The sequence below is a fragment of the Artibeus jamaicensis genome, unplaced genomic scaffold (assembly GCF_021234435.1).
Source record: "Artibeus jamaicensis isolate MK-2021 breed Jamaican fruit bat unplaced genomic scaffold, CSHL_Jam_final contig_513, whole genome shotgun sequence".
In the NCBI taxonomy this organism is placed as follows: Eukaryota; Metazoa; Chordata; class Mammalia; order Chiroptera; family Phyllostomidae; genus Artibeus; species Artibeus jamaicensis.
The window spans coordinates 146,908-291,086 of NW_026521867.1; the positions used below are offsets into that span (position 1 = coordinate 146,908).

A 144,179-nucleotide genomic window follows, 5' to 3' on the forward strand; every position below is an offset into this window, starting at 1 on the left:
TACTCCAGAGAACCACAGTTTTACCACTTATTTTATACATTTCAATCAAAGCATAAGGTGGTTACATGAAATTCATTGGTGTTAAATTAGGGAAGTAGGAGAAAGAAAATCGGGGAAATTTCTAAGATTGGATAAAAAGTAAAACAAATAGACACATACTTCTTTTGTGGGTACAGGATAGTGAACAGTCAACAATTAGCATGATAATAATAACAATGAAGGGATTGATGGTCTTTGCTCTGGTGCAGTGGTTGTGCCTTGAGGGGTCTGGAAGAAAGAAAATTACTTTGATATCCAGAGGTATTATTATCATAGATGCAAAAAAAAAAAAAGACAAAGGTCTTTTAAGTCTCAGTTAAAGTGAAGATTGACCTTTGTTAGGGAAAAATACTGCCTTAGGACATGATTACCTGCCAAGAGCTGCTTTTAGTTAGAAAGTTTAATTTCAGACCATCCTACATGGTTACTTTCGGTCTCTGAATTTGTAAGTCCACCATGTAAGCCTCCCCTGAGCTTGTCAGGTTTCCTACGTGGCTCTGTTTTTTTTACCACAACACCATTTTGTTTTTTACCTAATACTTGATTTGTTTTAAGATTATTATTTTTTTTCCTTTTTTTTTTTTTTTTACTCTTTGTGAACATACTTTGTTTTTTTTTCTTTTCTTTTTTTTGTTTCTTTTTTTTAATTAAATTTATTTACTTTTTTGAATTGATTATGCTGTTACAGTTGTTCTATTCCCCCCTCCATTCCCCTCCACCCTGCCCCCCCCAACCCCACCATTACCCCCCTTTAGTTTATGTCCATGTGTCTCAAGTCCTTTAGGTTCTATATTTCCCAAACTATTCTCGCCCCCCCCATCTATTTTCTATCTACTGTCTATGCTACTTGTTTTCTGTACCTTCTCCCCCCATCTCCTCCTCCCACTCCCCTGTTGCTAACCCTCCTTGAGATCTTCATTTCTATGTTTCCACTCCTGCTCTAGCTGTCCTTTTAGTTTGCTTTCGTTTTAGGTGTGGTTGTTAATAACTGTGAGTTTGTTGTCCTTTCACTGTTCATGTTTCTTTAACTTCTTTTTCTTCGATAAGTCCCTTTAACATTTCATATAATAAGGGCTTGGTGATGATGAACTCCTTGAATTTGGTCTTATCTGAGAAGCACCTTATCTGTCCTTCCGTTCTAAATGAAAGTTTTGCTGGGTAGAGCAATCTTGGTTGTAGGTCTTTAGATTTCATGACTTGGAATATTTCTTTCCAGCCCCTTCTTGCCTGTAAGGTCTCTTTTGAGAAATCTGCTGACAGCCTGATGGGGACTCCTTTGTAGGTGACTGTCCCCTTAGCTCTTGCTGCTTCCAGGATTCTTTCCTTCATTTTAATCTTGGCTAATGTAATTATGATATGCCTTGGTGTGTTTCTTCTTGAGTCCAACTTTTTTGGTACTCTCTGGGCTTCTTGGATTTCTTGGAAGTCTATTTCCTTTGCCAGATTGGGGAAATTTTCTTTTATTATTTGTTCAAATAGTTTTTCCACTGGTGGTTGTGTCTTTCCCCCTTCTGGTACCCCTATAATTCGGATATTGGAGCGTTTAAAGATGTCCTGGAGGTTCCTAAGACTCTCCTCATTTCTTTGAATTCTTGCTCCTTGACTCTTTTCTGTTTGTCCATTATTTGCTTTCTTCTGGTCCACTGCATTGATTTGAGTCCCAGTTTCCTTTTCATCTCTATGGGATTCCTGTGGAATTCCATTCATTTCCTTAATTTAGCCTCCATATGTTTCTCTAATTTGTGGCTGTAATCCACCAGATCTATGAGGAAGGTGATGACCAGTGTTTTAAACTGTGCGTCTGAGAGTTTTGCTATTTCTTCGTCATTTAGATTTATCTCTGGGGCTTTGAGTTCTGCCTGCGACATTTTTGGTCTGTTCTGGCCCTTTAAGTGGGACAAGCGGCGCCTTGGAGTCCCAGGTCGCTGGGTTGTGACGCTGTATGTGGGGGCGTGGTCAGAGCGGGAAATGGCGCGCCGCCGCCCCGCCACCGCCGCCGCCGGGTGGTCCAACCGCTCACTCCCTCACTCGCGCGCAACCAGGCAACCACAGTCAACTCGCTGCCACCACCTCCCCACTGTGTCCTCTGTAGTCGCTCCCCCGGTGGGCTGCTCGGTGGCTCACTAGGTCCAATCCTGGGTTTGGAACCCGCGCGACTGGATTCGCGCGTCTGGATTCCGCGCCCGGTCTGACCGAGCCCTCCTTTGTAAGTCCTCACCCGACGCCGGTTTCGCCCCTTACCGGTCGGGCTGAAGAATTTGTTGTTAGCGGGCTTCCGAAAAGTTCAGTTTTCCGTGTTCTGGTTGTGTTTTCTGGTGCTAATATTTAGTTGTCCCTAAACTTGGTTGTGTGAGGAGGCAGGCACATCCAGCTAAACCTCCATCTTGGCGGAAGTCCTGTTTTAAGATTAAAAAAAAGATTTTATTTATTTATTTTTACAGAAGGGAAGGGAGGGAGAAAGAGAGAGAGAGAGAAACGTCAATGTGTGGTTGTCTCTCCCATGCCCACTACTGGGGACCTGGCCTGCAACCCAGGCATGTGCCCTGACTAGAAATCTAACTGGCAACCCTTTGGTTCACAGCCTGTGCTCAATCCACTGAGCCACACCAACCAGGGCTGTTTTAAGATTTTTATGGCAAGCAATTCTGGTTTTCCATTTACATTAGAGGTGTTTGTTTAGCAAACACATGTAACACTTACTCTGTGGAAGGCCTGTTTGAAATACTTTACAAAGAGAAATTTTTATTATTCTCATAACCAAATTATAAACCTCTACAACAAAAACTTTGATTACTTGCTTTCATAGATGAGAAAACTGAGGCATGAATGTTACAGGAAAATGAAGTGACCAGACACTGAGGGATTCTGGAGTATGAGGTTTATTAACGTGCACAAGCCCAAAGGAGTCAGTATCCAAATTCTGAGCCCTGAACAAAGGATTCTTGAGGTTTATATAGCCTACGGGGTCTTCCTGTCTATGTTGCAAAGCGGGATACAGAAGTGGAATGAGGTAATTAGTTCTATCTACGGGGCAGAAGCAGAGTACAAAGGCTAAATGTGAGAATTAGTTCTATCAGCTGGGGTGCTAGCCCCAGTCCTTGTGACTATCCTGCTGTTTGCTTTTCCCAGACAGCCTTATCATTCTCCCAGGGCTCCTGGGGTTTTGGGTGAACACAGGTTTTCCAAAGCTTCCCACATCACGAGGGGTTAAATTAAGTTAGAAAGAAGTGGAATTAGTGTTGAAACCCTGGCAATTTGGCTCTAGACTGTTCTTAACCTCTGTGCTATGCTGCCTCTCCAGAAGGAACACTTTCAAAATTAATATGATCAAGGAAAAAAGTGAATTAATTTGAAAAAAACATTGATATAAAAAAGTAAGTTCATGCACTGTTCGGAAATGGCAGAAATTGTAAAGGTGAACCAAAATGAGTGTGGTTGGCTGCTACCATGGCCTCCAGAAAGAATAAGTGACTTGATGATTAAACATTTGACTTTGAACACAGTATACTTTACTCAGAGATTCCCTGGAGCTTCAGGTAAAACTTTTTACAGGTTGATTCTATAGTAGAAGGATCTTGCAGGAGTGAAACAGATAGAATAAAATGTTCCCAAATATTGCTCCATTTAGTCAAGCCCTACCAGAACTATGGAAGTTATCAGTAAGTGGATATAAAACCATGGTCCAGAAACCAGCCTGATTTCTTTTTAGTTTGTTTTCAGATATAAATCCAAGCCACAAATCACAGAGACAAATTCAATACCTGGTTAGAAAAGTCCCTTTCTGCATCCCGTAAATAAATGCTACACAATTCCAGAATGCTTTGCTTTGCTGACATAAACCCAGACATCAGTGTTCCCCCAAAAGTAAAGGCCTGCTAACCTACTCCTTGATTAGTTAACCCCAGCAATTCCATGTTCCCAAACCATAAAAGCCCCTAAGCCCCTTGTTTGGGGTACAGAAGTTGAGGCCCTATCTCAGTGTTCTCATCCTCTGTAGAGCCTTGATAAATCTGCCTTTGCTTTCTATCAGTGTCCCTGATGTAAATTCTTTTATATTAGAAGACAAGGAACCAAACATATTGGTAGCATTTGGCAACCCTGATGGAACAGTAATTTTGCTGCTACTATGAATGGACTTGAGGAAGCAGAATCAGAAGTGCTATCGCTTCTCAGCACCAGGTCGAGTGGCCAAGGAGGGAAGTTTGCTCCAGCCTCTCCTGGGGTAAATAGACAATTTTTTTCTGGAGACTAGGCAAGATTTATTGAATTTTCTTAACTTGTTTTGGGGACTTCCTCTGACTTTGTCTATTTTGGCAGTTTGTTTTTATATTTGTTTCTTGGTTTTTAGGGGTCACCAGAGCACTCTGTCATCTAAAGTCCTGGAGACCAATGCCCAAAATTCAGTGCATTGGGTTGCCCCAATGCACAACACTTGGTTTGCATTTTCCCTCATTACTTCCTTCTCTTCTCTTTTTCTCTTCTCCATCTTTCTCCACCTCCTCATCCTTGAGGGAATGCTATATCTTTTCCTTAGATTTAAATACAATCAGTGTCATTGTGACTTATTTCTATGGCCACCAATACTACTTAGACCTTGATGTAAATTTGTGTTCTTTCTTTTTAAGTCTTTGATGTTTTATCAGACATTTATAACACACTCAAAATGACCTAGAGGGTGCAGAACATTTGTTCAATTTTCAGAAAAGAATTGACTGCAAAAACTTAAAACTTGTCTAGCAATTACCACTAGAAAAGGAAACTGAGACCTATTCTATATAAGACCAGGCTTCTATTGCTTTTATAAGCAATATTTGCCCGGCTCTAGAAAATTCCAAGTAATCCATTAAAAATTACAGCTAATAGATGACTTCAGTTAGGTTACAGGATGTAAGATTAATAATTTCAACCGTATCATTTATAGCATTTCAATTGTCTAACAAAGCAAAAGCCCAATGGAAAATTGTTATCTTTATACATATCACTGAATAGCAAATGATGGAGACTATTTTTTTTAATAGTAATATGATTAAAAAATTATTTACTTATCTTTAGAAGGGAAGGGAAAGAGAGAGGAAGAGAAATATCAATGTATGGTTGCCTCTCATGTGTCCCCTGCTGAGAACTAGCCCCTGCCAGGAACTGGCCTGCAACACAGGCATGTGCCCTGACTGGGAATCGAACCGCGATCTTTTGGTTTGCAGGCCTGTGCTCAATCCACTGAGCTATACCAGCTAGGGCTGATAGAGACTGTTTTTGTTAAGACAAACAGAATTTACTAACCACAATTTTATGATAGATAGTCTAGAGAATGCAGTAACCTCATCATCATGTTAATTAATTGTTCTTTTCCTTTGATAATCTATCATGTTGACTAATTGAGCAATAATTCAAATAGAGTGTCCCAGAATAGAACACTTGGGCTCCCTCTTTGGAGTCTGGCTGACGGCTCTGAGCATTGCCAGTAATGGCCCAGCTCACCCCAACTTTGTGTCCTCTTTCAGGTACCTCACATTCTACACACAGTTTCACTAACAGTGGTCAGAAAACAACCCAGAGCTGAGTGTTACATTTTGCTAGGGCCTTTTGAATATAGTGTCCCAATGAAGTGCTAGATACTATATATGTAAGAATGGGCTTTTCTCTTTTTTAAAAAAATAATATTCTTTTACAAATTTCTAACTACTTTGTAACTGCACAATTTAATCTGGCAGTAAAATCAGTTGTTGAAAGTCTGCATTTTTTATGTATATTAAAATTAAAGTTTATTTACTATCTTACAGCCACTTTGCAGAAGTAGTAATGAAACAATAAATTCACTTAATATGGCACACAAAATTTTTATTGCATGGTCTAACATCCTAGTGACTAGAGTTTTCTACTTCAGTCAAACAATAGACTCACTGTGACTTTCTGTTTTACTTTGTGAGGTAAAACTATACTGCCTCTGAACATCTGGGCCTATCCTTGGCCTTTTTGGTTTTATTGCCCTGTATATTGCAATGCTGGTGTTGTAATTTGGTTAAGGTACCTTGGGAAAATTCCTAAAAAATTTTAGCATGGGGATTCTATAAAAATAAAGCAAAAAATTCTTTGGTGCCCCTTGAGTAAAATACCCATTCTTCTTAAGTAATCATTTAACTATGTTCATTAAAATGAAACAGTATTTTATAAAATTATTATTTGAAATCTGTGATCTTTTCAAATTACATTAATATTAACCAGAAGATTTTTTAAATTAACGTTTTTTCATAAGATTTCTCTGTGGTATAAGGCAATCATTAAAAAAAAAACACAAACCTGGTAAATGCTTGGATTTTCAACCCTAAAATTTTTTCCATTTATTACAGTATTATTTGATACTCATGTTGACTGTATATACAAAGCTGGGCAAAGAAAGGGTCTGCTATACTATTGTTTTTTTTTAACCTGTAGGTTTTTTTATTATTGTTCAGTTACAGTTGTGCTGCATTTTCCCCATTGTTCACCCCTACCTCAACCTCCCCCACCCCTACAGTCAATCCTCCCTCATTGTTTGTTCCCATGAGTCCTCTATTCATGTGCCTTTGCTCCCCCCTTCCCCTTTTTCTCCTGTTATCCTTCACCCCCTCCCCTCTGGTCAATATCAGTTTGTTCCTTATTTCCATGTCTCTGGTTCTATTTTGCTCATTTGTTTGTTTTGTTGATTAGATTCTGCTTATAGGTGAGATCATATGGTATTTGTCTTTGACTGCATGGCTTATTAAAGTTTACATTTAAAATAAAACAAAAGAATTTCATTAAAAATGCTAGCAAAAAGACTAAACTACTTAAGAATAAATTTAACAAAAAGGTTTATATAGACTTCTCTTTTTAAAAGCATTTTATACCCATTGTCCTCATTGCTTTCACAACAAAGTTATAAGTATGCTTAAGCTAATGTTTTTATTATTTCCAAATTATGTATGAAGAAACAGGGATGCCAAGATGGTAAGTGACTTGTTCATGTCTTTCATCTATTAGGAACATACTCCAAATCTCAAATCCAGCTTCTCTGGTTACAATTACCAAGCTGTCTTTTTAGCTGTGAAAACTGATATCTGGAGAAATATTAGGCATTCCACCCATGGCCCATATGCTCAGAAAAATCATACACCAATCTTAGATAGAAGGACAAGATCATATTAAGAAATAAGACACCCAAATAGAAGCCTGCAGAACAAATAAATTTCTAAGTAATTTTGGTAAGCAATTATTATTAAAAGGGCTGCTTTGAGGAATGAAGGAAAAAGCTGGTGCTATTTGCTATCATGGTGCCATTTGCTGAGCAGGTTATGACTTTGTTAAACATGACTGGCGTTTTATTCCTCTGAGCTTATATCCCCAGGACTGAAAATTACTGGAAAAGCAAGATCAGAACATGACTAACCACTCCCCACAGCTGCAGATGAAAGATACCATTGGAGCAAACTGCAGCTTATGCAAAACCAACTGAAACCTCCTGTGTTGCAACATCCCTAAATGGCCAGCGGCCACACAATAGCACCCCACCCCACCCCATAATCGAATAGGAGCCCACAGTCCCAACCTTTTAATGCTCGTGTATCTCTTTACACTTGAGTCCCTTTCCTCCCTCGGAAAGTGAATAAAACTTTGCTTTCTGCATTTTCATCTCATTGTGAATTATTTCACAGCTTGCATCACCAGTCACCTTAACATTTTTGGTGGCTTGTATGGGTACATTCTCTCATTCTCCCTCTCTTCCACCTCCGGAGACTTGTGACTAGGAGAGCAGTACGCAGCAGAAGTTCATTCCAGGCTTACCTGCTAACCATGTCTCTGTGAGGTTTGGAGAGAGGATTCTAATCCTTTTCTGTCTCTCTGCACTCTGCAGACAGCCTCCTCCTCACCCCTTTACCTGGCTGGCAATGAGTAAATCTCTCTGAATCCCAGGACAAAAACATTCGCTTTGTCAAAGGTGATAGCTTAGCTGTCCCTCTCCCTCATGTCATTGTCATAAACCCTGGCACCAGGTCTATTGCCCAGGGTTTCAGCCATAAGGGATGCCTCCTAAACATTTCTTTGCTGTGTTCAGTCTGTTCTCATACTCAGGGATGTCTGACTACGGGACAGATCTTTGTGGTCTCAAGGACACTCAACCCTGAAGGCAGTTCTCTAGGTCATTTGAGCTGGGGATGCCCTCCTCAAACCTTCCCCCTGCCACTTATTCTCATCCCTGAGGTATCCTTCCTTTTTCTTTTTTGTAGTTCTTACCATGGTCAACAATCAATCGACCCCACCAGAAGACTCCCCATTCAGATATTTACTTAAGAGCTTGAAGGCTCTGAGATTTACTGACCTCAAACCCAAGCACTTGATTTTCTGTCGAAATATGGCCTGGCCCCAATACAAAATGGATGGCCAGGAAGTCTGGCCCATGAATGGATATCTTACTCCAGTACTAACCTCCAACTTGACCTGTACTGTCACCATCTTGAGAAATGGTCTGAGGTTTGTTATGTTCAGGCCTTTTCAAACTCTTGTCATCCTCATCTCTATGTTACCTGTTGCATGCTCTTGCTTACATCTACTTCCCTTCCTCCTCCATATTCCCAAGATTTGGATGATCTCCCACACTCTGTACCTTCTCCTCTTCCTCCATGTATCCCTTGTACACCTTCACCTGACTCTTTAACACCCCCTCCATCTCTTCTTCCTACTTCTCCTCCTCAAACCTCTCACCCTGCCTCCCCTTCAGATTGGATTTCTCCTGGTCATACCTATTCCAGCTGTCCCTCTCAGGAACCCCCTAAGACTGCGATCCAGCTCTCTGTCCATGAGGTTGTTGGACTGGAGGGCATTATTTGGGTCCAGGTTCCCTATTCATGTTAGATCTCTCCCAAATGGAGGTCAGACTCAGCAGTTTTTTTCAAATTTGGCTGAATTTACAAAGAAGTTTGAATATCTCACCCTCTCATATGACCTCTCCTGAACAGATATTCACATTAGTTTTCTACATGTACCAATTTAGGGGCAAGAGGCCATATTTGGGCCAAGGCACAGGAATATGGGGATAACCTAAATTGGAGGCAGCTTAATTCTTTTCCCCTGACTTTATGGCCATCCCTCACCAGGACCCCAAATGGGACTAGCAAGCTAATTCCTCCAACTACTGTAAACAGGATCACATGTTCTCTTGCCTCACAGAGGGAATGAAGCAGGCCACTACTCATACTGTTAACTATGACAAGGTTAAAGAAATCACTCAAGGGCTAGGATCACTCAGTCTATCCTAGCAATGTACTTCATCTTCCAGTCAGCCTCTGAGATTGAGCACAAACTCCAAAAGCTAGAAAAGAGGACTCAGATCCACAATCAGAGTTAGTTGATCTGGTGTTCAAAGTCTTTAACTATCGTGATGAGGATAAACGAGAGAAGAAAATGGAGTGTAGCCAATAGTCATCCTGAGAGCAAAAAACGGTTTTTCAAATGGCAGCCTGAGCAAATGAGGGGATTCTTCAGGGAGGGACTTATCCAAGGCCTCAACACAGCAGCAAAGACAGCTATCAGTGGGATCATTTCCATGATGTAAAAAGATAGGGAACTGAAAGAGGAAATGCCCTCTCCTCAAGGGAGGAGATCAAACTCCTCTTCTGGAACCAGCACGCACTCCTAGAGGAGCTCCCTGAACACCCACGAATCTCCTAGCCCTTTCCAGATATCAGATTGATGCCTCTGATATCAGATCAGATTTCAATTCACATCATTGAATTGGCTGAACCTTGGTTAACTCTCTCTTTGAAGGAAATCTAATCAATTTTTTAATCAACATCAGAGTCACTTACTCTGCTCTTGTTGAGTTTTCAGGACTTTTGTCTCCCTCTCCTATTTCCATCACAGGGGTCAAAGGAAGGCCTGAGGACACTCTTGCAGTCATCCTATAAAAACAGGCAGGCCCTAGACTTTCTAATGGCTAACCAGGGAAGGACCTGTGCTATGCTTAGTGAGGATTGCTGTATTTTTTTATTAACTAATCTAGAAAATACAAAACAATTTTCAAAATATCATTGACAAGACCAGAAAGTTCTATAAAGAGAGGGCCTTAGGAGGATTTGACTAGTGAGATGTTAAAACCAATATCTGGTTCTGGTTTTCCTGGCTAACTCCTTTCCTAGCACCTATAGCAGCCTTTTTCTTTATTCTTGCCTTTGGGCAATGCCTCCTCAAATATCTCATATCCTTCATTCACCAGAGCATCCAAGTTCTGGGACATTCCCTCCACAAATGACCTCTATCCAGAGCTCTCACTTTTGGGGCTGTCCAATTCCACCCTCTTCCTCTTAATGATCCATACAGGGACCCTTAGGTAGAGACATCTTTACATCAACAGGAAATAGCCATAAGAAGATGAGACTTTTGCCCATGCTCCCCAGAATGGGTCCAATCATTAACAATAAAGTAATTTTTAAACCAGACAGGGGAGTGAAAGGACAAAGCTGGTGCTATTTGCTATTGTGACACCATTTGCTGAGTGGGTCTACGACCTTGTAAAATATGATTGTCATTTTACTCTTCTGAGCTTATGTTCCCAGGACTGAAAATTACTGGAAAGCAAGATCAGACATGACTAACTGCTCCCCACAGCCACAGGTGAAAGATACCATTGGAGCAAACTGCAGCTTATATAAAACCAACCAAAACCTCCTGGGTTGCAATGCTCCGAGAAGCCCAGTGTCTACACGACAGCAACCCTCCCCCAAACTTTATTATCTAATGCAAGCTCACAGTCCAAATCTTTTGGTGCCAGTGTATCTCTCCATATGTAAGCCCCTTTCCTCCCTTGGAAAGTGAATACGCTTTGCTTTCTGCATTTTCTTCTTATTGTGAATTGTTTCACAACCCACATCATTAGCCATGCTAACAAGGAACACTGAGTGTTCAACAGCCACCAACTGACTTTCAGAAAATTATATGTAGAGGGGGAAATTCTCTGAAATTTTAAAATAAAAACAATTGAACTTAAAATTTTTTTAACAAAAAAGGTATAAGTACACTGAAACACACTGAAAACTATAAAACATCACTGAAAGAAAATAATGGTATAGGTAAGCAGAAAGACACTGTCTTCAGAATTGGAAGACTTAATATTCTTAAGGCAACAATATTCCTCAAATTTATTTACAGAGTCAATGCAATCTCAATAAAAAACCATCTGTCTTCTTTTGCTTTTGAAGAAATTGACAAGCAGATCCTAAAATTCATATGGAAAGGTGAATGGCACAAAATAGCCAAAATGATTTTGAAAAAGAACAAAGTTGGAGGATGCACACTTCCCAATTTTAAAATTTGCTACAAAGCTACAGTAAGTAGGACTGGCATAGCGATAGACATATAGATCATTTAGAGTCTAGAAGTAAACCCGTATACCAGGGCTATCAAACTCATTTTCACCAGGGGCCACATCAGCCTTGAGGTTGCCTTCAAAGGGAAGAACATAATTTTAGGACTGTGTAAATGTAACTACTCCTTAACAGTTAAGGGAGAGCCTGGCGTTGCCTCTGGGTAGAAACAAGGTGCATGGCTGGATAAAACAAGGTGGAGGGCTGGATTCAGCTCCTGGGCCTTGTGTTTGCTACCTGTGCTACATACCTGTGTATGGTCAATTAAATTTTTTCTACAAGAGTGCTTACTGAATGGTGAAAGAATAGTCATATGTCATTTTAAAAATATTTTATTTATTTATTTTTAGAGAGGGGAAGGGAGAGAGAAAGAGAGGGAGAGAAACATCAATGTGTGGTTGCCTCTTGTGCACCCCCTACTTGGGACCTTGCCTACAACCTAGGCATGTGCCCTGACTGGGAATTGAACTGGTGACCCTTTGGTTCACAGACCAACACTCAATCCACTGCGCTACACCAGCCAGGGTTCATTTCTCTTATTTCTTTGACCCATTAGTATGTTCTTTAATTTCCACATATTTATGAATTCTCAAAGTAAGTTTACAGTTGTTTGGATGAAAAATAATACAATAATAAATAATAATGCAAGAATAAACTGTGTTCATGTACTCACAACTGTAAACCTACTTTTGCTCCACCCTGTATTTTCTAGTGCACCATTTCAATTTCCTTGTCATTTCTTTTACTATATATTTTAAATTATTTTCTTAGTGGTTGCCCTGGAAATTATAATTAACATATTAACTTACAATGATTTAGTTTGGGTTAATGCTAACTTAATTTCAGTTATATCAAATACTTCACTTGTTTATACTCCATTACACATTCTTTCTCATTCGTCCTATTATTGTTGTAGAAATGACATCTTTATATACTATGTGCCCATCAAACCGATATATAATTATTGTTATATGTGTTATCTTTTAATCAGATAGAAGCTATAAATAAGAAATACATTTATATGTTTACATATTTTCCTTTGTAGTTACCTTTATTGTCATTATTTCTTTTTCAATATATTATTATTTTTTTAAATATATTTTATTGATTATGGCATTACAGATGTCCCATTCCCCCTTCATTCCCCTCCATCCTGCACACCCCCTCTCCTGCCCACATTCCCCCTCTTTAGTTCATGTCCATGTGTCATAAGTTCTTTAGCTTCTACATTTCCCATACTATTCTTGCCCTCCCCCTGTCTGTTTTCTCCCCACCACCTATGCTACTTATTCTCTGTACCTTTTCGCCCTTCTCCTCCTCCCACTCCCCTGTTGCTAACCCTCCATGTGATCTCCATTTCTGTGGCTCTGTTCCTGATCTAGCTGTCCTCTTAGTTTGCTTTTGTTTTAGGTGTGGTTGTTCATAACTGTGAGTTTGCTTTCCTTTCACTGTTCATATTTTTTATCTTCTTTTTCTTAGATAAGTCCTTTTAACATTTCATATAGTAAAGGCTTTGTGATGATGAACTCCTTGAACTTGACCTTATCTGAGAAGCACTTTATCTGTCCTTCCATTCTAAATGAAAGCTTTGCTGGATAGATCAATCTTGGATGTAGGTCTTTGGATCTCATGACTTGGAATACTTCTTTCCAGCCCCTTCTTGTTTGTAAGGTCTCTTTTGAGAAATCAGCTGACAGTCTGATGGGAACTCCTCTGTAGGTGACTATCCCCTTATGTCTTGCTGCTTCTAGGATTCTCTCCTTCATCTTAATCTTGGCTAATGCAATTATGATGTGCCTTGGTGTCTTCCTCCTTGGGTCCACCTTCTTTGGCACTCTCTGAACTTCCTAGACTTCCTGGAAGTCTATTTCCTTTGCCAGATTGGGGAAGTTCTTTAATATTTGTTAAAATAAGTTTTCCACTTGTTGCTGTTCCTCTTCCCCTTCTGGTACCCCTATAATTCGGATGTTGGAGTGTTTAAAGATGTCCTGGAGGTTCCTAAGCCTCTCCTCATTTTTTTTGAGAGCTTGCTTCTTCCTTCTTTTCTGTTTGGTTGTTTCTTTCTTCCTTCTGGTCCACTCCATTGATTTGAATCCCAGTTTTGCTTCCATCACTCTTGGTTCCCTGTGCATTTTCCTTCATTTCACTTAGTGTAGCCTTCATTTGTTTATCTAATTTGCAACCAAAATCAACCAGTTCTGTAATCATCCTGATCATCAGTGTTTTGAACTGTGCATCTGATAGGTTGGTTCTCTCTTGGTCACTTAATGTATTGGCTCCGGGGCTTTGATTTGTTCTTCCATTTGAGCCATGATTTTTGGACTGGTTATGCTTGTTACATATAAGTGGTGGAGGCTTAGGTGTTCACCAGGGCAGGGCAACCCACGTTGCTGGGTTGTGATGCTGTATGTGGGGGCAGGGTGAGAGATGGAACAATGGCACTTTCTCTGCTCTTATTTCAGTCCCTTCCGTCGCTTTCCACAAGCAAATTGTTCCCTTCTGGTGCTGGTTCTTGGGTGGGTGGGCTTGTGTACATTCTAGGACCATGTGGGTCTCCAACAAACTCTCCTGTGAGGCTGGGAGTCTTTCCTGGCACCTCCATCACCACAATTGGTGCTTAGCTTTATTTCTCATCACTGGTGCCCTGAGTTGTGCGGTCTGTCTCGACGCTGCCCATTATTGCCTAGTTTATCTGCACTCGAATGTGTGACTGTGGTCAGCCAGTGGCCTTGTGTGCCTCACTTGGTCTGCTCATTTCCTCCCCACACCCTGGGTCTGCTAGCTACCACTTTTTCCTGCTGTGAGCCCTCTCTGCTGGCTGCCGACTTCACCCCTCTTAATGGTCTGGATGAATGGTTGTCAAACTTACGTACAGTTCAATTTTCTGTCAGTTCTGGTTGTGTTTTTGTTTCTAAATCTTTGTCATCCTTAATTTTGGTTGTGTGAGGAGGTACAGTATTTCTACTTATGCCTCCCTCTTGGCCGGAAGTATTGCTATTATTTCTTCATGAGGATTTGGGTTTCTGTCTGGTATCCTTTTAGTTCAGCCATAACTCCCTTTATGTATCCTATATGGAAGGTCTGAGAGTGATTATCTCAGTTTTTGTTTCCCTGTGAATTTCTTCATTTTCATCATTTTTAGACATATGTATAATGGGTTTTGAAGTCTTTGTGAAATCTTGTATCTGGTCATTTCCACAGGCAGTTTCTAATGCCCTGTTGTGTTTTGATTTCATGGTGTATGGATTATATTTTCCAGTTTCTTAAACGCCTCATAATTTTTGTTGGAAATTTTTCTGGCATACCTCATAATTTTTTGTTGTAAAGTGGACATTTTAGATAATATATTGCAACAACTCTACGTTCTGGTCTCTCCCACCCCAATATATACACACTTCCATTTGTTATTTTTGCTTCTTAATGACTGGTTGTGTCATTTTAGTGTCTATTTCCTCCCTCCCATAGGTGTTATGCTTCCATTGTCACCACTCAGGGAGGCTCAGTTTGGGTATACCCAGCTACCTTGGCATGACAGTGGTATCCTAGGGCTATATTTCTTTCTCTCCTCCACCATGCCTAGCTATTAAACTCTACTAACTGCTACTGATTGCTCCATTGTTTCCAACAATGCCCAGATCATAAATTGTTCTACAAATGAATCCAATCAAAGTGTGTCTCCTTTGAAGGAATAGTTCCTGAGATCTGTGTTTGACATTTGTTCAACCCCAGGAGAGCCTGGGACCCTGTTCTTTCTATCTTATCCTTAATGTTTACTCTTTAGAAGCTCTTTAGAAGCGAACTATTGGGAAACTCTCAAAAGTTTTGTATACCTTGTCTTTTTTCTTGAAAATCAGTTTTGCTGGGATTACAATTTTATGCTCACAATTTTCTGTACTTTCAAGATATGAGATCACTACTTTTGATTTCCATTGACATGGTTAAGAAATCCATTGTAATTTCACAATTGTAAATAATCTGTCCTTTTTCTGTAGCTACTTTTAAGACCTTCTTATTTTGTCTAAGTGTGGTTTTACTTTATTTTTAAATATTTTATTTACTCATTTTTAGAGAGAAGGAAAGGGAAGGAGAAAGAGTGGGAGAGAAACACCAATGTGTGGTTGCCTCTTGAGCACCCCCTACTGGGGATCTGGCCTGAAACCCAGGCATGTGCTCTGACTGGGAATCGAACAAGTGACCTTTTGCTTCATAGACCTATGCTCAATTCACTGAGTTATGCCAGCCAGGGCTGCTTTTATTTTTTAAATTTGTTTTCCTGCTTGATGATATGCATTGTATTTTCTGCTGTTTTGGATCCTACTGTTTCTTTACATTTGGAAAATCTTTGGCCTTTCTCTTTAAAATTTACCTCTCTACCATTTTTTACTTCTGGAACACCAGTTATTTGTACATTAGACATTTTCATTTTAACTTGTATATTGTTTAAACTCTCATATATTTTTTACCAATTACTCTCTCTCTCTCTCTCTCTTTTTTTTTCTGCTTTGGGGTAATTTTTTTGGCTGCATTTTAGAATTCACTAATTTTCTCCAATCTGCTGTTAAATCCATCAAATTATCATTGTTTTCAAGAAATTTTCATTTTTTAATTTTTAATTTCTTACCATACTTTCCCTATTTCTTTTATAGTATCTTAAGCTTACCTATATTTATGACTTTTTTCTTTATTTTCAATTTTTATTTTTTAATTGTTCCAGTACAGTTTTCTGCCTTTTACTTTCATCCCAGCCCACCCACCCATCCCATTCCACCTCCCTCCTGTTTCCATCCCCCACCTTGTTTTTGTCCTTTATACTTGTTCCTGTAAACCCTTCCCTTTTTCCCCTGAAATTCCCTCCCCTCTCCCCTCTGGTCACTGTCAGCCTGTTCTCTATTTCAGTGTCTTTAGTTATATTCTGCTTGCTTGTTTGTTTGTTATTTAGCTTCCTGTTAAAGGTGAGATCATATGGTATTTGTCTTTCAATGCCTGGCTTATTTCACTCAGCATAATGCTTTACAGTTCCATCCATGTTGTTGCAAAGGGTAGTAGTTCCTTCTTTCTCTCTGCTGCATAGAATTCCATTATGTATATGTACCATAATTTTTTGATCTATTCATTTAATGATGAGAACCTAGGTTGCTTCCAACTCTTGGCTATTGTAAATTGTGCTTCTATGTACATTGGGGTGCATAGGTTCTTTTGTGTGTTTTTTTGTTTTTGTTTTCAAATATTTCCTTTTTTATTCTTTTTTTGTTTTTATTTATTTTTTAAATTTTATTTAATTATTGTTCAAGTACAGTTTTCTGTTTTTTACTCTAATCCCAGCCCACCCCCCCAGTGCTCCCCACCTCCCTCCCATTTTCACCCCCCTTAGTTGTTGTCCATGTGTCCTTTATACTACTTCCTGTAAATCCTTCCCCCTTTTCCCCTGAAATTCTCTCCCCTTTCCCCTCTGGTCATTTTCCCCCTGTTCTCTATTTCAGTGTCTTTGTTTTTATTTTGCTTGCTTGTTTGTTTTGTTGTTTAGCTTCCTGATAAAGGTAAGATCATATGGTATTTGTCTTTCAACACCTGGCTTATTTCACTCAGCATAATACTTTCCAGTTCCATCCATGCTGTTGCAAAGGGTAGGAGATCCTTCTTTCTTTCTGCTCCATAGAATTCCATTGTGTATATGTACCACAATTTTTTGATCCATTCATTTACTGATGGGCATCTAGGTTGCTTCCAGCTCTTGGCTATTGTAAATTGTGCTGCTATGAACATTGGGGTGCATAGGTTCTTTTGGATTGGTGTTTTAGGGTTCTTAGGATATAATCCGAGCAGTGGAATTGCTGGATCAAAAGGCAGGTCCAGTTTTAGTTTTTTAAGAAAATTCCATACTGTTTTCCACAGTGGTTGTACCAGTCTGCAATCCCACCAACAATGGATTTTAGGGTCCCCTCTTCTCCACAACCTCTCCAACACTTGTTGTTTGTTGCTTTGTTTATGATGGCCATTCTGACTGGTATAAAGTGGTATCTCATTGTGGTTTTAATTTGCATCTCTCTGATAGCTAGTGATATTGAGCATCTTTTCATGTGTCTCTGGATCCTCTGTATATCCTCCTTAGAGAAATGTCTGTTCAAGTTCTCTGCCCACTTTTTATTGGGTGGGTTGCTTGTCTTCTTAGAGTGGAGTCATGTAAGTTCTTTGTATATTTTGGAGATTAAACCCTTGTCTGCGGTATCATTGGCAAATATGTTTTCCCATATAGTTGGTTCTCTTTTTATTTTAATACTGTTTTCTTTAGGTGTACAGAAGCTTTTTATTTTGTTGCGATCCCATTTGTTTATTCTTTCCTTTTTTTTAAAGATTTTATTTATTTATTTATTTATCTTTAGAGGGGAAGGAGAGAGGGAGAGAAATATCAATGTATGGTTGCCTCTAGTGCATCCCCTGCAGGGAACTGGCCTGCAGGGAACCTGCCAGCAACCCAGGCATGTGCCCTGACTGGGAATCGAACCGCGATCCTCTGGTTCACAGGCCCGTGCTCAATCCACTGAGCTACACCAGCCAGGGATTGTTTATTCTTTCCTTTATGTCCCTTGCTCTAGGGGACATATCAGACTGATATGTCTGACATATCAGGGGACATATCAGTGTTGCTGCGTGGAATATCTGAGATTTTCCTGCCTATGTTTTTCTCGAGGACTTTAATGGTGTCACAGCTTATATTTAAATCTTTCATCCACTTTAAATTTATTTATGTGTATGGTGTAAGTTGGCAATTGAGTTTCATTTTTTTGCACATAGCTGTTCAGTTCTCCCAACACCATTTGTTGAAGAAGCTATTTTTACTTCATTTTATGTTGCTGCCTCCTTTGTCAAATATTAATTGACCACAGAGGCTTGGGTTTATTTCTGGACTCTCTGTTCCATTCCATTGGTCCATGTGCCTGTTTTTATGCCACTACCAGGCTGTTTTGATTATAGTGGCCTTATAGTACAGTTTGGTATCAGGTATTGTGATCCCTCCTACTTTGTTCTTCTTTCTCAAAATTGCAGCAGCTATTTAGGGTTGTTTATGTTTCCATATAAATTTTCAAAGAGTTTGTTCTATGTCTGTGAAATATGCCATTGGTATTTTAATAGGTATTGCATTGAATCTGTAAATTGCTTTGGGTAGTATGGACATTTTGATGATGTTAGTTCTTCCAATCCATGAGCATGGCACATGCTTCCATTTGTGTCTTCCTTAATTTCTTTCTTCAGTGTTGTGTAGTTTTCTGCATACAGGTCTTTTATCTACTTAGTTAGATTTATTCCTAGGTATTTTATTTTTCTTGTTGCTATATCAAATGGTATTTTTTCTTGATTTCAGCTTCTGTTGTTTCATTGTTGGTATAAAAACTGCCTTTGATTTCTGGATATTGACTTTGTATCCTGCTGTTTTGCCAAATTTACTAATTAGGTTGAACAGTTTTTTGGCAGAGTCTATAGGATTTTCTATGTACCTTATCATGTGATCTGCAAACAATAACAATTTTGTTTCCTCCTTTTGATATCGAAGCCTTTTATTTCCTTTTCTTGTCTGATTGCTGTGGCTAAAACTTCCAATACTATGTCCAATTGAAGTGGTGAAAGTGGACAACCTTGTCTTGTTCCTGATCTCAGTGGGAAAGATTTTAGTTTTTGCCTATTGAGTATGATGTTGGCTATAGGTCTCTCATTGTTGGCCTTTATTATGTTGAGGAATGCTCCCTCAATTCCCACTTTGCTGTGTGTTTTTATCATAAATGGGTGCTGTACCTTATCAAGAGCTTTTTCCACATCTAAATATGATCATGTGATTTTTGTCTTTTATTTTGTTTATGTGATGTATTACATTTATTTATTTGCAATATTGTACAATCCTTGCAACCCTGGAATGAATCCTACTTGGTCATGGTGTATGATCTTTTTAATGTATTGTTGGCTGCAGTGTGCCATATTTTGTTGAGGATTTTAGTGTCTATGTTCATCACCAATATTGGCCTGAAGTTTTCTTTCTTTGTTGTATCTTTATCTGGTTTTGGGATTAGGATGATGCTGGCTTCATAAAAAGTTTGGGAGTCTTCCATCGTTTTGGATTTTTTGGAATAGTCTGTGAAGGATAGGGGTTAGCTCTTGCTTTGTAGCATTCTTCTGTGAAACCATCCAGTCCAGGGCTTTCGTGTGTTGGGAGTTTTTTGATTACTGCTTCAATTTCATCAGCTGTTATTGGTCTGTCCAGGCTTTCTGCATCTTCTTGAGTTTTGGAAGATTATATTTTTCTAGAAACGTGTTCATTTCACCTAGGTTTTCAACTTTCTTGGCATACAGTTCTTCATAGTAATTTCTTATGATCCTTTGTATTTCTGTGGTATCAGTTGTAATCTCTCCTCTTTCATTTCTGATTGTGTTTATTGGGGTCCTCTCTCTTCTTTTCTTGATGAGTCTGCTTAAAGGCTGTTGATTTTGTTTATCTTTTCAAAGGACCAGCTCCTGGATTCATTGATCCTTAGAATTGTGCTTTTAGTCTCTATGTTATTTAATCCTGCTCCAATCTCGTTTATTTCCTTCCTTTTACTTGCTCTGGACTGTATTTGTTGTTGTTTTTCAAGTTCTTGTGGGTGTAGGGTTAGGTTGTTCGTTTGAAATGTTTCTATCCCTTTTTGGTAGGCCTGTATTGCTATGAACTTCCCTCTCAGGACTGCCTTCACTGTGTCCCATAAATATTGGGTTGTTGTGAGTTCATTTTTGTTCATTTCCAAATTTTTTTTATTTCTTTTCTAATTTCATTCTTGACCCACTCATTGTTTAACAGCATGCTATTCAATCTCCATGATTTTGAGTGTTTTGGGATTTTTTCCTTGGGCTTGGTTTCTAGTGTCAGTCCCTTGTGGTCAGAGAAAATGCTTGATATGATTTCAATTTTCTTTAATTTGTTGAGGCTTGTTTTGCGTCCTATCATGTGGTCTATCTTTGAATGTGCATTTGAAAATAATGTGTATTTAGTTTCTTTGGTATGAAAGGCTCTCTATATATCAATCAGTTAAGTCCATTTCATCTAGGGCATTGTTCAATGCCACAATCTTTGTTGGTATTTTGTTTGGTAGATCTGTCCATTTTTGACAATGGGGTGTTAAAATCCCTTGCTTACAACTGTGTTGCTGTCAATATCTTTCTTGAAATTTTCTAATGTGGGAGGGTTCTGTCCACAGGGCCCCCCATTCCAGCCACCACGGATGAGAAGAAATCTACCAAGACATGATGTGCTTGGGGAGAAAGGGTGGCTGATCTCTCAAAGGAAAAAGGCCAAGAGTCTTTTCCTCAATTGGCTTTTATTGGAGTCATTTTGCACAGGAATACAGGTAAAGTTCATTAATCATTGTCAGGCAGTAAGGATCAAACAATAGATAACTTACAAAGAACTACTAGGGCTTATTCTGAGTCAGGGTCTGCTAGCTAAAGGGCTATAAAACTTTGGGAAACAAACACATATCATGCTTGGACCTTTATCAGAAAATTGAGAGCATTCTTTTTTTTTTTTTAAAGATTTTATTTATCTTTAGAGGGGAGGGAAGGAGAGAGGTAGAGAAATATCAATGTATGGTTGCCTCTTGTGTGTTCCCTGCTGGGAACTGGCCTGTAACCCAGGCATGTACTCTGACTGGGAATGGAACCGCAATCCTTTGGGTTGCAGGCCCACGCTCAATCCACTGAGCTACACCAGCAAAGGCTAGAAAATTCAGAGTATTCTTAGTAAAGCAGGTTTCACAGGATTTTATGTATTCTTTCTTAGGCCTGATTGCCCTAGGGAACCTGCCCTTTCCAGCACAGAGCTGCATTGCCCTTTGTCATTGTTTTAGGCTTAAGTCAGTCAGAGAAAGTATGGCAGTCAACAGATTAGGAGACTTCTCTCAGACAGAATGAGGACTCAGGCTATGTCAACACTGAGGGGTGAAGGTCCATCATCTCCTTTTGCTATAGTCCCTTAAGTCCTTCCCTGCCCCCCGTGATTGTGCCTGTCTTAGGTCATTCCTCCCTTGAGGAGTCTTACCCCTCATTGGCTCACTGATCAAGCATTGAGGGCCAGGTAGGGTGAAATAAAAGGAGGAGAGGTAATGTCCCTGCAGGGGAGATAAGCTTTGTCTCCTTAGTGGCTTATGGTCCAAAGGTCGCTCGCTCAGCCTTAGCCATGGGGGAGTTATAGTTTCTGAAACCAGGCAGGGCAGTTCCCAACACTCTAAGATTTTCTTTATGTATTTGGGTGCTCCTACATTGGGTGCATATATATTTACAATGTTTAGGTCTTCTTGGTGGATTCTTCCCTTGAGTATTATGAAGTGACCTTCTGAGTCTCTCTTTATGGCCCTTTTTTTGAAGTCTATTTTGTCTGATATAAATATTGCTACCCCAGCTTTTTTTCCCTGTTTGTTTGCTTGGAAAATTTGTTTCTAGCCCTTCACTTTCAGGCTGTGTAGGTCTTTTGTCCTGAGGTGGGTCTCTTGTAGGCAGCATATGTGTGGGTCATACTTTCTTATCTATTCAGCTACTCTATGTCTTTTGATTGGAGCATTTAATCCATTTATGTTTAAGGTTATTATTGATAGGTACTTATTCATTGCCATTTTTGTACCTGTGTTCTTCTCTGTCTCTCTCTTTTCCTTCCTTTCCTTAAAGCAGTCCTTTTAGTATTTCTTGCAGAGCTGGTTTGGTGGAGGCATATTAGATTTCTTTTGTCTTGGGAGCTCTTTATTTGGCTTTCTATCTTGACTGAGAGCCTTGCTGGGAAAAGTAGCCTTGGTTGCAGGCCTCTGGTTCTCATTACTTTGAATATTTCTTGCCATTCTCTTCTGGCTTGGAGTGTTTCCATTGAGAAGTCAGTTGCTAACCTTATTGGGGCTCCCTTGTATGTGACTTCTTTTTTCTCCCTTGCTACCTTTAAGATTCTTTCTTTGTCTTGGAATTTTGCCATTTTAGTTATGATGTGTCTTGAAGTGGGCCTGTTTGTGTTCTTTTTGATTTGGACTCTCTGTTTCCTGGATTTGTGTGACATTTTCCTCTCATCAAATTAGGAAAGTTTTCCATCATTACTTTTTCAAACAGGTTTTTTATCCTTTGGTTTTCTTCTTCTCCTTCTGGTATCCCTATTATACATATGAATATTATTATGTTTCATGTTGTCCTGCATTTCTCTTAATCCTTCTTCATTCTTTCTGAGTCTCTTTTCTTTTTTTGCTCTTTCTGGGTGTTTTTTTCTACCTTGTTCTCCAGTTCACTGATCTGATCTTCTGCTTCATTGATCCTGCTTTTGATTCCTTCTACTGTATTCTTTAGTTCAGAAATTGTGTTCTTCATTTCCTCTTGGCCCTTGTTGATAGTTTCTACTTTCTTTTTCTTGCTGATGTAATTTGCAGTGAGTTCATTGTAGTTTCCCTGTAGTTTCTGGTAATTCACTGTGAGCTCCAGTGAACTTGCTTTGAACTTCATATCTGATAGCTGAGTTGCCTCTATTTCATCTAGCATTCCTTTCTAAGCTTCCTCCTTTGCTTTTATTTGGGAATTGCTTATTTTTAAAAAATATTTTATTTATTTATTTTCAGAGAGAGGGGAAGGGAAGGAGAGAGGAAGAGAAACATCAATGTGCAGTTGCCTCCCATGTGTCTTCCACTGGGAACCAGCCTGCAACCCAGGCATGTCTCCTGACTGGGAATCGAACCGTGATCCCTTTGCTTCACAGATCCCTTTGCTTCTCAGTGCTCAATCCACTGAGCTACACCAGCTAGGGCTGGGGATTGCTTCTTTGTCTTCCCATTCTTTGTGAGACTCTTCTTGTTAGCCTCAGCTTCTTAAATTGATCTGTTCTGGCTTCCTGGGTTTATGGTGTGAACTTCCGTGGGTAGAAGACCTGTGAGATTTAGTGGTGTAGTCTCCTTGATCTCCCGAGTTCACTGGTCTTGGGCTGTCATTTAAGTTGGCTCTGTGTTTGTCTTTTGGTTTTGATTGTTTTGGGGTCTTTCTTTGGTGGGTCCTTCCCACCAGCTGGTTAACTGAGGGGTCACTCTGTTCACCACCTCATGTGTTTTGTTTTGCTGATGTAGGCAGGCTGTGTTGAAGCTGGTTCTTCCATGTGTACCAGGTTTTGAGGATTCTCTCTTGCTCTTGTTTAGTTGTTTGTTCTGGATAATTTCTCCACTATTTAGTTGCATTTCTAGATAGGTCCTAGATTGAGGTTACTGTGGCTTCTACTCCCTCCTTCACCTTTTTCTGTTGTTATCTGTTGGTGGTTCCTTTGTTGTTGGGTTTCCTCTTTGAGCAGGTATCCTATTGTTCACAGCTTCCACCTACTCAGGGTGTAACGAGGTGCCTCAATTCTCTTCGAATTTTCCCACTGGAGTAATGTCAGAGAATGCTGAATGCAGTGCCAGGCCATTAATCTCGGCAACTGCAGTATCTGAAGTCTCGAATGGTCATACACTTAGTTCTAGATGCCAGAGTCCAAAATCAAGGCGTCAGCAGGGCCATGATCCCACAGAGGCTCTAGGAGAGATTCCTTTCTTTGCAGCTTCCCAGCCTCTGGGGGGTGCCAGGAATTCCTTGGTGTTCCTTGGTTTGCAGCTACATCGCTCTACCTCCTTCTTCCTATTTATGACTTTTTATAATTATATTTTAATTATGCTATTACAATTTTCCCGATTTTTCCACCTTTGATTCACCCTCACCCAACAACCCCTACTCCCTCCATCAATCCCTCCACCATTGTTCATGTCCATGGGTCATGCATATAAGTTCTTTGGCTACTCTATTTCTTATACTGTACTCGACATCCCCATGGTTTTTCTCTAACTACCTATTTGTACTTCTTAATCCCCTCACCTTTTTACTCATTCCCCCACAACCTCCTGCCATGTGGAATCATCAGAATACTTTCCATATGCATGATTCTTCCTCTGTTCTTCTTGTTTGCTTAGTTTGTTTTCTAGATTCAATTGTTAAAAGATATGTTTTTTTTTCTATTTTATTGTTCATAGTTTTGGTTTCCTTTTCTTAAATAAGTCTCTTTAACAATTCATATAAAAATGGTTTGGTGATGATGAACTCCTGTAGCTTTTTCATCTCTGAGAAGCTCTTTATCTGTATTTTTGACTCTAAATGATAACTAAGCTGGGTAGAGCAATCTTGGCTGTAGGTCCCTGCTTTTCATGACTTTGGATACTTCTTGCCAATCCCTTCTAGCCTGAAAAGTTTCTCTGTTGTTCCTCACTGAGTTCCTTGAGCATCCTTATAAACAGTGTTTTGAACTCTGCATCCAATAAATTGCTTATCTCCATTTTATTTAGCCCTTTTTCTGGAGTTTTGATCTGTTTTTTCATTTGGGTCATGTTTCTTTGTATCTTTGTTTCTTTGTTTTGGCAGCCTTCCTTCGTTTGTGTCTATCTATTAGGTAGAGCTCCTTTGACTCTGTGTCTTGGTAGTGTGGCCTAATGTAGTAGGTGTCCTGTAGGGTTCAGTGGCACAGCCTCCCCTATCAACCAAGTTGAGTACTAGACGTGTGCCCTGTGTGTGGGCTGTGTATACCCTCCTATTGCAATTGAGTCTTAATTGCTGTTGGCAGATCAGTGAGAGATTTACCAGTCCAGTCAGCTGCAAGGACTGGCTGTGACTGCTTACCACCAACCTCTACTCTGTGGAGGATCAGCCGTGTAGGGGCGGGGTGGTGATGCTCTCACATGTCTGTAGCTGTCCACTGGGTATGCTGGCTCTGGGGTTTTTCAGGTGTTGCAGGCCAATGTCAGCCCCTACCTGTTTTTCTCAGGGCCACCCTGCCTGAGATACAAAACTATTTGAGATGGCTGCTACTTGTGCTGGGCTTGGAGATTCCTAGGCAAATCCAAGCTGTGAACATAGGCTGGCTGTCCTAGTGCCAGACCTGGGGCTCACTGAGGCTCCTGTTCCTCATTTGATAGGATTTGAGAAGTTGTGCATCATGAGCCATGGCCAGTCATTTATATGGAAAAGCAGCTTGGTTGGGCCCATAAATTGGGTGTAGTGGAGTCTCTGGGGATCTCCAAGGCCAGTCAAACTGTGTTGGCCAGGTTGATGGAGCCTCAGATATGGCACCAACTTGCTGGCTCGATGATGGGGAGGGTTTAGGAAAAGTACAATGGCCTCTGCTTGCCTTGATGCCAGACACTTCAGTTGTTCCCTATATCACACTGGTGCCTTTCAGCTGCTGCCCTGGTGCTGTAGGTTGGAGGGAGGGAGTCTGAGTAGTGAGTTCGTGTATGGCTTCGTTAAGAGAAACTGCTTGGGGCTCTAAAGGTTTCTTCCACTGACTCAATCCCTACTGGTTTTTGCAGCCAGAAATTGTGGGGACTTATATTCCTGGCACTGAACCCTGGGCTGGGGGCCTGGTGTGGGGCTGGTATTCCTTGCTCCCAAGATATCCCTCCCAAATTTTTATCCACCACACATGGATGTGGAATGAGCCCATTCTGTGTCTCTGTCCCTCCTACCAGTCTGATTGGATGTGTTTTCTTTAATTCTGTACTTGTCAGACTTCCACTGAACTTGATTGCTGATGGTTCTGACTGATGATTGTTCTGTATTTTAGTTGTAATTTTGATCTGGTTGTGTGAGGAGGCAAGCCATATCTGCATATTCCACCATCTTGACTAGAAGTCTCGACTTCTTTTTTCTACACTTAGTATATTATTCTATATTCGATCATTTTATTCTTTGATGTCCTTGGGGTTGTGTTTCTGCCAATTCTCAGATATGGTTTGTTGATTTTAGATTTGAGTCCTATTGGTTGATCTGAGTTGAGGTTGTTTTTCTCCAGGAAGGACTTGAATTTGTTTCTGCCAAGAGCCAAGGAAAGGATTGTTCTGGTTTTTTTTTGAATTTTGTGTGTGTGTATGTTTTATCACCTATTGTCTGCCCTGTTGATTTCTCTTAACCTCCCAAGAGTTTGAGACAGGCTAGTAAGCTAGGGTAAGCAGAATAGGGAAACTGAAACAGATAGTTAGACAGCCAAGCAACCACAGCCATCTAGTAAATCACAAAATTCTATTTTCTATGACCAGGAACACTTAAGAGTAAATGGTTTACATGTCTCTCCAACCAGAGAGTAAATAGCTTAAATTAGTGTACTTGGGGAGATTTCGGAAATCAAATTAGGTCCATTTGCCAAACACACCCAAGGGCAGAGGAAGTTAAGGGGATAAATCTCCCTTTGGTACATCAGCATAAAACTGATGAATATCCCATTGAGATCCTCCCCAAGACCTCCCCTAAACCCCCAGCCTTTTAGAAACCTCAAAACGAAGGTCCTAGTGCACGCTTTCCCATCCAGTAGCTTGCCTAAGCCTTTCCCTTCCCCATTCTCTTCCCCCACAGGCACTCATTTCCTAAACTCTAAGGGCACTTGTGAGACTTGCAACCAGGGAGCATTGGACAGTGGCAGCTCATCCAGGGCTAACCCCCTGTCCCTGTCCCCAAGACCCACTCAGGACCCTTTCTGATAACAAATTCAGCTTTAAAAAGTATGTCTTTTGCCCAGGAACTAGTTGCTTTGTCTCAGAAAGTCTCTTCTGGAAATGAAGGCCTTGATAACTTCTCTAGTTGGGGAAAAGTTTTAATTGTTGAGTAAAGTTAAATTTTAATTAATTGTTGTTGAAGTACAGTTTTCTGTCTTTTACTCATATCCCAGCCCACCCCCCCAGTGCTCCCCACCTCCCTCCCATTTCCAACCCCCTTAGATTTTTCAAGAGTAGATTCTGTATTTGATGGAAATAAGCTAAGTTTCTAGTCCAATAAGTGAAATCAACACTTAAACAAGGGGTTGATTATTTATGTTATAGGAAGATTGGCAGTAGAAACTTTTTGGTTGCTAAGTGCATCAAGAGTTCCATTTATGATTGTTCATTTTTGAACATAGAAAACAAAAGTGAAGCCAAAGCATTTTGAATAACTATTAGAGACTGAACTGGACTAAAAGCAAGTATTTGGAATGATTACAAAAATTGGTAGAGAAAACAGAATTTAACTGAACAAAAACTCCATTTTGCATACTTCCCAGGAAACACAATCAGTATATTTCACATTAGACCAAAAAAAAAAAGAGCTATAAACAAGTGTATGTTTGTTTTGTTTTTTGCTTTGGCTACCACTGTCATGTTTCTCTGACCAACTCCCTTTTCACTTTCTCCAATTATTTTTAACTTTTTCCTCTCTCTTCAACCCTCAGAGCCAAACCTTTTTCCTTCCCTGTCACTCTCAGCAGATGGCACCGACTACTTTTATACAAATGATGTAGACATCTGCAGAGAGAAGTGCTGCACCTCACATCACCAAAGCTTAACCCTCCCCTCATTGGCACTGATCTTTTTCTCTTAATTTTAAAAGACAACCTGATCTACTCCTTGCTATTACTACCTTTGCTCAGTCTCACTTTCTCATCTTCATCCATGCTTGTTCCTTTTGTTGTCTCCCAGAAACATTTAAATTATGTTCATGCCAGAACTGTGGACAAAATAACCAAACCATTTTGTATCTCCTTATAGCTTTCTCATTACAAACCCTCTCTCTCCTCTGCTTCACAGCGAAATCTCAAGAGATCTTAGAATTAGTCTTCATTTCCTTACTTCTCATTCCTTGCCCACCAATTTTGATTGAACCCCCCAACATTTCAATGAAATTTTTACCATGAATTTTCCATGTTTCCAAATCCAGTGGCATCTGTTTTCACTCTACTTGACTTCCCTACAATATTCAACAGTTTCAAGCACTCACAGTTCATGAATGCACTCTCTCTCTCACTGCCCCCATACTTGTTCAGCCCTTATTTTAAAATGTCAGTTATTAAAAGGGTCAATGAAAAGATTCAACTCATCAATGAGCCCTGGCTGTGTGGCTCTGTGGATTGAGTGCCAGCTTGCACACCAAAGGGTTGCCAGTTCAATCTAGTCAGGGCACATGCCTGGGTTGTGGGCCAGGTCCTCAGTAGGGGGCATGTGAGAGGCAACCACACATGATGTGTCTCTCTTTCTCTTCCTCCCTCGCTTCTCCTCTCTCTAAAAATAAGTAAATAAAATCTTGAAAAAGAAAAGGTCAATATTCCATTAAGTATCATTGTATTTCTCTTAAAACTACTCACTTATTGTAAGATATTACTTATAGTAATTACCATTCATTTTAGTAATATATGTATTTTTAGAGTAAAATAGCTTATTTCTACTTTATATTTCAATGAAGTTCTTAAATTGATTTTAAAAACCTGTATGTATAGATAGGTTATGTTATTTTTGAATTTCATTTTAAATTAATAAAAATGGATTTTTAACATATTTGTTAGAAAAGGTTGGTGCTGGTCTCGTGGGATTGAATTTCTGCTCTAGTAGTAAAAACTTCCCCATTGTAAAGAGTCAGGGAAGTGACCCAGTGCAAGCAAGCTTCTGTATTTCCAAGGGCCCACTTCACTGCTTTTGGAAAAGATTCAGCTCATCCAATAGCTGAATGATAATTTGTCTCTTTAATTAATATGAGTTATTTTGGTTGCTCCTCAGCTGTTATGTGAGTTACCTGAATAGTGACTTTTCATCAAAATATTTTATCATTTCTTTTCATACTCAACTCTCCCAGTGTTTTGTGTGGGAAGACACAGAGTAGAAAACCAAACCTCTAAGCACAAGATTATTTTTCTCATTGACAATTATTTGTAGTGAAATTGTTTTCTGGCCATGGTTCTTTTTTTAGAACACCATTATCATGGGCTCAGAATGGCAAGGCCATCTTTTTTATTATTGTTCCAAGAAATGGCTTATAGCCGTTAGTATGCTTTCTGCACATGGTTTCTACCTTGAGCAGGAAAACAGTTCTGCCTGCTTCAGTAGAAAAGCTTGACAGCATGATGGGTGGTTTCTGAAGAGTTATTGTTTTCCCGATGGACTCAGAGCTCATGTATGAGACCAGCAGAGGGCATCCTAACAGGGAGCACAAAGTGTATGGCCTGGCCTCTGACTTTAAGAAAACAAGGTAATTCTCTGGCTGGTATGGGCTGTGGACTAAGTGTTGGCTGTGAACCTAAAGGTCACTGGTTGGATTCCCAGTCAGGTGACTGGGTTGCTGGCCAGGTCTCCAGTTGGGGACATGTGAAAGGTAACCTATTAATGTATATCTTGCACATCAATGTTTCTCTCCCTCTTTCTCTCCCTCCCTTCCTCTCTTTAAAAAAAAAAGAAAACAAGGTGGTTGCAGCCATATGGGCAGTATGCAGAGTCATAGCTCACCAGGACAGCCAGGGCACCTGGGTCCTGGAAAGATTCATGGGGCAGCAGAGAGAACTGTGTCCACTGGTTTGTGGGCTGCTGACTACAGCACTGCAGAACAAAAGGACCCATCCAAGTTCTTGTTACTCAGAGTCCCTGTTACAGAACAGACCCAAGGCGGGTGTATGATATACTATTATCAAAAAGGACCCCTCACTAGGTTCACTATGCCTGCTGCCAGATGAAAGACGTCTCTCAATGCCAGAGATTTGTGAAAAGGAAAGGAAATATTTACTTAAAAGCTATACAGACTTAGTATAGTGACTAAATGTCTTCATTAAAATACTGAAGTCTTATAGAATACCCACAGACACACACAGTCCTTCCTTCTCACTCTGCCCTAGTCTGGGGTACCGTATTGTAACAGGGCACAGCCAAGAGGGGGGCCCCAGAAAAGGATTTGGGATGGGGTCCAGAGTTCAGGGTGTCCAGGAAATATTAAGATGTCCTCACCCCCCCCCCCAGGGGGAAGGGACGAATGGAGCAGGGCCATTGAGAACTATTTTGCATAGCAACTGTTTAGCAGCTAACCTCTGGAATGATTATTTAACATATCTATAACCTTTAACTGGTTTCATAGATATGTTAAATAGCTGTGGCCAAGTTTTGAGCCAGGGAGAAGGGAGTGGCTTGTACCCAGGATATAACTAGGGGCTGAGCCCCTGAGTTACAGTGTCTGCGTGATAGCCTGGAAAAAATGGGTTCCAGGACATGAGGCGATAACTGCCCAGGTGAGGAGGGAGCCACGAGGTTTCAGCAAAGTAAGGGACCTCCTCTTGGTGAGGTGAGAGAGCCACGTGGTCTTAGCTGAGTTAAGACCCCCTCTTGCAGAGGTGAAGAGGAGAGGAAACCATGTGGTTTTGGCCAGAGTGCAGACCCCTGCAGCAAGGTGAAAGAGAGAGCCACACAGTTTCAGCAGAGTAAGGATCCCCTCTTGGCCAGGTGAAGAGAGAGCTGTGTGGTTTCGGCAGAGTGCAGACCCCCTCTTGGTGAGGTAAAAGGGAAAACCGCGCAGCTTTGCCAGAATGGAGATCCCTGTAGCCAGATGAAGAAGAAAGACACATGCTTTTGGTGGAGTGTGGATCCCTGCTGCTTTGGTAGAAGAGGCCCATTTGTGAAGAGGAAACATTTTGTTTCCTTTTCACAAATCTCTGTCATTGAGAGATGTCTTTCCAATTGGTGATATTAGTATTCTGTCCTTGGGAGGGACTCCTGTTCTGTAGCAGTTTTTGGCATCCCTAGGGGGGCCAGATATTGCCCCTTCTTCGGACCGCTTGTTCAGTAACAGTTTCACCCCTTTTCTTCTAGGCAAGGTTTCTCCTCCTTCCTAAGCCACATGGCAAAAGAGAGCACCCCAAAGCCACGTGGTCCCCATTCTGCCAAAGCCACTGGTTCTTGCTTTCCACTGCCACAGCCGCCTGGTCCTCTGGTATGGCTGCCATACCTGGCGTTTAAATCCCTGTGCCAGTCTTCCTCTGCAGCATCATTTCTAACTCTTCCTACAATCAGTTACACCTGCCAGTATTCCTGTATTCCAGCTTTACTGGGCTGCCATGGTAAATCTGGGCAGGTGTGGCCACATGGTGTGGAGCCAATCATCTCCAAGCTCTCATGCAGGTGCTGTTACTAAGGGGAGTTGCCTCCCAGTTACATCTTGGGAGAAAGTCACTCCCATCTCTCTGGCTCAAAGCATAGCCACAGCTATTTAACATATCTATGAAACCAGTTAAAGGCTATAGATATGTTAAATGACCATGCCAGATGTCAGGAGCATGGCCAGCAACCTTCCCTTGACAAGGTTGCAACAGTTGAGATGCATCTGCAAGGCAGAGGCAACTGTGGCTGGATTTCCTGTCTATCTCTCCTTACATGTTTGTTTTGGTGATCAAAAGGTGGTGAGATTGTTAGACACCTGTATTTCAGGTTCATTGATTCGCATAATTCCAATAAAGTTGTGCAAAATAATTTCTTGACCAGAGAACAACGTCCCTGTATGTCCAAAAGTTGTTAGAGTAACAGCCCCTCCTTTACCTTGAATAGGAATATATATCAATTAGATAGCCAAAGAAATAAGAAAAGCTGATTAGCTATTACAAACTAAACACATCAAAACAATTACCAGGGAGTCAGAGTTCATAGTACACAGAGAAACATTTTAGACAAAAAAATAGATACCTAAGTTAGACATCACAAAGGCCTTATAATAAATTTCCTATTGCCTCTACTCAATCTAGCATCTCCTTTTGCCCCATGACAAATTCTGAAAAACTTTAATAAAAGACATTCAAACTCTGTACATACAGCTACTTCTAATTGTCTGATTTATGGCTCTCCTGGTCAAAACAATCTTTGTTTAATATAACTGAGTCTATGGGAACTTTCGTACTTTTCCTGGGTACCTTTGTATTGATTTTTTCTGCTTAACTGATCATGCTATGCACCTGCAAATGTTAATCACTACCAAAAATGAAAATATAAAAACCTGCTTGTACTTGCAATAAACGGAACAGAGCTTCACTGTCCTTTAAGGCGTGTTGTCATCTGCTACCCACTGCCGACGCCTTACTCACCTTTCAGAAACCCCTGGGCCCTGCTGAGGCTGAACCGCGGCAGCCAGAGGTTAGCTGCAAAGTGATTGCTATACAACAGAGCTCCCAATGGTCCTGCTCCATGTGTCCCATCCCCCAGCTCAGCCTTATGGGGTGGTGAGGACATCTTACATATTTTTCTAATATTACCTGGACACCTTGAGCTCTGGACCCCATTACAAATCCCTATTTGGGGCCCCCTCCTGGCTGCACCCTGTTACATGTCTACAGATCAACACCATCCATGTCACTTGGGAGCTTATTAGAAATGCAGTCTCAGGCCCCATCCCTGACCAATGAATGAGAACCTGTGTGTGAACAAGACCCTAAGTGACTCACATGCACATTATATTTCTAGAGGCACTGCTGCTCTAACCTACATTCAAGGCTGCAGTCCTCAGACACAGCACAGACACTGCTCCCTCCAGGAAGCCTTCCCAGCCCCTCTCCTGGCATTGGGCACTCCTTTCACGTCCCCTTGCTCTTTGTCATTTGGATCTTGCAGGTGTCTTTACCGGTTTGTGGTTGTAGATCTGCATGTCTGCTCTGCCCTTTTCTCCGAGGGGAGCTCTGGCCTAGATCATCCTGTGCTCACCATGCATGCTGCCTAACTTCAAGCAAGCTCCAGTTACAAGACGCATCAAGCCAATGAACAAAGGAATGAGTGGGTGGGCAGGTGATTGACAGGACAGAAATAAAAGCCTGAAACGCACAGAAGGGTAGATGTTTATTTTTGTTGCTTCTTAGACAAGCTCAACAAGGTAAAAATTAGACTTTCAGAGGCATACATTTTGAACATCAACCTGACGTGGCATTTAGGATTCCCAGAGCATGTTGGTTTAGGCACTTTTATACCCAGAGGCACATAGAATTTCGCAGGCTCTAAGGGAGTGATAGGCTCTCTTGGGGATGCTGTTGCCAACTGCTTGGTGAGGAAAGGAAGAGAAGCTGCAGACACAAGTCAAGGCCAAGTCCATAGCCCTCCATAACTTTTATGAGCTGGTTATCCAGTTGGCAGGTAGGCAGGTCCTTTGTTATCTGTGCCTTCCTGCCACCCACCTTGGCATCCTTTCCCTCCTGAGGAGCACCTGTAGCAGGATGTGGGTGTGAAGGGGAAGGTGCCTACTGGACTTTGTTCTGTCAGCATCTTTGGTATAAAGAATAATCCCAAGGCCCAGGGAAGCTTGGACAAGGAAGGCAGCCAATACTGACTGAAGTTGGCAATCCTAGGTGGGTTCTAGCTGGCGACATTCTCCCTGTTACCTGTTAGCAGGAAACTGCTGAGCCCTCTTTTTGCCAAGCAAGGGCTGAAACCTCTGCCTCACCTGCCCCTTTGGAGAGATTCTCTCTAAGGCCACTCCATCAGGGCCAATTTAGGAGACAGGCACCTGCCACTCAGTGTCGGAGCAGCAGACAGAAAATATCTGCAGGAAGCAATAGCTTTGCAGCACTGCCTTCCGGCCATCAGTCACTGGCTTAATGAGATATTCTTGCATTTGGCTTTTTTCCCCTCTTCACTGAAGGACCCTGATGCACTTCATAGACCTGAACTCACAATGCCTCCCCCGGGAGGCAGGGGCACCCTCTCACTCCAGCACAATCTGCTCAGCCTTTGCCCGCTGGACTCTTTGTTCACCCTAACATGCCCTCTGGCCCAGGAGATCTAAGAAATATGAATGTGACCCACAGCCCCCCACTAAGAGTAGAGTTCACTGTGCATCTCACTGATATCAGGATCTTACCCTCTTTGTGTTCAAGGTGCTTTTTCTGTGGAAATGACAGGAGCCGGGTGTTGCCAGGAGCCGGGTGCTGTGGGCGTGGGGCTCAGTGGAGAACACTTGTTCACAGGGGAAGTAAAAACAGTTTCAGTATGAATCAGTGAGGATGGTATATGATTCAGGGGCACATGTCCTATGGCCCTGGCTGTGGTCCAGCCTCTTAGGCTTTGGGGCAGAATTTCAGGGTTGTAGCTTTGGTGGAGAAGACACTCCCGGCTCTTTTGAAATGTAACTGTTCTTTAAGAGGAACTTCGACCAGTGTGGTTTTCTGGGTGCTTGGAAGGCAAGCTCTCTGCCCTGTAGCAGCACAAGGCATTTGAAGAGATCCCAGTGTTTTTCCACAGGACCGATTTAATGAAGACATCCAGTTCTTCAGCCCCCTGGGCAGGCTCAGGAAAGGCTCCCTGTGACTCTGAGCGCTCTGCCCTGCATTCTCTTCCTCTGCACTGACTGTTAGAGGGCCTGCCCCAGGCCTTCCTGGACACATTCACACTAATGATATAAAAGTGAGAAGGCACACTGGTCGAAAGAACAGTCATCGCCAACTTAAAGGAAGCGAAAAAATTACACTTGTTCTCAAGATGGGGTTCATTAGTGGCTCCGGGAAGGAGGTGACTTCACACTCCCACAAGAGGACCAATTTGTAGCCACAGTGGTGACTTCTGACTTTAAGGGAAAAAACTCCCAGTTTAGGGAGGATTAGGGGGAGCAGCTTCAGCCCCAACCTCCCTTCTTACACTCCTCCCTGGCAAAGGAAGGGCCTTCAATTGATTGCCAGGGCACAGACACCAGGATTCCCTCTCCACCCACCCCTGCTCCACCCAAAGGTGGTTGGTCAGGGAAGGAGCTGCACCCCCTTTTCACTAGCGACTCTTCTGCTTGATGCCAGATGGAGTCAGGCTCTAGGCCGAGCTCATGTCTGCCACCACCTTAGAGCCCCAGCTCTCCAAAAGCCTTGGGAAACTAGCAAAAGAGGAGTGGTAGGCACAAATGAATTGATTCCACCAAGGGACAGCCCCTCATTGCCTTTTCTGTGCAAAAAGTGTTTGTATATCTCTGCAAGTGCCACAAGAACGTGAGCTGCTGTTCTCCTAGCATCTGGCACTTGCTTTTAAATCTACAAGTTGAAATCTTAAAGACTCAACATTTTAGCTGAGTATAATTGCAAATCCTGATATATATAAATGAAATATATATGAGCCTATATATCACACGCACGTGTGTGTCATTCTGAATATTACTGAATACATAAGCATCCCAGGAATTCGGACCTCAAACCACCAATTTGTGCACAATTACACCATACTGCTCAATCAGGGAAAAGAGGTCCTGACAGGCTCAGGGCACTGTCCTGCCTGCATGTGGTTTCCAAAGGCAGATGCAAGCTCCTCATACATGGCTTGTCTTCTGGGTAGAGGCATGGTCCATTGGCAGTGTGAACTTGACAGCACTGTCCTTCTCCCAGCCCCTCCGGATCTTGGAGAGTCTGCGGCTTAAGCAGGGCAGGAAGAACAGAACCTTGGCCAGGATGACGACACAGGGCACCAGCAGCGTGAGTGTGAAGGTGGGAGGCAGGTAGAACTTGTAGCGGCTCTCCTCAAAGGCGCGGGTCCAGCCGTAGGTGAGTGTGTGCAGGGTGCTCAGCACCAGGGCCACAAAACCTAGAGTGGACTGCAGAAGAAAGAAGGCTGGAGTGAGGGCGAAGGGATGACGGACACAGTGATTCCACCACTGGGTCACTAGTTGCCCACAGAGGGAAAGGAAGGAGTGCGACTTTAGCAGTCAGGGCTCTGGGTTCAGATCCCTACCCTGTCACTCACACAGTACATGATCTATCACTACCTAAACGCCCTGAGCCTCAGTGTCCCCGAAAGAAAAACAGGAATAATGTTCCTACCCTTAAGGTATATAAAGATTGATTCACAAGGATTCAATAAAATTACTGTTATTCATACCTTTGGACACTGAGCGTGGACCTCATTTTATTTTATTTGACTTTAAATAATTGTTTATTTTTCAATTACAGCTGACATACAATATTATATTGGTTTCAGGTGTACAACCAAGTGACTACACACTATACAGCCCACTAAGTGATCACCCAGATAAATCCAATACCTACCTGATATTATACATAATTATTATAAGAGTACTGACCACATTATCTATACTGTACATCCCCATGACCATTCTGTAGCTGCCAATTTGTACTTCCTAATCCCTTCACCTCTTTCACCCAGCCCCCCCCAAACTCCCTCCCATTTTGCCAGAGGACTTTAGATGTTCAAAGAAGTTTAAAAATATTTAAGCAGTTTTGTGTATGTTTTAGTGTATATTAGAGTAAACAAGTGCCTACCAGCACACTAAGTCTTCATTTCACAGATAATGCTTGGCCTAAGCCCAGATAACAAGGAGAATAGATTTTAAGTTGATTTGAAGGTAAATGAAAACTAAAAAATGGACTTGGCACTTGGACTTGGCAACAGTAGCAGCTCACTGGGGCCTGAGGCCGGGTGACCTCACACTGTGTATAAAGCCCAGGACACCACACAGAAGCTCTTTGTGGGTGCTGGTCCCTCTCCTCCTGCCCACGCACTGAGTCATGAATACCAGGCAGAACTTACTCTCCTGCTGGAAAAGAGCTTAATGACCCCGGGGAGATTGAGACCTTTGCAAATCCTAACCAAAACAGTCCAGGCCAGGCTACAGCGGAGTGCCCCACCCCTTAAGCCACACACCAGTCACTTCCAGCTGAGGTTAGCTCTTGGTCAAGTGCCTACACACAAGTGTCTGTGGGAACCACACGTGAGAATAGCTGGGAAGTACTGCTCTATAATTCCAGCCTCAGGAACCTTTTGTATGTCAGGTTTCTTTTTCTTTTCTTTTTTTAAATGAAAGCTTTATTTGCTCAGTACACCAACTAGGGTGCAAGCACTATTAAGACAAATACACAGAAATAGGCAGATCAAAATAAAACAGTAATTTAGTTTAAATGAAGAGAAGTCTCTTTAAATGACAACATATTCCCAAGAAGACTCTTTTCTTAAGCTAATTATTTCAATAAAATAAAGGATATGGATTAAGTGGAAGTTAGCTTGTGAATTTTTCTTAAAAATAAAACTCAAACTCTATTAATATATGCCACTTAAACACTAAAACTAAAATTTCCAAATAAGAGCAAAAGGAGCTGAAAGGGTTAGTTAACATTTTTTGCTTGAACAGCCCACAGGAAAATGGTTACTGCAAATACAGCAGGCAGACTGTTAACACTGATTGACCTGGAGCTGCACTAAACTTGTCTCCATGCTTGTCACTGTGCTAAATGCTCCCTATTAGTATGTGTGGCACATTTTGGTCCATGATATAGTTTAATGTCAAGACAGATCCCAATTTGTTACAGATATATACACAATTTGTTGCTTGTTTTGTTTCTAAATATATATATATTTATATACACATATATAAAAATATATAACATTTATATAATGATATAATTTAATATATAAATATGTAAACATAAACATAATATATGAATATATTTGTATATTTATACACACATATATGTGTATTTTTAAATATACATATTTTAAAAGCAGTAAAATACAATACTGCCACATACAAAGGTTTCTGCTGAACTACAAATGATGCACTCTAGATTCTACCACTGGTGCTGGTCTTGACGGGTGCTGTGAACCTGGGAGAGTCACTCAGCCCCAGTGAGAAGTGATTCCAAACACTGAAGTTGGAGATGTAGGAGTACTGCTGTGTAGACCAGCATTCTCCAGATCCCAGAGAAGGCAGGTGGATGGAGAGGACAGTGCAACGAAGGGTGAGGCTTTAGGTGGGCAGGGAGGAGAGGCATGGGCAAGTCTGACTGATTCTGTAAGCACCAAGGAGGATCCACGGAGAGATGGAGGGCAGGAGAGACCTGTGTTTTTACATAATGAATGAAAATAGCAGTGATTGATCAAGCAGTGAACACAAATGCACTTTCTCCAAGGACACAGTGCAAAGGTTTCATTGAAATGTGGCAGCATAATGGTGCCTCAGGGTCCTCTTTATAGGTCAGTTTTGAGTTTTCTACAGAGAAGCTGCAATTGGGCCTCTTGGATTTCCTTTCAGCCTAGCCTGTTAGCACTGAGCCAGAGGTTTGGCTAAGAGACACTGTCTTGTTTGCGTTCCCCTCAGAACAGACGTTTAAGTGGGTTTGATTCTGTTACCGTGCCTCAGTCTCCCTCCTCCCCAGTGTCGGGGAGCTTTGCTGGTACCTGCTCCAGTACAAACACCAAGATGGTGAACCTCAGTAAATGGAGGAACATATTTTGGAAAAATTGCTTATAATGCTTTTAATAATATAATAATAAACATTTTCTAATGGCTATTTGTTATAAGTTCATAGAAAGATTCCCAAGTACAACATTTTTGACTCCAAATAAAATACTAGCTGCCAAAGATCCCCAATCTCTGCCCTTCCTAGCCACTTCTGGCCATTCTTGGTTTTGTGACCACATCAAGGATGCTTTTATCCCATCCTTAACAACTTTCTGGCTTAACATAGCCAGTTGGGAAAAGCTATGGTTGATTCTGTGCCACTACCCAGTTCTGCCATGTGTCGTGTTAAAATGGCCGGTCCCCAAATTGAGAACTCTTTGGCTGTGAGTCACATGTAACCAAATTCTTGTCAATCCCAGATGAATCTATCAAAATTCCAAATCTCCTAGCAAGCTGTGAACAATACCAACCTTTTCTAAGTTCTGATCTATTGATATAGAAGAAAACTGGTTTTCCAAGCTCTGAGAAGATATTTGCAAATCATATATCTGTTGAGGGATTAATATTCAGAATATGTAGAGATATCTGAAACTCAACAAGAAAAACAAAACACACAACACAATTCAAAAACAGGCAAAGGAATTGAATAGAAATTTCTCCAGAGAAGATATATGAATGGCCAATAGCACATGAAGAGATGTTCAATGTCACTAATCATTAGGGACAGGCAAATCAAAACCACAGTGAGATATCCATTAGGATGGCTACTATAAAAAACAACAGAAAATTACAAGTGATGGTGAGGATGTGGAGAAATTGAAAACAAGTGCACTGTTGGAGGGAATGTAAAATGGTGCAGCCATTGAGGAAAACAGTATGGCAGTTTCTCAAATAATAAAAATAGAATTACCATGTGATCCAGCAATTTCACTTCTGGATAGATATCCAAAATATTGAAACAGGGTCTTCAGAGAGATGTGTATACCCACTTTCATAGCAGTGTTATCCACAGTAGGTACAATATAGAAGTGCCTATTGACAGACGGATAATATTCTTATATTATACTAAAGTATAATATATATTACATATATGAATATTATCAAGCCTTAAAAAGAAAGGAAATTCTGGCACATGAGATAAGGCAGTCACAAAAAGACAGACACTACATGACTCCATTTCTGTGGGGCACCTGAGTAATCAAAATCAGGGACAGAAGGAGAATGGTGGTTGTCAGGGGCTGGGGGTGGGTGTGCCGGAGAATGGGACATTCTTAGTTAACAGATACAGAGTTTTAATTCTGCAAGATAAAGAGTTCTGGCGGTGAATGGTGGTGATGGTAGTACAGCATTATGATTGTACTTAATGCCTCTGACTATATGGTTATATAGAAATGGTTAAGGTGATAACTTTTGTTATGTGCAATTTTACCCCAATAAAATAAATTGAGGTGGGAAATAAGAAGGTCCCAGCATCGATCATCAGAAATCAGACTCAAACAATCCCGATGACCATCCTGATAGTCCCCAACCAGCAACCCAGCCCCAAACCCTTGTTCCGCCTACTCCTTTGGGTTTATGGGGTTTGCTGAGATGGCTGGGAAATGGCTTTTATCCATGAGAATTTATCATAGTTTGAGACTGTGGTTTTCAAACCTGGCTGTACATTAAAATCACCTGAGGAGGTTGGGAAAAGATATTAATACCCAAGGCTCAGGCATCTAGAAAGAAGTTTGGCAATTATGTTAATGTGTAGCCAGGACAAAGAACCACCAATTTGGGAGATTCTCATCATGAAGCCCTTTTAGCTGCAGGTTAAGTTCTCAGCTCCTCTGCACAGGCCATTAGTTGGGATGAAGCTGGACCTATCTGCTCCTTCGAAGAAGACCCACTAAGGGCCTTGATGTGCTCAGACTCTGCATAATGGGGCTGCCGAGATGCTGCACCAATGAGAACCCACTCAGATCTGGGATCCTAGCCCTGGTGACCCTAGTGAGGCCTCAGCATCTCCCTCCGTGACATGCCCGGGAGCCACTGTCCCCAGCACCTAAGTGGAAAGTGGATTGTGCTGGGCATGTGGGACATACACAGGGAGCATGGAACTGGGGCTCTGGTTCATACATCCTCATCCTTTTGCCGCCCCCAATCCCATAGTGAAAGATGGCAGGAAGCCCCATCCAGGGGCAGGGTTCACAGAGAGTGCTGACACCCAAAGGCCAGTCAGCAACAAAGGGACTTGCAACCTTCCGATCCCAGTGAAAACCTGTATGTTTCCAGCAAGTTTGTTTTCCTAAACTCTGTCTCCTTGGGAACAATTTAAAAACCCCAGAACAAGCTCTGGCTGGTGTGGCTCAGTGGATTGAGTGCTAGCCTGCAAACCCAAAACCCCAGAACAGCCAAAAGGTGGCCAAAAGAAAGAGGCATTCTCATGGGGCACTTAATACCCACACTGCACAATCTAGGGTCATTTAAAAAAGTAATATTATGTTATACATATATTTTTTTCTTTTTGAATTATAGTTTACTTTCAATATTATTATGTATTAGTTTCAGGTATACAGCATTGTGGTTAGACAACCATATATTGGTCCTCTCAGGATTTCCAGTACCCGTCTGGCACCACACACAGCTATTACAATATCATTAACTATATTCCCTATGCTGTACTTTACATCTCAGAGGTTATTTTGTAACTACCAATTTGTACTTCTTAATCTCTTCACCATTTTTTTTACCCAGTTGCCCAAGCCGCCTACCCTCTGGCAACAACCGATCTACTTTGTATGTCTATGCGTCTGTTTCAAAGTTGTTGGTTGGTTTTGTTCTTTAGATTCCATATATAAGTGAGATCATATGGTACTTGTCTCTTTAACTTATCTCATGTAAGGATGTGGGAAAAAAGGAAACTTCATGTTGGTGGAATGCTGACTGATGAAACCACTGTGTGGTTCCATTTTTAATTTTTAACAAATTAAAAATGGAACTGCCTTATGACCCAGCAATTCCAGTTCTGGGTATTTACCTGAAGAAACTCAAAACACTAATTTGAAAGAATATATGTACCCCTATGTTCATTACAGTGTTACTTACAATGGGCAAGCTATGGAAGAAACCCAAGTGCTCATCAATAGAGGAGTGGATAAAAAACCTGTGGTACATATATACTATGGAATATTACTGTCATAAAAAAAATGAAATCTTTCCATTTATGACAGCATGGATGGACCTAAAGGGTATTAGAGCCATTTTTATTATACATAAGCTTGTTAGCAAAAAAGCAGCAGTCAGATGGTGGGTGGTTCCTACTGGTGCTCAGTTACTGTGGCATCTAGGGGCATCGGACAAGTGCTCCCAAAGTTGGACTGGAGCTAGTCTCTGTTACTATTTCTGGCCAGTGGCTGGAGTGGGTGAGGCCACATGAGGTTCCTCTATCTGAAGTGCTAAGAACTCAACTCCAATTTCTCTGACCAGGTGAGCTGTACCTACCTGAGTATTTTGTAATCTAACAATTTTTCTCTCCTTTAAAAAAATTTACTTTTCAATTACAGTTAACTTTCAATATTATTTTGTTAGTTTCAGGTGTAGCTTAGTGGTTACACAATTATATAATTTAAAAACTGATCCCACTGATTTTCCAAGCACCCACCTAGCCCCATACACTTATTACACTATTATTGGCTACATCTCCTGTGCTGCACTTTACATCCAGTGACTATTTTGTAACTACCAATTTTTACTTCCTAATCTCTTCACTGTTTTTACCCAGTCTCCCAACCCACTTCCCTCCGGCCACCATCAGTTTGTTTTCTATATCTATAAGTCTGATTCTCTTTCTATATGCTCATTTATTTTGTTCTTTAGATTCAACATTTAGGTGAAATCATATGGTATTTTTCTTTCTCTGATTTATTTCACTCAGCATAATATACTCTAGGTCTATCCATGTTGTTGCAAATGGTAAAATTTCATTCTTTTTTTAAGGCCCCATAATATTCCACTGTATACACGTACCACAACTTTTTTATCCACGATGGTCACTTGGGTTGCACTTCCATATATTGGCTCTTGTAAATAGTGCTGCAATAAACACAGGGGTGAATATATCTTTCCAAATTAGTATTATGGTTTCCTTTGATTAAATGCCTAGAAGTGGAACTGCTGGGTAGCAACGTAATTCCATTTCTAATTTTTTGAGGAACCTCCATACTGTTTTCCTGAGTGGCTTTGCCAATCTGCATTCCCACTAACGGCACAAGAGTTCCCTTTTCTAACTCTCCTTGCTGATACTTATTGTTTGTTGACTTACTGATGATAGCCATTCTAACAGGTATGAGGTAATGTCTCACCGTGTTTTCTTTTTCAAATTTTTAAAAATTTATTGATTGGAGAGAGAGAGATTTGTTGTTCCACTTATTTAAGCACTCATTGGTTGATTCTTGTATGTGCCCTGACTGGAGATCAGACCTGCAACCCTGGCATATTGGGAGGATACTGTAACCAACTGGGCTACCAGGCCAGGACTCTCAGTGTGGTTTTAATTTGCGTTTCTCTGATGATTAGTGACACCGAGCATCTTTTAGTATGTCTATTGGCCATATGCACGTCCTCTATGGAGAAGTGTCTATTGAGGTCTTAAACCCATTTTTAAATCGTAATGGGTTTTTTTAGGTGTTGATATATGAGTACTTTATAAATTGTGGATATTAACCCCTTATCAGATGTATCATTGGTGAATAGGTTCTCCTCTTCAGTGGGTTGTCTTTTTATTTTGTTGATGGTTTCCTTTGCTGTGTGAAAACTTTTTAGTTTGATGTAGTACCATTTTAAAATCTTTCTTTTGTTTTCCTTGCCTGAGAATATATATCAGAAAAAAATTACTGCACTGGCTGGCATATATGTCTTTTATTATGTTGAGATGTGTACCATCTATTCCCACTTTGCTGAGAGTTTTTACCATAAATGAATACTGAATTTTGTCAAATGCTTTTTCTGTATCTGTTGATATGATATGATATTTATTCTTCATTTTGTTTATGTGATATGTCACATTAATTGATTTGTAAATACTGAAACAACCTTGCATCCCAGGATTAAATTCCATTTGATCATGGTGTATGATCTTTGTAGCTGAATTCAATTTACTAATGTTTTGTTGAGGATTTTTGCATCTATGTTAATCAGGCATACTGGCTTATAATTTTCTTTCTTTCTTAAAAAGATTTTATTTATTTATTTTTGGAAATAGGGGGTGGGAGGGAGAGAAACATCAATGCATGAAAGATATTGCCTCTCGCATGCACCCTACCACGGACCTGGTCTGTAACCCAGGCATGTGCCCTGACCAGGACTTGAACCGGTGACCTTTTGGTTCACAGGCCAGTGCTCAACTACTGAGACACACCAATCAGGGCTAATTTTCCTTTTTCAAAATGTAATTTTGTCTTGTTTTGGAATCACGGTAATGATGGTCCTGTTAAATGAGCTTGGGAGTCAGTCTTACCTCCCTTTGAATTTTTGGGAATAGTTTGAGAAGGGTAGGTGTTAAGTCTTCTTCTTTTTTTAAATATATTTTATTGATTATGACATTACAGTTGTTCTATTTCCCCCTTCATTTCCCTCCACCCTGCACACCCCCTCCCCCACCATTCCCCCCCTTTAGTTTATGACCACGTGTCTCAAGTTCTTTAGATTCTATATTTCCCATACTATTCTTGCCCTCCCCCCTATTTTCTACCTACCATCTATGCTACTTATTTTCTGTACCTTCTCCCCCCTTCTCCTCCTCCCACTCCCCTGTTGCTAACCCTTCATGTGATCTTTATTTCTATGGTTCTGCTCCTGATCTAGCTGCCCTCTTAGTTTGCTTTTGTTTTAGGTGTGGTTCTTAGTGACTGTGAGTTTGCTGTCCTTTCACTGTTCATCTTTTTTATCTTCTTTTTCTTAGGTAAGTCCCTTTAACATTTCATATAATAAGGGCTTGGTGATGATGAACTCCTTGAATTTGATCTTATCTGAGAAGCACTTTATCTGCCCTTCCATTCTAAATGAAAGTTTTGCTGGATAGATCAGTCTTGGTTGTAGGTCTTTGGATTTCATGACTTGGAATACTTCTTTCCAGCCCCTTCTTGCCTGTAAGGTCTCTTTTGAGAAATCAGCTGACAGTCTGATGGGAACTCCTTTGTAGGTGACTGTCCCAATATCTCTTGCTGCTTCTAGAATTCTCTCCTTCATTTTAATCTTGGCTAATGTAATTATGATGTGCCTTGGTGTGTTCCTTCTTGGGTCCAACTTCTTTGGGACTCTCTGAGCTTCCTGGATTTCCTGGAAGTCTATTTCCTTTGGCAGATTGGGGAAATTCTCCTTTATTATTTGTTCAAATAAGTGTTTCACTTGTGGCTGTTCCTCTTCCCCTTCTGGTACCCCTATAATTCAGATGTTGGAACGTTTAAAGATGTCCTGAAGGTTTCTAAGCCTCTTCTCATTTTTTTTGAATTCTTGTTTCTTCATCCTTTTCTGTTTGGTCATTTTTTCCACTTTCTGGTCCACTCCTTTGATTTGAGTCCCAGTTTCCTTTCCATTACTATGGTTTCCTGTGCATTTCCATTCATTTCAATTAGTTTAGCCTTCATATGTTCCTCTAATTTGTGACTAAAATCAACCAGTTCTGTGAGGATCCTGATCACCAGTGTTTTGAACTGTGCATCTGAAAGTTTGGCTATTTCTTCATTGCTTAGAGTTATGGGCTCTGGGGCTCTGAGTTGTTCTTGAGCCATGTTTTGATCTGTTCATGCCTATTACATATGAGGAGCGGAGCCTTAGTTTTTCACCAGGGCGGGGCCGCCCCGGTCGCTGGTTTGTGAAGTTATATGTGGGGGCAGGGTCAGAGAGAAACAATGGTGGTTCCCTCTGCCACTTCCCGCCACTGGTGCCTGCACAGTCCGTCTCACTGCTCGCTCCTTCACCAGTTTATCTGTGCACGAATGTGTGACCGCAGTCAGCCCTCAGGGGGTCCACTGCCTTGCACCCTCAGTGGGTCCACCTGCTACTCCATACCTGGGATTGCCCACACCTGCCGGTGGGCCTGGGTCAGTCCGGTGGATTTTTCCTGCCCGACCCTGCTCTGCTACTGGCTCTGCCCCTCTTACCGGATTGGCTGAAGGGTTCGTTGTTGTGGGACTTCAGTATAGTTCAATTTTCTGTGGTTTGGCTGCATTTTTGTTGCTAAAACTTTATCGTTTTTAAACTTGGTTGTGAGAGAAGGCGCAGTGCTTCCACCTACGCCTCCATCTTGGCGGAAGTCCTCTAAGTCTTCTTTTAATGTTTGGTAAAATTTGCCAGCGAAGCCATCCAATCCAGGGCATTTGCTTGTTGAAAGTTTTGGGATTACCGATTCAATTTTATTGGTTGTAATCAGTCTGTTCAGATTTTCTGTTTTTTCTTGCTTAGGTCTTAGAACATTGTATGTTTTCAGGAATTTATACTTATCTTCCTGATTGTCCAATTTGTTGGCATATAGTTGTTTGTAGTTGTTTCGTATAATCTTTTGTATTTCTTTTTTTTTTCATTTATTCACTTTATAGAGATAGGAATGGAGTGAGAACAAGAGGGAGAGAAACATCGATTGGTTGTCTCTCACACGCCAACTGGGGACCTGGCCCACAACCTAGGCATGTGCCCTGATTGGGAATTGAACTGATGACCTTTCAGTTGCAGGCTGGTGCTCAATCCATTGAGCCATCCCAGGCAGGGCAACCCTTTGTATTTCTGTGGTGTCATTTGTCATTTTCTTCTTTTATTCCTGGTTTTATTTATTTGGGTCCACTCTTCTTTTCCTTATGAGTCTGGTTAAAGGTTTATCTTTTCAAAGAACTAGCCATTGGTTTCATTGATCTTTTGTATTTTTTTATATTCTATTTTATTTATTTCTGTTTTGATCTTTATTAGTTCCTTCCTTCTAGTTACTTTGGGCTTTTATGCTGTTCTTTTTCAAATTCCTTTAAGTGTAAAAGTCAGACTGTTTTTTTGATGTGTTTATTGTTTTTTGAGATGGGCCAGTATTTCTATGAATTTCCTTCTTAGGACTGTTTTCACTGTGTCCCATGGATTTGGGATTGTTGTGTTCTTACTTTCATTTGTTTAAAAAAAATCTTTAGCTTTCTTCCTTGATCTCAGTGTTAACACATGGTCTAGTAACATGCTATTTACCCTCCATATCTTTGTATGTTTTTCAGTTTTATTCTTGTGATTGATTTCTAGTTTCATGGTCAGAGAAGATGCTTGATATGATTTTAATCTTCTTAAATTTATTTATACTTGCTTTTTGTCATAACATGTGATTTGTCCTAGAAAATGTTCCATGTACACTTGAAAAGAATACATTCTGTTTGTTGCTTTGAGGTGAAATGCTCTGAAGATATCAATTACATCCATCTGATCTAGTGTGTCATTTAAGACCATTGTTTCCTTGTTGATTTTCTTCCTGGAAGATGCATCTATTGATGTCAATGGTGTGAAAGTCCCCCACTATGAGTATATTATTGTCAACCTCTCCCTTTATGTCCATCAATAGTTGCTTTATAAAGGTGCTCCTATATTGGGTGTATAAATGGTTATATCCTATGGGAATGATTCTTTTATCATTATGTAATGTCCTTCTTTGTCTCTTATTATACCCTTTGTTTTAAAGTCTATTCTGTCTGGTATAAGCATTGCTACTCCAGGTTTTTTGTTTGTTTGTTTGTTTGTTTGTTTTTTCTGCATGAAATATCTTTTTCCATCCCTTTAATTTCAGTCTTGCATGTCTTTCAATCTAAATAAAGTAGGTCTCATATATATATATATATATATATATATATATATATATATATATGTATATATATATGTCTTGTTTTCTTATCCATTCAACTACCTGTGTCTTTTGAGTGGAGCATTTGATTTGCTTGCATTTAAGGTGATTATTGATAGGTAAATAGTTGCTGCCATTTTATTCCTCATATTTGTTTATTTTTCCCTTCTTTTTGAAGATGTCCCTTTAACATTTTTTGTAATACTGTTTTAGTGATGATGAATGCCTATAGCCTTTTGTTTTTTTTAAAAAAAAGATTCTAATTATTTATTTTGAGAGAGAGGGGAAGGGAGGAAGGAAAAGTGGGGGAGAGAGGGGAAGAAACATTGATGCGTGAGAGATACATCAATCAGTTGCCCCTTGCACACCCTTAGCTGGGGACCTGGCCTGCAACCCAGGCATGTGCCCTGACTGGAAATTGAACCACTGACTTTTCGGTTCACAGGTTGTCACTCAATCCACTGAGTCACACCAGCCAGGGATCCTTTAGTTTTTCTTGTCTGGGAAGTTCTTTATTTCTCTCTCAATTTTAAATAATAGCCTTCTTGGGTAGAGCAGTCTTGGCTGTAGTTCCTTGCTTTTTATCACTTTGAATATTTCATGCTAATCCCTTCTATCCTATGACATTTCTTTTGAGAAATCAGGTGACAGTCTTATGGTAGCTACCTGTCTTTTTCTTGCTGCTTTTAAGATTCTCTCTTTGTCTTTAACCTTTGGTATTTTAATAATCATGTATCTTGGTGTGGGCCTCTTTGGGTTCATTTATGCTTCCAGGACTTGAGTATCTTTTTTCTTCAACAGATTAGGGAAGTTTTCAGTCATTATTTCTTCAAATAGGATCTCAATGCCTTGGTCTTTCTCTTCTTCTGGTACTCCCTATGATGCAGATGTTGTTAGACTTGAGATTGTCCCAAAGGACCCTTAAACTATCCTCATTTTTTATTTTATTTTATTTTTTAAAAGATTTTATTTCATTTTAGAGCAAGAGGGAGGGAGGGAGAAAGGCAGGAAGAGAAACATTGATGTTTGAGAGGTACATAAATAAGTTGCCTCTCGCACACCCCCACCTGTGGACCTGGCCGACATCCTAGGCATGTGTCCTGAGTAGAAATCAAACTGGTGACCTTTTGGTTCACAGGCTGGCACTCATTCCACTGAGCCACACCAGCCAGGACAAAAGTATTCTCATTTTTAAAATTCCTTTTTCTCTTTCTTGCCATGTGACTTTTATATACCTTCAACTCATACACTTTACATGTTCTTAACTCAAATCCTACTGATGACCATAGGAGGTAGACACAGACATAAGTGAAGATACAGATGCTTTGAGAGGCTAAAAAACTGTGTAATGGTGCAGGGCTAAAGAGTGGTGATCCTGGACGGAAACTCATGTCTGCTGGCTCCAAACCTGTCTCCCCTCCCCAGAGATTGCCACGCACTGACTGCATCATGCACACCTATGAGTCACCCAAGAAGCTGGCAAAACCTGTCTCCAAAGCCATCCCAAGCCATGCCCAGGCATCTGAGTTCATTCAAGAAAGCTCTGTGACTTCAAACTATTTTCCATGGTGGCTCAGGGTGAGAATCACATTTGACACTATTGCCCAGTACACAACCAAGCATACCACATATGTATATGTAACTACTGAAGCAACGCAGTTTAAAAAATATTTATCCTTACAACATAATATGCACTGTGATGTTTTCTTTCCCATTCTATTCTATTTTATGTTTTAAAAGCTGGCTGTAAGCCACTAAATTGATTTCATGACCACCAGTGAATATCAATCACAGTGTGCACACAGTGACCTGGACCATTCTCATGCCTAGGGTTGGAGTCTTCTGGCCTTTTCTTTGCTGCCTTCTACTAACTCAGAAATGGCTGATTGGTAGCTAGTCAGAGATAATGGAAATGTGACCACACACCCTAAGAATAATAGCAAAATGCTTTTTATCTTTCTTTCACTCATAATCTCTCACAGTGGCTCCTGGCATCCTTGTAGGATGGGCTCCAGGGTACTCACAGCTCTTCCTCCCATCAGCACTCCTCTCTCCTCAGAGAGACAGAGCATTTGCTGCTTTTTGTGGACAGAATGCCGGCAATTGATTTCCATAAGTAAAGCCCTGCCTTTCTCCCATCTCCCAGCCTCTCAAACCCCTGCTCTTGCAGTGACAGGAGGACTTTCAGAGTTACCTTTTCAGCTCTTCAATATGTAAAGTGTGGCTGTTGAGGTCCCAGTCAGGTTGGCTAACAAAACAAATCCTCTGGCTTTCCCAGGCAGCCAGAGCCCGCCTTGTAATCTGTGGCTGCTTAAGGGAACAACTTTCTGGTGAGTTGAACAACCTACCGTCTATTTTAATTGTGGATAAACCATGCACCCTGGGATACTCCAGGCAGGGACAGAAAAATCCTAGGTCTGAGTGTGCAATACATGAGGATTAGTGGCATATATAAAATACTTTTTCTCCCTCTAATGCTGGCATGTATTGGCCCTGATCACTCATCTGGGGACTTTCTGGGATAAGCAGAGCCAGGAACCATCAGAAACAGATACACTTTAAAAGAAAAACACATCACAGCTCTGTTTTATTCTAAGGTATAAAGTAGTCCTAATCAAGGAAAATTAATTTGGATTACATAAGAGCACTTCACTGTCATTATCCCTCTTTGAATCCTGTACTCTGTCCTTACTGCAAAGAGAAGATTTCAACAGGTTTTTGTTGACGATGTGGGTGGATATGATAGCTACTCTCTGTCCTGATAGGATGGTGGGGGAGAATCCAGTACTAGTCCCATCCATAGGAGGAGATGTGTTAATTCACCAACACTGAGGGGCTGATCCTATACTCTGCACATGAACAATGGCAGATGGCAAAGAAATGTAAAAAGGTCCAGCCCTGTTGTCCCTATAAGTGAAACGTGGCTGTGCCTGTCTTGTTCCCTGTCACATCCCAGACCTAGCACTACGGCTGATATGCAGTAAGTGCTCGATAATCAGTTATTGAATGAATAAATGCATAAAGAACCTTTTGTTACCAGTGGCATCTCTCAAAGCATATTCTGTGGAGTGCAGATAGTGCTAATGCTCAGATAAGTCTGGTTAACAAGCTTTGTTGTTGTAGACATTATTAGACTCTTCAACATGCCAAAGTGCATTGTGTCTCTCTTGGGAGAAACAAACCTTTACTCAAATTCCTCAGACTACAGACCTCTTTTTCTCTAAATTTGTCATAAGAATGGTGTCATTTGGGAAATGCTGTGTTTCATCCCCTATCAACTAGTACCTTCCTGTGCCCTGCCCAAATCAAGGGGTGAAAGGGACCAACAGGACCAAGTTGAGAGAGGGCACTGAGGGCCCGGCTAGGCTTGCTCACTGGCTCACTGACTTCCAGCTAGACCAGTGAGATGTCCAATGATGGCACATCATAAGATTTTGTTTGAGAAGCTCAAAAATTGTAGAAATTGATACTATTTAATCCAGGTTTCAGTGTTCTATTGTCTAATTTTTTCACACGCTTATATCTGGTCTCCACAGATGTCAGAAGGATGGGCTTTTCCCAGGCTGCCCCTTTATGGGGAGACCTGGATGGGCCCTCAGGGCCAGGAAGCCCCTGGCATCTCACCTAGCAGCCCTGTTGTTTGGATCATCACAACCAAGGCAGTTTGCAAAGAAAAGGCACCAGCCCACAAGAGGTGAGGCAAGGCCAGGCTGAGCCTCACTAATAGAGGCAGACCCACTTTACCTGAAAGAAGCTGAACTCCCTCCAGTTGAGTGAGTTGGCAATGGATGGCAGTGAGGTGACAGCCAGCAGGGACAGCGTGCCAAGGGCCAGGACTCCCAGGGAGAGATATATCTCCATCCGCCAAACATTTTCCTCAACCCAGAGGTGACTCTTGTTGGTCAAGACCTGATGTGGACAGAAGGAAAATCATGAACAGTGCGGCAGTGCTTGGTGCCCTGGGATGTGGGCGAGTGAATACTTTCAGATGTAAGACAGAACAATGACTAACATTTCCATCACACAAAACACACACCTAGCTCCATTGTAAGCTCTTTCCAAGTATCGGATCCTCTAATCCTCACAGCCACCTCACAAGGTAGAGGTCCCTCTTTGTTGTAGACCACTCTGCCTGGTTCTAGGAATTGTATCTCGACCCCTTGTGGCTAAGGGCAAGGGACAACCCTTGGAGTGCCAGCCGCAGGAGACAAATCTTGTCTGGTAGCAAATGCTGGCTCAGTTTCCTCTCCCCGCCCCCAAACCTTGGTTGGAAGTCAATGATGGGTAAGACCCCTCACAGTGGGGGGCAACCTAAGCCAGACTCGATCACTTGGGAGGCCTTCATGGAAGGACTCGGGGGGCCTGCAACAAAGAGCAATGAACTCTAGCCCCCGGGCTTTGACATAGCCCGAGTCCCCATGTTCTCTAGGAGAAGCACTTCCTGGCTCTAATCTCCTTAAGCCTGAATACCTGTTGGGGAGAGGTGCAGCTCCTTGCCTTGCTAGAGTGTGTCCCGGGGAAAAATCTGGCATCACAAAGACCTCCTGGATAAACCTGTAAAATCTACTCTGCTAAGAGTGCTTTCATTCATATGTTAAGGGTTCCAGCAGGAAACACTAAAACTCTGTTCCTGACAGACTTGGACTCATACTAAACCTTCAGATTTCTTTGAAATGTTATCTACAGTTTGATCCTTGCCGCCCTGTATTCCTGTGTATTACAACCCAATAAAAGGCCCTGGAGGAGGCGGCATGAGGCCTTTTTCTCCTCGGAGAAACTGGCCGCTGCTGGCCTTTTTCCCCTGTGAAACTGGCCACTGCTCACTTCTCCTTCCTAAGCAGATCACATCATGTCCCAGTCATGATTACTCTCATCTGTGGCACTCGGGGGGACTTGTGAGGAAAGTTGCTCCCACACCTCTTACCCCCATTTTACAAAACAGGGAAGAGGCAAAAAGATAAAGTACCTTCCCCACGGTCACACTCAGCTGGGAGATGGCAGAGCTGGAATCAGGGCCCAGACAGTCTGGCTCCAATGGCATGGGCTCCCTTCCCATGGCTTTCACAGATCTGCCTGGAGCCAGTCAACCAGACTGGTCACATGAGCCAGGTGAGGGTCAGAGACATCAACAAGACATATAGACCCTTCAAACATGATCATATCATCAGTTTTCTGATCCCCAAAAGAACGGAGGAAGAAGCTCTCCTATCTCAGAATCCTTCAGCCAGATTCCCATGTTTGAGCCGTCCACTTGCTTTGCGGATGCTTTGCCTTCCTGGTCCCCCAACCAGCCCCCATCACTGCCTTGCACTTGGGGCACACAAAAACACACTGACACAAAAACCATCAGCATTTCCTCAGTCAGAGACTCTGGCTCCCACTTTCCCACCCAGATCCCCATTTGTCTGATGCATATAGCTTTGGCTTACTACTGTTAGGCAATAGAGACTGACAACCACTCAGTAAGCACACCAGAGAGCAGTTTTAAAGTACCTACTATGTGTCAGGCCCTGGGCTGCAGAGAGCCAGGCTACCTACCCTCACAGAGCTTTGAGACCCCCCTCTGAGCTCTAGGGACACTCAGATCTGAGACCAGTGCAGGCCTGGAGATTTCCAGCCCCTCCCTCACAGCCCAGAGTATCTTTGCAGCTGATCCCCTTGCCAGCCTGACCGACACACACATACAGTGCACACATGAAGAAAAATTTATCAAGGTCCTTTCACTAGAACTACCAGTTCCAAACTAGACCAGACAGCAGAGCTCCTGAAAGTCAAGGTGTTCTCTGAGAAACACCATGAAATACTGTGATTTAATTCTACCAGCAGAACAAGAACGAGTATTTCCATTAGGAAATATGATAATGCTTTAGTAGGCAGGCCTCTGCTTTGCAAAACAGAATGACTCATACAGGCTTTTGAGAAAGTATTTCAACAGGAAAAAAAGCCAAGCCCAGTTACCAGATAAAATATTAAAAATGAATCTACTGGGCTGAGCAAAATTGTTGAAAGCTTATGAGATAAAGTTTTAAAAAACTGAGAAAAAGCCATCTGTTGGGTACTTTTCATACAATTTGAGAAAAATGATTGCCTCTGTTCTAATTTGGACGAGCTGGCTCATTCTGGTGTCTTTAAGCCTCAAACGAACCAGGAGTCTAGGCACACAGCTTCTCATCCTGACCGTGAGTCACACTGGTGATTCTGGGCTTCTTTTTCTCCACATGAGAGAGTTGGGTGAGGTCATGTCTAAAATCCTATGACTCTGCTAGTGTGGCAAGCAAATGTCAGTAGCAGCTAGAAAGGTGGCTGATATTATCCCACAGAGGGCAGATGGCTGCTGCATAACTGGTCCAAAGACAACTTACTCACAACTTTGCAGTGTTAAAAACCACTAAGTAAGTCACCTCCTTGTTGCAAGTTGTTTGTTCTTCAAGTATACTTTATTAGTCACTGTTTTCTGCATTTTGGAAAAATCGGGCAGTTAATGTCACAAATTAGAGTTTGGATGATTACACACATACCACACAGTTGCCTGCAAAATGTCTTGTTTTTTCCCTCTCACTTTTGTACTCTGCAGGGATGCTGGGAAGGGGTGGGGGCAGTGGGTGGCATGGGAGCAAAGGATGGTGTGGAGCCTGCCTGAGGATCTGGATCCAGCTCCTTATGATGGCCTGTGAACCCCAACGCTGTACTCAGGGCTTCCCGGAGCCCAGTGTCACACACGGCTGGAACACAGAATTAGCAGCTCTCTATTCCCCTAGTAATTCTCCCATGTTTGGAGTTAACCAAGGTGGCCACCTTGAGAGTGATGAGAGTGTTGTTCATCAACAGAAGATGAAATGGTGGCTGGTGTTCACATGGGATTTTGTTTTCCTGTAGGTTGCAGGTTAGATGTTGAAGGTCCCAGGGCCAGGAAGACCAGCCGGGCTGCAGTGTCAGCCCCCCTCCCTGCCCCAAGGGTGAGTGATGGGTGGGAAGAAAGTGATGCCAATTCAGAGAAGGGGGAGGCAGGATGTGGAAGGGGCAGCCGGTAGTGGGAGCCGGGGGCAGGGAGAATAGCCTCATAGTCTCAAGACCTTGGTTCCAGTGCCATCTCTCTCCTGAGGGCAGTCATGGAATCCCAGCTAATGCAGAACAGCCTTAGATACCCAGTCTCCAAGCCTGAGTACAAGGCTGATTTGCAGACTATCCAGCACCTGTTTGAACAGCTCCAGGTCAGGCAACTCACCACTTTGGGTTGCTCTCTCTGCTCATGTTAATTCCCTGTCTTCTTCTAACCACCTCTCCTCCCAACATACCTAATCAACCCTGGCTCTTCCCTGCAGAAATCTGCAGAACAAGTTTAAGCCCCTTTTTGCATGGCAGGCCTTTGCTGTCTCTGAGAGTGATCTAGTGCCATGAGAGTGATGGTTGCCTGGCCACCTCCACTGGGGCCTCCAGCCCTAAAGAACTTTGGAACTGAGGGAAACTACCCGGCATGTGTCCTCTGTGCCCTGGTATTTGCATCATGGCAACATGGAGTTTAACATACTATCAAGGAGAGCCTTGGTACGGTGGAAAATTTAGAGAATGGCCATCGGAAGGTGGGGAATGAGTTTGCCATGGGTTCTGGCAGGGAGCAGCATCACCTGCTTCCCCACTCACTGCCTGAAATGCCTGCCACCCTGACCTGCCACCTCCTAGGCATCAAACACTATAGCACTTTTGAAGAAACAATGCAGAGCTGCCCTTTACAGAAGAAAATATCATCAAAGAGCATCAAAACATTAGCACTAGGAAAGACCTTGGTCTATACATCAGGGCTCTAAGAACAAAAGAGGGGGGGAGGTGACTTGTTTAAGGTCAAGGTCTTTGTTCCAATCAGTGATGCTTGAGGACAAGAGCTCAGGGCTCTGGCCTTCAGACCCTCCAGGGCTCCCCAGTCAGCCAAGAGAAGGAACAAGACTGTCTACTCTTATTCCCTTCTGTGACCCCAAGGCCTGGGAGAGTAGGTGCTCAGTGAATGAATGAGTTCTGGGATCATTTACTCAATTATTCATCTGTATTTGTTTTCCCTACAGAAAGCAGCATGGATATGAACATGGATCAACAGAATGACTGAATCTGAATCCCAGTTCTGCCACTTACTGACTGTGTGATTTTGGTCAAGTTACTTGACTCAATTTTCTCATTTGTAAAATAAGGGTGGTATAGCGTCTGGCTTATAGGGATGAGATAGGGGTAAAATGAATTCATACTGAAGCCCTGGCTAGTGTGGCTCAGTGGACTAAGCACCAGCCTGTGAACTCAAATGTCACTGGTTAAATTACCAGTCAGGACACTTGCCTGGGTCACAGGCCAGGTCCCCAGTTAGAGGCATGCGAAAAGCAACAGATTGATGTACTGTGCACACCGATGTTTCTCTCCCTCTCTTTCTCCCTCTTTTCCCCTCTCTCTAAGATCAAATTAAAAAAAAAAAAAAAGAATTCACGCTGAAGATGTTAAGCTCAGCAAGCTCTTTTGAAAAGGTTAGTGATTATTATTTTTCCCCTTCCTGTCATTTTCAGCAGTCGTCTTGCTTCTCTGCCTGAAGTTTGAGGTTCTCCTTTTTGCTTATGAAAGCCCAAGCCCACAGATACATGGTACTAGGTGTCCATGGGTGGGAAAGGACAGGGCATTTGAGAAGCTGCCAGCAGGGAAGCTGAGACTGAGTAGGGCTCAGATCTGTGGTTCACAGGCAGTGACCCAACATCACCTCCTGGTTCTGCTTTGCTGACCCCTTATTTTACTGAGTCTAAGGTAAAAGCCCTCCTTAGGGAGCCTTCAAGGCTTCCTTGATCTGGCTTCAAACTGTCAGGCCATACTCCTCTCTTCCTTGCACATCTCCAGCCACATGGCTTCCTGGCTGATCTTCATGTGTGCCAGACAGCACACACCTGAGGCCTCTGCTGCTCCCCTGCTTGCTGCAGGTTCACTCTCACCCCTGCCTTTGCTCACCTGTCACCCCTCAGCAAGGCCTCCCCGGACCACCCTTTAAAACTGAACCCCACTGCTCTCCCTGCTTGATTTTTCTCCTTAGCATTCACAACCTTCTGAAAATCCTCTATAACTGCTGTATTCAGTTAAGTCTCTCCTGCCTTGGCTGTGCTCATGAGCATAGGAATTTTCATATTTTGTTCACTCACACTCAAAACTTTAGGCTTCAGGACATGGGCACTGCCCAGTCATGGCATAATCACAGGCTAGTGACACAGATGAGACAATGACTGGCAGGCTGTAGCCACAGGCATGACTGGCCTTCATACCAGGCATTGACGTGGGCTATACCTGTTTGATGGCGAGGTTGACCAGATCATAGCGGTAGGAGAGGCGCACAGGCAGGCAGACGCTGTAGATGGCGTGCAAGGCAGCACAGAAGAAGCTGAGCAGGCCAATCTGCTTGCGGTGCTGCAGCCAGTGGTCCAGCCAGTCAGGGAAGCGGCGGTACTTGGTGCCGCGCCACAGCTGCAGGGTGGCTGCCAGTGTGCCTGGCAGGTAGACCAGCGAAAGCAACACATAGGCCACACATGGCAGTGTTGTGTTGACCACAGACAGGGGGAGCTTGTAGAACTTGTTCTTGCCCTCTTTCACGTAGGGCTGCAGCACATCCCGGATGAAGTTGTAGACGTAGAAGAATAGGAAGAGCCACAGGGCCAGGATGGTAGGTACCTTCCAGCTTGGGAGGAGGTGCAGAGGCATAGCCTCTACCTCCCGGGCTGCGGCCAGGGACCCCATGTCCACGGGCACAAAACCCATGGTGTGAGCCAACTCTGAGACAACACGCTTGGCTTCTGGCTGGTCACTACAGATGGGCACCTGTGGGAGGAAGGAGAAGGGGAATCAAACAGGCCACTGGCATAGGCAAGGCCTCAGAGAACATCAGGGCCAAACTTCCCACTGAGCAGCTGAAAAACTGAGGCCCAGCTATGCCAGTTAATGGTATAGCTGAGAGCAGAGGTAGCTCTGACTCCCAGGCCAGGTGTATTTCCTTGCCCTCTTGGGGTCTCCCAGACTTCGCTGGGCAATGCCCACTACTCAAGAAGAGCACCCAGGGCTTACCTAGCAGTGAACATTTTCCCAAGTTCATTACCATCAGCCTCCACCTAACCCCCCCCACCATGTGCCCTTAGAATAGGTGCTTCAAGGACTGTGGTCTGCCCTGAGGCTTTGCACGTGGCTGTGAATGTAGTTCTATCCCTCAGTCCGGAAGTGTCTCTTCTGATCATGTTTCTCAGCCCCCTGTGGCCCTCAGCCAACACACAAGGTCTTCCACAAGCCAGCCCCAGCCTCATAATCCACTGCTTCCCACCACGGGCCTTGCCAACACTGCTATGGTCAGTCTGGTCTACCAACACTGACCTAACACAAACTGTACTGGGCTTTACATCTGCTATCTCTCAGTCCTGCCACAGGCCTATAGATAGGTACAATTGTCCCAATTTTTCAGGTGAGGAAACTGAGGTCTGTGCCTTTACAGAATGTTTCCTCAGCCTGGAATGCCCTTCTGCTCCCTGTGCGTAACATGAGGTGGGCCAAGGCCAAGGTCAACCTCAAAGTCTTCCCTAGCCAGCTGCTAGTTCTCTTCCCTCCAGGCCCTTTCACCTAACACTCTCCCACTGTTCCTCCACTGTTCCTGGCCTGTCCACACACGTGAACCCTATGATGCAAGCTGCATAGAGGGCCCAGCAGACAGGGGTGGCCAGGTGCCTGCGTGCTCTCCCACAGCCTGGCATGGAGTTGTTCATAGGAGGCATCTGGTCTGAACTCACTGTAAGTTCTCACACACATGTAGATCCCAGCTCATTCCTCCAAAAAAATGCTTGGCCTCTTGATATTAAAAACTACCTTGTCTTGGTCAGAGCTCTTGCTAAGAACTGTATGCAGCTCTGGCTATTCTCTGGAGCCATTTTCCACCCTCAGAAATACCTGCTATTGACTATCTTGAGAAATCTATTCAGTTCTTGGAAGCCCTTGGAATAAACAAATGAATGAATGCAACACACACACTTCTTCAGGGCTTGGCATTTAAGTGTGCTACTTTCCCTCTTCTGAGTCAAATTTTAAAAGCGAAGTTTCTTCTCTTCTTGACTCTAGTCACAAAAAAGTCATCAGCCTTTTCCTCCTTGCCCCCTAGGTAATCAAGTTACCATAAAAGAAAGAATATGAATTTCAAATCCACAGGTTCTGGGTTCAAATCCCAGCTCACCAATTGTGGAATTTGGCATAAGTTCACAAACATCAAATTTCTCCTCCATGAAATAGAACTGTGCAGTGATGTGAAATGAGTTGAGTCAATGAGCACAAAGAGCTTGGTATTCTGAGCACCCTCAAGGAAAATTAGCCATTTATAATTATTATTATGATGGTTGTTATTCCCCCAGCACCTACCTGCCGGTTCCCATCCCTTGGGCCAGCCTGCAAGGTCCAGGCAGAGATGACATTGAAGGCCTTGACCACTGTGCAGGTAGGGAAGAGGGAGGCCAGGTACTCAGCATTGGACTCATGGTTCTGAAGGTGTTCCTGCTCTGTAGGATTGCTCACATCCACCAGTATCTTGCCGGCTAGCTGGTCGCTGAGACGACACAGCGAGGAGTAGTGCTCCCGGAACGTGGCCACGAAGATGACCTCAGGGGAGCCTACCGCCTCTGCCTGGAAAGTCACTTGTGCTGCTGATGGGAACAGCCCAACCATGCGTTTGGGGTTGCGGCTTCCCACCACCACGCTGAAGCCAGACCCCACCAGGCGTGTGGCCAGGGAGCGGGCAAAGTCCCCACTACCCAGGATGCCCACTTTGGGGGCTTCATTGGAGGCCTCAGCCAGGCTGCCATCACTATCCACCAGGCGGCGGCTGATCAGTGGCTTGTCCATCTCTCCTGGCATTTTATTGGCTAGAAGAGAAAAGAGGAACCTGGTCAATGCAGGGCTCCTGGACTGTCCTTCCAACACCTCTGACTCTTGTTCATTGTAACTACATGGTGCTCAAACATTCACCCAACAGGCTTTCATGAATGCTAACATGTGCCAGCATGGGGGGACAAACTGAATGAGACCCAGCCCTTTCCTGAGGAGCACACACATTCAGGAAGAAGAAGGGGAAGGACCTCTGCCCTCCACCCTTTGTCCTTCCTTGTAAATGATTTCTTTGAGACAAATTTGCAAGAGTGTGAGTGCTGAGAAAGAAGAGTATAGAATTTCCACAATCACACTGTGCAATGCCATGGTTATTTTCAAAAGAATTATGTGGTAGACAGTGTTACTATCCATAATGACAGTTAAACCCCAACCTCACCATAGCCGAGTGTCATCCTTGATTGCCAAGAGAGGTAGATATATTCCCCTGCTTGTTTACATTGTACATTTTGGAATGGTATCTTTGATGCTGTTCCTTAACTAGATGTTGAGTATAACATACCCCAATGTAAGCAACAAATGTCGGAAGCCTTCAGGAGTTTATGATGAAAATTTATTGGCCAAAGTTTCAAAGTTTTACCTGCGCAGGGGCGAACTCTCGGGGTGTCCGAGGACACGGTGCCAAATGGCTGCAGATGAGAGTCGCGCCTGGCGCTTACAGCCTGGGGTTTTTATTGGGGTGAGCAAGCAAGCAAATACAGAAGCAGACGTAGCTGTTAGCAATTGGCTATCTCAAGAGAACACACATGGCTATGTTCTCTGCTTGCAACAATGGATACTTTTCTGCAAAGACAAGGTCATGCACAAGGCAGTTTATCTTGTTCAGCACTCTTTGTACTTTCTGTACTTTCTATCTTCCTTGCTGAGTCTGGAGCCTGCCTCGGGTTCCTTTTGGCTACTTTTATCTAATTCCAGCCCTAACATTGAGCAGCTTGAGGACAAGGACCTCATCTTATTTGACTTTGGATCTCACCATTTGCAACAAGGCTGGTGTTCAGTATTCTCTGAATGAATGAATACGTAATGAAATCCCACTCTCTGGGAGTAAGGTGGAAGTGAGTCACGACATTGAATGGGATCCTGAGATTGGGTAGGTGCCCTGGGATCTCCTTCACTGAGCCTGAGGTATGAGTAGACATGGAGAAAACTCTGGACTCGAAGCAGGAGTTTATAGTAAAATTATTGGGAAAAGTTATATTTTAATTGTCGCCAAGTTTTCACCAAAATTTTCTATCTGTTTTATGCACAAATGTAAGCAAAAACCATAGGAGAAGTCACAGTGAGTCTGTCACCCATACTGACCAATGTGGCAGCACAAACTTAATTGTGAAAGTTTTCCAAATATTGCTTAAACTTATCACTAATTTAAAATCATTGTAAGTAAGATCCTCTAAATATACAGAGCATCTAAATATATAAATATATAAATATATAAATAGCAGCATCTAAATATATAAAGACAGAAAGTCAGTATGGAAACATTAGACAAGCCTATAGCCTCCTTATGAATACCTGGAACATTCTCCAGGAGAGATCATATGTTAGGTCATAAAACAAATCTTAACAAATTCAAGAAGGTTGAAATCATATAAAATATCTTTTCTGACCACAAGAATATGAAACTAGACATCAGTAACGGGAGGAGAACTGAAAATTTCACAAATGTGTGGAAATTAAATGATATACCCTGAACAACCAATAAGTCAAAGAAGAAAACAAAGGAATATTTTTAAAAAAATCTTGAAACAAATGAAAATAGAAACCCAAAGTTTTGTGATGCAGCAAAAGCAGTTCTAAGAGGGATATTCATAGCTTAATTAAGAAAAAAAGATCTCAAACAACCTAACTTTAACAAACTAATCCAAAGTTATCAGAAGAAAGAAACAAAAAGATCATAGTGGAAATAAATGAACTATAAGCTAGAAAAACAATAGAAGAAAATCAACAAAACTATGACAAATATTTTTGAAAAATAAACAAAACTGACAAATCTTCAGCAACACTAAAAAAAGAAAATAAATACAATAAAAAATAAAATAGGAGAAATTACTACTGATACTACAGAAATACAAAGAATCATAAGAGACTATAATGAACAATTATATGCCAATGAATTGGATAACCTAGAAGAAATAGATAAATTCCTAAAAACACATACAATCTACTAAGACTAGATCATTAAGAAATAGAAAATCTGACAGGCAAATAATGAATAAGAATATTGAATCATTAATTTAAGAAATTCCAAAGAAAAAGCCCAGGATTAGATGGCTTAATGGTAAATTCTACAAAACATTTAAAGAAGAATTAATGCCAGTCATTCTCAAACTATTCACAAAATTGAAAAGGAGGAAGCACTTCCAAGCTCATTTTGTGAGGTCTAGATACCCAAAATAGGAACACTGCAAGAAAAGAAAATTTCAGGACAATATCCCTGATGAACACAGATGCAAAAATTCTCAACTTCTGGCCAAGATTGAGGTGTAGGTAGATACGCTTTGCCTCCTCCAACAACCAACAGAAGGACAATAAATTTAAAATAAAAAAATAACCAGAACTGCCAGAAAATCAAACTATATGGAAGTTTGACAACCAAGGAGTTAGAGAAGAAACATTCATTTAGACTGGTAGGACGGGCAGAGATGGTAGCCAGGGCAGAGAGGACATGTGACACAGTGGCTGGAGGACAGGGTGGGTGAGGCAGCAGGTGATGGACTGAGTGGTCCGACATTTTGATGTGGATAAATTGGGAGGAATAAAATGGGGAGTGAGATAGACAGTGTGACTCAGGGTTTCAGTGTGAAGAAAGCAAGCCTCAAAACCTCTGGCTGTAAATATCTCTGGGAGTAGTGGCAGAGGGAGAAACTTCCATACTCATAGGAGAGTTCATTAGAGAGACCGGCAGGGTCCTGAAACATACACAAACCCATCCACCAGGAAATCCATATCAGAAAGCCCCAATTTGCTTGGGGGTAGTGGCAGAAGTGACTGAAAGCTGACCAAGAGCCAAGCAACCAGCATGCTCACAGAAATGGTGGAGTATGGTCCCAAAACACATGAAAAAGTAAAGGCTATGCACAACAAAATAAAGAAAAATATACAGGTAACCAACAGTGACAGGAAGAAGAGTGGGACTCAAATAAACAGTTTGGGCCAAAAGGAAGAAATAAACATTCAACCAGAATGAAATGAAGAAACAAGAACTTAAAAAATGAGGAGAGGCTTAGGAACTTCCAGAACAACTTTAAATGTCCCAACATCTGAATATAGGGGTGCCAGAAGGAGATGAGGAAGAGCGAGAAATTGAAAACTTGATCTGGCCAAGATGGAGGCGTAGGTAGACACACTGTGCCCCCTCGCACAATCAAAATAAGGACAACGACAATTTAGAAACAAAAAACAACCAGTACTAATAGAAAATTGAACTATATGAAAGTCCGACAAGGAGTTAAAGTAGACACATTCATCCAGATGGGCAGGAGGGGTGGAGCTGGGCAGCTCAGTGGAGAGGGGTCCTGGCAAAATGGTGGCTGGCGGACAGCCAGCTGGCAGATCTGCAAGGCAGCAGCTGGCAGATCCTGGGCATGCAAGAAGTGGCTGGAGGACCCAGTGCGGCAGTGGATTGCGGAGGGGCACAGCTCACAAGGTGGCCAGTGGACCAGGCAGTCCTGCATGCAGATGAACCAGATGAAACTGGGGAGCGAGACAGACCATGCAACCCAGGGCCCCAGTGCAGAAAAATAAAGCCTCAAAAAACTGATTGAAAACACCTGTGGGGGTTGAGGGTGCAAGAAACTCCCAGCTTCATAGAAGAGTTCATTGATGAGACCCGTAGGGTCCTAGAACACACACAAACTCACCCACATGGGTATCAACACCAGAAGGGCCGAATTTGCTTGAAGGAAGCAGGGGAAGTGACTGAAACATGACAGCGGAGCAAGAACCATTGCTCCCTCTTGGACCCCTCCCCCACAAACATCGTCACAATGCAGCAATGTGGGTTGCCCCACCCTGGTAAACACCTAAGGATCTTGCCCTCACTGCGTAACAGGCACATCAAGACAAAAAAAAAAAATGGCCCAAATGAAAGAACAGATCAAAGCTCCAGAAAAAATACAACTAAGTGACGCAGAGGTAGCCAACCTATCAGATGCACAGTTCAAAGCACTGGTAATCAGGATGCTCACAGAATTGGTTGAATTTGGTCACAAATTAGATGAAAAAATCAAGGCTATGCTAAGTGAAATTAAGGAAAATGCACAGGGAACCGACAGTGATTGGAAGGCTACTGGGACTCAAATCAATGGAGTGGACCAGAAGGAAGAAAGAAACATCCAATCAGAAAAGAATGAAGAAACAAGAATTCAAAAAATGAGGAGAGGCTTAGGAACCTCCAGGACATCTTCAAACCCAAATTATTGGGGTGCAAGAAGGAAAAGAGGAAGAGCAACAAGTGGAAAACTTATTTGAAAAAATAATAAAGAAGAAGCCAGCATCATCCTAATTCCAAAACCAGATAGAGATACAACAAAGAAAGAAAACTTCAGGCCAATATCGCTGATGAACATAGACACTAAAATCCTCAACAAAATATTGGCAAATCGCATCCAACAATATATCCAAAAGATTATACACCATGACCAAGTGGGATTCATCCCAGGGATGCAAGGATGGTTCAACATTTGCAAAACAGTAAATGTAATTCATCACATAAACAAAAGCAAAGACAAAAACCACATGATCATATCAATAGATGCAGAAAAAGCTTTCGATAAGGTACAACACCCATTTATGATAAAAACACTCAGCAAAATGGGAATAGAGGGAACATTCCTCAATATAATAAAGGCCATTTATGAGAGACCTACAGCCAATATCATACTCAATGGGCAAAAACTAAAAGCTTTTCCACTAAGATCAGGAACAAGACAAGGTTGTCCACTTTCACCACTTCTATTTTGCCGAAAAGGGAAGTTTAAACGGAGGGGAAAGGGCACATAGAAAAACTTATAGACTTACCCAAAAAATCAAGAAGCTCAAACCAATTAATGAATTTACAAAACAGCAGGATACAAAGTAATATCCAGAAACTGCCAAAAATGGGAAAAGGACTTGAACAGACACTTCTCTAAAGAGGACATACAGAATATCCAGAGACACATGAAGAGATGCTCAATATCATTAGCTATCAGAGAGATGCAAATTAAAACCACAATGAGATACCACTTTACACCAGTCAGGATGGCTATCATAAACAAAGCAACAAACAACAAATGTTGGAGAGGTTGTGGGGAAAAGGGGTCCTTAGTTCACTGTTGGTGGGATTGCAGACTGGTACAACCATTATGGAAAACAGTATGGAATTTTCTCAGAAAAATGAAAATCTACTTGCCTTTTGACCCAGCAACACGAGCATAACAAAGAGCAAAGAAGAGGAAAAACGACAAAAGAAAGAAAGAAGGGGGCAAAAAAAAAAATTCAAAAAATAATAAAGAAGAACTTCCTCATTCTGGCAAAGGAAAGAGAATTCCAGGAAGGCCAGGAAGCTCAGAGAGAACCAAAGAAGGTGGACCCAAGGAGGAAGACACCAAGGCACATCATCATTACATTACCCAAGATTAAAATGAAGGAGAGAATCCTGGAAGCAGCAAGAGATAAGGGAATTGTCACCTACAAAGGAGTTCCCATCAGACTGTCAGCTGATTTCTCAAAAGAGACCTTGCAGGCAAGAAGGGGCTGGAAAGAAGTATTCCAAGTCATGAAATCCAAAGACCTACATCCAAGACTGATCTATCCAGCAAAGCTTTCATTTAGAATGGAAGGGCAGATAAAGTGCTTCTCAGATAAGGTCAAGTTCATGGAGTTCATCATCACCAAGCCCTTATTATATAAAATGTTAAAGGAACTAATCTAAGAAAAAGAAGATAAGAGACTTCCGCCAAGATGGAGGCGTAGGTGGGAGCACTGTGCCTCCTCTCACAACCAAGTTTAAAAACAACAAAGTTTTAGCAACAAAAACACAGAAAATTGAACTTCATGGAAGTCTGACAACAACGAAGCCTTCAGCCAAATCGATAAGAGGGGCAGAGCCAGCAGCAGAGCGGGGTCGGGCAGGAAAGAGCCACCGAACAAACCCAGGTGCTGGACCCAGGCGCGCTGGCAGCTGTAGGCAGATCCCAGGTGTGGAGTAGCAGGAGGACCCACTGAGGACGCAAGGCAGTGAACTCACTGAAGGTGTGGGGCAGCGGACTCACTGAAGGCTGACCACGGTCACTCATTTGCATGCAGATAAACCGGTGAAGGAGGGAGTGATGAGACAGACCTTGCAGGCCCTAGTAGCAGGAAGCGGCAGAGGGAACCGCCATTGTCCGTCTCTGACCCTGCCCCCACCTAGTGCGTCACAAACCAGCGACCTGGGTGGCCTTTCTCTGACCCGCCCCCACATACAGGGTCACAAACCAGCGACCTGGGTGGCCCCGCCCTGGTGAAAAACTAAGGCTCCGCTCCTCATACCTAATCGGCAAAAACAGATCAAACATGGCTGAAGAAGAACTTAGAGACCCAGAGCTGATAATTCTAAGCGATGAAGAAATAGCCAAACTTTCAGATGCACAGTTCAAAACACTGGTGATCAGGATGCTCACAGAACTGGTTGATTTTGGTCACAAATTGGAGGAACACATGAAGGCTAAACTAATTGAAATGAATGGAAATGCACAGGAAACCAATAGTAATGGAAAGGAAACTGGGACTCAGAACAAAGGAGTGGATCAGATAGAGGAAAAAAATGACCAAACAGAAAAGAATGTAGAAACAAGAATTCAAAAAAATGAGGAGAAGCTTAGGAACCTCCAGGAAATCTTTAAACATTCCAACATCCAAATTATAGGGGTACCAGAAGGGGAAGAAGAACAGCCACGAGTGGAAAACTTATTTGAACAAATAATAAAGGAGAATTTCCCCAATCTGGCAAAGGAAATAGACTTCCAGGAAATCCAGAAAGCTCAGAGAGTCCCAAAGAAGTTGGATCCAAGAAGGAACACACCAAGGCACATCATAATTACATTAGCCAAGATTAAAATGAAGGAGAGAATCTCAGAAGCAGCAAGAGCTAAGGGGACAGTCACCTACAAAGGAGTTCCCATCAGACTGTCAGCTGATTTCTCAAAAGAGACCTTACAGGCAAGAAGGGGCTGGAAAGAAGTATTCCAAGTCATGAAATCCAAAGACCTACATCCAAGACTGTTGTATCCAGCAAAGTTTTCATTTAGAATGGAAAGACAGATAAAGTGCTTCTCAGATAAGATCAAATTCAAGGAGTTCATCATCAACAAGCCCTTATTACATGAAATGTTAAAGGGACTTACCTAAGAAAAAGAAGATAAAAAAGATGAACAGTGGAAGGACAGCAAACTCACAGTCACTAAGAACCACACCTAAAACGAAAGCAAACTAAGAGGACAGCTAGATCAGGAGCAGAACCATAGAAATGAAGAGCACATGGAGGGTTAGCAACAGGGGAGTGGGAGGAGGAGAAGGGGGGAGAAGGTACAGAAAATAAGTAGCATAGACGGTAGATAGAAAATAGATGGGGGGCAAGAATAGTATGGGAAATATAGAATCTAAAGAACTTAAGACACATGGTCATAAACTAAAGGGGGGATGGTGGGGGAGGGGTATGCAGGGTGGAGGTGAATGAAGGGGGAAATAGAACAACTGTAATGGCATAATCAATAAAATATATTAAAAATAAAAATAAAGAAAAATAATATAAAAAGCATGTACGGTAAAATGACAGCAAACTCACATTATTAACAACCACACCTAAAACAGAAACAAAAACAAACTAAGCAAACAACTAGAACAGGAACAGAACCACAGAAATGGAGATCACATGGAGAGTTAGCAACAGGGTAGTGGGAGGAGGAGAGAGTGGGGAAAGGGTACAGAGAATAAGTAGCATAGATGGTAGGTAGAAAATAGATGGGGGGAGGACAAGTATAGTATGGGAAATGTAGAAGCTAAAGAACTTGTAAGTATTGACACAGGGACATGAACTAAAGGGGGGTAATATGGGTGGGAGGGGGTGTGCAGGGTGAAGGGGAGTGAAGGGGGGAAATGGGACAACTATAATAGCATAAGTAATAAAATATATTTTTTTTTAAAAATTGAAAACTTATTTGAAAAAATAATGAAGAACTTCCCCAATCTGGCAAAGTAAATAGACTCCCAGGAAGCCCAGAGAGTCCCAAAGAAGTTAGATCCAAGGAGAAACACACCAAGACAGATGATAATTAAATTACCTAAGATTTAAAGATAAGGAGACAATCTTAAAAGCAGCAAAAAAAAGGAGACAGTTACCTACAAAGAAGTTTCCATGAGACTCTCAGCTCATTTCTCAAAAGAAACCTTGAGGCAAGAAGGGTCTGGAAAGAAGTATTCTAAGTCACGAAAGGCAAGGACCTACATATAAGATTACTCTATCCAGCAAAGTTATCATTTAGAATGGAAGGGCAGATAAAGTATTTCCCAGATAATGTCAAGTTAAAGGAGTTCATCATCACCAAGCCTGTATTATATGAAATATTAAAGGGACTTATCTAAGAAAGAGAAGATAAACATGCTCAGTAAAATAACAGCAAACTCACAACTATCAATAACTGAACCTAAAAAAAACCAACCAAACAAACTAAGCAAACAACTAGAACAGGAATAGAATCACAGAAATAGAGCTCACATAAAGGGTTATCAGTAGGGAGGAGGCAGGCACAGAATGGGGGAAAAGGTACAAGGAATAAGAAGCATAAATTGTAGGTACCAAATAGACACAGGGAATTTAACAGTATAGGAAATGGAGGAGCCAAAGAACTTATATGCACTACCCAGGAACATGAACTAAGGTGAGGGGGTGCTGGTGGGATAGGGGCTGCAGGGCAGAGGAGAATAAACTGGAGGGAAAAAATGGGACAGCTGTAATAGCACAATCAATAAAATATATTTTTAAAAAATTCCCAACAAAATACTACCAAACAGAATTAAATGGCACATTAAAGGAATCCTATACCATGATCAAGTGAGATTTATCCCTGGAATGCAAGGATGTTTCAACATATGTAAACCCATAAATGTGATATTAAGAAAATTACTGATAAAAGTCATAGGACCATCTTAATAGATGCCTGAAAATGCATTTGACAAAACTGAACATCCTTTCATTTTTAAAAAACTCTCAAGAAAACAGGTATAGAAGAAATGTACCTCAACACAGTAGAGGCCATATATGACAAGTCCACACCTCACACCATACTCAATGGTAAAACGCTAAAAGCTTTCACTCTAAGATAAGGAACAAGATAAGGATGGCCACTTTTTTCACTTCTACTCAACATAGCACTAAAAGTCCTAGCCAGAGATAAGAAAGTAAATAAATAAAAGGCATCCAAATTGGAAAAGAAGTAAAATTGTCACTATTTGCAGATGACATGATGTTACATACAGAAAATTCTAAAGAGTTCACAAAAAAAGAAAATTATTAAAACTAAGAAACTAATTCAGGAAGTTACAGAATATAAAGATCAATCTACAAAAATCAGCTGTGGTTGTAGCTACTAACAATGAACTATCTGAAAAAGAAATTTTAAGAAATCTCATTCACAATTACATAAAGAAAAATAAGTTAGGGATCAGAAGAATACTGTAAAAATGTCCACACTGCCCAAAGTGATGTACAAATTCAAAGCAATCTCTATCAAAATTCCAATGATATTTTTCACAAATATAGAGAAAATAATCTTAAGATTATACAAAAGACCACGAATAGCTACAGAAATCTTGGGCAAGATCAAATCATACTTCCTGATTTCAAACTATATTACAAAGCTATGTTAATCAAAATAGTATAGTACTGGGGGGACTTCCACCAAGATGGAGGCATAGGTGAAAGCACTGTACCTTCTCACGCAACTAAGTTGAAAAACAACAAAGTTTTAGTAACAAAAACACAGCCAAAACACAGAAAATTGAACTACACAGAAGTCTGACAACAATGAACCCTTCAGCCAAACTGGTAAGAGGGGCAGAGCCAGCAGCAGAGCAGGGTTGAGCAGAAAAGATCCACCGGACCGATCTGGGGGCTCAACCCAGGCGTACCGGCAGCCATAGACGGATCCCAGGTGTGGAGTAGCGGGCGGACCCACTAAGGGCGCAAGGCGGTGGACCCACTGAGGGCTGACCACAGTCACACATTTGAGCACAGATAAACTGGTGAAGGAGCGAAGCGGTGAGACAGACCTTGCAGGCTCCAGTGGTGGGAGACAGCAGAGGGAACCGCCATTGTCCCTCTCTGACCCCGCCCCCACATAAAGCCTCAAACCAGCGACCTGGGTGGCCCCGCCCTGGTGAACACCTCCTCCTACCTAACGGGCACAGACAGATAAAAACAGGGCTCAAGAACAACTCAGAGCCCCAGAGCTAATAAATCTAAGTGATGAAGAAATAGCAAAACTCTCAGACACACAGTTTAAAACACTGGTGATCAGGATCCTCACAGAACTGGTTGATTATAGCCACAAATTAGACAAACATATGAAGGCAAAACTAATTGAAATGAATGGAATTGCACAGGAAACCAATAGTAATGGAAAGGAAATTGGGACTCAAATCAAAGGAGTAGACCAGAAAGAGGGAAAAAATGACCAAACAGAAAAGGATGAAGAAACAAGAATTCAAAAAAATGAGGAGAGGCTTAGAAACCATCAGGACATCTTTAAACGTTCCAACATCCAAATTATAGGGGTACCAGAAGGGGAAAAGGAACAGCCACCAGTGGAATACTTATTTGAATAAATAATAAAGGAGAATTTCCCCAATCTGGCAAAGGAAATAGACTTCCAGGAAATCCAGGAAGCTCAGAGAGTCCCAAAGAAGTTGGACCCAAGAAGGAACACACCAAGGCACATCATCATTACATTAGCCAAGATTAAAATGAAGGAGAGAATCCTAGAAGCAGCAAGAGCTAAGGGGACAGTCACCTACAAAGGAGTTCCCATCAGACTGTCAGCTGATTTCTCAAAAGAGACCTTGCAGACAAGAAGGGGCTGGAAAGAAGTATTCCAAGTCATGAAATCCAAAGACCTACATCCAAGATTGATCTATCCAGCAAAACTTTCATTTAAAATGGAAAGACAGATAAAGTGCTTCTCAGATAAGATCAAATTCAAGGAGTTCATCATCACCAAGCCCTTATTACATGAAATGTTAAAGGGACTTACCTAAGAAAAAGAAGATAAAAAAGATGAACAGTGAAAGGACAGCAAACTCACAGTCACTAAGAACCACACCTAAAACAAGAGCAAACTAAGAGGATAGCTAGATCAGGAGCAGAACCTTAGAAATGAAGATCACATGGAGGGTTAGCAACAGGGGAGTGGGAGGAGGAGAAGGGGGGAGAAGGTACAGAAAATAAGTAGCATAGATGGTAGGTAGAAAATAGATAGGGGGAGGGCAAGAATAGTATGGGAAATATAGAATCTAAAGAACTTGAAACACATGGTCATAAACTAAAGGGGAGGAATGGTGGGGGAGGGGTGTGCAGGGTGGAGGAGAATGAAGAGGGGAATATAACTGTAATGGCATAATCAATAAAACATATTTAAAAAAAAAGAAGTACAAATAGGAAGTTACAGAGTAGCCATGGGGATGTGAAGTACAGTGTGGGAAATGGAGCAGCCAAAGAACCTATGCATGACCCATGGACATGAACAGTGGTGAGGGGATTGTCTGAGGGATTGGGGGGTACTGGGTGGATGGGGCAAAGGGGGAAAATTGGGACAACTTTAATAGGATAATCAATAAAATATAATTTTTAAAGAAAAAATAGTATAGTACTGGCATAAAAACAGATATATAGACTAATAGAATAGAGTAGACCACCCAGAAATAAACAAACACTTATAAAGTCAACTAATCTTTGACAAAAGTGCCAAGAGTATACGATGGGGAAACTACAGTCTCTTTAATAAACAGTGTTCAGAAAACTACATATCCTCATACAAAAGAATGAAACTGGACCTTTATTTTATACTATACACACATATCAACTCAAAAATATTAAAAACTCAAATATTAGACCTGAAACTTACAACTCCTAGAAGAAAAGACAGAATAAATATCTATGATGTCGGTTTTGATAACAATTTTTTGGATGACATGAAAAGTACAGACAACAAAAGCAAAAATAAGCAAGTGGGACTATCTCAGTCAAACAGGTTTTGCATAACAAAGTAAACAATCAACAAATGAAAAGGCAACCTATGGAAGGGGAGAAAATATTTGTAAACTACTTACCTGGTAAACATTGGTCTGGTATATATATCCAATAATATCCAAAAAACATAAGAAACTCATGTAACTCAATAGTAAGTTGTATTATATAATCAGATATATATATATATATAAAATCATAGATATATATATCAGATATTAGTTATCATATATATATATACATATATATCTGGCTACATATGTATATATAGCTGATAATATATATGTATCTGATGATCTGTTATCAGATATATATATCTATCTGATAATTGTTGAAACCAGAAAAATAGATAATAAAATAGGGACTGCCTTAAAGAGATTTGGCCTGGAGGCAGAAACCACAAGGAAATTAAGAAAGAACATAGGGAGTGGAGAAGGCGGAACTACAAAACCAATGGGGCTGAACAAGTAGAGGACCACCAGTTCAAGTGTCTAGATTAAAATTTTTCCATTATTCAAAACCCAGAAAGCTTAGGTCATGCTCGCCCCACCCGAGTAGCCAGTAGCTAACAGCCACATTTGCTTCTATACAATGCTTGCTTGCTCGTGTCTATAAAAAGACTTAGCTGTAAGAGCTTAGGGTGGCTCGCGTTTGCAGCTCTTATGACCACCATGTCTCCAGACACTCTGAAAGTGTGCCCCTGCGCAGGTCAAAACTTTGGCCAATAAAATAACATCTCTGAACCCTGAAAGTTTCTGACAATTTGTCTCTCGCGTTGGTGGATGCAACAATAATATCCAAAAAATATAAGAAACTCATACAACTCAATAGTAAAAAGAAATAATGGGGGGGTGGGAAGCAAAATAATCTAATTAAAAATTGGCAAAGGACCTGAATAAACATTTTCCCAAAGAAGAAACACAAATGGCTAATAGGTACATGAAAATATGCTCAATATCACTCATCATTAGGGAAATATAAACAAAACCACAATAAATAACACTTCACACCAGTTAGGATGACTATTATCAAAAAGTCAAAAGATAATAAATGTTAGCAAAGTTGTGGAAAAAAGGGAACCCTTGTATGCTGGTAGGAATGTAAATTTGTACATCCTCCACAGAAAACAGTATGGAGGCGCCTCAAAAAATTAAAAATAATACTATCATATGATCTAGCAATCCCTCTTCTGAGTATTTATCCAAAAGAAATAAAATCACTATCTTGAAGAGAACTCCACAGCCCTTGTTTACTGCAGCATTATTCACAGTAGCCAAAACATGGGAACAACTTGAGTGTTTACTGATGGATGAATAAAGAAAATGTGGCATGTATATACTGTAGAGTATTATTCAGCTTTAAAAGAGAAACAAATTCTGTGGGACATTATACTATGTGAAATAAGCCTAACATAGAAGGACATATATTACATGATCTCAATCATATGTGGAATCTAAAAAAGTCAGACTCAGAAGCAGAGAAGAATGGGCTGAGGGGTGAGAGAAATAAGAAGATTTGGTCAAAGGGCATAAACTTTCACTTACAAGATGAGTAAGTTCTGGAGACCTAATCTAATGTGCAGCACGGTGACTATAGCTGATCATACTGCATTGTACACTTGAAACTTGATAAGAGGACAGGGAGATCTGCAGTGTTCCTAACACACAGAAATGGGTACTATGTGTGAGGTAATGAATATGTTACTAGCTTGACTGGGGCAATTATTTCATAATGTATATGTATATCTTAACATCACACCAAATATCTTAAATACAAACAATTTTTATTTGTCAATCATACCTCCTTAAAAATAGGGAAAATTTTAAATAAAACATAATCATTGTTGATATTAGACCAGCCACTAGATCTTGTTATTTAATATACTAATAAAGAAGTACAGACGACTTCCACCAAGATGGAGGCATAGGTAGAGATACCGTGCTTTCTCACACAACCAAGTTTAGAGACAACGAAATAGTAGCAACAGAAAACATAGCCAGAACACAGAAAATTGAACTTTTCGGAAGTCTGATAACAACAAATTCTTCAGCCTGACCGGTAAGAGGGGCGAAATCAGCAGCTGGCGGAGCAGGGTTGCACAGGAAAACTGGGTCAGACAGACTCAGGCACGCGGAATCCAGGCGCAGGGTTGGACCTGGTGGGCAACTCAGTGAGCGACCTCGTGGGAAACAGCGAGGGAGCAGGGCTGTGGGTTGACTGTGGGTGCGCATTTGTGCATGGATAGACAGCGAGGGAGTGGGCGATTAGACGGGACCCAGTAGGCCCCCTGCAGCAGCAGAGGGTGCTGCCATTTCCCTGCTCTGACCCCGCCTCCACATATGGCGTCATAACCCAGCCACTCTGAGTGGCCCAGCCCTGGTGAACCACCTACGGCTCTGCTCTTCACCCAGCAGTGAGAAACAGCAGAGGGGGCCGCCATTTCCCCGCTCTGACCATGCCCCCACATACAGCGTCACAACCCAGCGACTTGGGAGTCCAAGGCTCCACTCCTCACACTTAACAGGCGCTTAACAGGCGCAAACAGACCAAAAATGGCCCAAGAAGATCTCAAAGCCCCAGAGCCTATAAATCTAAGCAATGAAGAAATAGCAAAACTCTCAGACGCACAGTTTAAAACACTGGTGATCAGGATCCTCACAGAACTGGTTGATTATAGCCACAAATTAGACAAACATATGAAGGCAAAACTAATTGAAATGAATGGAATTGCACAGGAAACCAATAGCGATGAAAAGGAAACTGGGACTCAAATCAAAGGAGTGGACCAGAAAGAGGGAAAAAATGGCCAAACAGAAAAGAGATGAAGAAGCAAGAATTCAAAAAAATGAGAAGAGTCTTAGGAACCTCAGGACATCTTTAAACGTTCCAACATCCGAATTATAGGGGTACCAGAAGGGGAAAAGGAACAGCCACCAGTGGAATACTTATTTGAACAAATAATAAAGGAGAATTTCCCCAATCTGGCAAAGGAAATAGACTTCCAGGAAATCCAGGAGGCTCAGAGAGTCCCAAAGAAGCTGGACCCAAGAAGGAACACACCAAGGCACATCATAATTATATTAGCCAAGATTCAAATGAAGGAGAGAATCCTAGAAGCAGCAAGAGCTAAGGGGACAGTCACCTACAAAGGAGTTCCCATCAGAATGTCAGCTGATTTCTCAAAAGAGACCTTACAGGCAAGAAGGGGCTGGAAAGAAGTATTCCAAGTCATGAAATCCAAAGACCTACATCCGAGATTGATCTATCCCGCAAAACTTTTATTTAGAATGGAAGGACAGATAAAGTGCTTCTCAGATAAGATCAAATTCAAGGAGTTCATCATCACCAAGCCCTTATTACATGAAATGTTAAAGGGACTTACCTAAGAAAAAGAAGTTAAAAAAACATGAACAGTGAAAGGACAACAAACTCACAGTTATTAACAACCACACCTAAAACAAAAGCAAACTAAAAGGACAGCTAGATCAGGAGTGGAAACATAGAAAGGAAGATCTCAAGGAGGGTTAGCAACGGGGAGTGGGAGGAGGAGAAGGGGGGAGAAGGTACAGAAAATAAGTAGCATAGACAGTAGATAGAAAATAGATGGGGAGGCAAGAATAGTATGGGAAATATAGAATCTAAAGGACTTGAGACACATGGTCATAAACTAAAGGGGAGGTAATAGTGGGGATGGGGGGAGGGGAATGAAGGGGGTAATAGAACAACTGTAATGGCATAATCAATAAAAAAATAATAAAGAAGTACACACATTACTACAGCATATCCTTTTTAAAAAACATTTTAGAAGCTATGTTTCAATATAATTGGTTTCCTTTTTAACCCTGTTATTTTAATTTATGCACGTAAGAGCATTATTCTGAGCTTCACCAGCCGATGAGTACCCAGGGGTCCCTGACACAGAAGCATTCAGAACTGTCGCCTGGAAGTAGTGGAGCAGCAGGGATGGCTTTTAACACCCTGCACAGATGTCTGCCTCTTCCCACTCCATAGCCATCTCCTGAGACATGCTCAACACAAGCAAAGCAAAGTGGATGGGTGGGATGGGGGGTTCCAGGTCTAATATGACAGGGAGCAGGGGCACCAAGAGACTGTGGCAGGCTCTGCCATGGAGCAGCTCTTGTCCTTGGACGAGCCCTGCGTTTCTCTGGGCATCCCAGCTTTGTGAATGAAATCACAATCTCTGCTGGGAGATGACAGGCAATGCAATCCTGAAGGGCTTCAAAAGCTGTGACAGACACTTTTCGGCAGCAGCAGCTCCTATTTATGAGATGTTCCGTATGTGCTGGATGGTGCTTTTCTACAAGTGATATCCAGTCCTCATAAGAACTCCATGAAATAGGTACCATTATTATCTCCAAGTTAAGGAGGGGGAAACTGAGTCTCAGAGAGGCCGAGCAACTTTCTCCAGGTGGCACAGGTGTAAGTAGGGAAGGGGCCCAGATGCTGGTCTGTCTGCCTCTGCAGTGTGAGCTTCACCAATAGGCTTACTGCCCAGACAGAGAACAGGAACCTGTCTAGGGACACCCCAGTCAGTGAGTGGCAGAGCTAGGGCCACCCTAGCTAAGCAGAGGGGTCAGAGTGAAAGGGGACACCCTGACCATCCATTCTGAGTGCTGGGGATGTGCACTGCCATGTGCAGAGGCAGGTAACTCCCTTCGCCTCTCACACTTCACACTGACAGTTTCGAATTATCACCCTGTGTCTCTCATAGCATATCAGGGACCAGCTGAGCTAAGGCTTTTGGGGGTTATTTTTGTGGGCACCCACAGATGGATGGGCCATGCTCATACAGACAAGCAAGTACCATCTGGGATCCCCACCCTGCTCACACCAGACTCAACTGTGGGAAATGAAGGGGACAGTATCTCCCTGAAAAAATGGGAGCATTTTATGCCTGGTTTGGCGGTATTTTCTCAAGTGGTAATGAGCTACCCTTGTAGGTGCAGGGTGGCCTCCTGGCTTTCCTCGGTGCACAGGCTAGGAGCTGTGGTCCACGGGTGTGGAGTGGGGGGTAGGCTCCCACTTAAGGTTGCCTGGGCCAAGAGCCAAGCTCCAGGGCCAGACTGTTTGGGCTCTAATTCTGGCTGCCTCCTGCTAGCTCTATGACCTTGGGCTTGTCAGTGCCTCAGTTTCCCCAGCTATAAAAAGGAGATAATTAGAGTACTTTCCTTATGGAGAAACTGTAGAAATAAGTAAATCAGTACTTGTAAAGCACTTAGAATAGTGCTTGGCCAGCTCACAATAAGCACTCAGTAGAGGTTGGACAATAATAATGACACAAACACTGGCTGCCAGCACCGAACCAGCAGCAGCAACAGGCAAAGGAAGGATGCTAAAGACCCTGGCAGCACCTCTTCAGCCATGGGGAAGAGGGCCACATCATGACTGGGGCTTTGCAGGCAGCCTAGGCTCCAGGCCAGCTTAGGGGATCTGGGCCAAGGTGAAGGTAAAGGCTGACTCCCCGGGGACTCCAGCGTTCCCTGTGGTCAGTCACGGCTGGAACAGATACACGGGGACCCTTCCTAGACACTGCCTCAGCCACCTGGAGACACCAGCCCTAGGGTGAATTTGCAGTTATGGGGAAGGAAAGTAACCACACAGAGGCCTCCAGACCATCTTCTCCACATCTGCTAGCAATTTGGAGGAGGCCAAGAAGCCTCCTGGACAGAAGTCTCTCTTGTCTTTTCTCAATTTCTTCTTCTCCCTGCCATCTCCTGAGCAACTATTATGAGAATACTCTAAGAGCATAAAGATGAGTAAGAGGTGGTCTCCACTTCAGATGGTCTACAATCTGGTTTCAATGGTGTGTGTGTATGTATAAGTGGTGAGATAAGATACACTCACCCAGGACTGAACACAAGGTGGGATGGAGCCCAGGAGGCAGACATCACTTCCAGAGGGGAAGCCAGGCTGGGATTTGTGGCACACATCCATCTCCTGGTCCTTGAAGAACCCCAAGGGTTTACAGATTCAAAGCAAAATCCAACCCACCAAAGGAAAAAAAGACAATGAGACCAAAATTTTGAGTGCTGTGTTTAACCCCAGACTTAGCAGTGCAAGTGGGAAGGAACTGTTTGGGGTTGGCTCTCAGGCTCAATGCTCAGAACCCAACGGGACTTCCTTCCTTTCGGGAAGCTGAGATGGAGGCAACTGCACAGAGGGAAGCAAGCTATGGGCAGGGGCTGGGGGGACCTGGAACTGGTCCCAGCTTTGCCCCAGAAGAGACAAGGAAGCATCACTGAGCCTCTCTGGGCGGCTTTTCTAACACCAGATCTTTGAGCCCCACTCATCCTGGCAGTTTAGGGATCTATTCAAAGTTCCAGACCTATGGTCCTAAGGGGCCCTGCTGCAGGATGAATGGAAATGAAACATAAAGCACCTCTAATGTGCTTCTTGTTATCAAAATTCAGTCCTTAGGACAGGAACTAGCCAGGTGGCAATCTCTCCTGATAAGGCCTCCATCCCAGGGGTAGCGAATTTTCCTCTCTAGTTCAGAAACTGGACAGCCACTGTTGGGCCAAAAGCTGAGGTCAAATCATCACCACACCCAACACTTACTAGCTGGGTGTCTTTGATCCCCAGTCTCCTCACCTTTAAAATGGGGACCCTAACTGTACCTTTTCACACGAGTTGTTGTGAGAATGAAAGGGGCTAATTCATGCAAGAGCTCAGAGCCATCTATTCTGACTGATGCAATGTGCCAAGTTTGCGCATGCGTACTCTACTCTGAGGTACTTCATGGGCAGCTGGTCACGTCTTAAAATCCTTTGCCCTCCCGGTGCCCAGAACAAGGCCTGCTGTGGGGGTAAAGGTCAGCAAGGGTAGGACAGGTGGGGCAAGTCCAGAAGGCCTCAGAGGACCAGCAGAGCCCCAGAAGGTGAGGGTGTGACTAATCCTGGCTTTGCCCTGGCTCCCAGCTTGTACTATTTCCAGATCTGGGGGACAGAGTAGAGAGGGGATCAAATTGCTGCTGGCTGGGCTAAAGCCTGCCACCTACATACAGACCTGCCCACTTCCCCCTCCCAAGTTTCCAGCAAAAACCACTGAGATGCAGGCGTGAAAGAGTGTAGGAGCTCGCACAAGGCACTGGTCCTAGCCCCTCCAGGTCTCTGCCCCGACTCAGGAATCCCCTCCCACTTCCCCACAGAGCCAAGACAAGGGCTGTTTGTAGCTGGGAGCCATGCCTGGCCTGCTGGCCTGCCTAGCAGCAGTCAGGCGGCTCACGGTGGACAGTCATGACACAGGTAGCCCTCACTGCAGCAGACAACCCTCAGGCTTAAGTGGCTGGGGCAGGAACAGCTGCAAAGGGGTCACCATGGGGTCGGGTGGGGGTGGATGTGGGTGGGGACAGAGGGTAGCTGGCTGTGCCACCCTGCAGCTAGATGGAGAGATGGCCTGCAGGCCCACAGGGGATCCTCTTGTACCCTCCCAAAAGCTGACATTCCTGGTCAGGGGCTGGCTGTGGGCACTTGGAGAGGAACATGGCACAGTGCTTGTCCTCATGGGGCCCACAGTTATCTTCAAACTTTAGTTTAAATTTTACCTAGTAGAAAAATTAATTTGGGGGAATACATTCCTATTATTGCTATATTTACTTGTAAATTAAGCATATTTAAAATGCTATAATTTGTGCACTATAATGTTATATTCAAAATAAACCATATAAAACCAAACATAAATGTTAAGGGATACAGCTAAAATTTATATACAAACAGAAGCTCTAAATTTCCTTAGCCCCTGGGGAGTTCACACCCATTCTGGAGACCTGTGCTCAAAGACAGTGCCAGGCACAGCGGGAAACTGAACAAGGTCTCCTGAGAAGGGCACTGGCTTCCAAAGGAGGAGCTGGGTGGCTTCTTGCAGGGGTTGGGCCTGGGCGGAGCCTTGGAGGACATGAGAATGAACCAGAAAAAAGCATTCTGGAAAAAGGGCCTGTGGGCTGAAACAGCAGTGTGCAGGGGCCGACCCTTAGCGTGAGTCCCTGGGGCAAACTGGTGCGTGCCCAGAGGCTTAAGGGCTCTGTACCAAGCAAGGGCTTATCAATCTGTAACTGAAAATGCAAATTGTTGCCAGAACTTTTTAAGCCTAAAAAGTGTAGAAATGGAGGGAGTAATGAGAGGCTGAAACTCTGAGCTTTGTCCTGATAATTTCCTCACCTGGAAACACCACAATCCTAGCTTCTCTCTAGCCTCAGTTTCCTCACCTGTAAAATAAGAATGTCAATAGCCGCCCAGCTGCCCTCAATGGGCACAGGGTACTTGAGGGCTGTGTATACCTGGGGCACCTGGAAGTCCTTGCCTGGTGGTTTCTGTTCTCGTGGGCTATCCCTATCCTCCCGTCAACTTTGGGGGGCTGAGATCATCGTGTTTTGTTTGAGGGCTGTACATTTAGCACCCAGCACTGTCCTGGCACATAATAGGACTTCTTCACACATTTCTGACTGAAGGCACCCATCTCTGGAACTTATAGCTTCAAAACTTACTCTGTCCCTTGGGGGTGGAAATCCTTTCAAAATGCAGTGTATTATTTCAAGAGAAGGCAGTCAGATCCTCATCCAGAACCCAGGGATCACCTCAGGCTGAAAAAGGGCATGTTCTTAACGTCTTACCTTCTCTTTTTATAGAACCTGTCCATAGGTTTATATCCTCCCTTATTATCAGGACACTTATTACAGCTGTCTGTCTGCCTGCTTGCCTCTTAAAGGCTCCCCTTTCCCCTTCCACCAAGGTCCTGCTAATTTTCTGTAAACAAGAAATACAAGCAACACACCATTGAGAAAGTGAAAAGACAACCCACAGAATGAAGAAAAATTTGGCAAACCATATACCCAATAAGGAACTTGTTTCTAAATATAAAAGAACTCTTATAAATAAATATTAAAATGACAACCCATACAAAATTGGGCAAAGGATTTGAATAGACATTTCTCCAAAGATGAAGTACAAATCATTAATAAGCACATGAAAAGATGGTCCACATCATTAGCTCCAGAAGAATGCAAATAAATTAAAACTGTGAGATACCACACTTCACGCCCATTAGGATGTTATCATCAAAAAGAGAAATAATATCCTGACCAGTGTGGCTCAGGTGATCACTGGTTCAATTCCTGGTCAGGGCACATGCCTGGGTTGTGGGTTAAGTCCCTGGTCAAGGTGATGGGGGACTCAAGAATTGGAAAATTTTAGTTTAGGTAATAGCAAATAAGCTTAGTAATCAATGCACATAAAAAGCTATTGTTCCAGGAACTGAAGGTATGACCCGCCCTGACTCCAGGAGACCACAAGCAGTTCCACCTTTGTGCCTCAGGAGGACTGAAAGCCATTGAGGTGGTATCTGAGCCACTGAGCTCCAGGGCACAGGGCACAGGGCACATCTACCACACAGGGCACAGATAAAGACCACCGTGGAGAGCACAGATGAAAGAAAGATGAATGCAGCTTTACCTGATTAACTTTTTCCCTAAATTCTAAACCCCTTACCTATACTTTTTTCTCTTTATAGAAAGGGTTTGTTAGGCCACATGACCCGCCATCTTCTCAGGTTGCCAGCCACCTGAATAAAGCTCCCAGAAGATCCAACCCCTGTCTCTGCGTATTGGGTCTGGTAGAGACAGACAGCAGGAAGGCCGGCTTTTCCTGTTTCCAGGTCACATACATGAGGCAACTGATCGATGTTTTTCTCACATCAATGTTTCTCTCCTTATCTTTCTCCCTTCCCTTCTTTCTAAAAATAAATAAATAAAATCTTTTAAAAAGAGAGAGAGATTTTAGCAAGGGTTGGTGAGGCTGTAGAAAAATGGAAACCCTCATCCACTGCTAGTGGGAATGTAAACAGTGCAGCCATTGTGGGAAGGAGTCTGGCAGTGCCTCATGGGTTAAACCAAGTCTCTGTGTGACTCAGCACTTCCACTCCTAGGTATATACCCAAGAGAAAGGAAAACATACACATGTGTACATCAACATTCCTAGTAGCATATTTATAATACACCAAGAGTAGAAACAACTCAACTTCCATCAGCTCATGAATGGATAACCAAAATGCAGTCCATTCATACAATGGAATATTATTCAGCAACACAAAGAAATGAGGCACTGATTGATAGATGTTACAGCATGGATGAACCCTGAAAACATGTTAAGTGAAAAAAAAAAGCCAGTCGCAGAAAGCCACATATTGCATGATTACATTTGTAGGAAATGTCTAGAACAGGCAAATCCAGAGACAGAAAGTAGATTATTCGTGGTTTCCAGGGAATGGGGGGTGGGGCTCAGGCACAATAAGGAGTGAGGGCTCACTGGTACAGGGTTTCTCTTTCAGTGATGACAACACTCTAAAATTTATTGTGGTGATGGTTGTACAACTTTAAAATACTAAAATTCACTGTGTTGTATAGTTTAAATGGGTGAATTCTATTGTATGTGAATTATAACTCAATAAAGTTGTTATATAAAAGAAAATTGAGATATTGCAGCCTGTTACTAATGTGTGTAAATGAAGAGTAAACATGCTTTGAATGACAGCCTAAGGACTCCTCATGAACTTAATGCATGAATTTTGGACATCAGTGTTGGCAGTTCTACAATCTTCCAAAGTTATTTCCTAGTTGTTTTCCACATATCTGAGGCTTCTAAGCCCTGTCACCTCCAGGAAAGGGAAGCATATATGACCAGGACCATTAACTGCTGCTGTGGAAAGATAGTGCCATAGGCTCAGCAGTCCACCCAGCAGGTTTTGTGCACACACAGCACTTCTCTGTACTTCCCCTCACATAGGCACAGAGCCATTCCAGGCCCACATGGCATGGCTGGCAGAGGAGGGTGCTGTGGTCTGAGGCCAACCCTACCAACTTCAGGGATGGGTCAGTGAACAAGGCAGATGTGTGCTGGTGAGAGGGTAAGGGAAGGCATCATTTGCTAATTACCCAAATGGCTGAGCATTAATAGAGCACACAGATGCAAATCTGGAAACTAGCACACAGCTGCAAAGCTGCTTGGCTGGGCAGATTCATTTCCTTTTTCTCCACCCAAATGAACCCCTCAATCAGGCAGAGAATCAGCCCCACTGAGAGCCAGCCAGGCCAGGCTGGCCCCCCACCATGCAGCCACAGAATGTGGGCTCAGGAAAACATCTGGATGTTCTGGATTTACTCAGCATCAGCTGCCTCAGTAAACTGCAAATAGGACAGCGAGAACCATATAGGTATAAGACCTAAAGACAGCTGGGGTCTTATTTCAGCCCTACAGAGTGTTAGCTGGGTGGCCTCACCAAGGCACTGGACCTCTTGGAGCCTCTGTTCTCTCATCCACACAGGACAGTGGTGTTACTGACTTCAGTGAGCTATAGTAAGGATCACATGAGATAGACCAGGTGCCACTGTATGAGCCTATAAAATTCACTATTTTTCATTTTGTCCCTCTGTGCCTAGAATTTAAAAAAAGCCTTTGTTTAAAAGCAGAAATAGATGTTCTTAAGTCAATACATGGTGTTCTCTACTGAATGGAAAAACGTACTCTAAAATTTTCTAAAAATGTTCTGAAAGAATGGCCTGGAGGTCTGCATACACTTCCCACCAAAACAATGGAGGAAATGACTTGATGCTGTTTGGGACTTGGGCTCTGGGAAGACGGGGTCGATGGAACAGGTAGGGACTTATAGTACGGAGAGGCTAGTCGTCAGGGGTTGGTTTGGGATTAGGTATTGGGCTCCATGAGTCCTCTAGGGGCTGCTAATCCCACCATCTGGCTGCTTGCCAAAAACCATCCTCACATCACTGGGGTCTCCAGGCCAACCTTCCTTGCCAGTATCCCCAGCTCCTGGATGAAACCTATGCCAGCTGCCTCTCTGCCTTCATACCCTTTGAGAACAGCCCCTTTCCCATGGACAGGATTTCTCTCTTTCCTGTCTGCCTCCCCCCTGGACTCCAAGCTCCACCAGGAAGGAATGGAGTCGAACACCAGCCCATAGCCCAGTGTCTGGCACACACTGTGTCAAACTTGAGCTGCAGCGGAGTCATCAGGAGGGCTTGTTAAAATGTGTTACTGGGCTCCACCCCCAGAATCTCTGATGCTGCTGGTCCGAGGACCACACTTTGAAGTAGATACTCAGTAAAGGTCTGTGTAGGGAGTGAATGAATTAACAAATTACTTGCAGGAACCACTCCATATTCAACTTTTTTCCTGGGTCCTTACACTCAGGCCTCTCCCAACCCACCTCTGCTAAAGCCCTCCCTGACCCCAGGACCCCAGGCATCAGTGCTCTCTGGGTCTTGAGGATCAGAGCTGGGTCTTCTCAGTGAGGAGAGGTCAGTGGAGTCCATAGTGGCTTTCTTTGCTGAACCAATTAGGCAAACACCACAGGGATGCTCCCAGAGCCCCCTCCTCTCCTGTGCATGGGTCATCAGGCCCACTATGAACTGATGGAGAACAGAGGAGTGTTATGGGGAGGCCACAGATCCTGGGAACCCAGGAGACCCCAACACCCCAACTAGGGAGATCTTCGTGGAAGATCAAGTTTCCTGGATGACCAAGAATTCAGATGGCTTGACTCTCCATCCAGAGCTCTTTCAATACCGAGATTTGACAGCTAGGCCTGGAAGAACTGCTCAGTAGAACAGGTCATTACTGCCCACTGCCTGCAATAGACAGGATGGTGGTCAGTGCTGGTTGGGAAGGGGCAGGGGGAAGGCCCAGTGGTCAGGACTAAGGTCGGCAGCTCAAAGCAGTGAAAATGCTTATGCCCATGGTCCCCATGATGCACAACCCCAGCAGGAGCCATTTATATTGTAACTCATGTGACTAGTACCCTCTAGAGGTGTGAACTGCCTATGCAGTTTTAAGCAATAGTTGGTCCTGAAGAGAGGTTGGCCCTGAACATTCTCGTTTGTTATTCCGTGTATAACTACTGTGTACCCAGCATGGAGGAAGGCACTAGGGCTATGCAGGTGGCCAGAAGACAGCCTGTCCTCTTCTGGCTCTTAGGGGAAATGCCTTGGACACACTGCAGCAAGGACTGAAGTGCTTGACTAATGGCAATGCCCAGAACTGTGGGAGCCATGGAGGAGTGGCTGACCCCGTCCCAGTGAGGTCAAGGAGCTGGCATGTAGTGGGTGGCCCGATCCTTCTGCACTGGTTAATCCAGCAAGGCTGTCAGGAGGCAGTAGCTGAATCTGCAACCTCAGTGTCTGGGGTTCGGTGGCTTCTTGCTTTCCAGGGACACTTGGAACAGTAAACCCTGGGACCAGATAAGTTTTGTGGGCTACGGCTGCCCCCTTTCCCCTCCCCTTGCTACAATGTAGGTTTGCAGGATCAGGGATGGAAGCCCTGCTCCTGGGCAGAGGGAGGTGTGAGTATAGGGAAAGGGGCAGAGGCAGCCAAGACACACAAGGCCAGTGCCAGGGGCTTCTGCCAAGAAGCTCAGCTGCCTCCTGCGATCTGATTCCTGGGCTTAGGGATGCATGCTTCCCTGCTTTGCCCAGCTGATGGACTACCTTTTTCAGGAAGCCTCTGAGGGGGCAAGGAGGGTCCTCCCCTAACCTTCAGTGGTTCCTAGGGTCACTGGAAGTCGCTCTCCACTTTAACTACTGCGTGGGGAGGGTCATACAACTCCTTCCCAATTGTGACCAGTTTTCTCATGGGCCAGCTCCATGCAGAACTCTGACTTCTGTTAAGAGTCCCCAGGAACTTAAAATGCTGATCTAGGCAGCCCAGGGAGCACTTCCTGGTTTCCCCCTGGGCCCTTGAACTCTGGGACTCAATGTGCACTCTCAACACGTTACTAATGACTGCACACCCCAGTTCACTTATCTGTCACCCAACCAAACTAGGGGCTACGTGTTACTCATCTCCGTGTCTCTCTCAACTAACCTGGGCCTGGCACCAAGTGGTGTTCAATTAATGTTCGTGACTTGAATGAGCTCAACTCTGTGCCTGAGGGCAGAGTGTGCTATGAGTCCTGGACTTTCTCTCCTAAACCTAGCCTGGGCTCTCCTGTACCCAGTGGTGATTAAATACCACAAGTTTCTCATCCTTACAGCAGCCTGGCAATATTGTCGGACCTGGCCAGGCATTTTCCTTTTTGATAAACTTAATAACACAGAGGACTAATAATGCACAGATGTGTTTAAGCAATGCAAATAAACAGAAAAACACAAATGACTCATGCAGCTCTGGCCAGAGTAGAAAATCAAACTCCACATCTGGGGCTTATCAGGAGCAGCTTGGTACATGGGTTCCCAGGGAAGGAAGCTTCAGGGATGCTAGGTCAATGGGTCCCGGGCCAGTGGCTTTCTGAGACAGGAGATAGCAGTCATTCAGAGGACTCTGCCCAGTCTCCATCAGTCAGGGTATCCAGGGGCAGGTGAGGCCCAGCTGATGGCCTTCTTGGCCTTTCTCATCCGAGTCCTGCCCAGTCTACAGGCTTATCGATGGCCAGTGCACCCAAACCTCACATTTTCACTGCTGAAGTCATAGACTTAATCTTTTTGTCTGCAAAGTCCCCTCCCTCCAACTAATAAAATTCAAGGTCCATCAGAAAGGCCACTATCTCCTCTTTGAGGCAAGACTGAATTTCCTCTCCCTGGAGCCCCTCTCCCTTAGAGGTCCAAGGGGTGGGTGGTGGTGGGGTCCCTGTTCCTATAATCTCCATCACTCCTTCCCATAGGCTAAGGTTAATATTAAGAGTAATACCTTTTGCCTTGGCTGGCATGGCTCAGTGGATTGACTGCTGACCTCTGAACCAAAGGGTCACCTGTTCAATGCCCAGTCAGTGCACATGCCTGTGTTGCAGACCAGGCCAGGTTCCCAGTAGGGGGTGTGCGAAAGGCAACCACACATTGATGTTTCTCTCCCTCCTTAAAAAGAGGGAGAGAAACATCCCTCCCCCCTGCATCTCAAATAAATAAATAAAATCTTTAAAAAAACTAAACTAAAATAAAATTATATTTTGATACGATAATTCACAACTCCTAGTCAAGTAAAATGACTAATAGCTTCTGCAAAATCCTTCCCATTTTATGGATCTGAAATAAGCAATCTAAGTAAAAAGTAGACCATTTGCTACCCAAATAGAAGCCACTCTCAGGGAAATCCCTTGTTCTCTCTTCCCTGTAGAAACTTCGGGCATCCCTGGGGGTTATGAAGGTCCACCTTCCCCTACAAAGAAAGAGGCAGTAGCCAGCCACACCCCAGCACCCAGCAAGTATGTGGTATGAGGCACTTCTGCAGCAACCAGGAGTCACATGAGGAGGCACCACTGTGAGGCAAGGACAGGCTCACAATGGAGAAATCCTGATTGTGGACTTACACTCAGGGTTTAATGTGTAGAAAACTACCCTTACTTCTATTGAGCAGATGAGATAACTAAGGCCCAGTTAGGACTTCTCTAAGGTCCCACCCAGTCCCTGCATTCCAGCTGCCTCCAGGGTGCTGAAGGTGGGCAGCTCGTTGTCATGGGCATGAGAAATAGCAGGTCGGTTCAGTTTGTTCATTAGATTTCCACAGGTGAATGAAAGCATATGGTATTTGTCTTTCTCTGACTGGCTTTTTTCACTTAGCATGATGTTCTCCAGGTCCATCCATGTTGTCCCAAAGGGTAAAAATGTCTTATTTTTTACGACTGAAAAGTATTCCATTATGTATATGTATCACAGTTGTTTTACCCACTCATCTACTGATGGACACTTGGGCTGCTTTCAGATGTTGGCGATTGTAAACAACACTGCAATGAACATAGGGGTGCTTATGTTCTTTTCAATTAGTGTTTTGGGTTTCTTCAGATAAATTCTCAGAAGTGGAATCACTGGGTCATAAGGCAAGTTCCATTTTTAATTATTTGAGGTATCTCCATACTGCTTTCCACAGTGGCTGCACCAGTCTGCATTCCCCCAACATGAGACAGACTCATAGATAGAGAGCAGGCTGACAGCTCTTGGGGGTAGTAGTTGGGATGTAAAGGGTGGAGCAAAAAGGGAAAAGGACTCATGAACATGAACGATAGTGTGGTGATTGCAGGGGAGGTGGGGGAAGGGGGACAGGGGTATAAGGGAGTTAAATGGTAATGAAATAATGTAATTTAAAAAAATACTGACTAAAGAAAAGAAATAGCCAGTCACCTGGTCCACATGGGGCTCTGCTCCCTTCCTCTCGCTATCCCTCACCTCGCTGAGTTGCCGGAACCCATACTGTCTAGCTTCTCATTCTCAGACTATATCTGCAAATCCAGGCCACCCTCTAACCTAGGTTCCAAACCCTGCAGAATGAGCCCCGAGCCCTCCCTCCCTCTTAGGCTGAGGGGTTCAGGAGGCCAGAAGGAGGCTCCTTCTGAGGTCTCCTCCCCACCCCTGTCCGCACAGCCGACCTGAGGGGAGAGAGCAGAGGATGCCACTCTCAAATCTGGCTTAAAAGCTGGTTTATAGCCACACACATCTTAATTGGTGCATTTCTATTTTCTCTGTGGGACCGTTCCCTTTCTGATGGACTCTCACATTTACTGTTATATTTCTTGTATCTCTGCCTGGAATTGTTATTTAGACATCATAAAGAAAAATCATTATATTTTTAAGGGGAAGACTGAGCAGTTTCTACAAAAGAGAATACAAAAAGCTGGGGTACACCCAGACACAAGCCCATCCACGCACAATGAACATGTGTGCAAATTGGTCTGATGGAAAAGAGAAGTTTACTATAACAACGCTTTTCAAAAAAGAAGTTAATGAATAATTTATAGGGCTTTTTACAAACATCTAGATTTTCTAATCATTCCAGAAAAATCTAGCTCGATTACTTATCACAGCAGTTCTGTGATAAACCACCCGAGAAAATGGTTACCAATAAATAAAATTTACAATTCCCAGTGGGCCTGCCTTCCACAGAAATGCATCATAAACACTAATATTTTTTTTTCTTTAAAACATCAGACCCCACAACACTGTGGCTCTAACTAACTCAAGGTACTGTGTGTGATAAATCCTTGAACCGTTTACTTTGAAAAGGCTCCTGACTTCACGTTTAGATGATAATATTTCCTGTTTTATTTTGGCAAGAACTTCATTGCATTGTGCTCTTTGCTGCCAGTCCCAAAATAGCCGCATCCAAATTGAGGCCGTGCAGCTCTGGCCCTTGGGACCCTGCCCGAGATGACAGGGTAGAGTGAGCAGACCAGGGGGCTGGTGCACACGCCCATCTGGGGTCAGTGTCCTAACAAGATTTCCCAACAACAGGCGGGCACAACATCTAGCTGACAAAAGGGTCTGAAGCACTAGTATTTGACAGCCCCACTGTGATCTGGGCCACCTTTCTTGCCTGGGTCTCCCTCCAACCTGTGGGCAACCTGCCTCCTGTTTTGGAGGTGGGACTCCAGCTGACCCTCCGAGGGTGAGGGACCTCCCAGGGGCTTGGACAATAGGGTGGCTGCCACCTCACCCTGCACTCTGCCTCTTGGAGACATGATTGGCTGGGGAGTGGTAACTGGTGATCAATTGCAGAGTGTATGTGAGAGAGCAGTTCTGGCTTGATATATCTATTTGTATCAAGTCTTGAAGTCTTGACATCCTCTTGGCCATCCAAATGCCCCTTCCCGAAGAGCCAGCCTCAGTGTCCTTGAGCACTTAGGTACTTCCCAGCCCCCACAGCCCCACAAGATCAGCTCTCCCTGCTCTGAATTCAGAGAAGCAGCTGTGTTCATTGGTGGATCTAGTTAGACAGACCTGGGTATGAATTCAGGTTCAGCCATGTACCAGCCCTGTGACTTTGGGCAGGTTACTTTCCTTCTCTGTTGTGATGAGTAAGCAAAATACTGAACTTGAAAGCCCTCAAATACACACCTTAGAACTGCTCTTGTTTACACATTTCCTGTGGTCTGCTCTGAGACTGGGCTCTTCTTTGCTGCCAGGTCACATTTTGTATTGTCATGCAGACTCCCAGTTAGACCTGTGTGCCCCACACTCCTGTGCATCTACACAGTCCTGCAGAGTATGCTCTGCTCATTGGGAGGTTGGTAGATGCCTGTTGGGCCAACGGGCTCAGACAGTGAACACCGGATCACTTTCTGTTCTTGCTAAAGCTTCCGAGTGGTTTGATCCCCTTGGAGTAACTGCCCTGTCAGGAAACCATACTTCTGACAGCAAGCCTTCCAGGCGTGAGGGAACAAGACTTCCGAGAGCACCCCCACAGTTCCTGGAGTTGTTGAGCTGTGTTTCCTCGTATCCTGGGGTTCTCTCTGAGCCTTTAGTTGTGCCCCGAGCTCCCCCCAATCCTGGAAACTGCTTCCCCTCACCACAAACAGCCATGCCAAATCAGAATGTTCAAGAAGAATTGTAGAAAGGCTATGGGGGGACAAAACGGCAGCCATGCCAGAGCCCACCAGAGCAGAGCATTGTCACGTCTACAACCTCCGGCCCTCCAATCCAGGAAGGCCAGAGGGTGGGTCTTTCCCAATGGAAGTCCGCTGATGCCCATCATAATCCTCTGCTGCCCATGCCCAGCACTCTCCTATTTCCTTCTCTTCTAGTTCTGGCTGCCACCATACCCTTGGCCAGCCTGGGGCCGGCTCTATGGACCAGTTACAAAGAGCATGGTCTCACCTCCTGCACTACTCAGCCCGACACCCCCCAATCCACCCAGCCCCAAATCCACCCAGGTTGTGGGGGATTTGCTGCAAGTGGTGCTGACCTCCATACCCCTACTCCACTGTGTCCAGTGCACTACTACTAGCCCGTGTGCAAGTCTGGTGGTCATCCAGAAAGCCTCAGCATAGGCCCCTTGGACCTCAAAAGGCCCACTCTGGTGAAGGTTGCACCACAAATGTTGTACACCATAGTAACAGGTAGGGTCATTCCATCCCAGATGCCAGCACATTGGCTTTGGGAAACCTGCTGCCTACACTAAACTGAGCCCACCCACCCTACCATGGAAAGCTTAGCAGGCCCCTTCACCAGTCCTGACATCACATTTACCTGTTACTAACTTTATAATCTTGAAGTTATTATTTTTTTTTCAGTTTAATCTCCTTAGCTGATAGCTCCAGAAAGCTTAACAATGTGCTGTTTGGTTAGATCCCACCTGACTCTCAGGAAGCGGATGAGGGAGATAAGAATAAGCTACTGTGTGATTGAAGAACAATTAGTGCTTACCTGTTGCACGTTCTGCCAGGTGACAATGTGATTTATGAGGACAGACTGGGAAGAGTTGAGCTTCAGGTAATTCCCCAGGGACAGTGTTCCTTACCTGAGGAGGAGGGACCAGTGTCCCTGGGTTGAAGTGACAATTCAGGGGTTCATGGTCCCGCATAAATTAGCAGTCACCAATCAAGCCTTGACAGCAAGTACAGTGGTCAATCCCTCCAGCTCAGCCAGGGAGCTGTCTCTGGTTTTAAATCGTGGCTCCCATCAGCTGCAGGACCTCACTGATGCCTGCTTCCCTCACTTGCATTCAGAAATAAGTGAAAGGTGTGAGTTTTGTGCGGGGTTATAAATGACAACCAACACTCATCCTGCCAGAAATGAGACTCAGCCGGGTCTTGAGTGCCTGTCACCAAACTGGTGCTCAGTAAATGTTTGTTGAATGAATAAATGAGGCAGAATTTGGACAAGCATATATAGTTAGAACTTAGAAGCCAGAGTTTGGGATTGAAGGAATGGATTGGAGCTTCACATGTTCTCAGAAAAGTTAAATGGTTAAGAGAACATTATCTACATCTTAAGAGTCAGAAAGTTCAAATGTGCTCACATGTACAACTTGCTTGGCCCAGGGCCTGGCACGTGGGAAGCTGAGTGTTCAGTGATGATGATGATAATCACTTCAGGTGTGATGGAAGTGATGCCCAAGGCACACTGAGGATGTGAAGGGCTGACATGCAGAGGCCTGAGATTGGTAGGAAATCAGGTCAAACAGGTAGGTGGGTGGGCCTGGTTGTAGGAGAAAGTGCAACTTCTATAGCAAAACCTCTGAAAACCACTTACAGTGGCTCATCCCCACCCTCCTTCAAGTTGTGTACTCTCCACAGCCTCCTGAAATAGGATGGGGTTGGCGAGAATAGGGCAAGTGAGAAAAAGAGGCACTCACCCCTCCAGGAGGGAGGAAAAGAACCAGCTTGGCCTTAGGTTTTAAAAACTGCCTTAAATTGGCAAGTTTTTTTGTTTTAAATTAAGAGGCCCATTCCTGGTCCAAATGCTAGAAAGCAATTTCATGGAGTGCTTAACTTACCACAGTTCAAACTAACTGCCCAGCCCAAGAAAACCTGGCCACTATGATTGGTGGGGAGGGCGGGAAAGGTGGTTCCAGCCTCAGGTGGAGTCCAGAGAGCCTGGGTATCACTGAACAGCCTGCTTCTCCCTACCCCAGCCTACCTGAACATCACCCCTGCCTGCTGAAACTTTATGAAGCAGGAGGCACAGGCCTCTCCCAGTGTGGGAGTCATAGGCCAAGACACTCAGCAGGGAGTCCTGAGGCTGGGCCTGAGGCCACTCTCTGGGCCTTAGTCACCTTCTCCAATGAATCAAGGGGTTCAGACTAGGAGAGCAATGAGCCTGGAAGGTCCCTGGCTGATTAACACTCAAACCCCAGGGAAAGGGGGAGGAATCTGATATTTATTGCACTCCTAAAAGCACTGCCCTTCACATAATTAATCACCCAGGTAGGCATTATTGTCCCCCATTTATAGGAATATCAGGTGCAAAGCCCCTAGCAAGATTTTACAGATGAAGAAACAAGGTCAGAGAGCTGAGGATTCTGCCAAGGTCATCACATGGCAAAGAGCTGCAAGGATTTAGACTTGGGTCCATCTGATTCCCAAGCCAGGCGCCCTTCCCTACAATCAGTTCAGCTGTTTCTACCACTGAGTTGTGCAGCTTTGGACTCTGGTCATTCACTTTTACTTTTAAACTACCTGAAGCCCCCGCTCAACACTCTGATAAACCCAAGGAGGGAAGAGCAATGGGACACTGGAAAGGAAATGTGAACAGGAGAGGAATTCACCTGTTTGGCACTTCCAGGCTGGACATGTGGTCCCAGTATGAACAGGCCAGGTCCTTGAGAGCTCAGCAGGCTTGGGCTGGCTGTCCAACCCCCAAACTCCCTGATGGCTCTGAGGCCAGTGTCACCCATGCCAATTCCAGGACTTCCTCCCACACTGCCTGGCTGAGGCCACTTGTGCATTCAAGGCCTCCTTCAGGAACCCTTCTCTAACCCAGTGATGATGCCCCCTGCCCCACTAAATCTACTCATCTATCAAATAACGATTAAGCACATGCTCCATGCTGGCCCCTCTGTAGGCCACTGGGGATAGAGAAGAGTAAAACAGGTCCCGGCTGCCTAGATGTTCTTGGCTGGGTGTGGGCTGGGGTTTCATGCTACAGACTTGGATTCCGTCAGCTGTGGGTGGGTCCTAGGCATCTGCAGTTCTAACAAACCATGAAGGTGCACACCCAAGTGAGACCTTTGGTCTTGTGAATAATCTGGCCTCCAGCGCTTTCATTCTTGGGCTGCCACAATCCTGAGAACATGCCTCCTTTCCAGTGGTAGGCTCCTCTGGGCCGTCAAATCAGGCTGTGTACAAATCCTCTTCTACATCTTGCTACTCGTGTACCTTCACAAAATGCCAATGCTCTCTGAAGCTTTTTCCCTATCTTTAACTGGTTAATAATGGTGCCTTCCTGTCCTGAGGATTAACTGGAATACCACGTGCAAAGCAAGCTGCCTGGCACAGATAAATGCACAATAAATGTCTGCTCTTATTACATCACCACTGCACTGATGGACAGAAATGCTTCCCTGCGGGTATTCTGAGAACCTCCACTTCTGGAGCGCCTACTTCTGACACCTGGGAGGCCTCTCCGTGTCCTCTGTCAGGGTCTGCCTTCATTTTCTGCGTGGATGCCTCCTCTTAGTCCCTGAACAACGTACAGGGATGGGTAAATAGGTTTACAGTTGTGAGTATGCAAAACAGTTATTCTTGTATTTTTATTAATTATTGTATTACTTGTACTTTTGTATTATTTATCATTGTATTATTTTTATTGCGACTGTAAACCTACTGTTGCCCACGCCCATATTAGTTTAGCATACCCTGCCCTTCATTTTCCCAGAGTGACCAAAGTTCCAACTATACGTCTTCGGGCACCCTATCCCAAATTTCAGGGAAATGAACGGGAAAAGTAAGTTTGCCAGGCAAGAGCTTCTCGCGCAGAGGCCGACACTGCTCAGTCCAGCCTCTTCCGACCAAGGAGACCCAGCCCACTGCTCCCAGCCGAGCTGCGGGAACACCAGCCAGACAACCTCGCGGGTGCTTGTAAGGGGCTCCGGGGCTGCGTCTAGGAGTCGAGAAGCCGGCTCCCCCTAGTTCCTCGCCAAGCGCAGGGCGCACAGGACCGACGGCGCACGAGGCTGGCGACTAGGAAGCAAGAAGGACCCGCGGATTAGGGACTCGGGACCCGACTCTCCGCCACGGGGCACAGGTGGCTGGGTCGCAGAGGCCACGGTCGCCTGCAGACTTGTGCCCTCCGCGTGGTGATAGCGCAGGGGGGCAATGGGGCAGTGCCAGTTTTGGGGTCCCGGGACCGGGCGCAGACACAGCCCCTCCACGGTACAGTGAACGGGTCACTCACCTCTCAATCCCAACGCTCGGAGAAGCCCTGGAGGCTGAAGGTTCAGCGCAGGCTGACTGCCGGCCCCAAGGCTCCGTCCCCGTCCCCGCGCCCCGCCCGCCTGCCCGGGGGTCCGCCCCTGCGGGGGAAGTAGCTGGCTGTCAGCCCGCCAGCTGCGGTTTATCCGGCTCCGCCACCTCCCAGCGGGCGGCAATCTGGGAGCTGCAGGGTCTGCGATCCCCTCCGGGCTCTGCAGCTTGGACGGAGGAGGCGGCAAGCAAAGACCCTCCCACCCTAGCCCAATATTCGAAGTCAGTCCTGTAGCTTCTAGATGTGCGCCCATCCCCTCTCCCGACCCTACTCGCGTTAAAGTACGCAGAACTCCTGTTAACCAGGCCAATAACGGCGTGGAGGCCAGAATAACTTCTGAGACCCGCTCCCATACTCAGAGGGAATCCGCAAGTCCATGTCTATTTCATAACCCACTTTAAGTGGCAGGCACAGATGGTAAGAAGCTGACATGCCAGATTGGATCTGGCTTCCTTCTTTTCTGCAATAGAAGCAGGCAGCAAAAGCCCCTTAACAAGGCTGCATTCAGGCCTGAGTGGTCCTGTCACATCTCAGTCCCATGTCCGCCGGTAGGGCTGACCTTTGACCCTTCCCAATAGTTCTAAGGTTTCAAGATCCTTGGGCTTCCAGGAGCTGCTGGGGACTCTGGAGCTTGACTCTGGGTCTAGACCTCATGGACTACAAATCACCACTCTGCCCCTGGGGAAAGACGGCCTCCAGCAGGGCTGGCTGCCCTCCTGTCCCTCATGCTGATGGTATCACAGCACAGTAGTGGGGGAAGAGTGCCTTTTGGGTGGCTTCCCAGAGGTATATGCCCTCATCTGAAGCCCTGGCTCACCCAAGACTTCATACCAGGGTACTACTGACAGTTATTCCTCTCCCTTTCTGGGGGAGAAAATGGGGGTTCTGATGGCTCAGTCAGGCACCAAGGTTGCTCCTCTTCTGGGGGGGCTGACTAGGGTTATCTGACCTTGGGGCTTTTTCTGGAATATTGCTGGAGGGCGTATTCCACCAGTCCCTGTTAAAGAGCTTCAGATTACACCAGGAATCCAACTTGTGCTGGAGAGATAAGCCCTAACGGGGGCTATCTGAGGCCAGAGGCATGGGGGCTGGGCCTCAAGAATGGCCCCACAACTGGGCTTCAGAGAGCACAGTGGGAAAGAAGACGCATAATTGGGACATCCCTTCGGTGGGAATGCTGCTGTGAGGGGCCTTGTCACCATGCCCTACCCCCACCCTCTTAAGTTACCCTGAACCAGAGCACCACCCTCTCTGAGCTCCTGTGGAAGTTCTCATGGGTCCTTTATTCAATCAGTACTCAGGGAGCCCTGCAATGCCACACAACGTTCCAAGTGCTTGGGACACAGGTGCCCATTGCCTGGTCCCTGCCTTTGGATGGTGAGTTGCCCGTAGCGTGGTGCCCTGCACAGGGCAGGTGCTCTCCAAATATCTGCTCTAGCCTGATGGGGATCTCTGAGCATCCTGCAACTGCAATGGGTGGCCCAGGAAATAGAACTTGGGAAATGGAGGTGCTAAGATCTTTCAGCATTCTTGGAAGGATCCTTGGATCTATCCAGCATAGTCTTGATAGGCATCTTTGTGGGGTTCCCCATGAGCTAGAGAGAGAGAGATCTGAGAGCTGTACTGGCAGAGGTCTTTCTGAGAAAAGTAACCTCACGGGGTGATCTGATCATAAATTCTTAACTAGGCAGGTCATGGTGGGTAATGATACCCACAGAGATATGAGCTCCCCATGGCGGAAGTGTTTTTCTACCTCATTCACTTTTGTATTTCCAGTGCCTAGCATCTAGTTGGTGCTCAGTAAATAGTTGTTGAATTAATGCACTCCCATTCTTACCTCCTTCTGCCTACTTTTTTTCTCCTCAGAGCTAGCAGGGTGCTGGTACCGAGGAGGTACTCAGTGCACCCACTCATGCATATTTACACCTGGAGTTGCTGAATATTCTCTTTATAGAGCCTATGGCTGTCAGCGTCTTGAGATTTCCCTTTTTCCTGAAGACGATGCTAACCTTTTGGTTAAGAGGACAGGAGCATCCAGGTTGAGAATCTAGAGTCATCTCCTGCTTGGGTCAGAGAAGGGATGGCTGTTGTTCCATTTCAGCTTCTCAGATTGATGCAACATTTATAGGCTGGGGCAGAGCACATCCATTTCACAAAATAAATACTCTAATTGACTTTAAAATCAGGTGGTCAGGAGAAGCTGTGTTTCCTGATGTACTCTGACAGCGTTGGCTGGAAGCCAGGTCACGCAGACGCAGTCCTGCCTGACTGACTGGGGCAGCAGCCCCAGGGAAGGGGCCCCTCACCTGTGCTCACCTCCCCTCTCACCCAGGCTTGGTGAGACTCTTCCAAATTTGAGCACAGGGAGCTACTTGCCCCTGTGAGAGAGGGAGTGAGGCTACAATTTCTCGATGTAAGAAATGTCCAAACCTGTAGAGAATTTTTATGAGTTTATTTGAGCCAAACTGATGACAATTGCCAGGAAGAAAAAAAAATCTCAATGGACTGAGAAAATGCAGTTTTCTCTGGAGAAAGGCAGTTTTGCAGCTTATTTTACATACTAGAATCAAAGGGGGAGATGTAAGGGGTTACCTGAAATACAGCGGTAGTAGATTAAGGGAGCAGGAGAAAGCAAAGGGGGCAGTCTCTGGGATCGGACAGAGTCAAACAGAGAGACACATACTTCTTCGTGTCTTCCATTGGTGGGTAGAGGATAGTTAACAACATTTATAGCACATAGAGATGGTATGAAGGGAACAAGATAACAATGAGGAGTTCTGTGGTCTCCTGCTTTGGTGGGAGGTTGTGTGCTGAGGAGTCTGGAAAAGGAGATTGCTCTGACATTTCAAAGGTATGTTATCTTACCCCTGGGCAGAAAGCTTAGTTGGTTAGAGTACAGTCCTTACATACCAAGGCTGTGGGTTTGATCCCCAGTCAGGTCATATAGAAGAATCAACCAATGAATGCATAAATAAGTGGCACAACAAAATCGATGTCTCTCACCTCCCACTCCCATCCTCTCTCTCTAAAAATCAGTCAATAAAGGTAAGTTATCTTAGATGAAAAAAGAGAACAGGCATGCTCTCTCCGACTTTTGTAAAGTCACGTGAAGGCCTAGGACCTGACTACAGCTGTGGTCTCCTTTCAGTTAAGAATTTTTATCTAGTTTTAAATTTTTATTGACTTTATTAGGGTGATACTGGTTAATAAAATTATGTAGGTTTCAAGTGTACACTTCTATAATATTGTATTGTGTGTTCATACCCAAAGTCAAGTCTCCTTCCGTCACCATTTATCCCCTCTTTGCCGTCTTTTACCTCCCACCCCCTTTCCCTTAGTTACGAATTTTTATGTTCAAACCCTCCTCTCTGGTTACTTTTGGTCTCTGAGTTTGTAAGGCTGCCATGCAGGCCTCCCCTGAGCTTGTCAGGTTTAGTGTGCTGCCCCTTTCCTCACCCACAAACTCATGGGATGGGTATCTTCAGGGTGATTTGGGCAAATGGAAGGGTTCTGCCTGCCACCATGATGACTCAGTGGGTTAAGCCATGTCAGAACCTCTAGGAGCTGAGGCGATGAGAACGATGGGGATGGTCTGGGAGGGAGCAGCACTGAATGGGAAGGCAAGCTGGCAAAAGTGTGCTTGGGGCCTGGGATTTAAGCTTACAGACTCTGTTCTCACATGGCACCTTATTTTGTGACAGGGTACTGGGATATACCCATCCCTACATCAAATCTCCCTGCACCCCAGAGCTTGGTACTTTACATGGGTATAAAGCTGCCCTCCTTTTGGTCCTCTGCTGAAATTTGAACTCTCCTTAGAGGAGGAGTTCTCTGAGCTCAGAGGGATGAGAAACGGTGTATCCTCTGGAGATTTAGCTGTGGCCAGTACTAGAGTGTGGAGAAGGTACTAAGGGCAGCCGCTAAAAGGGAAGGGTGGATAAAAAACTGGGGTGGGGTGAGCAAAAGCAACCTTTTTTTTCATGGTTGCTCCCTGGCATACAGCTGATACTGTCAAAGTACAAACGCCCAAACCTATGGAGAATTTTTATAGAAATTCATTTGAGCCAAACAGAGGGTGTGCCTGGAAGCAAGATCTGAACAGACTGAGACAAGTGCATCCTAGAATGATAGTTTGCAGCTCCTTTTGTCCATTTGGAATTAAGGAGGGAACATAGGAAGATTACAAGGAAGAAAGCCAGATGGTGATTGGCGTTCGGGATAGTTAACAAGGTTATATGCTCTTTTGAGGGTGGTTTTGCTTGAGGAGTCTGAAAAGAAGCATTTCAAAGGTGTGTTAACCTGGATGCACAAAACAAGGGACAAGGCTTACTTAAGGCAAGGATAACCTTTTACTAGGGAAGTTATATGCCTGGCACATAACTTACCTACCATGACATGGCCAGTTAGGAATTCCAGATCACCTTGTGAGGTTACTTTCTGTAGAATCCTTTTTTTTTTTTTTTTTTTTGTCCATGGTACTTAATAAATTTTTCTGTAAGACCAAGTGTCTTGGCATGTGACTAGGCTATAGGTGAGCACCATCAGGGAGCATTCAGTGAGTCCAGGAGCACAACCATCTTGTGTGTCTGTGAGACTATTGCTTTGCCTTCCAGACGGGGGCAATTGTGCAGGCACACAGCTCGAGAAGTCTGGGCCTCAGCCCCTTGCTCTGAATGTGGTACACATGATAACCTGGAAGGGTTTTTGTTTTTAATTTTTTAAAAGATTTTATTTATTTATTTTTAGAAAAAAAGAAAAGGAAGGAGAAAGAGGGAGAGAATCATCAATGTGTGGTTGCCTCTCACACGGCCCCAAGTGGGAACCTGACCGGCAACCCAGGCATGTGTCCTGACTGGGAATCTAAGTGGGACCCTTTGGTTCACAGCCCATGATCAGTCCACTGAGCTACAGCAGCCAGATTTTTAAAAAATTTTTAATCTTTATTGTATTTTTTCCCCATTACTATTTAGTCCTCTTACACCCACCTTCCCCACCAGGAAGGTTTTAAATTGAAGAATCTCAGGCCCACCCCAGACCTGAATCAGAACCACATTTTAACAAGACCTGCCAGAGACTGCATGCACATTAAAGTTAGTAATGCTGGTCTACAGTGCAAACGACACAACACAAAAGTCCTGCAATAGGTAGGCCAAGGCGGACAGCTTACATTGTACCATAGTCATCCTCACTGGGTTGCACTTTAATATTGTACATATCCTTTCCTTTCTCAAAGGTCCTTGTGAGCCAGATAGCCTGATTTAATCTGCTTTTGCATTTATTTAAGTATGGAGTAAATGGCAGTCTTTCACAATATTCAATGCCTATTATACAAAGCTTCAAAAAAATATAGGGCCAGTATGTTAACTCCTTTCCAGAAACTGGTCTTATTTCCCCTTTACCAAGGTTGCTACTAACCTCATCAAATATATTTAAGTCCTACTTTATTTTCCCTCAGTCCATGATTTTTTTGTATTTGGTTTACTACTAGCCTTATTGTTAAAGCTTTTCATTATAAGCTATCTTTTTTTTTTAAATTTTATTGTTCAGGTAGTTGTCTGCCTTTCCCTCCCACCTCTCCCCACCACCCCAGTCATCCCCACTTCCCTCCCCTCATTACAAGCTATCTTAAGTTGCTTTTAGGAAAAGCCACTTGTTTCAGTAAGATAAATCAGAAACATCTGTGTGCTACAGCAGCACATTCTCTCTGTCCCCTTATTGGTCATCACTCTTGCATGGCAGGAGACAGGTCATGGATCATCCTTCACTAGGTTTTGTTTGAGAAGAGTTTGGAGGGGTTGGGGGAAGGATGTGTCCTTGGACTTCTACCCAGTGTTACTGAGAAAAATAAACTTAACCTGCTAGGGGTCACTTTGAGACAGGCTAGTAAGCCAGGACAAGTGGAATGGGGAAACTGAGGCTGATGGTTACTGTATTTTGCTGTGTATAAGGCACGCCCACATTTTTGGCCCAAACTTTCAGGAAAAAATCTTTTGTTTTAATTCTTAAATTCAATTATTTATTTATTTATTTATTTATACCTAGACACCTGTTTTTTGTATTATAAGGAAATTTTAGCATTTATTTTTAACATATTATGGTACAAGAAATTATGTAACAAGAAAACAGGACTTCCGCCAAGATGGAGGTGTAGGTGGAAGCACTGCACCTTCTTGCACAACTAAGTTTAAAAACAACAAAGTTTCAGCAACAAAAACGCAGCCAAACCACAGAAAATTGGAAAGACTTCTAAGTGTCAGTTAGTATGTGACCCAAGAGTCCTACACATCCTCTCCAAATGTAACAAAGTTCAGAAAGGGGTAGAGCCAGACTGAAACCCCACAGGTCAGTTTCCCTGCACAGCCCTCCCACTCTGTTCCTGTTGCCTGGAAGCAGACCTCGGCCGGCACCGGCACCGGGGAAGTGGATCAAAACAGAATGGGGCTGAGCTGCGTTTTGAAATCCATCATAATAAGTCTGTAAATCTTATGTGTTGGGAAGCCCTTGCCCAGGCCCAGAGCCTGCACAGTTAATAAATTCAGAACAACTGCCCACAGGCCTTTCTGACCTGGGATGAAAAGGCTGCAGAAAGGTCCATTATCCAAGGTCAATTTTTTTTTAAAGATTTTACTTCTTTCTTTATTTATTTTTAGACAGAGGAGGGGGGAGGGAGAAAGAGAGGGAGAGAGACATACATGCGTGGTTGCCTCCCGCCTACCCCCTAATGGGGACCTAGTCCTCAACCCAGGCATGTGCCCTGACTGGAAATGTAACCGTTGGCCTTTTTGTTCATGAGCCAGGGCCCAAGGTCAAATCTAATCCCTGTGAAATCCAGGAAAGGATGTGAACATAACACCCTTTGGGCATGTACTGACCGACACTTTGAAAGAAGTCTTTTGAAGCTACAAAGACCTAGGTTTGAATCCTTACCCTCAGTTTTCTTTCTCTCTCTCTCTTTTTAAAGATGTTATTTATTTGTCTTTAGAGAGAGAGGAAGAGAGGGAGAGAAACTTCAATGTGTGGTTGCCTCTCATGCTCCCCCTACTGGGGACCTGGCCCTCAGTCTAGGCATGTGCCCCAACTGGGAATCCTGCTGGGCGACCCTTTGGTTTGCAAGCCCACACTCAGTCCACTGAACCACAAGAGCTGGGGCTTGAGCCTCAGTTTTCTTATCTGTGAAATGGGGATGACAGCAGGAGAAGTAAGATAAGTGCTGATGGTAAAACTGGGCCTTGAACCCATGTTAATCCCCCCTCCCCTCACCTATACTTCCTTGGCTCCACAATCAATCCCAGCCCATGGATTCCACAAGCTGGAGGGGATGCAAGGAGAGTGCTAGGACCCAGGGTGCACTCTGCCTCTTGGCCCCAGCCTTGGCTGGAGGGCCTGATTTGGGTGACCACAAAGCCCAATCTTCTCTCAGTTCTCTGCCTCACAATCTTTCTTGGAGTTCTAGAAACCCTCATTCTCCCAGGGTGGAAAGGGGGAATGGGGCCCCTCTTTTCCTCTTTTTGCTCCAGACCCATCTGGCTACTCTGATTCTGGAAGTTGCTCCGTGATCCAGGGAGCTTCCTAGGCTTATTCTCCACCCCTGCTGGGTGAATGGACACAGCAGCTGGTCTGGGTTCTGGGTCCAGCTCTGCTGCAGCCACTGTGACCTTAACTGAGACCCTTTTCCTCCTTGGGCCTCCATTTCCCCAGAGATAAAGAGAGAAGCTTCAAATGCTCTGAGGAGCCTGAGGTCCCTGCAGACACCTTTGTGGTATGAGGGTCTAGACCAAAGGTGGGAATCTAGGTCCCACCAATCCCTTATATAAATAAAGCAGGGTGGTTCTTACCTGTCTATAGGGGGATCAGGTTGAACACCCCTGAGTTAGAGATCCTTATATTTGCCTCCACATATAACACTCTAATCTGGTTAAATTAGGGTGCTCAGGAGTTGGGGAGGATTGGAGCTGCCAAATCCTATCTTCCCCAGATAATAAGAAATTCTGGTGGCCTCAGTCAAAGGTAATGTGCAGTAGTTCTGAAGAGGGTTTAGGGGTCCCATGTGTGTTTGTGGGGTGGGGAGATGCTGGCCCAGGGGAGACCATTTTCTGCTGGGGGTTGGGTAGGGGCTCTGGGTGCCCTCTTGACACAAAGCCCAGAGGGCCACATCTCTGCTGGTGCCCTTTCCTAGATGCAGAGATAACTGAATGCAATAATTGGCTACACGACGTAGGAATACAGTGTTCATGCAAATTTATGCAAATATAATGCAAATATAGCTGGCCTTAGGCTGGGTGCCCTGGGATGGCAGTTGACTGGGATGAGGTGTCCCTCCCCCACCTTTTTACTTCTGACTTTGCCTCTGTCTCTGCCTCCAAGGACTTCACAGGGAGAGGCCTTCCGCCTTCCCTGTGGTGCATAGTCATTCTCAGCAGCCTGAAGCAGGAGGCAAGCAACTATGGATGGCCCACTGCCGGTAGGTCTCATGCTGCAGGAAGGCACCTGGAGTACTGATGGGAAGATTTCAAGCACAGACCATCTGATTCATGACAATATTCTCATTCCAAAGAGAAAGACAGTGAGACTTGGAGAGGTGTGGTAAATTTTCTCACCACCCAAGTAGAGTTGACAGAAGTGGAATTCGATCCAAAGCTAAGTGATTCTGTCCTTTTGCCATTGTTTCTGCCTACTGTGCTGTGCTACCTTATGAGTAAACAGCAGGCTATGCGTTTACATGTGGGCATGGAAGCGCCTACAGACCCCTGCAGTGGGACTCAGACTCTCCTAAATGTGTTACCTCTGGGCCACCTCTCCATTCCCAGACCTGGGGCCTGGCACTTGGAAGGTATAAACGCATGAAAACACCCTTTTAAGGTGGTACATAAAATCTATTTCAGCTACTAGGGGTATTTGTTGCTCTTTCCCTAAGTTGGCCTCATCTAGGTCAGACCATACTCTGTGCATAGCTGGGATAGGTTTTTTTTAATTTCAGGAAATGGATGGTCTATTGATCAGTCATGGGAAAGACATTCATCCTGGGGTGGGGAGTTAGAAGGCCTTAGAACTGGGCAAGGGGGTCCCCTCTGGGCCTGACTGCTCAGGCGTGGAGGGGCAAGAGTTCCCACTGGTGGGGGTTGAGCTGTGACTTCCTTACTCTTCCTCCCTGCCACCACCTGGTCCAACCTCTGGTTCTGGTGAATCAAGGAGGTACAGGCAAGAACTAAGTGGAGTTGTAAGGTCAGGCTGAGGTCTGTGTGAACCGAGAGTGATGGACTTGGGTTAACTCCAAGCTTTGGGGCTATTCGTTCAGAGTCATAGGCCTGCTCGTGCTGTGGGCAGTCACCGATCCCATTCCCTCTGCAGAACAAGTGGAGGCATTTGTGGTCCCCAGTAAAGAGAGCTATGACCAAACAAGTAGGTATGTGCTGTCTCATGTAGTCATTTGTAATGTAGTAGCCAGACTAGAAGCTGGAAAAAGGGCCTTGCTTAAGAGGCCTTGGAGAGAGTGTTTTGGGAAATATTCAGAAATAATGGTGGTGGTGGTGGTGCAGGTATACTCTGAGAGGTGATAATTTTCTTGGTAGGTGGTGGTAGGGGCTTGTGTTATGATGATTCCAGCCTCAAAAACAAAGGCACTCTTCTTGGGGTGACAGGCTGATGGGCTCAGAGACCCACATTTCCCAGCCAGGCTTCTGGCCTGGGACTGGGTAGGCATAGTGTGGAAGGACCCCAACCACAGAGGGAGGTGTGGTGGTGACAGAAGGAATGGCTGGAGCTGGCAGGGGCTTGGAAATCCAACGGCACCAGTGGCAGTACAGGGTCTCCAGGCTCAGCAGCCAGTCTCCTTCTACCGTTAACCTCAGAACACTGGGATTTTTTCCTAAGCAATATTTACTTTGAAATTTGACTCGTTCTCCAAGTGAAAGAAAACACAACTTTTCACTTCCCCAGGCTTATTACACAGGGACCAGGTAAAATGAGGGATGAAATAAGATGCTGAATGTCACAGCAGAGGTCCAAGTCCTTGATAGAGGGCAAATGGAAGCTGATGGCAGTGCAGTGAGCCTGGCTGCAGGGGCAGTGCTGGGCATCTTGCCTGAGCGGGGCAGAGGTTGGGAGGCCTGAGCACTTAGCTGGGGTGGAGGCCCAGGCCATTCCCTGGCCATTATTAGTGAGGTGAGCGGCTACTGAAAAATTCACCACAGGCCTGAGTAATGCACTTTGGAGAGGAGCATCCCTCAGATTCTCAAATGCATGATGTGGACCTGAAAGGCAGGCAGGAGTTGGGCTGGCCTGTCTAGTCTTTGAAAGAGGAGAAAAGGAGAAAGACACTGGAACCTGCCCTACATAGCCTTTCTCAAGTGTGTATTTGAGCCCTGACCAATGTGGCTCAGTTGGTCGGGCACCCTCTCACAAAGTGAAAGGTCTCTGGTTCAATTCCTGGTCAGGGCACATGCCCAGGTTGCAGGTTTGTCCCCAGTTAGGGCACATATGAGAGCAACCAGTTGATGTTTCTCACACTGATGTTTCTCTCCCTCTCTTCCCTGGTCTCTAAAAATAAATAAATGAAATCTTGAAATAAAAGAGTGTTGTTTGAGGCAGTGACCCTGAGGCACAGTCCCCTCTTGAGACTCAGGTCTAGGAAGCCATTGTTGACCCTCCTCTAAGGCCTTGCCTTCTCACTCGAGGGTGTTCCACCATGGCACATGCCCTGAAAACAGGCCCACATTCTCCGGTCTCTTTCTTGAGCTAGAAGCCTTGTCTCAAATATTCTAGGGCAGAAGTCCTACAAGAGTAGGCCATGGTTCTCCCCGTGCCCCACACTGGGCTCCCTTACCTGCCAACTGATCATCCTGCTGCTGCAGAGTGGCTATTGTCTGCCTGGTGCTTCACTTTCATATCAGTAAGGTCTTCAGCACCCTTCTAGAAAGGCCCTCCCTATGCTCATTTCTCAGTTGAGAATATCGATTCTCCAGCAGAGGGAATGGAGTGAAGTCCTGCTTATAGAGGAGCTCAAGAGTTAAAGATTTTAGCCTTAGTTGATAGGCTTAAGTGGTGCGTGGGGAGAGCTTTTATTCCAGGAACTGGAATGCAAGACCATAGGACTCCAGGAAGCTGACAAGCAATTTAACCTTTGTGCCCCAGGGCATCTGTAGGGTGTAGAGATGGTATCTGAGCCATTGGGTTTCAGGGAGGGAACACCCTTGACTCAGATAAAGAATTGTTGATCGGCCCTGGGTGGTGTGGCTCAGTGGATTGAGTGATGGCCTGAACCCAGGGGTCACTGGTTGGATTCCCAGTCAGGGCACATGCCTGGGTTGTGGGCCAGATCCCCAGTGGGGGGGCCATGTGAGAGGCAACCACACATTGATGTTTCTCTCCTCTTTCTCCTTCTCTTCCCTTCTCTCTAAAAATAAAATAATAAAATAAAATAAAAGGAATTGTTGATCAATAGGTAGAGAAGTATTGGACTGCAACTTTTTAATCAAATTGATCTTTTTTCCAACGCCCTTACTTGCCCTTTTTTGTCCTTATAAAAGGTTGGCTTGAAATGAGATAAGATGGTTTTTGAGAGTACATAATCCACTGTTTTCTCAGATTGCTGGCCGTCTGAATAAAGTGCCCATAAAGATTCAATCCTTGTCTCTACTTATTGGTTCTGGTAGTGACAGGCAGCACAAATGCTGGCTTTTCCAGTTTCAGGGTGGTGGGCTGTGCTTTCTGAACTGCCAAGCTCAGTGTGGTGTGAGTGCAAATCAGGCCTCAAATCTTTTTTTGCTGTGGGAGATGGCACCTGGTTGTGGAGCTTCTCCCAGGCTCAGAGATTTTCTTTTCTGTTGGCAAATATTCATATTTGAAAGTTTTTGTTCAGTGGCTGATTTGTCAAATGGACATAAGTCAATGATGTTCAAGCTTTTTCACCCTGACCTAGTATGTGCATACTAAAATATAAATTACACACCTGACTATGTAATGAAGCCTCCAAAAAGCCCAAAGGGAGGGTTTCACAGAGTTTCCAGGTTGGGGAACCAGAACACTTCCAGGTGCCACCATGCTGTGCCCCAAATTCCTAGAGGACAGAAACTCCTTTGTTTGGGACTCACCCTATGTATGTCTTCATCTGGTTATTGATTTTTATCCTTTAATATCATTTGTAATAAACCAGTAATCTAGTGAATAAGTGGGTTTTCTGAGTTGTGTGCTTTAGCAGACTTATCAGACCCAAAGTATGGGGAGACGTATAAATCTCTGATCTATAGCTGGTCAGTCAGAAGCACAGGTAAAATCCTGGACTTATGACTGGCATTTGAAATGGAGTACAGACTTGTTAGAGTGAATGCTTAACTTGCAGAATTGGATGCTATTTCCAGGTAGATACAGTCAGAATTGAGTTGAACTGTAGGACACCCAGCTGATATATGAGCATTGCTTATTTCTGGTATGGACAAAACTCCACCATACATTGGAATTAGGTAGCAGAATCTTAGCCCCCTATGGGCTAGCCTGCCATTATTCTTCATTTAATGTTTGCCAACTTGGCCTACATATTTTTCTTTAGGCTGGGAAACCAGTAGGGAAGAACACAAGCTTTCCAACAGGAATCACCCACTCTCCTATTTTGTCTTAAGGTCCCTTTCTCTTGAGAGACAAGGAATGACAGGTCACATTTACATAGTCCTTACAGGTGCCAAGTTTTGTGATGTATGTCCTGGTAAGTATTATCTTCTATGACAAACCCATTCGGTGGACTCCATCACCATCACCCCCATTTTACAGATGAGGAAACTGAGGTACTCCCAGATTTCATAGGTTTAACCACTCTGTCTCAGGTGAATCCACCAATTAGGGTATTTTTTTGTTTTAAAGATTTTACGTATTTAGTTTTGGAGAGAGGGAAAGGGAGGGAGAAAGAAAGGGGCAGAAACACCTATGTGTGAGAAAAACATTGATTGGTTGCCTCTTGCACCCCAACTGGGGACCAGCCCAAAACTCAGGCATGTGCCCTAACCAGGGACCCAACTGTTGATATTTTGCTTTGCCAGATGACACTCAACCAACTGAGCAACCCATTGGGGTGTTTCTTGAACCATCTCTGATTAACCAAGTGGTTCTCATCTAGGCCAATATTTGCCCCCAGGGGACATTTGGCAATGTCTGGAGACCCTTTTGGTTGTCATGGCTGGGAGGGTCTGGGGGGGGTAGAGACCTGCATCTGGTGGGTAGAGACCAGAGATACTGCAGTTCACTGGACAACTCCTCTGAAAGCAAGGTGTGTCTGGCCCAGGATGTCAGTAGATTGCCCTGTATTAACCAAAGCCCTCTGAAACTGTCTGAAAGAAATCCTCTTATTCAGTTGTTTTTGCCTTGATGTTTCTCCTCCTTGCTCCATGTTAGGTACCCTCTGTCCTGCCAGAGATTTTATTGGCACCCAGGAAGCTCTCCTTGGCTACAGCCCCATAGCCTGAGTCCTGTACCTTCCTGATTTCTGGCCCTGACTCAGATCCCTGGGGCTTACATCTCAGCCTGGAGTCCCAACAAGGGCAGAGCATCAGCCCAACCTCTGTGTGGTTTAGCTAAGAGGAGAAGAGAGCTCAGATCAGAGTGAAGCCTGGGGTAGTGAAATGAAGAAAATGACGAGTCATATCAAAGGTTAATTGTAGAGCTGGATGCTGTCCTGCTAGAATTTTCTTGGGAAGTGTATCTGCTTCTGTGCCCCATCCCTACCCTGTGGTGGAGGGTTACACTGAGTATCCTTAACTGTCCTGCACTTCTGAGCTGTGAATGCCTGCGTGTGGAACAGGTGCTTCAGGTGACCCATATTACAGCGTTGGAGAAGCCCTGGAACAGGAGAGGAAGTGGAAGCCTGCAGGGGGTAAGCCAGGCTTCGGTCAGAAAGGAGAGTGAGGGGGTGTGAGATGGGGCACTAGAGGCAACTGATATAGTAAGGGAAATACCCAGTGGGCCAGTGCTGAGACCCCTACCACACATTCCACAGACTGACAAACATACACCCAGTGAGTATGGCAGAGTCCTCACTCTTAGGGATATCATTCTCCAGCTAAGAAAAAAGAGAGGGCCATGTCAAACAGTTGGTGAGGTTGGAGTACCTCATGTAATCATTCCACAACCAGTTAGTAATCAATGAAGATGTTGGAGCTGGAACTTGAAAGAACTTCTGGTTAGTTCTACTCCAACCTTCTTACTTAGAGATGAGAATATTGAGGTTTGTTTATTCATTTATTCAACAACTATGCCCATTTTATTATAGTAAAATGAGAGGGAGATTAAGTAACTTCTAAAGGTGGCTCATGTCACTACTAAGTTCTAGAAGAGTCTCGTGAGGGGTTCCAGAGGACTAAAAGAGCCAGGGATGGAGTTGCACAAGGCCAGCTTCTAGCTCCTCTACTAAGTTATGGTACCACTCTGAGGGTGATTCTGTTATTTTGGACACGTTTAAGAACAGCTGGGACCTTTGCTAGAGTCTTTGCTAATCCCTCCTGACTGTTAATGGGTATTGATCTGCAAAAAAAAAAAAAATGCATACATTGCAAGAGATGAAGGTTCTGCTTAGAGAATAGGCACCAATTTTTGAAGAATGGGAGTCCTGCACAATATGAATACCCCTTTCCTTCTCAGGACTGGTTTTCTTTCACTTCAGGCAAGTCCGTTTTCCTCTCTTTGGGCTTCAGTTTCCCCATGTTTTTAACATAGCTGGAGCCTTCCACGATGGTATGCTTGACTGACTAATTGGTCGAGTGCATAAACCATCCCAGAGAACAATCAGAGAAAGCAGCCTTGGAGATAATCTTACCTAATTTCTCGTTTAAAGAGAGGGGAATCGAGACCCAGAGAGAAGAAGTACAAATTACCTTCCAGATACCCACAAGCAAATAAAGAAGGCATATGTTTAACAAATACAAGGTGATAAGTCTGTCTAGGCTGCTTTGGTCCATGGAAAAAAGCTAGAAATAGCCTTAAATTCTCCCAGATGCCACAGAGGGGTCTCCAGTGGGTATTTTCTTCTTCACTTCCTCCTTCCCTCCTGCCTTATGCCCCTCCCTGTCTTATCTTCCGTGACTGTCAGGATTCTGGGTTGCCTTAAGCAGACCTGGGTTCTGACTGTCTGGGGCAGGATATTGGCCCTCACAGAATCTAGGGAGGCCAAAGAGAAATAGGCAGGAACCACAGGCCACCAAAAAGACAGGTGAGGGCATGTGCCAGGGCACCATGACTCATTGTGAACACCAGATGCCACCATTGGCCCTGTTGCTTTTGCTGCTGAGGGCAGCAATGCCACCTCAGCCAACAGGACTTCTGACCTGCCCTGTTCTCAGTGTTCTTGCCTCTAGGCTTAAGTCACTAGTAGAAGCCTCCCATCATCTAAACCTAGGGCACCTGTAGCCGTCCAGCTGTCCAGGCCAAGGGAAGCAATTCAGGGCCTCTTAAGCTTTTAAGGAAGAGGCAGGGCAACTCCTCCCCAAGTCTCACCCAGTGGCCCATTTCTGAAACATGCAGAGGTTGTTGGGATAATAGGTGCATCTACTATGTTCTGCACTTACCTGCCCTCCCATACCTACCCCAAGTGGGGCATGGTCCAGAGGAGCTCATAGTCCACAAAAAGGCAGCTTGAGACTGAGTCCCCAGGAGACTCAGCCTGGGCCCAGCACTGACCTCTTTCATCCCAGGAATGCTGGAGAGAAGACCCAGTGCTATTCAACATCTCCAGGAAGTATCTCAGTGAGCATTCTGACCTTTGTGCTCTGAGGCTTCCCAAAGAGACCAGGACCAAAAAGAAAACTTTGTCAGGGGAGAAGCATGTGGCTGCAAAATGGCCAGGAGCTCATTCTACCTATAAACTATTGAGCAATCAAGGACACAAGACCACGAGGAGACCTCAACAACAGTGCAGTCATCTCCCTCCCTTCTTCCTCCATAAGCTGCATTCAGTAAGTGACAACACAAGCACATTGCCTCCCTTCCCTCTGCTGGATAAGATTGGCACACAGGGTGGCAGATGAGGCACACAGATCTGTACCTTGCTTCCTGCCTCAGCAAAGTATCCAGAGATCACTCCGCATCAGAACATGGGGAGCTGGCACTCTTAGGAATGGCTGCAAAATATGCCATATTCATTTATCTCCCTTTTGATAGAGAGTTCAATGGTTTCTATGCTTTGCTTTTATAGTGTTGGTGGGTTTTTGTACATACATATGACTACATTTGCAGGATAAATTCCTAGGAGTGGAGTGCTTGGATTTAAGTGGTTTTCCCATTTAAAATGTTACCGTATATTCCCAAATTGCTCTTGAGTGGAGGCTGTGTCAGTGTGCACTCCCATGAGCACTGGATGGGAGTGAGAGCATTTGCTCCATGTGCCAGGGTATTGGAATGAGGGGAAGGTAGAAAAGGTTGAACAAGTTGGTCAGCGCTAGTAAGACTCACCAAAGTGGCATTGCCTTGTGCTTGGCTTGGGCTCTGGTTGTGTTATAAATGTTAATTTTCTGAATGCAAAGTGTCTTGTCAGGACTTTTTCATCCTGATGGTAGAATTGGTGGAGGGCCTCTGTTAGCCCATAGGGTGATGGCTGTCAGGGAGAGAGGTGGCGGGGAACTTTCCCCTGGCTACACATTCCCTTGCATTGAGAGCTGATTCACCCTGTGGCATGCTCATTGCTCAGTCAACAGGAAGTGGCTGTGGCCCAGACAGATTACTCTGGAGCAAGCATTCCTTCACTTGTTCATAGACTCCATATCTCAGTCCCTCCTTCCATCCATCCATTCATCCATCCATCCATCCATCCATCCATTTCTCCTTTTATAAAATATTTCTGAGAACCTGCTCTGGGCTAGGCACTGTTCTATGTGCTTGGAGAGCGATGGTATAAGGAAAGGGGAAAGGAGGTGAAACAATGCAAATAACTAACAACGCTGATGTCCTATGTGCTGAGGTATAAAAAGACTGGTTACAATAGGTCTCACTCCTTGCAGACCCCCAGAAATGATGAAAAAACCATCACCTCTTCCTGAAGAGTCAGGGTCTCCTAGGGAGGAAGAACAGTCATGCAAAAACCAATAATAGGGAAATGTACTCTTCACTGAAAGGGATTAGTTCTTGCTGGTGGTGAAAAAATGTCATGCTATATTTTTTGCCATAAATCAAATTAAACTGGCTGCAAGCCCCCATTTGTCAAGATAGATGAGAAATCTGTATCTGTCATGTTTTGGATGTACTTCACCCAGGGAATGTTCAGGGAAAAGCCCTCTGGTCTTTGGCTGTCATGGGTTCCTCTGATAAGGGGTGGTCCCTCTGCTTCCATGTTGGACTGAAGCTGGGAGTCTTTACTAAAATTGGGAGCTTCAGTAAGGTCAGCCTCTGTAGGCACCTCCTGTATGGAATTTGCTGTCTGCTTGGGAAAATGCTATGAGGAAGGCCCAGAATCCTGCAATATCAGAGAACCCATCCCTAGAATTTCTAAATTTTAATTTCTGGGCCCTGGGAAGACTAATTCCTCCTTTCCTCCCTGGATTTCAATCTTTGAAAACAATGATATAGTTTCCTTCTAGAAAATTCCACTCTCTCAATATCAGAACCCAGACTTTGAAAACAAAAGCTTTTGTGGTCTTTGTCTCCTTGTGGGCCTGTGCAGCTTTTGATTTTTCACTGGCTGAGCAGCACAGAATGGTTAGTGACCCAGGAACAAAAGGCTTGTTACTATTTCTGCAAAGGGGAGGCAAAAGTACCTGAAGTGGTGTAGGGGACACTGGTCTGATCCCCTTGATCCCTTTTATTGTGTCTGTGTACCTATGCCCTGGTTTCTGAGGGTCTGGTGTCAAATGCCAGCACCTGTGATTTGCTTCAGCTGGCAGCCTTCAGGCTGCTGGAACCACCGTTGTTTCACACATGCACAGAGGACCCAGGCCTGTGGAGTGGGTGGCACCCTCCTAGGGCAGCCCTGAGACCTGACTAGGGCTGGGACATGTAGGCCCTGACTTGCTCTCCTGAGCCAGGGTAGTTGGATGGCCATAGGCACCCTAAGTTCAGATGATGAGAGGCTCCCACCAGCGATTCAAGGCTAAGAGAAAGGGACACTTAGAAGCAGGGCAGGTTAGAATTCCTGCTGGCTGAGGTGGCATTGTACACCCCAGAAGCAGAGGCAGCAGGGCCAGCGGTGGCATTTGGTTATCTAAGGTAATGGTCACAGCATCTTGTCAAATGCCTTCAGCACCATCTTCTTCCCTTCTTCCTGCACTCCCACTCCATATCCTATTCTTAACAATTCACACGAATCCTTATCTCAGGGTCTGCTTCCAGGGAACCTGACCTATAACAACCAGTGAGGACAAAACACAAATTATGACCTATTCCTGATGCTTCCCTAACAAATGCAATAACTGCAGTTTCAAAACTGAGTTTCACAACTGAAGGGACCCTGAAGCCCTTCCAGTCTCCTTTGTCTTAGTCACACCAACCAAATGAGCATCACAGACCAAGGAGAGGTGGTCTTCCAGGGTACAGGTGAGAACGACATGATTTTTGTTGACCTCAAGCTCAAGGCATTCCTCTTGCAGCTCAGCTGCCCTGTGTTGATGAATGCCATCATGCAGGGTGCTAGCAAGGCTGGAGTTCAGAGTGAAGGAAGTAAAATCCTACTTAAACCAGCAAGGTCATATGTCCCTGAAGTTGTATGCTCAGCTGGAGGCTGAAGTTAAAAAGGGACATTAACCCTCTGGATGGGACCACCAAGGTGACCTAGTCCTCAATGGTGAAGGGGCTAGAAACCAGTGTGTGGCCCAGGACAGCTTGCTCCCTCAAGACAAGGTGCAAGGAGTAATATTTCTAAGAGGAATGAAAAAGACTAGATAGAGTAAGTGAGGTTTGAGCTTTGAAGGATGAAAGGGAAGCCACTTGACACCGAGGGAACTTGCCTTGGAGTTGCTGTGTGATCTTGGGCAAGTTATTTTACATCTTTAAGCCTTGCTATACTTTTATGTAAGATGAGGGCAATAACAGTACAGTGAGTCCTCACTTGACATTGTTGATAGGTTCTTGGAGCTGCAGCAAAATGACATATAATGAACCAGTTTTACCATAGGCTAACTAATATAAACAAGGGAAGTTCCTACATCATCTCACCAACATTACAGCAAAAGGGCATTGAACTTGACAATGTTATTAAGGGATCTGCTGTACTTAATTCCTAGAGTATTGTAACGATTAAGTAAACTATGCAAGTGGAGAGCTTAGCGCAGGGCCTGGTGCATAGCAAATGCAGAGGAACATTAGCCATTACCATAATGTTTATATGAAAAGGTGCAGAACTGAAGGTGTTTGGAATGTCTACTTGACAAACGCCTTTTGGTATATTGCAAGAAGTAGACCAAATGGAAACATCTATTTCTTTTCCCGTCACCTGAGAACTGGCCAGCACCTCTTTAGGTGTCCCAGAATGGTATGCACCCTGGAGTGGGTGCTACAGCGTGCCACACGTACCTTCCTTCTGGATGGGGGCCCTTGTGTCCCCAGCTGCCTAGGGTATTGCTGCAATGGTGCAATGGCTGCAAGCCCCTTCTGGGAGTGCCAGTAGCTGAAGGCAGATAGATGCCTTGTCCAAGTCCATGCCATTGCTGGGAGCACCCCACATTCTAATTCCAGGGGAAGGGAAGGGGGGGAAGGCCAATCTTCCTTCCTCAGTTGGAGACAAATTCAGAGGGCCATCCAGCTCAGAGCTCCTAATAGCATTGACTGAGGACTCTGGTGTGACTGCATCTGTTTATCTTCACCTCTGCCCCATCTTGCCGTGTCATTCCCTTCCCAGTGTCAACCTCCTGCATGTAGTCCCAACATTAGACACACCCTCTGCATTTTCTCCATGTTTGTTTCCTCCGATAAAACTGGTAAACTTTAGGCAGTCAGGGGCATATGTTCTCCTCACTAGTGTCCCCAGCATCTAGCACAGAACAACACAGCATATCAAGGTTAGTTCAGGTGCTGTCAGAGCCAGAGAGAAAGTGCCCAGATAAGAGGTGCGGCTTCCAAGAGGAGAAGGCTTATGAGCTAAGTTCAGTGGTAGCCCTGGGTGTGCCAACTTGACCGGCCAGCTAAGTTCAGGGGACTCTGCTCAGGTGAGGGACTCCAGGACTGGTACCTATCAAGAGGCTGCAGGTTCCTGAAGGGGGTGGTGTGGTGATCATGAGCTCCCAGTGCTCTCTAAGGGACACATGCCCCTTAAGCTATGGTGCAGAGAATGAGAATTCACAGGGAGAGGTGTGTGGGCAGCCATTTCCGTAAGTACAGAAAGGTGGAAGGAAGCAAAGCTGATCCTGGAATCTCCAGCCTGAGTGGGCAGGGAGATGGGTGCACATTTATCTCCAACACAGCTTTCGGTAGTGGGAGTGTGGAGAGAATGGGCAAAGCCTTTGTGAACACATATGTGGAACTAAGGAGAGTTTGGGAAGAGCTCTACACACAGATTGAATAAGCATTGGGGTAGAGGTGAGAGCTGAAACTCAGCCAGCTGGATAAACTATTGTAGAGTGAAAGAAGAAGGCTGAAGATCTGACATAGGGCAGGGGAGGTATAGGGGTGGGTACTGATGGCCAAGATGGGAGGTCCAGGGGAGATGAGACAGAGGAGAGCCAAGAAGGTATCAGAAACCAGAAGTGTCAAATGTTGCTTAGATATCAAGGAGACTGAGGCCAAGGGGAATCCATGGGCTTGGTTTGGGGATGCCCTTGGTGGCCTTGGAGGGATTCACTAGGGCAGGGATTTTGAGCATGGAGTTTAGAATCAGAGCGGGGTTCAGATTATAGCTTTTTTACTTGCTGCCTGTGTGTCCTTGGGCAAATCGCTTAACCTCTCTGGTCTCTGTATCCAGATCTGTAAAATATTTTCTTTATTTATTTTTAGAGAGAGGAGAAGGGAAGGAGAAAGAGAGGGAAAGAAACATCAATGTGTGGTTGTCTTTTACATGTCCCAAACTGAGGACCTGGCCTGCAACCCAGGCATGTGCCCTGACTGGGAATCAAACCCACGACCCTTTGCTTCACAGTCCGGTGCTCAATCCACTAAATCGCACCAGCCAGGGCATGGATCCATAAAATATGATTGTCACAGGAACTAAAGGAGATGATAGTTGAGAATGTGCTTGGCACAGTGCCTTGCTGTGGGGGGTGCCAGTCACCGGCAGCTGTCATTACTGCTGGGTAGAGCAGCTTTTGTAGAGGGTAGGAGCAGGGAAGTGAGGATACTTAAGAGGGCACCAGGGTGAGAAGGATTTGTAAGGCTGGAGATGAGTTTCACTGCCAAGGTAAGGGGCACAGGAGTGAGCAGACTAAAGATTCAAATGTGGGAAGGGGTAACTAATCTTGGAGGTGTGGAAGGTGCACAGGTACAGAGAGCCTGAAAGCTGGAGATCCCTCCAGCCACGGAGGAGGCAGGGCCCCTTGTTGGCAGTGGCATGAAGCCATTTCCCCTCATCATGAGTCTGATCATAGTCATAAAATATGGAATGACACTAGATTTGGTCATTAAGTAAATGGGATAAAGAAATAATTGAGAAATGAATCCCTGCCTGGAGGGAGTGCAATTGTTCCCTGTGTTATTGTCCACATCCTGCTCCCTGAGAAATAAGGAGCGCCAGGCTAGTGCAGACATCAGACTTAGGCAAGGTGAGAAACTTCACCTTAAGAACAGCCCGAAATAACCCCTTGACTGGAAGAGACTTTGTCTCCTTAACAAAAGGAGGAAAGAGACCCCAAGTGTTTCTTGGGGGTGGGAGGAGAGGGAAGGAAGAGCACAGTCACAATGTGTTCCTGAAGGTTAAACTAAACCCAATGCATCCCTGGTCAAGGCAGTGCTCACAGCCCACATGGGGTGGCCAGGGGGCTTGGGATGGGGGACATTCAGGCTGAGGGAGTGTGGAGGAGGTGGCTTGTGTGAGGAGCACAGTGCTTTTGTCTTCAAGTCAATTCATCTGTCTCTTGGCCCTTGCAATTGTCATCCTTATGCTCAACCCTCAGCACATCCACCAAACCAGAGCCCCTCCTTCTCTCCCTGGTGGGCGGGAAGTTGGGGTTATGGTTATCCAAGACACAGCCCTGGGAAGAAGAACTGGTTTTCTGGTGGAGGACGGGTATGGAGAGGACAGATGGGAGCCGCCCCTTTCCCATATCCTCCTCCAAAACCTTTACGGAGAACTAAGTGTTGTTTCGAAATGCCACTCTGATATGCCTCTGGGCTGCTTCAGACCTGGCCTCAGGCCCCAGTCCCACCCTCACTCAGGAGCTCACTGCCTAGACTTCCATTCTGCATCCCTCCCACTTTTGATTTATTAAATGCTCCAAAGCAGAAATGGTGCTCTTTCTTTCCTTCTGCTGTGTCTTCCTGTCCACCAGCACTGTGTCAGGCACCCGCTGGTCTTCCCAGAATTTGCTTGGCCTCCTTCTGAAAACAAGTCAGGGGCAGCCCAAGACAGAGATTCCCAACTTCAGTCAAACACTGGGACTGTTTATCTGCTTTTCCATCTCTAGATTAGAAGAGGGTGTCTCAAAGCTCTCAGATGGCTGTAATTTCAGGCTCACTTCACGTACTTGTTCAAAATACAGATTCCTGGGTCTCACTCCAGAGCCCATGGAGACAGAACATAGTGTCTCCACATAAGGACAGATTTGTCTGCATGAAATAACTACATGCAAAAAAGTTACAGAATGGTCCTTTGTTTTACAGAAAGTAAAAACATTGAGTCCTAGCTGGTATGGCTCAGTGGATTGAGTGCCAGCCTGTGAACTGAAAGATTGCTGGTTCGATTCCTAGTCAGGGCATGTGACTGGGTTGCAGGCCCAGTTCCCAGCTGGGGGCATGTGAGAGGCAACTGACTAATGTATCTCTCACACATCAATGTTTCTCTCCTTTTCTTTCCCTCTCTCTAAAAATAAATAAATAAAATCTTTTTAAAAACATTGAAATTCTCCAAATAAGATACACAAGGATTTGTTTTGCTAAGCGCTGAGATAAAAAAATTTTACTAGAAGATAAAACTGAAAGTAGAATGAGCAAGCCAGTAATGGAGAAAGGGAGAATTTTTACCAAAACAGTTTTTTCTCACCCCATCTCTGTTTGATATCCATGAAAACAAATCATTGGTCATGTAGCAAAAAATAAATTTTAAAAAATGTGATAGGCCTGTGCACATGCATTAGTGGCTTTCTGTACAATGAAACATAAGAAATGAAAGGATAGAGGAAACTGTAGTAGAGTCATCAGGATGTGGTTGACCCCTCCTGCCTGCTGCTGGAACCCTTTTAGGGTTTGTTGCTATTTTACTGTTTGTATTTCTTATCTTCTTTTTCTTAGCTAAGTCCCTTTAACATTTCATATAATAAGGGGTTGGTGGTGATGAACTTTAGCTTGACCTTATCTGGGGAGCACTTTATCTGCCTTTTCATTCTAAATGATAGCTTTGCTGGATAGAGTAATCTTGGATTAAGTTCTTGCTTAGTTATATTTCACTGTGGTCTTAGTTTGCATTTCCTTAAAGACTAATAATGTTAAGCATTATTTTTATCTGCTTATATGCCATCCATATATTTTCTTTGATGAAGTGTATAGAAATTTTGTCCATTTTAATTGCATTGTTTGTTTTCTTGCTATTGAGTTTTCAGAGTTCTTTTTTATTGATATAAACAATTCCTCAGAAATGTGTTTTGCAGACATTTTTTTCCACATTCTGTGATTTGTTTTTTCATTCTCTGAACAGTGTCTTTCACTGAGCAGAAGTTTTACTTAGAAACCTTTGCCTAATCCAAGATCAAGAATATTTTCCTTTACATTTTCTTCTAGTACTTTTATAGTTTTAGGTCTGTGTTTAGTTTTCCTTGGGATTTTCTATGCAATTAGATCATCTGACAGTAAGATATGTTTATTTCAACTTTTCTAATCTCCATGCCTTGTATTTCTTTTTCTCAGCCTTATTGTACTATTTAGGACCTCCAAAACAATGTTAAATAGAAGTGGTAAAACTGCACATTCTTTCTTTATGTTGATCTCAGGGGAAAGCATTCAGTCTTTCATCATTAAACAAAACATCAGTTGTATGCTTCTTGAATTTTTATTTATTACTTTTTAAAATATTTTATTTATTTATTTATTTATTTATTTATTTATTTATTTATTTATTTATAGAGAGGGGAAGGAGGGAGAGAGGGAAAGAAACAGTGTGATGTTGCCTCTTGTGTGCCCCCTACCGGGGACCTGGCTCATAACCCAAGCATGTGCCCTAGGCTGGGAATTGAACTGGCAACCCTTTGGTTCACAGGCTGCCACTCAATCCACTAAGCCACACCAGCCAGGTACATAATTTTTAAAAACATTTTATTTATTTATTTTTAGAGAGAGAGGGGAAGGAAAAGAGAATGAAAGGGAGAGGAACATCGATGTGTGAGAGAAAAATCTATGTTTGCCTCTTGCACGCCCCCAGCTGGGGACCTGGCCTGCAACCCAAGCATGTACCCTGACTGGGAATTGAACCTGTGACCTTTTGCTTTGAATGACAATGCCCAGCCAATTAAGCCACCCCAGTCAGGGCAGTTATATGTTTTTTGTAGGTTAGAGATGTTTCTTTATATTACTAGGTTGTTGAGAATTTTCTTTTTATCACAGATGGATGTTAAATTTCTTACATTCTTGTCCTGTATCTATTTTGATTATCACATTTGTTTTTTTTAGTTTCTTCAATTTGTGAATTACTTTGATTTTTGAATGTTGAACAAACCTTTAATTCCTGAGATAAATCCTAAATGTTCATGATACAGTATCCTTTTCATATTGTGCTTGATGCAATTCATTAATAGTTTATGGAAGATTTTCACATGTGTTCATATTTTCATCCTTGATATCAGTATTTGTGCCTTTTCTCTTATTTTATTGATCAGTTTGGCTAGAGAGTTATCAATTTTTATTGAACTGAAAGAACCAGATTTTAATTTAATCAATTCTATTGTTTTTAATTTTTTGTTTTGTTAAAACGATGTGGTTGTTTTCCTTTTTTATTGTTTATTCTATTACAGTTGTCCCAATTTTTTTCCCTTTTCCCCCTGCACTCAGCCCACCCCTCTCTCCCACAGTTAATCTTCTCTCTATTGTTCGTGTCCATGAGTCATTCATACATGTTCCTTGACTAGTCCTTTGCCATTCCTTCCTCCATCCTACCACTTGATCCTCCCCTCCCACAGCTATCAGTCTATCCATGTTTCCATGTCTCTGGTTCTATTTATCTGGTTAGTTTATTTTGTTCATTAGATTCCAATTATTAAGTGAGGTCATATGGTATTTGTCTTTTGTCGACTGGCTTATTTCACCTAGAATAATAGTCTCCAGTTCTACTCATGCTGTTGCAAAAAGTAAGCATTCCTTCTTTCTTGCTTCTGTGTAGTATTCCGTTGTTTAAATATACCACAGTTTTTTGATCCACTTAGTCACTGATGGGCACATGGACTGTGAAACAATTTTATTATATTCTGATCTTTATTCTTTCCTTCCTTCTTTTAATTTGTTCTTATTTTTCTAGTCTCTTAAGGTGGAAGCTTTGCTAATTGATTTGAGATCTTTCTTTTTCTAATATAACCATGAATACTATAAATTTCCTTTGAAGTGTTACTTTAGCTGCATTTCACAAGTTTTAGAATATTATGTTTTCATTCAATTCAAAATATTTTCAAATTTCCTTAGTGAGATTTCTTATGACCTATGCATCTCTTTAAAATTTTGTTGTTTATGTCCTGGCTGGTGTGGCTCAGTGGATTGAGTGCCCAACTGTGAAGCAAAAGGTCGCAGGTTGGATTTCCAGTCAGGGCACATGCCTGGGGTGCAGGCCAGGTCCTTAGTGGGGGGTGGGTGAGAGGCAACCACACATTGATGTTCTCTCCCTTTCTTTCTGCCTCCTTTCCCCTCTGTCTAAAAATAAAATCTTAAAAAAAAATAATTTTGTTGTTTAATTTCCAAGTATTTGGGGATTATCCACATATTTTTCTGTTATTGATTTCTAATTTAATTTTTATTATGTCTGAGAAAATGTTTTGTGTGATTTCAATTCTTTAACATATTAAAACTTTTCTCCTCCAAGTGGTTTGGAAAATATTCTTTGTGAAAAGTGTTCTTTGTATATGCAAAGAGAATATATATTTTGCTACTGTTAGTTCCATTAGGGCAAGCTTGTTAATAATATTATTTGGTTCTTCTATATCTTTACCAATATTCTGTTTAATTTTTCTATTAGCAACTGGGAGGAGAGTATAAAGTCTCCAAGTATAACTGTGTATTTCTTTGTTCGGTTCAACTTTCCATGGATGCATTTTGCAAATTTGTTTTTCAGTGCATATATATTTAAGATTATATTGACCCTTTCATCAGTATGTCATGTCATTTTTCATGCATGATAATATTCCTTGTCCTGAAGATTACTTTGATATTAATATGGTCACTCCAGTTTTCTTAATTATATTTTATTATTTATTCTATTACAGTTGTCCCAATTTTTCACCTTTTTCTTTCCTCCACACACCCCTCCCCACTCCTTGAGGCAATTCTCACACCATTGTCCATGTCTATGGGTCATGCATATATGTTCTTTGGCTCCTCTATTTTTTATGCTCTACCTTATTTTAATTTTTTAATGAAGAGGGGAAGGAAGGGAGAAAGAGAGGGAAAGAAACATTGATGTGAGAGAAATACATCAATTGGCTGCCTCTTGCATGCTCCCAACTCAGGGCCTGGCCTGCAACCCAGGCATGTGCTCTGACTGGGAATTGAATGTGTGACCTTTCTGTTTGCAAGTTGATACTCAATCCACTGAGCCATACCAGCCAGGGCTCTGTGCTGGTCTTTATAGCTCCATGAATATTCCATTGCTTCCAATTCATACTTCTTAATCCCTTCACCTTTTTTGGCCTCCTCCCTAACCCCCACCCCACTGGCAACCATCAAACATTTTCTATATCTATGATTCTGTTTCTGGTCTGATTATTTGTTTATTTTTTTTTTAAGATTCAATTTGCGATAGATATGTGTTTATTGCTATTTTATTGTTCATATTTTTTATTTTCCTCTTAAAGAACATCCTTTAACATTTCATATAATGATAGTTTGATTGTTTGAACTCCTTTAGGTTTTTCTTATCTGGGAAGCTCCTTATCTGTCCTTCAATTCAAAATGATAGCTTTGCTGGTTAGAGTAATCTTGGTTGTAGGTCCTTGTGTTTCACCACTTTGCTTTTTACCGCTTTGAATAATTCTTGCCAATTCCTTCTAGCCTGCAATGTCAGAGAAATCAGCTAACAGTCTTATGTGAGTGCCCTTCAAGGTAACTAACTGCTTTCTCTTGCTGCTTTTAAGATTCCGTCTTTGTATTTAACCTTTGGCATTTTAATTATGATGTATCTTGATGTGGGCCTCTTTGGGTTCATCATTTTTGGGACTCTACAAGCTCCCTGTACTTGTATGTCTATTTCCTCCACAAAGTTGGAGACATTTTCTGTTATTATTTTTAAAAATAGATTTCCAATTTTTTATTCTCTGTCTTCTAAGAACCTCTATAATGTGAATGTTGGAACACTTGAAGCTCTCTAAGAGGCTCCTTACCAAGGGTGTCCATACTTTTGACATGTTTGTGGTACAGGAAGAAGAGTCTTAGGCCACCATTGAATACATTGTGACATATAATCACAAAAAATTTCATAATATTTTAAGTAAATTTATGATTTTGTGTTGGGCTGCATTCACAGCCATCCTGGGCTGCATGTGGCCCACAGGTCACAGGTTGGACACCATGCCTTAACACTATTCTTCTTTTTTTTTTTATTCTTTTTTATTCTTGTTGTTTTGATTGCTTGTTTTTTGTTTCCTTATATTCCAAATCCTTGATTTGATTCTTGGCTTCATCCACTTCACCCTTATTTCCATGTAAATTGTTCTTTATTTCAATTAGTGTATTCTTAGCTTCTGACTGGATCTTTTTTATGCTATTGGGGTCCTCACTAAGATCCTTGAGTATTTTTGTAACCAGTGTTTTGAACTCTGTATCTGATAGATTGCTTACCTTTATTTTGTTTAGCTCTTTTTCTGGAGTTTTGATCTGTTCTTTCATTTGGGCCATGTTTCCTTGTATCCTCATTTTGGCAGCTACCATGTGTTTGTTTCTATGTATTAGGTAGAGCTGCTATGACTCCCTGTCTTGGTAGCATGGCTTAATGTAGGGGGTGTCCTGTAGGTCCAGTGGCACAGCCTCCCTTATTCCCAAGCTGGGTACTCAAGATGTGCCCACCATGTGGGCTGCACACATCCTCCTGTTGTAGTTGAGTCTTGATTACTGTTGGCATGTTCAAGGCCAGCCACTGCCTATTTTTTTTTTGTCTGGGGTCACACAGAATAAGCTACAAAGCAATCTGCATGTGGCTTCTACTTGTACTGGGCTTGGAGGTGTCCAGGTAAGGCCAAGTGTTCAACCAAGGCTGGCTGCTACTAGTGCTGAGCCTGAAGAAACTTAGGAAGAGGTATGGGGTTTGGTGAAGCCAGTTGGATACTGCCTGTTTGAGAGATTTTAGGGAAATCTAAAGCATGTGCAAATATAAGATATTTTTATGGAAAAGCCACTGGAAACAGCTTGGGTGAGCCCTGAAGTTGGATGGAACAGGGCCTCAGGGATTCACCAGGGTGGAGCATACAGAATGAACCAGGAGTCTCAGATATGCTGTCTGCCTGCCAGCTCTGTGGCTCTGTTTGGGGAAAGGCTCAGAAAAGGAACTATGGCCTCTGCCTGTACTTCTGTCTGAGAGAAAGCTGCCCCTCAGCTCTTGCCCTAATTCCAGACAGTTCATTTTTTTCCTGTATGTCTCTGATGCCTTTCAATCTGCCCCCATACTGGAGCTCAGAGACAGTGAGTCTGAGTAAGTCCGTACAAGGGTCCTTTAAGAGGAAGTGCATGGGACTCTAGGAGTTTCTGTCTTCCATAGCCTCTATTCTCACTGATTTTTAAAGCCTGAAGTTATGGAGACTTCTCTTCCTGGAACTGGATCCCTAGACTGGAGGGCCTGGGACCTCTACTCCTGAATTATTTCTTTCAGTATTTATTGGCCACATGTGGATGTGGGACCATCCCATTTTGTCTCTCTGCCTTTCCTATCAGTTTCATTAAATTTCTTTTTTAATTTCATAGTTGTAGAACTTTCATTCAGCTCTATTTCTGATGGTTGTAAATGAGATTGTTTCATAGTTTACTTGTAATTTTGATGTGGTCATGCAAGGAAGCAAGCTGTGTTTACCTACATCACCATCTTGACTAAAAATCTTTCAGTTTTGTTTTAATTAGTATTCACATAGTATAACTTTTTTCATTATTTTTCTTGAAAAATATTTATTTTTATACCTACAGTTTTTTTTCTTGAAGACAGTATACTGTTTGATATTTTTGAAGAAAATCTAACCTGATAATTTGTTATTTAATTGGGATTTAGATAATTTATATTTAATGTCATAATTGATATAGATTTATTTTATTTATTTTCTATTTGTTTCTCTTTTTTCCCCCTCTGCTTTCCATTTTTGTTTTCTTTTGATTATTTGAATATTTTTTAGTACTCCACTTTAATTTATTGGCTTTCTTACCTATGTCTCTTTGTATTTACTTATTTATTTTTAGTGGTTGATCTAGAAAATATGATATATGTAAAATTCTATTAGTTTCGCCTGGGTGCTGTAACAAAGTACCACACACTGGGGGCTAGAAGTCTGAGGTAAAGGTGTTGGCAGGGCCATATTCCCTCTGAAGTGGAGTGTGGTAGATTCTTCCCTCTCAGCTGCTGATAGTTCTTTGTCTTATGGTAGCACAATTCCCATCCTCACATGGTATTCTCCCTGTGTTTCTGCCTCTGTCCAAATTTACTCATTTGATATGTTCACAGTTGTATGGAATTAGGACCTCAATTTATTTTGATAACTTCTGTAAAGATCCTATCTCAAAATAGGGCCACAATCTCATGACTTCAACATATGAATTTGGAGGAGAGACAGTTCAATCCATAACAATAATTAATTTTTGTAGTCTATTTATAGTTAATATGTTATTACTTCAAATAAAATGTACAAGTAACTATACAAAACTTTTTATTCCATCTTCCCACTGGCCTTTGTGTTATAGTTGTCATATGTCACATGTCCTACATAAACTATTCCAGATACTATTAAAATTTTTGCTTTGACTAGTCATACATACTTTAAAGAACTTAAAAGCAGAATACCTTTTTCTATTTATACAGATATTTGCATTGTTGTTGCTTTTTTTTTTAAACAAGTAAAGGTTATTTAGAAAGTCATGGAGGTAGAAGAAGTGAGCCAGCTTGGTGCATGGACTCAGGAAACAGTTTACAGAGACAAAAGAAGGTCACTTGGAGCTTAGGAGAAAGAAAACAAAGGTATGCGCCTTGAGAGAAGAAAGGGAATGGAAAAGCAAGAGTGTGCTCAAGAGATGGAGAGAGCCTGCTCTTCCTTCATTCTTGATGTTTCCAGTTTCCAAGTGGTATTATTTCTCTTCAGCCTGATGAAATTATTTTACTATTTCTTTCTTTTCTTATTCTTTTTTTTTTTTAAATAGAAAAGAGAAGAGAGGGAGAAAGAGAGGGAAACATCAATGTATGGTTGCCTCTTGCACGCTGCCCTACTGGAGACCTGGTGTACAACCCAGGCATGTGCCCTGGCTGGGAATTGAACCAGTGACCTTTCAGTTCACAGGCTGGCACTCAATCCACTGAGCCACACCAGCCAGGGCATTATTTTATTATTTCTTTTAAAGCAGGTCTGCAGGTGATGATTTTCTGCATTTTTCATTTTTTGAGAATGTCTTTATTCTGCCTTCATTCCTGAAGGACATTTTCAGGGGATATAAAATTATGAATTGGGAGGTCTTTGCACTTAAAAAATGTTGTTTCACTATCTTTGGCCTCTGTGATCATTCAAATTACTGTTCTCCATAAAAGTAATGCTGTTTTTTTTTCCAGTGCTTTCAAGATTTTTTTCTTAACCTTTGGATTTTGCTAGTTTTAGTTTGATGTATTGGGGATTATTTTCTCTGAGTTTATCCTGTTTATTTTTCTATGAACTTCTTGAATCTATACATTTATATCTTTTCCCAATTTGAGACATTTTTGGTCATTATTTATTTTTTCTTTCTTCTTGTTTTTTTTTTTTGCCACTGTTTCATTAAATACTGTTTTTGTGTATTGATATCTCTCTCTTCTCCTTCTGGGAATCCAATGACACACATTTAGCTCTTTAAATTATCCCACAGACCCCTAAAGCTCTCTTTATCTTTTTAGTCTCCCCCTCCTTTTCTGTTCTTAAAATAGTATAATTTCTATTGACCTGTTTTCAAGTTTACTGACCTCTCCTGTCACCTCTGTCCTGCTATTGAGATTCATCCAGCGAATCTTAATGTCTGATGTCATATTTTAATATTTTATAATCTCTATTTCTGTGATGAGAATCTTCCCATTAATTTCAAGTGTTTACCACTCAGAGTGCAGTTATTGTGGTTGCTTTAATATCTTTGTCTGACGATGCCTCACTCCAAACAGAGCACAGTAGAATTCACCTCATTATCTTCACTATTCCCAATTCCAGAACTCTTTAGTCACTAAAAGAAGACTTTAGAAGCCCAAGTCTCAACCTCTGTCAATGAAGTCCTTTCAATAGCTTCCCTCAGAGCATACTCAAAACAGCAGAGCCTACAGTGCTCCTTAAAGTAACCATCTGTTTGTATCATTGTCCAGAAAGCTGTGTTCTTGTTCTGATGTTCCTGTTCTAACTTCTCCATATTCTGAACCATCTTTAAGCTCTGAGAGAGTCTCACCCACGTGGCTTGGTTGAAAACAGATCCAAATGGCATCAGGGCACATGAGAAGATTTTCCAGGCCAGGGCCCTCTCAATCCATGTGGATATTTAGGCCTCAAGGTTCAGGGAACAGGTTAGGGTGAAATCAGATGGCACTTGGAGTCCAAAGCCTGCCAGGGAGTCTCAGGGGCTTAGGTCATACTTGAATGCTGTCATGAAAAAACTTGGGGGCCTGAAGGCAGTTTGAACATTAGAACCTACAAAGGCCTGAGAGGATCACCAGATCTGAGTACAGAACACTGAAGGGCCAATTCCCTTGGGGTTGGGGTGGGATATCTTTTGGGTCCTGAATCTTGAGCTCACCTGCTACACAGAAGCTTAGCAATTTGCTGAGGGCAATGGGCTCAAAGGTGGCTTTCTTGTCTTGATTTGTGGGGGGGAAAGATAAAAAAAACACATGAAAAAATATACAGGAATAAATTGACAATAAATTTGATGTCAACACAAAGAACTTTAACATGACAAAAATAAAATAAAATTAAAAGACATGTAAATAATGAAAGTACATATAAGAAAACTTCAATATACAGAATATATGGACTCCCACAAGCCAAGAAAAAGGCACAGTCCAATAGAAAAATGAGCAAATGAACAATCAGTTCATAACATAGAAAGCACAAATGGCTGGAAAATGCCTTGCAAGAGGTGGAGCCATTTGATCAATGTCAGAAATGCATGAGCTGTTGAGCTGTGTGGAGAGTGCAATGACCTATAGATGGATACAATGCCTGGTAAAAGTGAGCTCCTGCAGATGGTGGTAAGCAGTGGGAACCAGAGCCATCATGAACCCTTCCCTCAGTGGGCCCTGCCACAGGTTGAGGAGGAAAGTCCAATGAAGGAGGAGGGAACCCAGCCAATGGTAGAGCCAGAGGGTAAAGGAGGCCATACTAAAGATCCCAGCCCTGGGCAGCAGGCAGGCCACATCTAGGTTCCTGACTTGAAAGCAAGCACAAGGTGTAACAGGGTACAGCCAAGGGGGTAGGGGGCACAAATGGGAATTTTTAATGGGGTCCAGAACTCAGGGTGTCCAGAAAATACTAAAAAAATATACATATAGAATGTCCTCATCCCCACAAGTCTGAGCTGGGGGATGGGACACATGGAACAGGGCCATTGAGAGTTGTTTTGTACAGCAACAGTTTTGCAGCTAACCTCTGGCATGGTCGTTTAACATATCTATAACCTTTAACTGGTTTCATAGATATGTTAAATAGCTGTGGCCATGCTTTGAGCCAGGGGGATGGGAGTGACTTCTTACCCAGGATGTAACTGGAAGGCAACTCCCCCTGATTACAGAAACTGCATGACAGCTTGGAGATGACTGGATCCATGCCATGGGGCCACACCTGCCCAGACTTACTGTGGCAGCCCAGTGAAGATGGAAGAATGCTGGGGATGCTGGAATGTGTAAGTGATTGTGGGAGGAGTCAGAAATGATGCTGCAGAGGAATATTGGTGCTGGGATTTAAACCCAGATGCAGCAGCCATACTGGAGTTTTTTGGGTCCATGATGCTTTGGCAAAAGCTGGGACTGTGCAGCTTTAGGGTGCTCCCTTTTTGCCACGTGGCTTATGAAGCAGGAGAGACTTTGCATAAAAGAAAAGTGGTGAAAGAACTCTTGCTGGTGGGCCATGAGAAGGTGCCACATGGTTTTGGATTAACTGGAGATCATGGTAGTGACACAGCTGATGGTGCCGGAACCAGGGGGCTGCCTGAATCACAGACTTCTACTTCTTTTCCTGAAATATGGTACCCTGGACTGGGCAAAGGGGAGAAGGAAGGACTGTGTGCGTCTGTGGGTATTCTAAAGAATTTTAGTGTTTTTAATGAAGACATTAAGTCACTACCCAAATTCTGTATAACCTTTTAAATAAATAACCCCTTTCCTTTTCACCAATCTCTGTCATTGAGAGATGTCTTTCCTTGGTGGTGGGCAAGGTGAACTTAGTATGGGGGGGACCCCTGAAGCACAGGATTGGGTTCATTCAGTAATAGTATATAATTCTCCCCCCTCCCTGGGTCTGTTCCATAACAAAGGGAGAGGAATTTGGTTACTGGAAAGACAGCTATGACTATCTGGAAAAGGAGCTACTGAGTGGTGTAGGCTACAGAGTATCAGCCACCCTTGAAAAAGCTAACAAGATGTTTCTGAGAACATCCAGAGCAAGAGAAGCAGCTCTGGATGGCAGTTTTGGAAGCATTATGAGAAGACTCCATTTGATCAGTCAGCTTTTATTGAAGAGCTTTTTTCAGTGATGGCTGTCAATCACTTGAAGGAAGAATTTGGCTGTGATTATTGATAGACAGTAGTTAAATGCAGTTAAAAGAGGAAGAAACTACCTGAGGAGAGACCCAACATTCCATTGTTTCTTGGGTTTATTCCAAATAGTTCTGTATCAATAAAAAATTTTCTTTTCTTTTTTAAAAATTATTTTATTGTTGTTCAGTTTAGTTGTTAGCATTTACCCACCACCAGTCCCCCCACAGTCATCCCCACCTCCCTCCCCTGCTCCCACCCCCTCTTGGTTTTGTCTACGTGTCCTTTATAGTTGTTCCTGAAAACCCTTCCCTCTTTTTCCCCTATTATCCCCTCCAACCTCTCCTCTGGTTACTGTCAATTTGTTCTTAATTTTAATGTCTTTGGTTATATTTTGCTTGCTTTTTTCTTTTGTTGATTCATTTCAACTTGTAGGTGAGATCATATGTGGTATTTGTTCATCTCTGCCTAGCTTATTTCACTTAGCATAATGCACTCCAGTTCCATCCATTCTGTCACAAAGGGTAGAAGCTCCTTCTTTCTTTCTGCTGCCATCATGTAAATGTACTACAGTTTTTTGATCCACTTGTTTATTGATGGGCACTTAGGTTACTTCCAGCACTTGGCTATTGTAAATTGTGCTGCTATGAACATTGGGGTGCATGGGTGTTGGGAACTTCCCTGCCTGGTTTCAGAAGCTGTAACCCCCCACAGCTAAGGCTGAGTTAAAAGACCTCAGGATCCTAAGCCACTAAGGAGATAAAGCTGATCTTACTGGTAGGGGCCTGCCTCTGCCCGCTTTACTTCATCCTACTTGGTCCCAGGCAGATGACTGGTTAGCCAATGACAGATAAGATTCCTCAAGGGAGGGATGACCTAGGACAGGTATAGTCATGATGGGGCCATCAGGGAAGGAGTTGGGGGACTATAGAAAAAGGGGGTGATGGACCTTCACCCCTCGGCTTTGACTTAGCCTGAATCCTCAAGCTGGCAGTAAGAAATCTCTTAATCTCTTGGCTGCCTTACTTCCCCTGCCTGACTTAAACCTGAAACAATGCTGCAGGGTGGTGCAACCCTGGGCAGGAACAGGAGGTTCCCCAGGGTGATCAGGCCTAAGAAAGAATGCATAAAATCTTGTGAAAACTGCTTTGCTAAGAATGCCCTCAAATTTCTGATAAGGATCCAAGCAAAAAATGAGTTTGCTTCCCAAAGTTTTATGGCCCTTTAGCTAACTCAGCCTAACTCAGAATAAGCCCTCATAGTTCTTTGAATGTTATCTATTGTTTGATCATTACTGCCTGTCAATGATTAATGAGCTTTACCTGTATTCCTGTGCAAACTGAACCCAATAAAAGCCCATTGAGGAACAGGCTCAAGGCCCTTCTCCTTTCAGAGATAAGCCATCTTTCTTCCCCAAGCAGATCATGTCTTGGTAGACTTATTTGCAGCCGTGGCAGCCGGGGGGGGGGGGGGCTCTGTGGGTGGAGATCCCCCACACTTAGGTTCTTTTGGATTGGCGTTTCAGGGTTCTTAGGATATAATCCCAGCAGTGGAATTGCTGGGTCAAAAGGTAGTTCCATTTTTAGTTTTCCAAAAATTTTATTTTTGAAAAAAATTAGCTGTGCAGAAGAGGGCAGTGACTTCACAGTTGGGAAAAAGGAAAAAAGCCCTGTTAAACAAAAAGTATCTTAGAGGATTATTGACAACTGCCTTAAAAAATGTCCTGAAACACCTATGGTTTTGACTCTGTTATTGATCTAGAATATTTTTTTGCATTGAGAAAAATTACTTTCATATTTCATTGTAAGAAATGGTTTTGAGAGAATAATTCATGACCAAGACACAATGCCAGTACAAGAGCCTGCTGATACTAATTACATGAGAAAAAGTAATGTATCCAACGTACGGCACACGAAGTCTTTGTGTTATTTAGACTAAAGCCTATTGAGAAAACTTTGAAGATTCCACTTTGTGATCTAGCCAAGCCATAGTTATCAAAGGCTAAACTTATAGTGTACAATAAATTGAGTATTCTTAGTATACCAGAAAGATAAACATACTACTGTTAATTATGTATTGTGTGTTATACTTAAAATTTTTTTTAAGAGAGAGACAGAGAGGGAGAGAGACAAGAGAGAGAGAGAAAGAAAGATATAGATAGATAGATAGATGATAGTTAGATAGATAGATAGATAGATAGATAGATAGATAGATAGATGGAAACATTGATTTGTTGTTCCACCCACTTATGCATTCATTGGTTGCTTCTTGTATGTACCTTGATCGGCAAACAAAACCACAGACCTGGAATATTGGGGTGATGCTCTAACCAACTGAGCTACCCGGCCAGGGCCATGTGTACTATCTTAAAGTGCTTTCAAAAGTATCTGCAATTTTGTTTATACATGTGTCTTGACCATTTATAAAGCAGTTATGATCTACAACTCAAGAAAATTCATTAATTTGACCATTTAAAAATATATATATTATTGATTATGCTATTATAGCTGTCCTGATTTTTCCCCATTTGCACCCCTCACCCAACACCCTCCACTCCCTCAGGCAATCCCCACATTGTTGTTCATGTCCATGGGTCATACATATAAGTTCTTTGGCTACTCTATTTCCTATACTGTACTTTACATCTCCATGGCTATTCTGTAACTGTCTATTTGTACTTCTTCATCCTTTCACCTCCTCACCCATTCTCCCCATAATCCCCTCCCATCTGACAACCATCAAAGCCCTCTCCATATCTACGATTCTGTCTCTGTTCTTGTATGGATGGTTTATTTTTAAATTCAATTGTTGATAGGTATGTATTTTTTCCATTTTATTATTCATAGTTTTGGTCTTCTTTTTCTGAAATAAGTCCCTTTAACATTTCACATAATAATGGTTTGGTGATGATGAACTTCCTTAGATTTGTCTTGTCTGGGAAGTTCTTTATCCACCCTTCAATTCTAAATAATATCTTTCCTGGGTAGAGCAATCTTGGCCATACGCCTCTGCTTTTCATGATTTTTGAATATATCTTCCCATCCCTTCTAATTTACAAAGTTTCTTTTGAGAAATAAGCTGACAGTCTTATGGGAATTACCTATAGGTAACTAACTGCTTTTCTGTTGCTGCTTTTAAGATTCTCTCTTTTTCTTTAATCTTGGGTAACTTGATGTGTTCCTCTTTGGGTCCAATTTCCTTGGCATTCTCTGTGCTTCCTGGATTTCCATGTCTATTTCTTTAAACAAATCAAGGAAGTTTTTGTTCTTTATTTTTTTCCAATAGATTTCCAATTTCTTGCTCTTTCTCTTCTCCTTCTGGCACCCCTTTAATGCCAAAGTTGGAACACTTGAAGTTGTCCCAGAAGCTCCTTACATTATACTTGTTTTTTGGATTCTTTTCTCTTCTTGTTCGGATTGGTTGTTTTTTGTGTCCTTATGTTCTATATCACTGATTTGCTTCTTGGCTTCATCCACTCTACTATTGTTTCCCTGTAAATTGTTCTTTATTTTTGATTAGTGTATCTTTTGTTTCTGACTAGATCTTTTTTATTCTATTGAGGTCCTCACTAAGTTCCTTGAGCATTCTTACAACCAATGCTTTGAACTCTGCATCTGATAGATTGCTTATCTCCATTTTGTTTAGCTCTTTTTCTGGAGTTTTGATCTATTCTTTCATTTGAATCATGTTTCTTTGTTTCCTTGTTTTGGAAGCCTTTCTTTGTTTGTGTCTATGTATCAGGTAGAGCTGCTTTGACTCCATGTCTTTGTAGTGTGGTCTGGTGCAGTAGGTGTCTAGTAGGGTCCAGTGGCACAACCTCCCCTATCACTGAAGTTGGGTACTTGAGGTGTGTCCTTTGTGTGGCCTGAGTACACCCTCATTTTGTAGTTGACCCTTGGTTGCTATTGGCTGATCAATGGGAGAGATTTACCCTGGACAGTCAACTGAAAGAATTGACTGTGACCACTGACCACAAACCTCTGCCCTCTGTGGAGTATTAGCTGCACAGGGGTAGGGTGTTGGTGTTCTGATGTGGTCTGTAGCTGTCCACTGGTTGTGCTGGTCCTGGGGTTTCCCAGGTGGTGCAGACCAAGATCAGCCCCCCCATATGTTATTCCTAGGGCCACCTTGCTTGAGCCATAAAGCCATCAGAGATGGCTGCTACTTGTGCTGGGCTTAGAGATTCCCAAGTGAAGCCAAGCTGTGAATCTCTGCTGGCTGCTCCTAGTGCCAGACATGAACCTCACTGAGGCCAGCTGTTGCTTTTTTGAGAGGTGTTAGGAAGTTGTGCAGCATGAGCCAAGATCAGCCACTCTTGTTATTAGTTATGCACCATCATTTGAAATAATAAAATTTTTTGTACTATGTGAAAAAATACAAATGACCGATAATTATAAAAAGGTGACCAATTGTACTAGTAATCAAGGAAATGTAAAGAAAAAAAAGTGGTGAAAGAATACCATTTGCAATCATCATATTTGTTAAGAGCAAAATTGGACAATACAAACCACAAGAAAGGGTATGAAGAAATGGGTACTTTGTATACTGACACAAGAAACATAAATTGTACAGGCAAATGTGAAACTGAAAATTAACAGTGCACATGTTTAGGAATTAGATCATAGAATCTAGAGTTGTAGGTGTAGGCTTTAATGAAATATTTTAATTGCTTCGGTTGTCATGTAGCTTATAGTCAAAGATTAAGAAAGTATATTAGCCACTTACAGTTTAAAGATTAAGAAAATATTCTTGTCATGCCCTGAAGGCCTTCCTGTAACATGAATTCCAGGAAAATATGTTTCAAAGTACACTTTGCTTAAAAGTCAGGCATACATATGATGGGATATGACTTGCCCCCCACCAAAAAAAGAATGAAATCTTTCCATCTGCAACAACATGGATAGACCTACAAGGTATTGTGCCAAGTAAAATAAGTGAGACAGAGAAAGACAAATACCATGTGATTTTACTTGTATGTGGAATCTAAAAAACAAAATAAATGAACAAGCAGAATAAAACAGACTCATTGGTACAGAGAACATTTTGATGAGTGCCAGGTAGAAGAAGGGTTAAGAGGATAAGTGAAAAGGATGAAGGGATTAAGAAGTACAAATTGGTGTTTACAGAATGGTCATGGGGATGTAATGTATAGCATAGAAAATATAGTCAATAATATTATAATAACTATGTATGGTGTCAGATGGATACTGGTTTTATCAGGATAACCACTTTGCAGGTTATATAAATGCCTAATCACTGGGTTGTACACCTAAAGCTAATATAATATTGTATGTCAACTGTAATTGAAAAAAATGAAAAAATATTTTAAAAAGCAAGACAAATGAATGAAAGAGTACACTTTGCTTGACATAACAGGAAAATGCAGCTAGTTATGCATAAAACGGTGATAGCTTAAACAATAACAACGATTAGGAGATGTTCAGTTTCTGCCTTTTGCTTTAAAGATCATGTCACTGACACACAATCATAGATAGTTTTCAGAATTTTGGTTCCTCACCCTGGTTAGATGACCCAACCACAGTTAGGAAAGCTCCAGACTAGATGATGTCAGGAACTAAACTAATCAGACTAAAGATCATCTCTGAACCTTACACAAGAACTAACCAATCATCTTCATTTGTGACTCCTAATCTTTAACCTTCAATCTTGCCTTGAGAATCACTTTATTAAAAATAATCAGGGGAGATTGGGAAGATGGGGATAGAGTAGGATGAAGCAGATTCCACTTCCCTCTACACATGGGAGAAAAATCTGGCTGATCTACGGAGGAACAGAGTAAACAGCCAACAGTACCCCAGCATATATGAAAATAAGAGACCAGAAATTGTAGTGGACACTGAAAAAGCAGACAGTAAGGAGACTACTACAGGACAATAACATCCCAGGGACCAGTGCAAAGACAGGGGTGGTGGTTCCCGGCGCTGGGTGTACCACAGACTCCTTGGGAGTGGTGGGCCTGCCACAGAGTCCATGGGAGAGAGCTGGGTCAACTGCTCCCTCCCTCCCCAGCCAAGCAGGGTTTGATCAGCACTGGGAGAGACCTGGTTGCTTAAAGTTGCAGAAAAGGGAGTAAGGACAAAGAGGCAAACACACAAGGGCCATGATCACCCATGGAGTCTTGGGAGAGTTGAGAGTCGCACTGCCAGGCTCTGACCCCAATAGTCACTGGTCTGGCAAGAGAATTGGGCTGCACTGAGCGGCAGGCTTGAGTAGGAGGAATTTTTCAAAAAGTAAAACTGTTTTGGGGATTCTCCTATGACAGCCACTTGATCTACTCCCCACCCAGCCAGGGGAAAGATCCTGCGTTCCCCCATAGCACTGGGAAGTGTTCGTGCCCAAACCCGTGGACTGAGGCAGGCTGGCTGGGTGCACTCCCACACCCCCACACCCCAGCCCACTGGGATGACCCCCGGGGAAAGAGTGCTCTGAAGAAAACCTGGATCCCATGCTAGGGGTGCTGGGGAGAGGCACCAGACTAGCTCTTGGGAGAGTGCTCATAAGACTGGCTGAGTACACATCAGAAAGGGAGAAAGGCCACACCAATCGCTCTTCAGCCTGCTGCAGCCAGTGAGACCAGAAAAACCATTTTGCACAGTTTGAAACCAAGAGGTGTTTTTTAAAAAATAATCTTTTATTTAAAAAATTTTATTATTGTTTTATCTTTCAATACCTTTTTCCTCTCTTTCCTTCTTTCTTCTTTTATTCCTTCTTTCTTTCTTTCCTTCCAAACTTATCTCTTCTTCCTCCCTTCTCCTGCATTTTTTTTTCCTCACAAGTGAGACAAAAACTTGGAACTGTGAAAGGACCAGAGCTGGGCCCAAAGAGGGGGCATCCCACCAGTATGACAGAGAGACAAATCTCACTTTGCTATTGCAGAGAAACTATAAACTACTGCATATTTGTATTACTATTTTTTCATTATTCTTACATCTTTTATTTTAATAGTATTTTTATATTCCTCTTCTTTCTGTATAGTCTTCTTTGCTTGGCTGATTATACTGTGTCATTTGACAGGTTTCCCATATTCTCTCTTCCACAGTTATGGCTAATTTACTATCCTTCATGTCACTTGGGTTCCTTTAGCACACTACTCAAAGGTCTATACTCCCTATTCTTGTTATCCAGATCATATAGATTCTGTCATATGATTGTTGCTCTAATATTATTGTAAATAATAGCAGTTCCATACATTGTAAATACTTCACATCACCCCTCCAGGATCTTAGCCCACTTCACAGTTTCCTGAACTCTATTACTGTAGTGGTTAACTCCATTCTCTCTCACACTACACCTATTTACTATCCTTTTTTTCTCACCTTACCTCAGAATCTGACCTCCCACAAACTCTCTGCTTTCTAGATCTAACTCACAATCCTTCCATCCCTAACAAGAGTCTTACCTTCTTTCCATTCTTTCTTAAAAGTGGCTAGTTGAGTTAAAGATTACAGTTAACACTATACATAGCCAAAGGATCTCCTATCTCTTCTCTACCAGCTGCTACTGTAAATATCATAGAATACTCTCCTGCTGTCATAAACCATTTTACCTTCCCCCTCCAAATGATCACAAAAAAAAGAGTAGGTGGAAGCAGTGAACACCAGGATACCCACTGGAAGAGGAAACCCAACGACAAAGGAACCACCAACAGATAACAACAGAAGAAGGTGAAGGAGGGAGTGGAAATCACACAAACTTCAATCCAAGACGTATCTGGAAATACAACTAAATAGTGGAGAAAATACCCAGTACAAACAACTGAACAAGAGCAAATGAGAATTCTCAAAACCATGTACACACAGAAGAACTAGCTCAAACACAACCTGCCCTCACCAGTACAGCAAATTAAAACAGGTGGTGGATGGAGGGACCATCAGTTAACCAGTTGGTGGAAAGGACCCACAAAAAAGACCTCAAAACAATCAAAACCCAAAGACAAACACAGAGCCAATGTAAAGGAAAGCCCAAGAGCAGTGAGCTCAGGAGATCAAGGAAACTACACTACTGAATCTCATAGGTATTACACCACAGACGTTTTCACCATAAACCCAGGAAGCAGGAACAAATCAATTTAAGAAGTTGAAGCTAACAAGAAGAGTCTCACAAACAATGGGAAGACAAAGAAACAATCCCTAAATGAAAGGAAAGGAGGAATCCTCAGAAAGAATGCTAAATGAAATAGAGGCAAGTCAGCTATCAGATACTGAGTTCAAATCACTGGTGTTCAGGAAGTTTAATGAGCTCACAATGAGCTACCAGAAGTGACAGGGGAACTACAATGAACTCACTGCAAACTACATCCACACGAAAAAGGAGATAGAAACTATCAGGAAAAGCCAAGAGGAAATGAAGAATACAGTTTCTGAATTGAAGAACACAGTAGAAGGAATCAAAAGCAGGATCAATGAAGCAGAAGATCAGATCAGTGAGCTGGAGGACAAAGTACAAAAAAACACCCAGAAGGAGCAAGAAAAGAAAAAGAGGCTCAGAAAGAATGAAGAGAGATTAAGAGAAATGCAAGACAATATGAAATGTAATAATATCCAAATAATAGGGATACCAGAAAGAGAAGAAGAAGAGCAAGGGATAGAAAACCTATTTGAAAAAGTAATGATGGAAAACTTCCCTAATTTGATGAGAGAAAAAGTCACACAAATCCAGGAAACACAGAGTCCCAATCAAGAGGAACCCAAACAGGCCCATGTCAAGACACATCATAAGTAAAATGGCAAAATTCTAAGACAAAGAGAGAATCTTAAAGGCAGCAAGGGAGAAACAGGAAGTAACATACAAGGGAGCCCCATAAGGTTAGCAGATGACTTCTCAATAGAAATACTCCAAGCCAGAAGAGAATGGCAAGAAATATTCCAAGTAATGAGAACCAGAGGCCTGCAACCAAGGTTACTTTATCCAGCAAGGCTCTTAATCAAGATAGAAGGCCAAGTAAAGAGCTTTCCAGACAAAAGAAGTCTAAAAGAATACACCTCCACCAAACCAACTCTGCAAGACATGCTAACAGGACTGCTTTAAGGAAAGGAAGGAGAGAGACAGAGAGGAACACAGGTACAAAAATGGCAATGAATAAGCACCTATCAATAATAACCTTAAATGTAAATGGATTAAGTGTTCCAATCAGAAGACATAAAGTAGCTGAAGGGATAAGAAAGTATGACCCACACATATGCTGCCTACAAGAGACCCACCTCAGGACAAAAGACCTACACAGCCTGAAAGTGAAGGTCTAGAAACAAATTTTCCAAGCAAATGAACAGGAAAAAAACAGCTGGGGTAGCAATACTCATACCAGACAAAATAGACTTCAAAAAAAGGGCCCTGAAGAGAGACTCAGAAGGTCACTTCATAATACTCAAGGGAAGAATCCACCAAGAAGACATAAACATTTTGAATATATATGCACCCAATGTCGGAGCACCCAAATACATAAAAAAAAACTTAGAGGACTTCAAGAAAGATATTGACAGCAACACAATTATAGTAGGGGATTTTAACACCCCACTGTAAAAAATGAACAGATTTTCCAAAGAAAATATCAACAAAGATACTGTGACATTGAACAATGCCCTAGATGAAATGGACTTAACTGATATAGAGCCCTTCATCCCAAAGAAACTAAATACATTCTTTTCAAATGCACATGGGATGTTTTCAAAGACAGACCACGATAGGACATGAAATGAGCCTCAACAAATTCAAGAACATTGAAATTATATCAAGCATTTTCTCTGATCACAAGGTACTGAAACTGTAAACCAATCCAAAAAGAAAAAACCCAAAACACTCAAAGTCATGGAGATTGAATGGCATGCTATCAAACAACAAATGGGTCAAGAGCGAAATTAGGGAAGAAATAAAAGAGTTTCTGGAAACAAATGAAAATGAAGTCACAACTAAAAACTTATGGGACACAGTGAAGGCAGTCCTGAGAGGGAAGTTAATAGCAATACAGGCCTACCTAAAAACGATAGAAACATTTCAAACAAACAATCTAACCCTACACCCACAAGAACTTGAAGAACAACAACAAATATAGTCCAGAGCAAGTAGAAGGAAGGAATTAACCGAGATCAGAGCAGAATTAAATAACATAGAGACTATAAGCACAATTCTTTTTTTTTTTATTTAGTTACTTTTCAAGTACATTTTTTTCTCTCCCCCCCCACCCGATCTCCCCCCTCCCTCCCATTCCCCCCCCCCCCAGTCCTCATCTCTGTGTCTTTCATACTTGTTCCTCAAAATCCCTCCCCCTTTTTCCTCTTAAGTTCCCTTCCCTCTCCCCTCTGGTCGCTGCCCACTTGTTCTCTATTTCAGCGTCTTTGTTTTTATTCTGTTTGCTTGTTTGTTTTATTCTTTAGCTTCCTGTCAAAGGTGAGATCATATGGTATTTGTCCTTCAATGCCTGGCCTATTTCACTCAGCATAATGCTTTCCAGTTCCATCCATGTTGTTGCAAAAGGTAGTAGCTCCTTCTTTCTCTCTGCTGCATAAAATTCCATGGTGTATATGTACCACAATTTTTGGATCCATTCATTTACTGATGGGCACGTAGGTTGCTTCCAACTCTTGGCTATTGTAAATTGTGCTGCTATGAACATTGTGGTGCATAGGTTCTTTGAAATTGATGTTTTAGGATTCTTGGGGTATAATCCTAGCAGTGGAATTGCTGGGTCAAAAGGCAGGTCAATTTTTATTTTTCTGAGAAAAATTCCATACTGTTTTCCATAATGGTTGTACCAGTCTACAATCCCACCAACAGTGAACTAAGGTCCCCTTTTCCCCACACCCTCTCCAACATTTGTTGTTTGTTGCTTTGTCTATTATAGCCATCCTGACTGGTGTAAAGTGGTATCTCATTGTGGTTTTAATTTGCATCTCTCTGACAGCTAATGATATTGACCATCTCTTCATGTGTCTCTGGATATTCTGTATGTCCTCTTTAGAGAAGTGTCTGTTCAAGTCCTTTTCCCATTTTTTAATTGGGTTCGATGTCTTCCTAGAGTGGAGTCGTGTAAGTTCTTTGTATATTTTGGAGATTAAACCTTTGTCTGAGGTATCATTGGCAAATATGTTTTCCCATACAGTTGGTTGTCTTGTTAATTTAATACTGTTTTCTTTAGCCATGCAGAAGCTTTTTATTTTGATGAGATCCCATTTGTTTATTCTTTCCTTTATATTCCTTGCTCTAGGGCACATATCCGTAAAAATGTTGCTGCATGGAATATCTGAGATTTTCTTGCCAATGTTCTCCTCTAGGACTTTAATGGTGTCATGGCTTATATTTAAGTCTTTTATCCACCTTGAATTTATTTTGGTGTATGGTGTAAGTTGGTGCTCAAGTTTCATTTTTTTGCACGTAGCTGTCCAGTTCTCCCAACACCATTTGCTGAAGAGGCTATCTTTACTCCATTTTATGTTACTGCCCTCTTTGTCGAATATTAATTGACTGTAGAGGGTTGGGTTGATTTCTGGGCTCTCTGTTCTGTTCCATTGGTCTATGTGCCTGTTTTTATGCCAGTACCAGGCTGTTTTGATTACAGTGGCTTTGTAATACAGTTTGATATCAGGTATTGTGATCCCTCCTACTTTGTTCTTCTTTCTCAAAAGAGCAGCTGCTATTCGGGCTCGTTTATGATTCCATATAAATTTTTGAAGTGTTTGTTCTATGTCTGTGAAATACGCCATTGGTACTTTAATAGGTATTGCATTGAATCTGTATATTGCTTTGGGTAGTATGGACATTTTGATGATGTTAATTCTTCCAATCCATGAACATGGTATATGTTTCCATTTGTTTGTGTCTTCCTTGATTTCTTTCTTCAGTGCTGTGTAGTTTTCTGCATACAGGTCTTTTACCTCTTTGGTTAGGTTTATTCCCAGATATTTTATTTTTCTTTTTGCTATATCGAATGGGATTTTTTCCTTGATTTCTGCTTCTGCTGATTCATTGTTTGTATACAAAAATGCCTTTGATTTCTGGATATTGACTTTGTATCCTGCTGTTTTGCCAAATTCATTAATTAGTTTGAGCAGTTTTTGGGTAGAGTCTATAGGATTTTCCATGTACACTATCATGTCATCTGCAAACAGTGACAATTTTGTTTCCTCCTTTCCTATTTGGATGCCTTTTATTTCCTTTTCCTGCCTGATCGCTGTGGCCAAAACTTCTAATACTATATTGAATAGGAGTGGTGAAAGTGGACATCCTTGTCTTGTTCCTGATCTTAGTGGAAAAGCTTTTAGTTTTTGTCCATTGAGTATGATATTGGCTGTAGGTTTCTCATAAATGGCCTTTATTATATTGAGGAATGTTCCCTCTATTCCGATTTTGTTGAGTGTTTTTATCATAAATGGGTGTTGTACCTTATCGAAAGCTTTTTCTGCGTCTATTGATATGATCATGTGGTTTTTGTCTTTGCTTTTGTTTATGTGATGAATTACATTTACTGTTTTGCGAATGTTGAACCATCCTTGCATCCCTGGGATGAATCCCACTTGGTCAGGGTGTATAATCTTTTGGATATATTGTTGGATGCGATTTGCTAATATTTTGTTGAGGATTTTAGCGTCTATGTTCATCAGCGATATTGGCCTGAAGTTTTCTTTCTTTGTTGTATCTCTATCTGGTTTTGGAATTAGGATGATGCTGGCTTCATAAAAGGAGTTAGGGAGTTTTCCATCCTTTTGGATTTTTTGGAATAGTCTGTGAAGAATGGGGGTTAGCTCTTCCTTAAATGCTTTGTAGAATTCTCCTGTGAATCCATCTGGTCCAGGGCTTTTGTGTGATGGGAGTTTTTTGATTACTGCTTCAATTTCTTTTGCTGTTATTGGTCTATTCAGGTGTTCTACTTCTTTTTCATTGAGTTTTGGGAGATTATATTTTTCTAGAAATGTGTCCATTTCCCCTAGGTTCTCAAATTTCTTGGCATACAGTTCTTCATAGTAATTTCTTACAATCCTCTCTATTTCTGTGGTATCAGTTGTAATCTCTCCTCTTTCATTTCTGATCGTGTTTATTTGTGTCCGTTCCCTTCTTTTCTTGATGAGCCTACTTAAAGGCTTGTCTATTTTGTTTATTTTTTCAAAGAACCAACTCCTGGATTCATTGATCTTTAGAATTGTACTTTTCATCTCTATATCATTTAGTTCTGCTCTGATCTTAGTTATTTCCTTCCTTCTACTTGCTTTGGGCTGTTTTTGTTGTTGTTCCTCGAGTTCTTGCAGGCATAGAGTAAGTTCATTTGTTTGAAATGTTTCTGTTTTCTTTAGGTAGGCCTGTATTGCTATAAACTTCCCTCTCAGGACTGCCTTGGCTGTATCCCATAAGTTTTGGGTTGTTGTGAGATCATTTTCATTTGTTTCCAGAAACTTTTTGATTTCTTCCCTAATTTCATTCTTGACCCATTCATTGTTTAATAGCATACCATTCAGTCTCCATGATTTTGGGTGTTTGGGGTTTTTTCCTTGGGGGTTGGTTTCCAGTTTCAGTCCCTTATGGTCAGAGAAAATGTTTGGTATGATTTCAATATTCTTGAATTTGTTGAGGCTTGTTTTGTGCCCTATCATGTGGTCCATCTTTGAGAATGTTCCATGTGCATTTGAAAAGAATGTGTATTTAGCTTCTTTGGGGTGAAGAGCTCTGTATATATCAGTTAGGTCCATTTCATCAAGGGTGTTGTTTAATGCCGCAATGTCTTTGTTGATATTTTGTTTGGAAGATCTGTCCATTTTTGATAGTGGGGTGTTAAAATCCCCCACTATAATTGTGTTGCTGTCTATATCTTTCTTGAATTCCTCTAAAATTTTCCTTATATATTTTGGTGCTCCTATGTTGGGTGCATATATATTTATGATGTTAATGTCTTCTTGGTGGATTCTTCCCTTGAGTATTATGAAGTGACCTTCTGGGTCACTCTTTATGGCTCTTTTTTTGAAGTCTATTTTGTCTGATATGAGAATTGCTGCCCCAGCTTTTTTTTCTTGTCCATTTGCTTGGAAAATTTGTTTCCAGCCTTTGATTTTTAGTCTGTGATGGTCTTTTGTCCTGAGGTGGGTCTCTTGTAGGCAGCATATGTGTGGGTCATACTTTCTTATCCATGACGCTATTCTGTGTCTTTTGATTGGAGCATTTAATCCATTTACATTTAAGGTTATTATTGATAGGTACTTATTCATTGCCATTTTTGTACCTGTGTTCCTCTCTGTCTGTCTCTTTTCCTTCCTTTCCTTAAAGCAGACCTTTTAGTATTTCTTGTAGAGCTGGCTTGGTGGCAGCAAATTCTTTTAGACTTTTTTTTGTCTTGGAAGCTCTTTATTTGGCCATCTATCTTGATTGAGAGCCTTGCTGGGTAAAGTAGCCTTGGTTGTAGGCCTCTGTTTCTCATTACTTGGAATATTTCTTGCCAATCTCTTCTTGCTTGGAGTGTTTCCATTGAGAAGTCAGTGGCTAACCTTATTGGGACGCCCTTGTATGTTATTTCTTTTTTCTCCCTTGCTGCCTTTAAGATTCTCTCTTTGTCTTGGAAGTTTGCCATTTTAATGATGATGTGTCTTGAAGTGGGCCTCTTTGGGTTCCTCTTGAATGGGACTCTGTGAGATTCCTGGATTTGTGTGACTTTTTCTTTTGTCAAATTAGGGAAATTTTCTCTCTTTACTCTTTCAAATATGTTTTCTATCCCTTGTTCTTCTTCTCCTTCTGGTATTCCTATTATTCGGATATTATTATGTTTCATATTGTCTTGCATTTCTCTTAATCTCTCTTCATTCTTTCTGAGCCTCTTTTCCCTTTCCTGTTCTTTCTGTGACATGCTTTCTACTTTGTCCTCCAATTCACTAATCCGATCTTCTGTTTCATCCACCCTATTTTTAATGCTTTCCACTGTGTTTTTTAATTCATAAATTGTATTCTTCATTTCCTCTTGGCCCTTGCTAATAATTTCCATTTCCTTTTTCATGTTGATATAGTTCACAGTGAGATCATTGTAACTTCCCTGTAGTTTCTGGTAGCTGATTGTGAGCTCTTTGAACTTCCTGATCACCAGTGCTTTGAATTCAGTATCTGATAGTTGACTTGCCTCTGTTTCATCTAACATTCTTTCTGAGGATTCCTCCTTTCCTTTCATTTGGGGATTGTTTCTTTGTCTTCCCATTGTTTGTGAGACTCTTCTTGTTAGCCTCAGCTTCTTAGATTAATCTGTTTTGACACCCTGGGTTTATGGTATGAACTTTTGTGGTGGAATGCCTGTGAATTTCAATGGTGCAGCCTCTTTTGGTTATCCTTTTGTTCTCTGCTTCCACCTACTCAAATATGCAGCAACTTGTGGCTTCTCTCCTACAACAATGTGCAATTTGTCTCTCTGATTCTACTATTGGGAGGCCTCTTCTATGGGTCCAGCTCTGGTCTTTTTATATTTTCAAGTTGATTGTGACTCTTGTGGGTAAAAGAAAGAAATGATAAGGAAAGAAATAAAAGGAAGAAAGAAAAAAATGGTAGGGGAATGGAAGAAAGAGCAATAAGTTTAGAAAGAAAAGAAAAAGAAATAAAACAGGAAATCCGGGAAAAGAGGACAAAAGTATGGAAAGATGAAACAGTAATAAAGTTTAAAAGAAATAACAGATTACTTTAAAAAAGCAAAAAGATAAAGAAAAGGAATGGATAGGGGAGAAAGGTAAATAAAAAAAAAAGAAAGAATAAAAATAAAATAAAGTAAAAAAAAAAACGCACCAAAATACTCTCTCAAAAACAACCTCAGAAAAAGGAATGTCACTTGTTGGCTTCAAACTAGCCGAACCGGTTTTTCTGGTTGCAGTTGGCTGAGGGTCGATTGTTGTGATTTTTTTCAGCCAGCCCCTCTCAGGATCCAGACA

At 42.9% G+C, this 144,179-nt stretch overlaps 1 protein-coding gene and 1 pseudogene across 3 annotated transcripts; one reads left to right on the forward strand and one right to left on the reverse strand.

Annotated features, from left to right (window-relative positions):
* Nucleotides 1-2,084: 2,084 nt before the first annotated feature.
* On the reverse strand, nt 2,085-94,107 carry STEAP3 (STEAP3 metalloreductase). 3 transcript variants are annotated; one of them, XM_053668857.1, is made up of 5 exons: nt 77,279-77,417; nt 58,630-59,129; nt 56,530-57,057; nt 50,971-51,135; nt 2,085-2,435 (listed from the first exon to the last, which is right to left on the reverse strand). In XM_053668857.1, exons 2-5 carry the CDS (start codon nt 59,119-59,121, stop codon nt 2,358-2,360), a joined length of 1,263 nt encoding a protein of 420 aa, XP_053524832.1. In that variant the 5' UTR covers nt 59,122-59,129; nt 77,279-77,417; the 3' UTR covers nt 2,085-2,357. The 3 variants fall into 3 exon arrangements, with proteins under 3 accessions (XP_053524832.1, XP_037009992.2, XP_037009993.2); XM_037154097.2 differs by lacking the exons at nt 2,085-2,435; nt 77,279-77,417 and adding exons at nt 33,045-35,783; nt 94,035-94,107; XM_037154098.2 differs by lacking the exon at nt 2,085-2,435 and adding an exon at nt 33,045-35,783.
* Nucleotides 94,108-126,685: 32,578 nt separating this feature from the next.
* Nucleotides 126,686-128,323, forward strand: LOC119055822 (EP300-interacting inhibitor of differentiation 1-like; annotated as a pseudogene).
* Nucleotides 128,324-144,179: the final 15,856 nt, after the last annotated feature.

What these genes read in the sequence shown, in the direction of transcription:
- STEAP3 (XM_037154097.2), bottom strand. Translation starts at nt 59,121, where the DNA reads ATGCCAGGAGAGATGGACAAGCCACTGATCAGCCGCCGCCTGGTGGAT. An exon ending in CAAGGGATGGGAACCGGCAG is followed by an intron (nt 57,058 to 58,629) that starts GTAGGTGCTGGG and finishes TTCCTCCCACAG; the next exon opens with GTGCCCATCTGTAGTGACCA. An exon ending in TCAACCTCGCCATCAAACAG is followed by an intron (nt 51,136 to 56,529) that starts GTATAGCCCACG and finishes TGTCCACATCAG; the next exon opens with GTCTTGACCAACAAGAGTCA.